The sequence below is a fragment of the Vigna unguiculata genome, chromosome 5 (genome assembly GCF_004118075.2).
Source record: "Vigna unguiculata cultivar IT97K-499-35 chromosome 5, ASM411807v1, whole genome shotgun sequence".
Taxonomy (NCBI): domain Eukaryota; kingdom Viridiplantae; phylum Streptophyta; class Magnoliopsida; order Fabales; family Fabaceae; genus Vigna; species Vigna unguiculata.
The window spans coordinates 46725690-46832279 of record NC_040283.1 but is presented as its reverse complement, the minus strand read 5'-3'; the positions used below and the strand labels follow the sequence as shown (position 1 = coordinate 46832279).

Genomic DNA, 106590 nt, shown 5'->3' with positions numbered 1-106590 from the left:
ATATAAATATACAAAATACTTATCAGATGAAAAAAATATTAACTATTAAATTAATATTTTATTATTAAGAGATAAGAAAAAAATATCTTTTCATCTTAAAAAAAAATAAAGGAAAACACATAAATAATGAGAGCAGAAAGAATAAATTTATATCTAACTTTTTCTTAAAAAAAAAACATACAAAAATAAAGATGACAATAACATGTGAGAAACTTAATTTACGATGAGAAAAAAGACAAAAAATATCTCAATAAATTTTTATCTTCTTTATTATATTAATTTTAAGCTTTATTATTTATTAACATTAAATATTATATTTTATAAAATAATAAAAGCATATCTAATTTAATTTTCATATCAATATAATATATAATATATATTTTATATTTTATATTTTAAAATAATATATTTAAAAAAATTTAAAAAATTTGGAATGTACTCTTAAAAAAATTTAAAAATTTTGGGGCCATGGCCCTAAACATATAATAAAATCTGTCACCAGTGTAGTTTGGTCACCCTTTCAATAATAAAATAAAAACAACAAAACTAAATAGCAATTGTATATCTTTCTAAAAATTATAAAAAAAGGATTGATAGCTTCTTTGTAAACGTCACCAACTCTCCGCCTAGTTTGCATTGAATTATATTGTTTAAATGCTAAAGTACGTCAAATATCAAACAAAAAAGTGAGTATGTATAATTTGATCACAGATTCATTTTAAGAAGATATTTTTTTTATTATAATTAATTATTATGCTTCAATAGCAAAGAAAATCCTAAAATTAGATCTTTAATCTATACAAGGGTGGCAGCCAAAGCAAAATACAGGGTGACATGACATTTAACTTCAAATTTATTAATTTAAATAAAAGTTTATATAAATGAGTGAACCATATATTTAATTACGATTACCGAGAAAAGAATGGTACTTCTGCATACAATTTTACCCTTTTTTTTAATTATTTTTTATGAAGTCTTAAAGTTGTACAATCAATGTGGTAACTTAATGTGGCACGAGAATTTATATATAATTAGTGAAGCTGTGTTTATAATTACAACATTAATGGTGTTTGCCAGCTGAACCTGCCCTAGGTTTGCACCCTCTTAGATCTCTCGTGCGTGGTAACGTAGTGGTTTTTTCGTGCACCATAAGGTTAAGTCCATGCATGTTTATCTTTATGGTTAACTTTTATTTATTAATGAAGATTTTCTCCATATTTATCTTCTATCTTCCCTTTTAAAAATTGTTTATTGATTATTGTGTAATAACTTTTATTTCTGGGTTATCGTGTAATATATATTGAGTATTGTTTTATTATGAAATAATCTTTATAGATTTATATAATATAAATACAACAACTTCTGATTTATTTAGCTTATATTCATAATTTGTCTTTTTATTTGCTGCTTTTGCTAACAATGAAACATCTTAAACCAACCATGTCGTTATGTTGTGTTTGGATAAAAAACTGTCAAGATAAATCATTGCTATATAATAAATTAATATAGATAATAATTAAGAATGTCTATATAAAAAATCAGAAACCATTGATGAGAAGCACAGCGTGTAATTAATTGTGAACATATGTATGAAAAGCAATAACTCTAATTCATCAAATTTGAACAGTTCGTTGTGCGTCCACTTCAAGACATGGTCTTACGTTTCCATGAGTGAGACCGCATGAAAGAAAAAAACAGTTTAAATTAATTATATTTTTAATAAAAACATATAACCGAGAAGGAAAAAAATCAGCAAAAGATAAAGTAAATAAAATAATTTTAATTATATATAACACATATATAAATTTATAATATACCAAAAAAAAATTTATATTCCCTTTCTTATAATATTATACAAGATGATAAAGCATGTCAACCTGTCTCCTTTTGATATAAAAATAAAGTTTAATTATTAATATGCTTTTTATAATCGTTTAAATTATTCAATTACGTCCAAAATTTTATTCATTTAAATTTAATATTTAATCTTCATCCAAAATTATTAAAAGTTATTACACGTAAAGAAAGGATATAACGCAGCTGAAAGCATATGATAGTCCCATTAATTGACACGAGTGGTGGAAATGTGCAACCATAATTTGACGGAGTCAACAGGTCATCTGGGTTTGTTGTTTTCAGTTTGTCCTGCAGAATCTTTCTTTCTGACCTAGTCATTAACCACATTAACAAAATATTCCTTTCAAAAATAGAAATTTTACCCTTTAATTTGTTTTCTAATTCGCAATGACTTCAAAAATTTAGTTTAAAATTCCTCTTTCAGTAAAATTGAAGCTCAACTATCTGACTTTGAATATGCTAAAGCCAAAAATAGCCATGCTCCATACACGAACCAACATCATCTTTTACAAACAAGTAATATATTATAACCTCCTTCTCAATTTTCTCATTTGAGTTCCAGTATCTTTTTTTTTTTTCCAATAATAATTATAAGTTGTAAGATGTAGTTGTGGAGGTTGGAAAAGAAAGAAAGGTTAGTTTTTGTTGTGTTTTAAGTGAGGTTTTAAGTCAAGTCATCGTTATGATTTCTACCAGTACAAACATATGGAGTCTTCTAAGTAGAGGACAAACTCTTGTAACGTTAAATACTCTTCATGATAAGCATATTAAACCACCTTCTTCAGACTAATTGTGAAAACAAATAGTACTTCCCTTCCTTCGTGTTTTCTCCATTCCAAACACGCGCTAAGAATATTATATAAGAACCAGAATTTGAATTCCGCGCAATGGAAAAGGACTCAGTGGTTATCGTGCATCATAAGGTTAGGTCATGGAACCCAATCTAACGTTAAACGCAACCACGGAGTCAAAAGTCATCGTCGTTTTCTGTTGTGTTTTAAGTGACAAACTGTTACACTATTATTATGCTAAATATATAGCTTAGTTTTGATGGATGGTAAGTAAGTGCAGTATCCTTAGAACACCAGAAATTCAGATCACATCACTGTACTGCATAGGTATTATCATATTTCCTCTTTCTCTCTTCCTTCTTCTTCATTTCCTCTTTGTTGTTGGCCAAATCTTCACCTCTACATTTTTTTTTCATGCTCTAGTCATAATCCCCCACTCTTTAACTGTAAAATAAAAAACATATGTATATAAAGCTTTAATTATAGTTCTAGACTTTCCACACTCACATATTTTCTCCAACACTTTCTTGGATATGGCTGATTTACTATTTAAGATAATTCATCTGAGATGGTTTATTAGGATTATGCATATTTGGTTTAGATGATATGAGATTATCTGTCAAGAAAGTTGAAAATAAAAAATTGAGTGTGAAGAACTCGGGGGTTCTTAAGAATGTTGTCAGTTCCATATCCACTCTCATTAGTACATAATAATAAAAAAAATATTCTAAAAATAAATCAAATAACAAAAGAAAAATTAAGTGGTATTTCTTTAATGACTATGAACTGTGAGAGTACCACTGTTATCATTAAAATTATAATTAATATGATTTTAAAAACATTAAAACATAATAAAATTGAATCATAAAAGTTTACTTTTAGTTTTGTTTGTTATTTTATTTTTGCTTTTTATAATTTCTATTTAATGTTATTTTCTATTATACTTTAATATATAAAAAACGAATGTAACCAAAAGAAGAAAAAGATTAATAAATTATTAACATTTAATGCAAGTGATTTGACTCAAATGTGCTAAATAATTACTTATGAAAAATGTGTTTCTCAAGATTAATTAGGTAACATTAAATTTTAGGTGTTATTTATATAATGACAAAACAACAAAATTAAAATTTAAAGTTTTTTTTTTAAAGCTATGAATAATTATGTATATATATGGCATCTTAATTAAACTCAAATATATCATTTATCACCATATAAAAAATATCATTGAGAAAGAAAAACAAAACAAAAATATGAGATCAAACGCCTACACATAAAAATACACAGCAAACTTTCTTAATTCTATCTATTATGAAAAAAATATCAAAAATAATTTTAAATAGTATAATATCATATTATTTATAATGAATTTTATTTTTGAATATAAAAAATTGAACTTATGAGAACACTTAGATACAAAAATTATACATGTTCCTCGAAGTGTTTCGGGATTTGATCTGCAGTTCTTGGTCTGCATATACCAGAATATCTATGCTTAATCATTGAAGTTTTTGTGCTAATATTCAGCCTTTTTATGCTGTTTTCTTTAAGTTAATTAAATAAAAATATATTTAATCTGTTTTATGTGAATTTACCTTTTGCTTGATCGAAGAATCCACATTTCATGACGCATATTGCAGATTTAAACACGGAGAGAGAAATTAAAGCTAAAAAGTTTTTACAATTACCTTCACGTTGAGTCGTTGACTACGTGATCTAAGTCAACCTATAGAATGTGGATGAGTTTCTACGTTGCTGTTTTAGCTGTTCTACTTATTCAAGCTCATGCTCAACCAGGTTCGTTAAAGCATTTGTTTTGTCAAACAACTTCATTATATCTCTATTTACTTCAAAGTCTTATGCTGTGGTAAAATAATAGAAAATAAGAGATATAAAAGAGAAAAAAAAATGATACATCATAACCATATTGGAAGTCATGTTTTTTTTTTTTCTCTCTTTTCTATCAATTCAATAAACCAATTTTTGTTTCGTTTTCATCTTTTTTTATTTCATCTCATGCTTTCTTTAAGTTGAAACTAAAGTCTAAACAATTATTAAATGGAACAGATCGGTCCTGTGGATATTGGTTATGATTATCTTCTACATGATACATAATTGCTAGACTTTAGAAAGATAAATGGGTGATTGATGTGAATAAATTAACTTAAGAGTAAAATAGAAAACTAATTAGTTGGTCTTTTAATTGGTGAGAAGTTTCTAGTTTAATTCTTAAAAAGCTGATTTAGTTTCTAAATATATAAAAAGACTCCTATATAAAACAAATTAGCATTAAAATACAATTTTAAAGACTAATTTGATACTAATTGAAAAACTATTTTACCATCAAACTGGGATATTTAAAAACTAAATTGTATATTTTTTTCTCATAAGTCTGAATAAATTGTTTTAAAGACAAAATTTTAATATCTGACATATTCTTGCTAAAGCTTCTCATTTACCACAAGATTATAGATAAGGATAGGATAGAGTCCATTCAGCAATATGACATGGAGAAACAGAGCACAATTACATCGAACTCTCAAAAAAGTGTAATGGTAGTAATTTGTATCTTTATTAATATTTAATTGTCTAGAACTTTGTAGGAACTTTAACAGTAATAAACGCAATTTCATGTTTTAGGATTCATCAGCATAGATTGCGGAGCTGAAGCAGGTGTGAACTATACCCAGCCATATCTAGGCATAGATTACGTTTCCGATGCAGATTTCATAAATACCGGTGTGAGTGAGACAATAGCAACTGAAGAGAGCAACAGATACAGCTATCAACAACAACTGTGGAAGCTTAGAAGCTTCCCGGAAGGAAAAAGGAACTGCTACAAAATAAGCGTCACAAGAGGCACTACGTATCTCATCCGCACTACTTTTCTGTACGGAAATTATGATGGGCTGAATAAGACACCACAGTTTGATCTTTTTCTGGGACCTAACCACTGGGTTAAAGTCAATATACAAAATGCATCCAGGGACCAATTCAATGAGATCATACATGTACCTTCCCGGGATTATGTGCAAATCTGTCTGATTAACACAGACCACGGCACACCATTTATAACAGCCATAGAATTCAGGACTTTGAAAAATGATACATACGTCACTCAATTCGGATCATTGGAACTTTACAATTTCCTGCGCTGCGATTTGGGTTCAAACACATCGTACAGGTGAAATTATAGTTTAGGATTAAATCTCTTGCCTTGATTCATCATTGCATTTATTCTGATTTTCTCACAGGTACCCGGTTGATGTTTATGATCGTGTCTGGAATGATCGTTCCTGGTATGCCTGTAATTTCGGCCAAAATTGGAAACCACTAAATGCCTTCATTCCTGAACCACTAAATCAGACGGATTACAAGCCGGGAGCTACTATCATGAGCACCGCAGTTGAACCAGAAAATGATAGTGCTCCGTTGGTAATAAGCTGGCAGCCAAAAGATGAAACTGAGCTATTCTATGTGTACATGCACTTCACGGAACTGTTCACCACGAATCAGACAAGACAATTCAACGTCATCAGCAACGGTGAATTAAGTATTCCAAATTTTTCTCCGCAGTACCATAATGTCAGTACCATATCTTCGACGTCAGCCATCAGCGGGAAAGTAATTAATTTTTCACTGGAGAGGACAAAAAATTCTACCCTGCCTCCCATCATCAGTGCCATTGAAATTTACAGAGTAATAGACTTACAGAAACCAGAGACATTCCAAGGAGATGGTATTTTTCATATTTTAAATCCATTTCTTTTGTATACGTTGTTGTAAATTATCTTAACCACCTTTTACAATTTTTATTGTTATCATTTCAAAAATAGTTGATGCAATTACAAGCATTAAGTCAGCCTACGGAGTGAAAAGGGATTGGGAAGGTGATCCATGCGCCCCTGCAGCCTACTTGTGGGATGGTCTCAACTGCAACGATTTTCTAAGAATCACGACTCTGTAAGTAATGCTTGCCAAATTATCATTATAGCTCTATAAAACTCACATGATTTCGTATATAACTATTGGTTGAGCAAAACAGGAATTTATCTTCAAGTGGATTGTCAGGAAAGATACACCCTTCTATCTCAAACCTCACCATGTTGGAAAAGCTGTGAGTTTTTTCTTCTTCATTTCACCCGACACAAAAATCTCGTTTTAAATCTTTCTATTGTTTCCGTATGTACTTATTATTTGTGAAGAATTGACACATCTTTTGCCACAAAAATGAATCAAGATTTAGACATACTTTAAAAGGCTAAATTATTTTTGTTTTCCAGGGATTTATCTAACAATAACTTAAATGGTGAAGTTCCTGATTTTCTGTCTCAACTACAACACTTGAAGATCTTGTAAGTTACTTCATTTACTCAACCAATATATATGTGATCCTCTGTATGTATCAGATAATGGAAAACCATATTTTTTTTTAGAAACTTGGAGAAGAATAACCTCTTCGGTTCGATTCCCTCTGCACTTGTTCAAAAATCACACCAAGGTTTTCTCTCACTAAGGTATGAATCTAATTAAAAAGTTTCATTCATAATATGGTTATTTATGCTGATGATTATTAATTACTTATATTCAAGAAGTTGAAAAATGTATTTAAATTATCGATATGGATTACTTGTAAGGTTTACTGAGACTTGAAACATAATTTTTCTGTGATTTCCATGCTAGTGCGGGTCAAAATCCATATCTATGTGAATCTGGTCAATGCAAGGAGAAGGAAAAAAATAACACTGTTACACCCATAGTAGCATCAATTAGTGGGGTTTTAATTCTTCTAATAGCCGTTGCAATATTGTGGATCCTTAAAAGGAAAAAATCAAAAGGTAATGCTGAAATAATTACGAAAAGTTTTAATTTTCTATAAACAATTTGCCAAAAAGTCACCTTTTTAACCTATTATCGTTCAAAATGAAGTTGAAAAATTTACAGATTCGGTGGCATCAAATCATCGGAGTTTAATTTCACAGCAATCCACTGGAAAGGATAATTCGTTCCAGCAACTCAAAAGTCAAATGTATTCATACTATGATGTCCTTCACATCACTAACAATTTCAGTACAATTATTGGTAAAGGAGGATTTGGAACAGTTTACCTGGGCTTTATCGATGACACTCCAGTTGCAGTGAAAATGCTTTCCCCATCAGCAGTTCATGGTTATCAACAATTTCAAGCAGAGGTAAGTTACTCATCAATTTACTCTAGGTTTCTGAGTTTGGTACCGAACCTATAGGGTTTAACATGGTTGTGACTTTTATTTCCAGGTAAAACTTCTAATCAGGGTTCATCACAAAAACTTGACATCCCTCATTGGTTACTGTAACGAAGGAACCAATAAAGGTCTCATATATGAGTACATGGCTAAAGGGAACTTACGAGAACATCTCTCAGGTTGGTTCCAAATAAAATTATTTTGTTCTTAGAAGTTTGTGAAATTAATTTCCAAACTAGATTTGATTTCTTAAACTCTAGATATGGAATTTTTAATATTGGAGAACTGTATGAGTCGTATGAATAACTTCTACCGAACAAAAACAAACATGTACAGAATAGAAAGTTACAGAAGTTGTTCTTGTAGGTAAATACAACGAATCACCATTCTTGAGCTGGAAGGACAGACTTCGTGTAGCAGTGGATGCAGCCTTAGGTTAGAAAGTAAAATTGACATTGTGAATTTCTGTCAACTCCCTTTCACCTTCTTAACAATTTTTGTTGCCGCAATTATAAATGTAATATCAGGATTGGAATATCTGCAAAATGGTTGCAAGCCTCCTATAATCCACAGAGATATAAAATCTACAAACATCTTGTTGGATGAACACTTCCAAGCAAAGTTATCTGATTTCGGTCTTTCCAAAGCTGTCCCAGATGATGGGAGATCTCATATGTCAACTATTGTTGCTGGTACTGTTGGTTATCTGGACCCTCAGTAAGTACTTTAGTTACTGCCCTTTCCATCATTTTCTAGGAAATATAGTGAGATTTTCTACCTGAATATTTGAGTTGATGACAAAATCCGCAAAGAGTAAATAATTTGGGTTGCATGACTTCTCTTGCAGCTACCACTCTTCCAATAGATTAACACAGAAAAGTGATGTTTATAGCTTTGGAGTTGTTCTTTTGGAAATAATCACAAATCAAGCAGTAATGGCAGGGAATGAAGAAAGTGGTCACATAAGTGAACGAGTTAGGTCCATGATATCAAAAGGGGATATCAGGGCCGTAGTTGACTCAAGCTTAGAAGGAGATTTTGACATAAACTCAGCATGGAAAGCCGTAGAAATAGCAATGGCTTGTGTTTCTCCAAATCCCAACGAAAGGCCAATGATGAGTGTGGTAGTGATTGAACTACAGGAGACTTTAGCGGCCGAATTAGCTAGAACAAACCATTACAGTGGTGCTGATCTCAGGTATTCTGTTGCACCGGTCAGCATGGCTTTAAACACCGAATATATGCCCTTAGCTAGGTAAATGCTTATTCAACGTAAGAATAACAGAACAACTTTGTAACAAGGGAAAGTGATGTTGTACAAGAACTTGTTCATTGGGTGATTTCAGAATCTGTGTTGTTTGGGAGTGGTGATATAGTAGTAATGCATATTACTACACAAATAAACACTGAGAATTGAATAATGGAATTGAAAAGCAGTGTTATTAGTAATTTTTCTTTGATTAAATTTTGAAAGCTATCTATCTTTATTTTGCCCTCTACTATGCAAAGTGAACCACAATAACGAATAAATAAAACCAAATAATGTAAAATGAAGAAGAACCAGTCTAATGACCACAAAAATAAATAGGTCAGTTTGTCAGATTTCAAGGGAACTTTCTAAAAACATAAATTCTAGCCTTGTTAATTAAAAATGTTATTTAAAATGTTCATGTACGCAAGTAAAATGTTTTTCACCATTAGAAAAACATTCTTCTTCACTCTGTCCTAGTAAGCTTTTGGTTTCAAATATATATTTGAAATCATGTTTTCTATGATGTAACTATCTTAAGAACACCCTAATATTCTTTTCCCCTTACAAGGTGTTTTTGATGAAAATGTTATTGATGCATAAATAAAACATAATAATATTTTTGAGGATTCTTTCCATTTATGCTATCCACCACAAATAGATTTATAACAGAAATTGACTCAAACAAAAACCTTTTAATGATGATATTTTTATAAAATATTTGATCTTTGAAGCACATGATAATATATAGTAAGAAAATCCCGATAATCGTTAAGAACTAAAATAATAAATTACAATTGTGAAGATGACGAAACCAACAACTTAGGTATAAAAATGTTCCCCAATAAAGTTCAACAGTAGTTTAAATGGTAAACTGCAAGGAAATAAAACATGAATCATAAATAAGAAGTTTAATTTGTTGTTACGGGCATCGAAAATCGAGACCTCAAAGTAGAGTATCGAAATAAAAATACATGGAAGGAAATGATATAATGTAAGAAAAAATTGAATCAGTGAACAAAGACTAATCGAGAGTTTGAACACTGCATCAAAGAATATACAACATCAAGAAAATATTGCTGAAGAGAGTTGAGAAAAGAAACATGTTGGATAAAAAAGGAAGTAAGCCTATGATAACTGAGGCAAAATATAGGATAATATGGCACAATTGATGCATTGTGGGCGATTTTTGAAGCACTCATTACAATTTATGTAATTTTTTATTTATTTTATTTTGGTCTAACAGTATGAAATGTAAAATAAGGATGGAAGATTGTGATTACAATTTAAACACTCTAAGAATGTCGTGAATAAAAAAATAATAAATTATGATGAAAGTTGTAATTTTGATCACTACTTTCGTAAATTTTCTAATTAGTTTTTATTTTGTCTTTTTGGTAATTTATTTTTCTATAGTTTGAGTCGCAACTTTCATAGATTTTTAGTAATTTATTTTTCAACAATTCACATTCTTACAATTTACATTTTCAATTATCACTTCGATTCATCTTCATCTACATTTTCTTCATATTCCTACTTTTGGTTTTCCACATATTATTCCCTCTTTTATATATATATATATAATTATTCTTTTAAAAGAAATCTAAGTTTTTAAATGAAATTTATATCAAGAGAGAATATAACAAATTGAATATAAGATGGTTCATAATATAACTAGTTTGCATATTAATTTCGTTAATTGTGAAATCTTAAAACCAACATATAATCCGAATTAGATTGAAAAATAAAAGTTTGTTTGTTTATTTGACAAATAATCTATGTCGAATTCATTTAGTATTATTTGTAAGAAAAAAAGAGTGGAATAATTTTTGAAAAAAAAGTCAAATTAGTTTATATTCAAATTAAAAATAGAATTTTTAGAAGCGAGATAATGTTTTTAACAAATTTGTTTATGAATTAAATAAGTTTTAATTTAATAATAAAATGATTTTACTTTATCCTTTACTATATTTATGAAAAATCTTGTATGAATGACTATTGACATTACTTGTAAGATGGGTATAACATTTTCCAAACGGTTCTGCTTCCGCTGACCGGCACATACCTGGATGGAATCACCGTGTTAAAAGGTTTACGTCCATTATAAGATTAAGTTAAAGAGGTCATGATTAACGATTTTGTATCAATATAATATTTTTAAATTAAACTTAATTTGAATATTTAGTTATCATATCAAGTTATTAAAATTTATTTACTTATACATAAATAAAAAAATATTACTTTTTTATTAACAACTAAATAACACTAACATTTATTTCCATCAAGAAAAAAAAAATTAAAAACTGTAAATTCGGCGACAGAATTAGTAACGGAGAGTATCCCGTCCAGTTTAAAATCTATGCCAGAATGCATGGTCCCATTAATTAACGTGAGTGGCGGAACCGAAGTTATAACGTGCGATCCCAACCATAGCGTCAACAACCATCGTCGTTTTGTGTTGCTTTTTGTTTTGTCCATAATAGTCGTGCTCTGCTTCTTACTATAAGGGACAAACTGTTACACTGTATTATTGGAACACCAGAAATTCAGATCACATCACTGCACTGCATAGGTACCACATTTGCTGTTTCTTCCTCCTTCTTCTTCATAAATGCAGGTTTGTTGTTGGTGAAATCTTTATGTCTATCATATTACTAGTTCGTCTAAGTCGCAGGCACAACATGGCGCTGACACTCATATGTCGATCATCTTGTACAATGTGGATGAGTTTCTACATTGCTTTTTTAACTCTTCTACTTATCCAAGCTCATGCTCAACCAGGTTTGTTGAGGCAAAATATTCTTTATGTTATTGGTCATCTATGCAATCACACAGTAGATCACAATATCATATAATATTCACACAGTATACAACAATATATATATATATATATATATATATATATATATATATATATTGTACAGGCACATACATATGATGCATCTTATCATCATCACCATCACTCGCGTATATGTGTCTGTATTCTAGACTAATGTTAATGTTAAAATGAACTTTTATTGAAATGTCAAGAATCCAATTATCAACTTCCAAGTGCCTGCTTAAGTATATGTTCTATTTGTAGAACAGATGAATTCAACTTAAATTCCAAAAAGGAATATAAGGAGAATAATTTATGAAGATATAAAATTCTTATAAAATAAAAAGTAATTCGTTGTCATCTATTAAGTCTTACAAGTTTTACTTCTATTATTACAATTATTAATTTATTATTTATTATTTTATTATTAATAAGAATGAAATTACTTTATTAATCATACGAAAAACATATTCAATCACAAACAACAACAAAAACATTCAAGAAAGCCATTTTTGTTGGGTTCATGTATATATATATATATATATATATATATATATATATATATTTTCATATAGGGTCATGGTGATTGAGAGATTGTGATTATTTATATATATATATATAACATTTGATTTTACACATATAAGACATTTGACATCATTTTTACACAAAAACTTTAAGACAATGATGTTATAGGTTTTTATTCTTATATAGTGTTTAACTTTGCCTATTATTCAATGTGGAACTTTTTGACTCACACTTGAACTATTACCAACAATTTTTTCATCCAAATATTATACATGAAACTAAAAATTACCTGAATAACATAATATTAAATATTTATATAGATAGGACAATTGTTTTGGGTTAATTAAAATTTGGTTTTCGGATAATGAAATTTTAATTTGTCATTAAGAGAAAATTAGTTAAATAACAAATCGAAAAACCCTTCACATTTACAAAAAGGTTATAGATAAGGGTAGGATAGAGTGCAGGCAGCAATGACATGGAGAAAGAATGCAGAATTATATTGATTTCTCAAACAAGTGCAATGGCAGTGGCCTTGTTATAGGAATCATCCAATCCATCAATATTTTTTTTAATAATGTCTTGAGCTTTCTAAGAACTTAGATTTTCGAGAATCATATCCTGATAGGAATATTTAATTTTCTAGAAATGTGTAGCAACTTTATGAGTAATGGATGCAATTTTATGTTTTAGGATTCATCAGCATAGATTGCGGAGCTGAAGCAGGTGTGAAATATACCGAGCAAAATCTAGCCATAGATTACGTTTCGGATGCAGATTTCATAAATACTGGTGTGATTGGGATAATAGCATCTGAAGAGCTCAACAGATACGATCAACGACAACTGTGGAGGCTTAGAAGCTTCCCGGAAGGAAAAAGGAACTGCTACAAAATAAGCGTCACAAGAGGCTCTAAGTATCTCATCCGCACGATTTTTGTGTATGGAAATTATGATGGCCGAAATATGGCACCGAAGTTTGATCTTCTTCTGGGACCTAACCACTGGGATACAATCACTACACTCAATGCATCCAATCTCGTGTTCATGGAGATCATTCACGTACCTTCACTGGACTATGTACAAATCTGTCTGGTTAACACAGACAATGGCACACCATTTATAACAGCTATAGAATTGAGGACTTTGAAAAATAATACATACGTCACTCAATTTGGATCACTGAAAAGTTACCGGCGGTGCGATTTGGGTTCAAACAGAGGCTACAGGTGAAATCATACTGGATTAAATATGTTACAATATAAGAATGATTGATTATTGAATTTATTCTGATTTTACACAGGTACTGGGCTGATGTTCATGATCGTTACTGGTACCCCTGTAACTTTGGTGAAAATAAGAAACAACTAAATGGTTGGACTCGATATGATTCTTTGAATGGGAGCGATCTTTACCAACCGGGAGCTTTAATCATGGACACGGCACTTGAATCAGAAAATGATAATGCTCCATTGGTAATAAGGTGGGAGCCAAAAGATGAAACTGACCGATTCTACGTGTACATGCACTTTAAGGAGATCCAACTGTTAACAAGAAATCAAACAAGACAATTCAACATCACGGTGAACGGTGAATTAAGAGTTCAAAATTTTTCTCCTCAGTACCAAAGTGTGGATACTATATATACGACGTCAGCGATAAGCGGGAAAGAAATTAAATATACCCTAGAGAGGACCGAAAATTCAACCCTGCCTCCCATCATCAATGCTATTGAAATTTACGAAGTAATAGACTTACAGAAACCACAAACATTTCAAGGAGATGGTATTTTTTATTTTTTAAATCCATTTATTTGGTTTACACTATGCTACATCAACATAACTACCTTCTACTCCTCTTTCTGCATTGAAAAAAAGTTGATGCAATTACAAGCATTAAGTCAGTTTATGGAGTGAAAAGGGATTGGGAAGGTGATCCATGCGCCCCTGCAGCATACTTGTGGGATGGTCTCAACTGTACTCATCTCGGCAACGAGATCCCAAGAATCACGACTCTGTAAGTAATGCTTGCCAAATTATGATTATAGCTCTATAAAACTCACATGATTTCGTATATAACTATTGATTGAGCAAAACAGGAATTTATCTTCAAGTGGATTGTCAGGAAAGATAGACCCTTCTATCTCAAACCTCACCATGTTGGAGAACCTGTGAGTTTTTTTTTTTTCTCTTCTTTATTTCACCCGACACAAAAATCTCTTGTTTTAAATCTTTTTATTGTATCTGTTATGTGCTTATTAATTGTGAAGAATCGACATATCTTTTTCTACATGAGTGGAGATGTAAACATATTTAAAAAGGCTAAATTATTTGTTTTCCAGGGATTTATCTAAGAATAACTTAAATGGTGAAGTTCCTGATTTTCTGTCTGAATTACAAAACTTGAAGATCTTGTAAGTTACTTCATTTACTCAACCAATATATATGTGATCCTCTGTATGTATCAGATAATGGAAAACCATATTTTTTTTAGAAACTTGGAGAAGAATAACCTCTTCGGTTCGATTCCCTCTGCACTTGTTCAAAAATCACACCAAGGTTTTCTCTCACTAAGGTATGAATCTAATTAAAAAGTCTCAAATTCATAATATGGTTATTTATGCTGATGATTATTAATTACTCATATTCAAGACAGTGTTTGAGATTCATATATATATACACGATTTACCCAATTTCAAGCACAACCAAAATAAGTTGAAGTATGTATTAATTATGGATTACTTGTGAGGTTTATGAGACTCTAAACAATTTTTTTCTGCGATTTCCATGCTAGAGTGGGTCAAAATCCATATCTATGTGAATCTGGACAATGCAATGAGAAGGAAAAGAAAATCACTGTTACACCCATAGTAGCATCAGTTAGTGGGGTTTTAGTTCTTCTAATAGCCGTTGCTATGTTGTGGATCTTTAAAAGGAAAAAATCAAAAGGTAATGCTGAAATAGTTACGAAAAGTTCTTGTTTTTTATTAAAAATTTTCCAAAAATCTACCTTTTTTAACCTATTATCGTTCAAAATGAAGTTGAGAAATTTACAGATTCGGAGGCGGTAAATCATCCGAATGAGATTTCACAGCAATCCACAGAAAAGGATGAATTGTTCCTGCAACGCAAAAGTCAAATGTATTCATACTATGATGTCCTTCAAATCACTAACAATTTCAATAAAATTATTGGTAAAGGAGGATTTGGAACAGTTTACCTGGGCTTTATCGCTGACACTCCAGTTGCAGTGAAAATGCTTTCCCCATCGGCAGCTCATGGTTATCAACAATTTCAAACAGAGGTAATTGTTATTGATCAATTTAATCTAGGTTTCGGAGTTTGGTACCGAACCTATGCGGTTTAACATGGTTGTGACTTTTATTTCCAGGTTAAACTTCTAATCAGAGTCCATCACAAAAATTTGACATCCCTTGTTGGTTACTGTAACGAAGGAACCAATAAGTGCCTTATATATGAATACATGGCTAAAGGGAACTTACGAGAACATCTCTCAGGTTGGTTTTAAATAAAATTATTTTCTTGTTTAAAAATTGTGAAATCAATTTCCATGTTGCATAACTTTTCTTGTAGGTAAACACAACGAATCACCATTCTTGAGCTGGAAGGACAGACTTCGTGTAGCAGTGGATGCAGCCTTAGGTTAGAAAGTAAAATTGAAATTGTGAATTTCTGTCAACTCCCTTTCACCTTCTTAACAATTTTTGCCGCAATTATAAATGAATATCAGGATTGGAATATCTGCAAAATGGTTGCAAGCCTCCTATAATCCACAGAGATGTAAAATCTACAAACATCTTGTTGGATGAACACTTCCAAGCAAAGTTATCTGATTTCGGTCTATCCAAAGTTGTCCCAGATGATGGGAGGTCTCATGTGTCAACTGTTGTTGCCGGTACTTTTGGTTATCTGGACCCTCAGTAAGTACTTAATTATTGGCCTTTCGATCATTTTCTAGGAAAATATGGTGAGATTTTCTACCTGAATATATGAGCTATCATCATAAAATCCGCCGAGAGTAAACAATTTGGGTTTCATGACTTCTCTTGCAGCTATCACTCTTCCAATAGATTAACACAGAAAAGCGATGTTTATAGCTTTGGGGTTGTTCTTTTGGAAATAATCACAAATCAAGCAGTAATGGCAGAGAATGAAGAACCGGGTCACATAAGTGAACGAGTTAACTCCATGATATCAAAAGGGGATATCAGGGCCATAGTTGACTCAAGCTTAGAAGGAAATTTTGACATAAACTCAGCGTGGAAAGCTGTAGAAATAGCAATGGCTTGTGTTTCTCCAAATCCATACGAAAGGCCAATGATAAGTGTGGTAGTGATTGAACTACAGGAGGCTTTAGCGACGGAATTAGCAAGAACAAAGCATGATAGTGGTGCTGATCTCAGGTATTCAGTTGCACCGGTCAGCGTGAATGTAGACACCGAATTCATGCCCTCGGCTAGGTAAACACTTACTCAACATAAGAATAATAAAATAACGTTGTAACAAGGGAAATTGATGTTGTACAAGAAGTTGGTTATTAGGTGCTTTACTTTGATCACTTTTCTTAATCTGTGTTGTTTCGGAATGTAGAATGCATATCAGTATACAAATAAAAATTGAGAATTGAAAAGCAGTGTTATTATCAATTTTTGTTGGATTAAATTTATTGAACAATCTATCTTTGTTTTACCCTCTTATATGCAAAGTGAACTACAAGAACGAAGAAATGTAAATGAAGAAATGATCACAAAAATAATTGGTTAGTTTGTCAGATGTCAAGGGAACTTTCTAAAAACATTAATTCTAGCCTTTTTAATTAAAAATGTTTTTTTTTTAAAAGTCTTATTAACTTATAAGTTTGATTCATGTTTCAAAAATAGTTTACGACTTCAAAAGCTACATTATCCTTATAACGCCAAATATATATATATATATATATATATATATATATAATATTCATCGAGAAATTTTGTCATTATTTTTATATCCACGTATGTCAATAAGTATAGTTGATGTTTTACATGTTATTTCAAATTAAAAATAGAAAAATTATTTCGTAGGCTTTGAATAAATAAAAGTTAAAAGGCTTAAATAGTCATTTGGTCCTAGTTTTGGTCGACTTTTTTCACTTTGGTCCTACTTTTGAAATTGTTTTCAATTTGGTCCTACTTTTTGTTATATTTTTTCAATCAACTCCTTTCTGTTAACTCCGTCTAAATCGTTAACGGATGTGAACAGTAACTGCCACGTGTCATTTTGTGATTTTTTTGATTTTTTTTTGATTTTTTTTTGATTTTTTTTGATTTTTTTTAATTTTTTTAGTTTTTTTAATTTTTTTTAAGATGTACACGTGTCAAGCTCATATTATGCCACGTGTCATTATTGATTTTTTATTTTGATTTTTTTATTTTTTTTAATTTAATTTTTTTAATTAAAAAAAATCCACATGTCAAGCTAATATCATGCCACGTATCAGAATCATAATTTTATATTCAATTTGGTCCTAATATTCGTTATTTGTTTTCAATTTGGTCCTAGTTTTTTTTTAGTTTAGTATTTTTTTTCCTCTCCAAAAACAAAATATAATTTGTATATAAATGTGGCTTAATTGCAATTATATGAATATTCTTATTAAACTACATATTTTTATTAAATATTTTTAATTTAAAATTAGAGTTGGTTTAAAATTAAATATTTTTAACCTCTTAAAATTTTAAATTAATGGTGTTATTGCTTTTTTTCGTTTTAATTTTAAACTAACGCTAATTCTAAATTAAAAATATTTAACAAAAATATGCATTTTAATATATACAAATTAAATTTTATCTCAATTTGGAGAGGAACAAAAATGTTAAATTTAAAAAAAATTAGGACCAAATTGAAAACAATTAACGAATATTGAGACCAAATTGAATATAAAAAACTTACTCTGACACGTGGCATGATATTAGCTTGACACGTGGATTTTTTTAAAATTAAAAAAATTAAATTAAAAAAAAATTAAAAAAATAAAAAAAATTTAAAAAAAATAAAAAATCACAAAAATGACACGTGGCATGATATGGGCTTGACACGTGTACATTTTTTTTTTAAATTTAAAAAAAAATTAAAAATTTTAAAAAAAATTTTAAAAAAAATTTTAAAAAAATTAAAAATTATTAAAAAAATATTAAAAAAATCACAAAATCACAAAATGACACGTGGCGATTACTGTTCACATCCGTTAACTATTTTAACAGTGTTAGCAAAAAGGACTTGATTGAAAAAATATAACAAAAAGTAGGACCAAACTGAAAACAATTTCAAAAGTAGAACCAAAGTGAAAAAAGTCGACCAAAACTAGGACCAAATGGCTATTTAAGCCAAGTTAAAAATATTATTATGAATTTGTAAACTAAAGTGTCGTAAAACATAATCACTCTAGCCATTTGTATTATTTTATTGCTTTGATAAATTTTCTAATGAAGTTTATCTTTAGAAATTTTGACTAACAAATAGGTTTTGTTTAACTTCAAGAAAAGAAATTTTCTATAAAAGGTTAGTAATTTGGTTTTGATAATTTTCCAAACAAAGTCAACCTTAACTACTAATTTCCAAACTATTTTACAATATCTAACAGCTTGGATGGTGGAAAAGGATGAAAGTGAGTTCTCTCAGCAGTACACAGAACAAGATAATTCATTACAGCAGTTTAAAAAACAAATATATTCATATTCTGACGTCAGTAAAATTACCAACAATTTCGGTACAATTGTTGGTAAAGGAGGTTTTGAGATATCACCACATACACTGGCAGAAAATAAATTGGGTTAATGCCATGATTTGTCTTGAATTGCAGTTATTACACATCCAATAGATTAACAGAGAAAAGTGATGTTTATAGCTTTGGAGTGGTTCTTTTGGAAATAATCACAGGTCAGAAAGTAATAGCAAGGAATGAAGAAAGGGGTCACATAAAGGAGTGGGTTAGATCCCTGGTTGCATTAGGGGATATCATGGCCATTGTTGACTCAAGGTTTGAAGGAGATTTTGACATTAACTCAGCCTGGAAAGCCGTGGAAATAGCAATGGCTTGTGTTTCTCTAAGTCCCAAAGAAAGGCCAATTATGAGTGTGATAGTGTTTGAACTTAAGGAGATTTTAGCAACCGAATTAGCTCGAATAAAACATAACAGTTGTGCAAAGCTTCAACCTCAAGAGAAGAGAAAAGCTTTCAGAAGTTTCAACCAGTATGGAATGAACTTGGAGCAGTGACCTTCAGAGAGGGAAAGAAGGGACCACCACTACAGAGAACACGATCAAATGAAAGAGATGGAAACTATGGGGACCACTGGAGACAGCACAGTAAGAAACAGAGAGAAGAAAAAGAGAACGGAAGCAGAGAAGAAGAAAAGAATGAAAACAAAAGAAAATAACGAAACAGAAATATTGGGGGTGTAGCACTGCACTATAAAAGCAAACCAGCCGCAGTAAATCTTGTTTTAATTCTTCAACCACCGAGGCAGGTAAAATATTTATTAGGGTCAAAACGGTAATTTTCTTTTGGGATACAGAAGAATGTTTGAGGGTGCAGGGAGAAACTTGCAATGTGCTGATAAGCTAAGCTGACTTTTTTCTTCTTGCAGCCCATTATTATTAAAAACAACCATGGTCTATACACGAACCAATATCATCTCCTACAAACAAGTAATATATTAGAACCTTCATCAGTTTTTCTCAGTTGTGAGTTACAGAATCTTTTTTTCCCAATAATAATAATTATAAGTGGTAATTAAGATGTGGTTGTGGAAGGTAGAGGAAGGAAATAAGGAAAGAAAGAAAGGTTAGTTTTTTGTTTTTTGTTTATAAGTGAGGTAGTAAGTCAATAGTCATCGTTCGTTTCTGTATGTCTTCCACCACTGCAAAATATTCCACCTTATAAGTGGAATATTCATCATTTGTTTCTTTATGACTTCTGCCACTGCAGCGTATTCCACCTTATCTTCTACTGTAAAGGACAAACTCTTATCGTTAAATACTTTTCATCTCTCCATCTCCCTTCATCCACCTCAAATACCTACCTCGGAGGGATATCATAGTAGCTGCAGATAAACACCATTTCCCAGCAACTACACGGTGTGTTTACTATAATATTATAGCCTCATTTTGATTCACAACTCTACATATATGTTTCTGCACTGCTACCTAGGATATTCGTTTCTTTTCCTCTTTCCTTTAATATCTGCATGCATGCATGTTAGTCTCCTCTCTTTTTATGTTTATTTTCTAATATCTTTTATTTGTTCTAGTCATAATCTTCATTTTTTATCATAGGTATATACAAAGAGTTTAAATAGATTGAAAATAATCATATTTGAGTTGGGCTAGATTTATTAAATTTATATTCGTGGTTGACTGTAAATATTTGTAGCATTTCATACCTTTTTCCTGCACTTTATATTATGAAAGATTCCAAATTATTCATAGTTTAAAAAGATGACATATTCTGGATTATACGGATCAAAATTAAAAAATATATTATAAATTATATAATCTAAAAATATATTTTAAATAAATAATTTAATATATATTTCTAGATCCAAAATCATATAATTTAAAAATATATTTTAAAGTATATAATTATTACACAATTCACAAAAACAATTGAATTATAAGAATATAATTATATATATTTTTAGTCTTTTGAACATTTATATATATCTATATATATATATATATATATATATATATATATATATATATTTATATTTAAAGACAAAAGCTTTCATTTACAATTTTTTTATTTAGCATTTCATTTTTTTATAATAAATAATAAAAATAAAAAACTGTAAATAAATTAGAAATTTAGAAAATATGAGTTTTTTAAACAGAACAAAAATCAATTCACAGCCAAACTTGAAGAACAAGTTTTCTTTGTTTTGTTATCGGTTTTGAATAAAAAGTAATTTATGAGTTTATCAATATTTAGGACAATTTCATAAATTCGATGTAGTTATTTTTTATTTATTTTAAAAAAAATTTGGATACATAAAATTGGAATTTGTCTCTATTCTAAATTTTGATACTGTTTGGTTATTAAATTCTAAAAATAAATACACATAGTATTCCTAACATAATAATGTTAATTTTTTTGTACAAATGGTGTTTTAAGTTGGTGTTTGAACTGATTATACTTTTTGACACGTTTCGATTCAAATATAAACTTAGAACACAAAAATTAATATTGTTAGATTAAGATGACTATATTGATTTAATTTTTAAATTTGAGGATTAAAATGTTTTAAAGGATATGATATAAATGAATTCCAATTTCTAATTCAAGGTTACACATCGCAAACATATTTAACCTTGTATTTTAAGGTATGTAATCTAAAAGTTTAGAATATATTTCTTATCTAAAAATTTATTTTAAATTTTATAATTTAAAATATAATTATCTAAACATATAAGTTCAAATATATTTTAAAAAATATAATTTAGATTGTATAATTTGAAATAGTTTTAAATTTCACATTAAAAAAAGAAATGTGGATATTTCATTATTTTAGTGAGTTAAGTTTTTTTTTTTTAACCATTCATGTACAAAAGCCAATTAATTAATTCCATGAACTAAAAGAATCATAGACAGAAATAAATGCATTAGGACTTCTACTATAGAAGTTACTCAATTAACGAATTTAGCAAATAACCTTAACACAGGAAATTTTAGTCACTTTCTGAAAATTTAGGAGTGAAATTAAAAAAAAAAATGAAAACTTTATGCATTATATATGTAAATTATATAAATGATACTTTTTTGTTTGGGTTCTTAATCCTTGTTTGGTATTTTTTATTCAAAAAATTCAACGGTTTTGGGATTTAATATGTCATTGTTTATATTTTGCTTGAACTAAGAACAGATTTCTCTTAAACATTAACTTCTGAAAAAAAAAAACACCTTCTCTGCGAGCTAACCACGATTCTTTCTCAGGTAAAAGTTTCAAAATATGGAGCTCGTGTATCTGTCACCCTACAGAATGTTGACTTTCTTCATTTGTTTTCTGGGTGGTTTACTTATTGAAGCTCAGCACCAAGCAGGTCTGATAAAGAAAACATGAACTTCATTATATCATTTTTCTTTTGTCTAATATTAAGAACTTCTTCATATCATAATCTAGCAAAATTTTAGCCGAAGTCTCAAAAACCATTGTTCATAAGCATATTTTTTTATGTTGTAGAATTCATCAGCATAGATTGCGGAGCTCCTGCAGATGTGAGATATACTGAAAGGCGCACAGGCATAGATTACACTTCAGATGCAAATTTGATAAATACTGGTGTGAGTAAGTCAGTAGCATCTGAGTTCAAAGAAAAGCATCAACAACAGATGTGGACTGTGAGAAGCTTCCCGGAAGGAAAAAGGAACTGCTACAAAATAAACATCACAAGAGACTCTAAGTATCTTATCCGGACTAGTTATTTGTACGGAAATTATGATGGGCTGAATAAGACACCACAGTTTGATACTCATCTCGGGGCTAACTGGTGGCATACTGTGACTCTGTCCAATGCATCCACTCCTCAAGGCAATTCGTTGATACATGTGCCTTCACGAGATTATCTACATATCTGTCTGGTTAACACAGGCCATGGAACACCATTTATATCTGCCATAGGATTGAGAACTATGCCAAATGATATTTATGTCACTCAATATGAATCACTGCAAACTTACCACCGGTGGGATTTAGGTTCAAACAAAGACTACAGGTGAGCTCACACATTGAATTAAATCTGTTGCATTAAATGGTTTATTGAATATTAACTGCACCTACTTTTTCTTAATTTTTCACAGGTACCCAGATGATGTTTTTGATCGTTTCTGGAAAGGCACCCTTGGTGACAGCAAAGATTGGTCACAATTAAGTGTTTCTGTTCCTGCCGAGTCATTAACGCAGAATAATTACAAACCGCCTGCAATTGTGATGAGCACCGCAGTTACACCAGCAAATGCTAGTGCTCCACTGCTAATAAGCTGGGAACCAGAACATGAAACTGACCAATTCTATGTCTACATGCACTTCATGGAGATTCAAGAGTTAACCACTAACCAGACAAGACAATTCAACATCATGATGAACGGTCAACCATTGCTTTCAAATTGTTCTCCACAGTACCATATTGCGAATACTGTACATTCGAGGTCATCGTTCAGTGGAAAAGTAATAAAATATTCACTGGAGAGGACCGAAAGTTCTACCCTGCCTCCCATCATCAGTGCCATTGAAATTTACAGAGTACAGGAATTCCCCCAATCTGATACATTCCAAGGAGATGGTAAGTCACGAAACTATCGTATTTTGAATCCATTTCTTTTGTATACGTTGTTGTACATGATCTTAACCACCTTTTACAATTTTTTGTTATCATTTCAAACATAGTTGATGCCATTACAAGCATTAAGTCAGTTTATGGAGTGAAAAGAGATTGGCAAGGTGATCCATGCGCCCCTGTAGACTACTTGTGGGATGGTCTCAACTGTACTTATCTCGGCAATGAGCCAAGAATCACAGCTTTGTAAGTCGGGCTTGCCAAATTATTGTTACAGCTTTATAAAACTGAGATGATATCGTATATAACTATTCATTGAGCAACACAGGAATTTATCTTCAAGTGGATTATCTGGAAAGATTGACCCTTCAATCTCAAAACTCACCATGTTGGAGAAGCTGTAAGTTTTTTCTTCTTCTTTCATTTCAGCCGATCCAGAAATAGAAGAGGCCTGCAAAATCTCTTGTTTTAAATCTTTTTATAGTTTCCGCTATGTACTTACTATCTGTGAAGAATCAACACATATTCTGCCGCAATAGATGAGACAAGATTTAAACATACTTAAAAAAGGCTAAATTATTTGTTTTGTAGGGACTTATCGAATAATAGCTTAAACGACGAGGTTCCTGATTTTTTGTCCCAGTTACAACACTTGAAGATCTTGTAAGTTTTACTTGGTCAATTAATTGAAATAACTGTACATCAGAAAAGAGAAAATGATTATTTATTCATATTTTCCTGTTTTGGCAGAAACTTGGAGAAGAATAACCTCTCCGGTTCAATTCCCTCAGCACTGGTTGAAAAATCTAAGGAAGGTTCTCTCACCCTAAGGTATATGAATCTTACTAAAAATACTCAAATTCATAATGTGGTTGCTTACAGTAATGACGAATATTAATTGATTATATTTTAGGCAGCATTACGGACATGTTTGAAAGAGAGTCTATTCCCAGTTATTAAATTTGTATTTAACTTATCTTACAAGTTTTTGTTTAAGTATTTATGAGAACAAACGAAAAAAAATAAAATAATAGGAACTTAATTAAAAAATATAAAAATTGAGACAATTTCAATAGGAACTCAGATAAAAATACCTAAAAAATTTAGGAAATTTAAAACTTAATTAAGTTTAATTATATTACATAATTTAAGAAAATTGAACTACTAAGATAAATAATAAAATAATCAGTTGTAAGTCTTAAATAAAATAATTTTTTAAACTCGCTCACTGATGAAACCAAACTTCTATAGAGATCAAATCCGACTTTAAAAAACACCTCGTCAAGTAATAGGTTATAATTAGACATTATGTTTTTAAGGGGGATCAAACCCAGATTTATCAGAGCCATACTTGACATGACTATTTTTTACTCTACTTGCAAGGTTGCTTAAACTCTTTTGAACATAATCTTTTGTGACTTCCATGCAGTTTGGGTCAAAATCCATATGTCTGTGAACATGGTCAGTGCATGGAGAACAGAAATAACATTGTTATGCCCTTGGTAGCATCGATATGCGGGGTTTTGATCCTTCTAATGGCCGTGGGAGCTGTATTGTGGATCCTTAAGAGGAGAAAATCAAAAGGTGATGCAACAATGATAAAAGATTGTTAATTTTTTTTTTTTGATAATTTGCCAAACATGTTTTTAACTTTAACTGCGAGTTTCCAAACTATTGTACAATATCTAACAGCTTGGATGGTAGAGAAGGATCAAAGTGAGTACACAGAACAAGATGACTCATTACAGCAGTTTAAAAAACGAATATATTCATATTCTGATATCATTAAAATCACCAACAATTTCACTACAATTGTTGGTAAAGGAGGATTTGGAACAGTTTATCTGGGCTATATTTATGACACTCCAGTTGCTGTCAAAATGCTTTCCCCTTCATCATGTCGTGGCTATGAACAATTTCAAGCAGAGGTAAGTTACTAATCGCTTTGCACTTGGTTTTTTAGCTGAGTAGTTAGTATATCTTGCACTTGGTTTTTGATTTTCAGGTTAAAATTCTAATGAGAGTTCATCACAAAAATCTGACTTCCCTTGTTGGTTATTGTAATCAAGGAACCAATAAGAGTCTCATATATGAGTACATGGCTAATGGAAACTTGCTGGAACATCTCTCTGGTTAGTTCCCAAATAAAGTGAAGTTCTTGTTAAAAGTCTGTGCAAATCAATTTCCTAGTTAGTTTTGTATTCCAAAATTCTTTCATATTACCCAAACGAGTCCTGTATGACTGACTTCTAGTAAAAAAAAAAAAAAAGCAGCACGTATAGAAAGTTACTGACCTTGTTCTTGCAGGTAAGCACAGTAAATCAAAATTCTTGAGCTGGGTAGACAGACTTCGTATAGCAGTGGACACAGCCTTGGGTAAGAAAGCAAACTTCAAATTATGCGCTTTGACAGTTTTGTTAACTTTTGCTTTTCCAAATAAGTTCGCTCTCATCAAGATTTTATTAAAAGAAAAGTAAAAAATAGAAAAGAGTACTCTTGTAAATTGTTTTCCATAAATCTGATATAGGATTGGAGTATCTTCAAAGCGGTTGCAAGCCATCAATAATACACAGGGACGTAAAATCTTCAAACATCTTGTTGAATGAACACTTCCAAGCGAAATTATCTGATTTTGGTCTATCCAAAATTATCCCATCTGATGGGGGATCACATGTGTCAACTGTTGTGGCTGGTACTCCTGGTTATCTGGACCCTGAGTAAGTACTTCAATTACTGTCATCCATTAATTTCTCGGAAAAAAATGAGATTTTGAGATATCATACACTGACAGAAAATGAATTGGGTTTCGTGATTTGTCTTGAATTGCAGCTATTACACATCCAATAGATTAACAGAGAAAAGTGATGTTTATAGCTTTGGAGTGGTTCTTTTGGAAATAATCACAGGCCAGCAAGTAATAGCAAGGAATGAAGAAAGAAGTCACATAATTGAATGGGTTAGTTCCCTGGTTGCATTAGGGGATATCATGGCCATTGTTGACTCAAGGTTTGAAGGAGATTTTGACATTAACTCAGCCTGGAAAGCCGTGGAAATAGCAATAGCTTGTGTTTCTCTAAGTCCCAACGAAAGGCCAATTATGAGTGTGATAGTGTCTGAACTAAAGGAGACTTTAGCAACCGAATTAGCTCGAACAAAATATAACAGTGATGCAAATTCATTTGAACCGGTCAATGTGAATCTGAGCACCCAACTCATTCCTCATGCTAGGTAAATTCAACTTGTTAAGGTGTGTTCGATGATGGAAAATTATATGAATAAGCCAACGCACACAATAACTTTTGCTCTCTTCCTCCATTCTCGCAGAGATATTTGTATAAATGCTTCATTCGCTCACTTGTTGATTACCAAATAATGCATTTGAAAAAACCAGAGTTATTACTAGTTTCCTTTTTTCTTATATAGTTTGATAAAATAAGTGGTCTTTCATGCTTCAAAAACTGCTGTATTTTTTGTTTTTGTTAAATTAGATTTTGATCTTTGTACAAAGTATAAATTTCAAATTTCCCAACATACCTCGTTACTGCTTTGGTAAGATAGTGCTGTGTAAAGTATTCGGACAACTCTAAACAAGGATGTCTAAACCTAATTAACCCGTCGTAGTTTGGTCACCCTCTCAATAATTCAACATGAAGATGTTTTGAGCACAAAAAACAAAAATAAATAGCAATTGTATGTCTTTCTCAAAATTACAAAAAAGGATTGATAGCTTCTTTGTAAATATTACAGTTACATTTACTGTTTTCTGTTATACTCGTTTGTTATTCCGTTAAGCATACTTTTTTTGTCTTATAAAATACTCTTCTCTGTACTTTCACGTTGAGTTGATCAATAATATCAGAGTTATGCAAGCTTGTCTTAGTCAATACCATAAACACTAATATGGTATCTGATATCTACAAGGTCTAAAAAGCCACCTGCATATCTTGCTGACTACCATTGTCCGACTATAGCTTTATCTAATACTACTCATACAACCCCTTACCCTTTGATTTCATATATGTCATATGCCAACTGCTCTAACCCTCATACTGCTTTTTCTTTGTCTATATCTGGTACAATTGATCCCACATCTTTTAAGGAAGCCAATCAACTTGAATGTTGGCAAAAAGCTATGCTTGCTGAGTTAGAAGCTCTTGACAAAAACAAGACTTGGTCGCTTGTACCTCTTCCACCAGACAAGAAAGCAGTGGGTTGTAGATGGGTCTACAGAACCAAATTCAATGCAGATGGTACCATTCAACGACACAAGGCACGTCTTGTAGCCAAAGGTTTTACCCAAACAGAGGGCGTTGACTTCTTTGAAACCTTTTCACCAGTGGTCAAGCTTACTACAATTCGGTTTATTTTATCTCTTGCTGTCTCGTCTGGATGGTTTCTATATCAGCTAGACGTTGATAACGCCTTCCTACATGGTGAGCTTAATGAAGAAGTTTTTATGAAGCCTCCTCCTGGTATGCGCCTTCCTTCTCCCAAACTGGTCTGCAAACTTCATAAATCCCTCTACGGGTTGCGCCAGTCTAGCCGTCAATGGAATGCCAAGCTCACTGCTGCCTTAATCAACTACGGCTTTACTCAAAGCATGGCTGATTATTCTCTATTTGTGCAAAAGACCGACGATTCGTTTACCGTTCTCCTGGTCTATGTAGACGACGTTGTTCTCACTGGTAATAATCTAACCACCATCAATCACATAAAGGCATATCTTCATTCTCAGTTTCATATTAAAGACTTAGGCGACCTGAAATATTTTTTGGGGTTTGAGGTTGCCCGTTCACGTCGCGGATTGGTTCTGCATCAGCGTAAATATTGTCTTGACATCCTCTCTGAGTTTGGCTTAACAGGATGCAAACCAGCTCCCACTCCAACTAATTCTTCTGGAAAAATTAATGAAACCGAAGGAAACCTTCTACCTGATCCCACTCATTACAGACGTTTGGTTGGCAAGCTGTTATACCTTACTCATACCCGTCCTGATATAAGCTTTGCTGTACAACAAATTAGTCAGTTTATGGCATCTCCTCGCGTCTCCCATTTACATGTTGCATTCCGCATTCTACGCTATCTGAAAAATGCACCTGGTACTGGCCTTTTTTACCCAGTTCACAATCGCAATCGTCTACAAGCCTTTTCTGATTCTGATTGGGCAACTTGCAACACTACCCGTCGTTCTATCACTGGTTACTACATTTTCTATGGTGATTGTTTAATCTCATGGAAGTCCAAAAAGCAAAATACTGTCTCCCGAAGTTCTACCGAAGCTGAGTACAGGGCTCTAGCCACGGTTGCATGTGAACTCCAATGGCTGAAATACATAGTTGATGATCTCTCCCTCAGCCTTCCTTTGCCCATTTCTACCTTCTGTGATAATCAGTCCACCATCCAGCTAGCAAAGAATCCCTCATTCCATGAACGAACTAAACACATTGAGGTGGATTGTCATTTCATTCGTTCAAAAATCACTGATGACCTTATAATCCTTTCCCACATTCCTTCCAGACATCAGCTAGCAGATGCCTTCACTAAATCCCTCTATCCAACACCTTTTAATGAGAACATTTCCAAGTTGGGCTTACTCAACATATATCACCCAACTTGAGGGGGGTATTACAGTTACATTTACTGTTTTCTGTTATACTCGTTTGTTATTTTGTTAAGCATACTTTTTTTGTCTTATAAAAGACTCTTCTCTATACTTTCACGTTGAGTTGATCAATAATATCAGAGTTATACAAACTTGTCTTAGTCAATACCATAAACACTAATAGTAAACGTCACCAACTCTCCGCCTAGTGTGCATTGTATCATATTGTTTAATGCTAAAGTATGTCAAATATCAAACAAAAAAGTGAGCATGTATAATTTGATCACAGATTCATTTTAAGAAGATAATTTTTATTTATTATAATTAATTATTATGCTATCAATAGCAAAGAAAATCCTAAAATTAGATCTTTAATCTGTACAAGGGTGGCAGCCAAAGCAAAATACAGGGTGACATGACATTTAACTTCAAATTTATTAATTTAAATAAAAGTTTATATAAATGAGTGAACCATATATTTAATTACGATTACCAAGAAAAGAATGGTGCTTCTACATATAATTTTATCCCCTTTTTATTATCTTTTGATGAACTTTTGCAGTTATATAGCCAACATAATGTGGCACGATAATTTATATATAATTAGTGAAGTTGTGTTTATAATTACAACATTAATGGTGCTTCCCAGCTGAACCTGCCCTAGGTTTGCACCCTCTTAGATCTCGTGCGTGGGAACGTAGTGGTTTTTCGTGCACCAAAAGGTTGGGTCAATGCATGCTACCATGAACTTGCGTGAGCGGTGGAACCGAAGCTGACGTGCGACACAGCCACGGGTTCAACGGTCATGGTGGTGGTGGTGATGGGTTTATATTTTTCATATGATTATGAAATATTGCATTCTATATATATATAACATTAGTTTAACGTACAAAAGGTATTTGACATTATTCTTAACTTAAAATTTTAAGATTATAAATTTATGGGTCTTTTATCTTATATATAATTTTATTTTATTTTTTATATCTAAGATTTTGACTCAGATTTGAATTATTTCTAACAATCTTTTCTTAAGGTTGAGTTCTTTTTTTTTGTTCATATGATATATTTCTCATCAAGTATATAGTGACATTTTCTTTGCTGTGGTTATGGTATTAGTCACCTCGAACCATCTACTTATATGAGAAAACTTGTTGTTGTATTTTATTGATATATAAAGTAAAATATAACAAAATATCAAATGTAAAATATTTACAATATCTCAATCTTATTTTAAAATAATAACTAATTTTTAAAATTGAAATATATTTCTAAAACCGAAATATTTTGTAAAAACTAATTTAAATAAAAAAGATATTAAAGTAATATTGTCAACATTTCTTCTTGCTTAATATCTTTTTTTTTGAATGTATCTTCAAAATTGATTCTCCATCTTTTGGTGCTTAGTGCTTGATTTTCTCCTCATATTATGTTTGTAATTTTTGTTTTTCTCTTTCTTCCATGAGATCATATATTTCAATTTGATATTTCTTTTTGTATTTCTTCTATCAATTTGTATTTCTTTTGTCAATTATGAATTTCATGGTAGTAATATTGAATCTTTAATGAATGTTAGAATGAGAACCTTTGATGAATGTTTAACCATGTTTGATATATAGTATACTTTTTTTAGTGGTGTTTTTAGATACTATTTATCCATTTACATAATTTTTTAAAGAATTATTCATATTCATAAATTTGAAGGTTAAAGGGTACTATTTTGTGTTGCACATAAAGGGTAGGAGGTTTATATTTGAGACATGCTCACAATAATTCTATTACTTAATTACTGTGGTATAAGTTTATTCATGGTACTTTCACATGTTTAAGAAGAAAGGGTAACATTTTGTTAGGGTGAAAGTATCTACTGAATTCTTGTAACCATACAAATAATGAATTTATTAAGATTTGAAACATATGGTAGGGTGTTTAAAATGAAACTAAGTTGAAAATTAATTAAAAAAAACTGGTAAAACAATTTAAAACCAATGAAAATCAAATTTTATAGAAAGATTTCTAATATGCTGTTTTTAAAACCAAATAGCTTAACTCAAAATTAAACCATAGTTCTTTATTTAAGTACAATATTATGTATTTAGAATTAATCAACAATTAACCAACATTTGCATATATATGTAGCATGTTGGTTGTGTTATGAGTGTATTTTAAATGATAGAAGAATTCCTCAACCTTTAATCCACACAACTTTGCCCTTTAGATTTTTTTTAGGGTAGTAAAATGGGTTAATTTATCTTGTTTTGTTGTGTTGCTTATCAAAGATAGAATAGAATGGGTTAATTTTTCGTTTTGAATCGAGAATATTCCAATCAAAGTTTAGACTAACAAACTGGTGTATCACTCGCTTAATTTTTTAAAGTTTTTATTTATTTATATATATTTTTTAAATATATTTAATAATTTTATTATGATCTTAATATTTTGAATTAAAATAATTATCACTCTTATATATTTTATATAATTTTAAGATAATTAATAATTATAATTTAATTGGTAAATCTTAATAATTTAAATTATAATACTATTATTTTTAAATAATAATAAAAAGATTAAAATTTTAAAATAATTTTTATTTAAGTTTTAATTTAAATAATTTTTTTTGAAAAAGTTAGAATAACTTTTTATCTTTTTATAAAAATTAAAAAAGTAAAATAATAAAATTTTAGAATTTTTTTACTAAAACTTTTTTTTTTTGTCAAAGTTTTCTAATTATCGTTTCCCTAATTTAAATAAGCGAGTTGACAGCTGAACTGAACCTGCTCTCCCGCGTCCTTGACATCTAACATTCCTCGTCCCTCCCTCGTGGTCCCTTCATATTGTTTCCATTTCAAACACGAGGTAAGAATAATATATAAGAACCACAATTTGAATTCCGCGCAGTGGAAAAGGACGTAGTGGTAGGTCATGAAATGGCGTGAGGCGTGGAACCCAAGCTAAGGTGCAACCACAACGATGGAGTCAACAGTCATCGTCGTTTTCTGTTTGATTTTTGTTTGCCAATTTCGAAATGTTTCTGACCTAGTCACTCCATAATATTCAACCTCTGCTTCTTTGTATAAGGGACAGACTGTAACACTATAAATATATAGCTTTGATGGATGGTAAGGTGACTGTAGTACCTTGGAAATCATATCACTGCACTGCGTAGCAGGTATCATATTTACTTATTCTATCTTCCTTCTATTTATAACTTATCACTACAACAATCGATTTTAGTCGCAAAAACTTGTTATTTATATTAATTTACAAAATTAAAAAATTATTATTTATTAAAATGATTATCATTATAAATAAAAAATTAAAATTAATAATTAAATTAGTCACCAATTAAGTGAAAAATAATTTAAAAACAAATTTTTCTAATAATCAAATTTTAAAAATTAATTTAAAAACTAATTATAATTTTTTATTCATAATAATATTTATTTTAATAATTAATAATTTTTTATTTTATAAATTGTTACCTAAATTTATTATTATAGTAGCTATCATGCATTAGTTATTATTAAATTTGATTATTAATATATTTTCTTACGGTGTATACGTGCAGATTTGTTGGTCATTTGTTGGTCAAATCTTTATCTCTACATATTTTTTTTCATGCTCTAATCATTGTCCTCGCTCTTTAACTGCAAAAGAAAAACATATAAAGCTTTAATAGTTCTATACCACTCACATATTTTCTCAAACACTTTTTTGGATACGGGTGATTTAATATTTAAGATACTTCATCTACGATTATTTATGATGATTATGTATATTTGATTTAGATGATATGAGATTATTTGCGAAGAAAGTTTGAAAAGAAAAAAAAAATTTGAGTGTGAAGAAAGTAGATTCTTGAGAATGTGTTACATATCTACTCTCATTAATACATAATAAAAATAACTCTAATTAATACATAATAAAAATAACATTCTAAAATTAAATCACAAAACAAAAATATTGCGTTGTGATTTCCTTACATTAATTGTTTACAAAAAAATTATTTGGTGTGACCTCGTTTTCAGGATTGTCAACATGAAGTATAGAGGGGAACCTATATCCTAATTCTTTTCCTATATAAAAAAGTCAACAGAAAATTTCGCACACGTTAACATAATCATTTAATGAGAAATATAGTATATATTAAATATAGTTTCCATTAAAAAGTCATCAGAAAATTTCGCACACATTAGCATAATTATTTAAGCAGAAAAAAGTCAAAGTGTTCATTATTTGTATCTGTTGTATATATTCCTTGAAGTGATTCGGAATGGAACTTGATTCTGTTGATGCTGCAATTCTTGGTCTGCAGATATAGGAGACTATGTATGTTCAATCATTGCACTTTTTGTGCTAACCTTACGCTGTTTTTTTTTTTTTTTAAATAAATTACAGTGGTACTATTTTTATGATGCAGATTGCAGATTTAAACACGGAATAAGAGAAATTAAAGCTAAATAGTGTTTGAAATTTCCTCCACGTTGACTAGGTCGTCTAAGTCAACATATACAATGTGGACGAGATTCTCCGTTGCAGTTTTAGTAGCTGTTCTACTTATTCAAGCTCATGCTCAACCAGGTTCATTAAAGAAAGTCATTTGTTTCGTCGAACAACTTCATCATAACATTATTTACTTCAAATTTAACTGAAGTATTATTCTGTACTAAAATAATAGAAAAGCAGAGATATAAAAGAGGAATACAATAAAAGTTTTTTAATTAAAAAGAAATAAAAAATGTGAAGTATTATTCTTTAATAATATTTATTTTTCTAGAAATGTGTAGCAACTTTAACAGTAATATATTCAATTTGATGTTTTAGGATTCATCAGCATAGATTGCGGAGCTGAAGCAGGTGTGAACTATAATGATTCAATATTTGGCATAAATTACGTTTCGGATGCAGAGTTCATAAATACGGGTGTGAGTGGGACAATAGCATCCGAAGAGATCAACAGATTCAATCAAAAACAACTGCAGAAGCTTAGAAGTTTCCCGGAAGGAAAAAGGAACTGCTACAAAATAAGCGTCACAGGAGGCTCTAAGTACCTCATACGCACGGTTTTTGTGTACGGAAATTATGATGGCCGAAATATGCCACCACAGTTTGATCTTCTGCTCGGACCTAGCCACTGGGATACAGTGACTATAAGCAACGCATCTATTAGCCAATTCAATGAAATCATACATGTACCTTCACTGGATTATGTGCAAATCTGTCTGATTAACACAGGCCATGGTACACCATTTATAACAAACATAGAATTCAGGACTTTGAAAAATGATACATACGTCACTCAATTCGGATCATTGGAACTTTACAATTACTTGCGCTGCGATTTGGGTTCAAACACATCGTACAGGTGAAATTATAGTTTAGGATTAAATCTCTTGCCTTGATTCATCATTGCATTTATTCTGATTTTCTCACAGGTACCCGGTTGATGTTTATGATCGTATCTGGAATGATCGTTCCTGGTATGCCTGTAACTTCGGCCAAAATTGGAAACCACTAAATGCCTCCATTCCTGATGATTCTTTAAATCAGACGGATTACAAGCCGGGAGCTACTATCATGAGCACCGCAGTTGAACCAGAAAATGATAGTGCTCCGTTGGTAATAAGCTGGCAGCCACAATCTGAAAGCGACCAATTCTATGTCTACATGCACTTCACGGAAACTCAAGTGTTAAACACGAATCAGACAAGACAATTCAACGTCATCAGCAACGGTGAATTAAGTATTCCAAATTTTTCTCCGCAGTACCATAATGTCAGTACCATTACCATATTTTCGACGTCAGCCATCAGCGGGAATGTAATTAATTTTTCACTGGAGAGGACAAAAAATTCTACCCTGCCTCCCATCATCAGTGCCATTGAAATTTACAGAGTAATAGACTTACAGGAACCAGAGACATTCCAAGGAGATGGTATTTTTCATATTATAAATCCATTTCTTTTGTATACGTTGTTGTAAATTATCTTAACCACCTTTTACAATTTTTTTGTTATCATTTCAAACGTAGTTGATGCGATTACAAGTATTAAGTCATTTTATGGAGTGAAAAGGGATTGGGAAGGTGATCCATGCGTCCCTGTAGCCTACTGGTGGGATGGTCTCAGCTGTAGTTATGACGGCAACGAGCAGTTCCCAAGAATCACGACTCTGTAAGTAATGCTTACCAAATTATCATTATAGCTCTATAAAACTCACATGATTTCGTATATAACTTTTCATTGAGCAAAACAGGAATTTATCTTCAAGTGGATTGTCAGGAAAGATACACCCTTCTATCTCAAACCTCACCATGTTGGAGAACCTGTGAGTTTTTTTTTTCTTCTTTATTTCACCCGACACAAAAATCTCTTGTTTTAAATCTTTTTATTGTTTCTGCTATGTGCTTATAGTGAAGAATCGACATATCTTTTGCTACATGAGTGGAGATGTAAACATATTTAAAAAGGCTAAATTATTTTTGTTTTGTAGGGATTTATCTAACAATAACTTAAATGGTGAAGTTCCTGATTTTCTGTCTGAGTTACAATACTTGAAGATCTTGTAAGTTACTTATTTAAGCACGAAATTCTTAATAATTTAAAATGAGTTGGAATTCTTAAAAATAGAAGTAAATAAAATAAATAATATATAAATATAAATATAAAGACTCACAAATTTATGATACACTAATATTTAATATAGATTGATGTTAAATTTCTTCCATGTAATCCTCAAAGAACCTAAACAAAAACTACTAGTCATCAAGTGTGTTGGGAAAAAGAAAAGGATTATTTATTTATTTTCCCGTGATTTGGCAGAAACTTGGAGAAGAATAACCTCTTTGGTTCAATTCCATTGGCACTTGTTGAAAAATCTAAGGAAGGTTCTCTCACCCTAATGTACATGAATCTTACTAAAAATACTCAAATTCATAATGTGGTTGCTTATATAGTAATGACGATTATTAATTGATTATATTTTAGGCAGCATTAAATGACGTTTTTGAAAGAGTGTGACTATGCCGAGTTATTTGTATTTAACTTATCTAATACAAGTCTTTGTTTAATTAGTTAAGAGAACATATAGAAAAAATATATTCTATAAATTGTTTTTAACTTATTTTTAAGAATATATAGATGATAACTTACTGAAATATTCCACAGCTTGTTTAAAATGTGCTTAACGGTCATTCTTCTATCATAGAAAAACTTTATGTTTTTATTTAAATTTGACATTAGAAACTTAATTAATTCTAATTATATTACATTCATCGGCGAATCTTAATGAAAATTGAGAAATGCCTTGATATATATAATTTATTTGAGACTTCTAATTATATAATTGATCTATTTTTAAATTTTAGTACATTTTATATATTTGGCAAAAAAACAAAATTTGTATCAATGCAAAAATTGAGACTTCCAAAATATTTGTGCAAAATCCTTCATTGATTACATAATTTAAGAAAATTGGACTACTAAAGATAAATAATACAATGAACTCAATAATCTGTTGAAAGTCTTAAATAAGATAAACTTTTTAAACTCGCTCATTGATGAAACCAAAAACTTATATATGGATCAAATCCAACCTTTTGAAAAACACCTGTGATTAAACAACCTTTTATCAGAGGCAGACTTGACATGAGTAATTTTCACTCAACTTGCAAGGTTGCTTAAACTTTGAACATAAATCTTCTGTGATTTCCATGCAGTTTGGGTCAAAATCCATATGTCTGTGAACATGGTCAATGCATCGAGAACAGAAAGAACATTGTTATGCCTTTAGTAGCATCAATATGCGGGGTTTTGATCCTTCTGGTGGCCGTGGCAGCTATATTGTGGATCCTTGCGAAGAGAAAATCGAAAGGTGGGCTTCAATGATAAAAGTTTGGTATTTTTTTTTTTGTTTTTGATAATTTGCCAAACAAATTGAATCTTAAATGCTAGTTTCCAAACTATTTTACAATAATATCTAACAGCTTGGATGGTAGAAAAGGATCAAAATGAGATCTCTCAGCTGTACACAGAACAAGATGATTCTTTACAGCAGTTTAAAAAACAAAAATTTTCATACTCTGATGTCAGTAAATTTACCAACAATTTCGGAACAATTGTTGGTAAAGGAGGCTTTGGAACAGTTTTTCTGGGCTATATTTATGACACTCCAATTGCTGTCAAAATGCTTTCCCCTTCATCATGTCGTGGTTATGAACAATTTCAAGCAGAGGTATGTTATTAATCGCTTTGTACTTTGCACTTGGTTTTTTAGCTAAGTAGTAAGTATATGGCTAAACAGGGTTGTGGTTTTGACTTTCAGGTTAAACTTCTAATGAGAGTTCATCATAAAAATCTGACTTCCCTTATTGGTTATTGTAATCAAGGAATCAATAAGAGTCTCATATATGAGTACATGGCTAATGGGAACTTAGAGGAACATCTCTCTGGTTAGTTCCCAAATAAAACGAAGTTGTTGTTACATACTTTTGCAAATCTATTTCCTAGTTAGTTTTGTATTACAAAATTCTGGATATGGATATTTTCATATTGCCCAAACGAGTCGTGTATGACTGACTTCTAGTAAACAAAAAAATTAGCACGTATAGAAAGTTACTGAACTAGTTATTGCAGGTAAGCACAGTAAATCAAAATTCTTGAGCTGGGAAGAAAGACTTCGTATAGCAGTGGACGCAGCCTTGGGTGAGCAAGTAAACTTCAAATTATGCGTTTTGACAGTTTTATTAACTTCCCTTTTACTCTCGTAAAACTTGTTTTCCATAAATCTGATAAAGGATTGGAGTATCTGCAAAATGGTTGCAAGCCACCTATAATTCACAGGGACGTAAAATCTTCAAACATCTTGTTGAATGAACATTTCCAAGCGAAATTATCTGATTTTGGTCTATCCAAAATTATCCCAGCTGATGGGAGATCACATGTGTCAACTGTTATCGCTGGTACACCTGGTTATCTGGACCCTGAGTAAGTACTCGAGTTACTGTGTCCATCCATTAATTTCTAGGAAAATATGAGATTTTGAGATATCCCCACATGCACCGGCAGAAAATAAATTGGGTTAATTTCATGATTTGTGTTGCATTGCAGCTATTGCACATCCAATAGATTAACAGAGAAAAGTGATGTTTATAGCTTTGGAGTGGTTCTTTTGGAAATAATCACAGGTCAGAAAGTAATAGCAAGGAATGAAGAAAGGAGTCACATTATTGAATGGGTTAGGTCCCTGGTTGCATTAAGGGATATCATGGCCATTGTGGACTCAAGATTTGAAGGAGATTTTGACATTAACTCAGCCTGGAAAGCCGTGGAAATAGCAATGGCTTGTGTTTCTCTAAGTCCCAAAGAAAGGCCAATAATCAGTGTGATAGTGTTTGAACTTAAGGAGATTTTAGCAACCGAATTAGCTCGAATAAAACATAACAGTTGTGCAAATTCCATGTGAATCTGAACACCAACTCATTCCTCATGCCAGGTAAAATACCTTGTTGAGGTGTGTTCGATGATCGAAAAGAGTTAGTGATATGAATGAGCCAACGCTCACAAGAACTTTTACTCTCTTCCTACCTTGTCGCAGAGATATTTGTATAAATGCTTCTTCATTCACTCAATTGTTTTGAATCTATGTTTTTTAGTACCTAATAGTAATAATGGATTTGAAAAAAACCAGTGTCATTATTATTTTCCTTTTTCTTAGATAGTTTGATAAAATAAGTTATCTTTCGTACTTCAAAAACTGCTGTATTTGTTTATTTTTTTTCACATTAGATTTTGATTTTTTACCAAGCAAAAATTTCAAATTTACAAACCTACCTCGTGACTGCTTTGGTAAGATAATGCTGTGTAAAGAATTCAGACAACTCTAAACAAGAATATCTCAGCCTAATTATGAAGTCGAACTCGTGGTAGTTTTGTCACGATGATACTATGACTCTCATTATTTATTTTCTAACGTGATTTAATGTAGACCATTAATTCTTTTAAGAAAAAAAGTAATGATATATTAATCAATAATTCATATTAATCCACATTAAAAAGTAAAAGATGAAAGTTAAAAGAGAAGAGTCGTAATATTATTCTTTTTTGTCATCCTTTCACAAATTCAACATGCCATAAAAAGGGATTGGTAACTTCTTTGTAAATGTAGTCACTACAACTCTCCACTTAGTTTGCATTGAATCATGCTGTTTAAATGAAAAAGTATGTCATAATTTAATATCAAACACAAAAGTGAGTATGTATAATTTGCTCACAGATTCATTTTAAGAAGATAATATTTTATTTATTATAATTAATTATTAAACTATCAATAGCAAAGCAAATCCTAAAATTAGATCTTTAATTTATATAAGGGTGGCAGTCAAAGCATAATTTAACTTCAAATTTATTAATTTAAATAAAAATTTATATAAATGAGTGAGCAATATATTTAATATCGATCACAGATAATAGAATAGTGCTTCTACATACAATTTTACCCTTTTTTTTTATCTTTTGATGAAGTCTTGCAGTTGTATAACCAACGTAACGTGGCACGAGAAATTATATATAAAATGATTAGTGAAGTTCTGTTTATAATTACGATTTAGTAAATTCATAACTTTACTTGATAACAAAAGAAATTAAATTAAGTCGTAACTACTTCTTCATCAAAATTAAAAAAATAAAATAAAATCATGATTGATATTATGAATTTTTGAAGCAGTGTTTTTAAATATGACTTATTTCATTTACGTAATTTAAAAAAAATTAAAGTTTTAAAATAATTTTCATTGTAAATTTTAATTTAAATAAACGAGTTGACAATTGATCCATTGGTTTCTACTAGGTCTCCGCGTTCTGGACATCTATCACTCTCTCCCACCGAAGAAAAAATCATGGGAAAGTGTGAAAACAAATATGCTGTTGTTTCAAATCTAGTACTTCCCTTTCTTTCGTATTTCAAACACGCGCTAAGAATAATATATAAGAACCAGAATTTGAATTCGCGCAATGGAAAAGGACGCAGTGGTTTACATGAACCGGCGTGAACCGTGGAACCCAAACTATAACATGTAACCGCAACCACAACCATGGAGTCAATAGTCATCGTCGTTTTCTGTTGTTTCAATGTTTCTGACCTTGTCACTTCATAATAGTCAACCCTGTGTTACACTGTATTATGCTAAATATATAGCTTTAATGGATTCTAAGTGTAGTAGCCTTGGAACACAAGAAATTCAAATCACATCACTGCACTGCATAGGTACCGTATTTCCTCTTTCTCTCTTCCTTTTTCTTCATACATGCAAGTTTAATGTTGGCCAAATCTTCATCTCTACATTTTTTGTTTCATGCTATAGTAGTAATCCCTCACTTTTTAACTGTAAAATAAAAAACATATATATAAAACTTTAATAATAGTTCTAGACTTTCCACTCACATTTGAGATACGGGTGATTTACTATTTAAGATAACTCATTTGAGATTATTTATGAGAATTATGCATATTTGATTTAGATGATATGAGATTATTTAGCAAGTAGGGCATTCTTAAGAATGTGGTGAATTACATCTACTCTCATTAATACATAATAAAAATAAGATTATAAAATTAAATCAAATACAAGAAAAAAACAAAATTAAGTGGTGATTTATTTATAATGACTACGAACTGTACGAGTATAATCTCCACGGTTTACAATTAAAAATATAATAATACGATTTAAAAAATAATAATATGAATATTTAGATGTTTATATAAATAATATATATATTTTAAACATTAAAATATAATGAAATTTCAGGATTAAAAATTTTACTTTTAGTTTTATTTGTTATTTTGTTTTTTATTTTTATAACTTTATTATATTTTAATATATAAAAAATATAACCAAAAGAAGAAAAAAAGGTAATAGATTATTAATGTAAGTACGTAATTTGATTCAAATGTGTTAAAAAATGACTTATGAAGATGTGTTTTTAAAGATTAATTAGGATAATATTAAATTTTTAGATGTTTATTTAAATAATAATAAAATTTAAGACAAATTATATCAAAATTAAAATTTAGAGTGTTTATTGTTGGTACCTTTTGTATATATATATATATTCCTCTAAGTGTTTCGAGATTTAGTGCTGCTATTATTTGCCTGCATATATATCAGACTATATATGCTCAATGATTGCGCAGTTTTTATGTTAATATTGAGCTATATATGCTACATGTTTTATGTATTCGGATTTAATGTGACAAGTTTAGTATGATCTTGAATTTAATATTTTAATACAAAAATTATTTAACTATTTAATTTATTGGATTAATTGTTTTTTAATTGTTTAAATTGCGATTAATTCGGTAATATTTTTTGACTTTAAATTAATATTATATTAATTACATTTAATAAAAAAATGATTTTTTTGTTTTAATAAATTAATAAATATAGTTAATCTTTAACTAACTAAAAGAATAATCAGTATAATTCTAATAATCATTATTGTGATGAACTATGATTTTGTATAACTTACTATTAAGTTTTAACAAAATAATATCATATTAAAAATAAAATTTAAAATATATTTCTAAATTTATAAATATTAATATATAAATTTGAGTTGAATAATATATTTATATAATTTTAACCCGTGCTATTCAGTATGAATACATTTAATTATCTATTTTACTTAATTTTATTTATTTTTTTTATGATGCAGTTTCCGGACTTTAATCACGGAAGAGAAATTAAAGCTACAAGTATTTGCAATGACCTCAACGTTGACTACACCGTCTAAGTCAATATATAGAATGTGGATGAGTTTCTACGTTGCTTTCTTAGCTTTTCAAACAACTTCATTATATCATTATTTATTTCAAATTTAACCAAGTCTTATGCTGTGCTAAAATAATAGAAAAGAAGAGAGATAAAAGTGAAGGAATAAAACAAAATTCAAAAGAAATAATAAAGTGAAGTAAAAATAAAAGAGTAATCAATTTTGTAAAGCTTCATATTTTCTAGTTGCAGCAGTCGAAAATATATTTCCGAGCACTTTTTAATTAGTTTCTCCACTGGCACCTACATCATTTCTTACAACCATACCAATTTAAGAATACAACTGCAATAGTTATTAACAACATAAAACATCACTAGACATTTTTAAATATTCCTACGAATTACTCTTAAATAATTATTCAAGATTATAAATTTCCTAGAAATGTGTAGCAACTTTATGAGTAATATATGCAATTTGATGTTTTAGGATTCATCAGCTTAGATTGCGGAGCTGAAGCAGGTGTGAACTATACTGAGCCATCACTAGGCATAACTTATGTTTCGGATGCAAATTTCATAAACACTGGTGTGAGTGGGAAAATAGCATCTAATGCGACCAGCACATACATTGAACGACCACTGCTGAGGCTGAGAAGCTTTCCGGAAGGGAAAAGGAACTGCTACAAAATAAAAGTCACAGGAGGCAACAAGTATCTCATACGCACAGTTTTTCTGTATGGAAATTATGATGGCCTAAATATCTCACCACAGTTTGATCTTCTTCTGGGTCCTAACCACTTGGATACAGTCATTATAGACAATGCATCCAGTAACAAAATCAAGGAGATCATACATATACCTTCACTGGATTTTGTACAAATCTGTCTGGTTAACACAGGCCATGGCACACCATTTATAACAACTATAGAATTCAGGACTTTGAAAAATGATACATACGTGACTACATCGGGATCACTGGAAACTTACTTGCGCTGCGATTTGGGTTCAGACATAATGTACAGGTGAAATCATAGTTATGGATTAAATGTGTTGCCTTATAAGATTGATTGATCGATCGATTATTGGATTTATTCTGGTTTTCTCACAGGTACCCGGTTGATGCTTATGATCGCTACTGGTTCACCTGTATGGGCGAGAATTGGAAACAACTAAATGCTTCGATTCCTGATGATTCTTTCAATAAGAGCGATCTTTACCAACCGGGATCTATTATCATGAGCACCGCAGTTGCGTCAGGAGATGATAGTACTCCATTGCTAATAAGCTGGTATTCAGAACATGAAACTGACCAATTCTATGTGTACATGCACTTTACGGAAATTCAAGTGTTACCCACCAATCAGACAAGACAATTCAACATCACTAGGAACGGTGAATTAAGGGTTCCGAATTTTTCTCCGCGGTACCTTGCCGTCGACACTTTATATACCTCGTCAGCCATCAGTGGGAAACAGATTAAATATTCCCTGGAGAGGACTGAAAATTCAACCCTGCCTCCCATCGTCAGTGCCATTGAACTTTACAGAGTAATAGATTTACAGAAACCACAAACATTCCAAGGAGATGGTATTTTTCATTTTCTAAATCCGTTTACTTGGCTTACACTATTCTACATGAACTTAACTACCTTCTACCCCTCTTTTTGCATTGAAAATAAGTTGAAGCTATTGCAAGCATCAAGTCAGTTTATGGAGTGAAAAGGGATTGGGAAGGTGATCCATGCGCCCCAGTAGACTACTTGTGGGATGGTCTCATCTGTACTTATGACAACGACTTCCCGAGAATCACAGCTTTGTAAGTCTTGCCAAATTATTATTATAGCTTTATAAAACTAATTAAGATTATTTCGTATATAACTGTTCATTGAGCAAAACAGGAATCTATCTTCGAGTGGATTGTCAGGAAAGATACACCCTTCAATCTCAAACCTCACCATGTTGGAGAAGTTGTAAGTGTTTTTTTTTTCTTTTATTTTACAAGACAGAAAAATCTCTTGTTATCTTTTTGTTGATTCCGTTTTAAACATAGTCAAAAAAGGCTAAAGTACTTGTTTTCCAGGGATTTATCTAACAATTGCTTAAATGGTGAAGTTCCTGATTTCCTGTCTCAGTTACAACACTTGAAGATCTTGTAAGTTACTTCATTTACTCAAACACTGTATATGTGATGTGATCCTCTGTATCAGATAATAGAAAACCATATTTTTGTAGAAACTTAGAGAAGAATAACCTCTCCAGTTCAATTCCATCTGCACTTCTTCAAAAATCACGCGAAGGTTCTCTCTCACTGAGGTATGAATCTGATTGAAAAGTCTCAAATTCCTAAGATGCTTATTTATGCTGATGATTATTGATTACTTATATTTAAGGCAGTGTTTGAGATTCATATATAAAGGATCCACCCAATTTCACATCCAAAATAAATTTATGTATTTGAATTATAGATTACTGGTATGGTTTACTGATACTTGAATCATAACTTTTCTTGTTTTCCTTGCTAGTGTGGGTCAAAATCCATATCCATGTGAATCTGGCCAATTCAACGAGAAGAAAAAGAAAAACACTCTTATACCCATAGTAGCCTCGACTAGTGGGGCTTTAATCATTCTAATAGCAGTTGGAATATTGTGGATCCTTAAAAGGAAAAAATCAAAAGGTAATGCCGAGATGACTAAAAGTTAATATTTGCTATCAACAATTTGCCAAAAAATTACTTTTCTAACCTATTATTTTTCAAAATGTAGTTGAAAAATTTACAGATGCGGTGGCAGTAAATCATCAGAGTGAGAATTCACAGCAATCCACAGAAATGGATGGTTTGTTCCTGCAACGAAAAAGTCAAATGTATTCATACTATGATGTCCTTCAAATCACTAACAATTTCAATAGAATTATTGGTAAAGGAGGATTTGGAACAGTTTACCTTGGCTTTATCGATGACACTCCAGTTGCGGTGAAAATGCTTTCCCCATCAGCAGTTCTTGGTTATCAACAATTTCAAACAGAGGTATGTTAATGTTACTAATCAATTCACTCTAGGTTTCTTAACTTGCTACCAAACCTATACGGTTTAACATGGTTGTGATTTTGATTTCCAGGTTAAACTTCTAATCAGAGTTCATCACAAAAATTTGACATCCCTAATTGGTTACTGTAACGAAGGAACCAATAAGGGCCTCATATATGAGTACATGGCTAAAGGGAACTTACGAGAACATCTCTCAGGTTGGTTCCAAATAAAATTATTTTGTTCTTAAACGTTTGTGAAATCAATTTCCAAGTTAGATTTGATTTCTGAAACTCTGGATATGAAATTTTTAATATTGGAGAGCTGTACGAGTCGTATGAATAACTTCTACCGAACAAAATACAAACATGTACAGAATAGAAAGTTACAGAAGTTGTTCTTGTAGGTAAACACAACGAATCACCATTATTGAGGTGGAAGGACAGACTTCGTGTAGCAGTGGATGCAGCCTTAGGTTAGAAAGTAAAATTCAGATTGTGATTTTTTGTTAATTCCCTCTTACCTTCTTAACACGTTTGCCGCCGAAATTATAAATGTAATATCAGGATTGGAATATCTGCAAAATGGTTGCAAGCCTCCTATAATCCACAGAGATGTAAAATCTACGAATATCTTGTTGGATGAACATTTCCAAGCAAAGTTATCTGATTTCGGTCTATCCAAAGTTGTCCCGGATGATGGGAGATCTCATGTGTCAACTGTTATTGCTGGTACTCTTGGTTATCTGGACCCTCAGTAAGTACTTAATTATTGCCCTTTCCATCATTTTCTAGGAAAATATAGTGAAATTGTGTACCTGAATATTTGAGTTATCATCACAAAATCCGCAGAGTAAATAATTTGTGTTTCATGACTTGTCTTGCAGCTACCACTCTTCCAATAGATTAACGCAGAAAAGTGATGTTTATAGCTTTGGAGTTGTTCTTTTGGAAATAATCACGAATCAAGCAGTAATGGCAGGGAATGAAGAAACGGGTCACATAAGTGAACGAGTTAACTCCATGATATCAAGAGGGGATATCAGGGCCATAGTTGATCCAAGCTTAGAAGGAAATTTTGACATAAACTCAGCATGGAAAGCCGTAGAAATAGCAATGGCTTGTGTTTCTCCAAATCCTAATGAAAGGCCAACGATGAGTGTGGTAGTGATTGAACTACAGGAGGCTTTAGCGACGGAATTAGGTAGAACAAACCATGATAGTGGTGCTGATTCCATGTATTCAGTTGCATCGCTCAGTGTGGAGGTAGACACAGAATTCATGCCCTTGGCCAGGTGAAAGTTTACTAAAATAACAATAGAAAACGTTGTAAGAAGGGAAAGTGATGTTGTACAAGAAGTTGGTTATTTATGTGCTTTACTTTGATCACTTTTCTCAATCTGTGTTGTTTCGGAATGGTGATATTAGTAATGCAGAATGCGTCAGTATACAAATAAAAAATGAGAATTAAAAAGCATTGTTATTACCAATTTTTGTTGGATTAAATTTATTGAACAATCTATCTTTGTTTTACCCTCTTATATGCAAAGTAAACCCACAAGAACGAAGAAATGAACCCAATGTAAATGAAGAAATGATCACAAAAATAAATTGGTCAGTTTGTCAGATGTTAAGGGAACTTTGAGAAAACATCAATTCTAGCCTTTTTATTATTTTATTGCTTTGATAAATTTTATATTGAAGTTTATCTTTAAAAAAGAAAAATAGTTTTTGTTTGTTTAAATTCATGAAAAGTAATGAGAAAATATTAAGACACAGAGTTATATAGCTTTTGATATCTGCGGAAATATGTTGTGTAAGATAGTAATAACAAATTAAAATTAAGTAGTTATTATAATTTACATTAAATCTTATTATTTTTTATTTATTTTTCTCATTGATTAGATTGCTGATTTGGAATTTCTTATTAATGTAATTTTACTTAGAGATAACGGATGATTGAATGTGTATCCTCTTCATTCGATGTTTAATATTTTATTTGCTAGAGACATGTATAAAAAATAATAAAATTAATTATTATTTTTAATAACGTAGTTTCAGGTATCCATTATAGATTACACATAATTTACCTTAATATTAGTACTGACTGTCACTAAAATATACTTTGATTCACATATTTATTACCAAATAAGATAGAGATAAAGATGCAATTCTTTACCTTGTATTTATGATATTTTTAAATGTATAATTTCTTTGAAATTATTATAAATCTACAAAATCATTTCGAATCTTATAATTTCATATTTTATTAATATTTTAAAATCCACTTCACAAAATCTTAATCATAAAAATGTTTAAATTTCGTTTTTATCTGGAATATACTAATTCAATATGTATGTTTGACCGTGTAATGCAACTTGAGGTTCTTTCACGATTAGAGAACCATTCTTCTTCACTCTGTTCTAAGGTTTTTGTTCGTCTCTTTTGACTTTCAAAAAAATATCTCTGAAATTCTATTTTTTATTTTTCTTTGGGATGTAACTATCTTACGAACATCCTAATATTTTTTTTCTCTCTTTCCTTGCAAAATATGTTTTTGATGATGAAAATATTATAGATGCATGATAATTATAATAATAAAAAAAAGGTTACAATACTCCGATGGTCCTCATTTTGGTTCAAAAATCTCAAATTGGTCCTCGAATTTTAATTGATCTTAATTTCGTCCTCATTTTTGTAAATGTGTTTTAAATCAACCCAGTCGTTAACGGTGTCAAAATTATTAACGTTGACTTCATTTTAATTATCTGACGTGGCTTTATTCATTATATTGAGGACTGAAAAATTGGTACGTGGACCCTGATAATTAAAATAAGCACCGTCCTTGAAATCCTAAATTACTGAATTAGGGATTGAAATCGGGTGCTGAAGGATCGCGACTGCGAGGGCGACTCCCACTGTGTCAATGTCGTGAACGTCGACAAAAGTGAGATTCAGCGTCGTCGAAGGTGAGGTTGAACATTTCAGAGGTCGATTTTCGAGCTTTAGTGTCGTTGATCGTAGTCGTTCTTGAGTGTCACACCGTGAAGGTGAGTATGACTTCATCCTTTTCACCGCAATAGCAAACAGGTGTTAAATCGAACCTCCTCATCGCACCTCCATGAGAAGAAACACTGGAATTTTTCATCTCCCAACCATTGCAAGTGCAGGACGAGCAAGAATGAGAGGGAGACATTACCAATTTTATCAAATCAGAATGCACGAGACAACTTCACCTCACCCTTTTCAAACCCTAAGCTTCAAATGTTATGAACATAAACTCTTTTTAAAAGAGAAACCAAGAACACATGTGCCAAAACAACTGAATGACACGTCAGAATACACAAAACAACCACATCATCAGGAATAAACGCCGGTTGTCAACTGATAACGGAGATAGTTGATTTAAAACACATTTACAAAAATGAGGACGAAATTGAGATCAATTAAAATTCGATGACCAATTTGAGATTTTTGAATCAAAATGAAGACCATCGAAGTATTTTAACCTAAAAAAAATAATAACAATTTTGAGGATTCTTTCTATTTAGAATATCACTAAATATGAATTTTAACTTAAATATACTAAATTAATTTTAAATATCAAAGACAAATACATTTATGACACAAACCGACTCAAACAACAACATTTTAAAGATGATATTTATATATAATATTTGATTTTTTGAAGCACATGAAAACATATACGGTAGGTATTATAGTAAGAAAATCCCAACAATCATTAAGAAGAACCAAAATAATAAATTACAAACATGAAGATGGCGAAACCAACAATTAAAATTTAAAATGTTCTCCAATAAAGTTCAATAGTACTTTAAATTGTAAACTGTAAAATTGGAAATTAAAACGTGAATCATAAATAAGAAGCTTAATTTATAAAATATTAAACAAACCGAGAATGGTCCTATAATACATTGTTACACATCTCCTTCGTCAATATTTAGTTTTCCTTAGGTACCTTATAGCATTAACTTCTGCCATTAATTTCTGCTTCACATAGCAACTGTTAGAGATTATTGACGGAGTCGCCATAATAAATGAGGAAAAGATAAGGTCCCTGAGTGGTTGTGGATCACAAACATTAAACACCATATCTTTCTTTTTCAGGTTCATATGGAGAAAGAACCATAACATCAGCATCTGGAGTTGGGAAAGAAGCCACCAAGAAGAAGCTGAACCCGAATCCATCATGCTTCTCGACACAAGGAGGACCACACATCGGTAACTTAATTTTATACCTGTTATTGCTTAACTTTGTTCATTATATTTCTTAATTTAACTTTAATCCTATACTGCTGATGATGTTAAGATTTTAACTAATGTTTTTAGAATTATATGTTAAATAAAGTTGAATTATTTCAGTTCGTTAAAGATAAACATTTTTCCTATATTTATGTTCAAATTTGCCTTCTGGAACATTTGAAGTATTTATTTATTTATTCCGTAACTTAATTTTTTGTGTTAATTTGGTCTTTTATGTATTTTTACTACAAAATTTGGTCTCTTTCTCACTTCTTAAGCCCCTATAAGATAATAAATTGATGACTACAGGAAAATATATGTTTGATATTGACTTAAAGTCGACATTAACAAAAGTAAAAACCAGTACTAGTTACCTAAATAATGTCAGTTTAGGTCGGAAATGTGTATTACTATAAATAGAAAAAAAAAATTGCGGCATATGAAGTGGATGGGTGTGGTCGGAGAAGATGATGAAAATAGTGTCGAAGAAAGAGATCTCTATGAGAAGATTTAAGAGTATGAATAAGAGAAATATTTTGAGAAGATTTATACAGAAAATGTAAGAAAAATTGTGAATAAGAATATTTCTCATCTTCAATTTTGCATAAATAAATTAAAAAAAATTTAATTTCTCTTTATTTTACTAAAATGCTTAGATTCATAATATATAAAGTAAGTTGATTTATTTAATATTAATTTAAATAAATATAAATACTAAAATTAAATAACATTAATATCAATTTGACCGATATTAACCTTATTTATTTTAATTAGTATTGGAATAACATAAATACTTTTATATTTTAAAAATAGTTAGCATTGGCTAAACAATGTTAATTCAACATTAATACAAATATTAATTTATTAAAAAAATTTATATATTTTAATTATTTTTAAATTAATTTTTTTGTTGCTTTAGAGTCTGATTATGCAAATTGTCTTCACGTCAAACGTTATTGACTCTATTAGGTTAAAATTAAACGGATTATAATGTTAAGATGACTCTGTCAGCTACGACTTAATTAATCGTATATTAATACCAATATTTATTTATTATAAAAAGTAAAAAATAATCTTATGTATTTTTTTAAATTTTAAAAAAAAAGTCTTTTACATCACGATGAGGTTTAAGTTGTCTCACAATAATATTTAGAAGCTAATTTGATATTTTATTGTATTCTTATTTTATCAACTTTGTATCAACACGACAGAGATGGTATATTAGTCAAAAGGAAAATTGAAATCTTTTAGTACTAAAAAACGAAACAGAGGATCACTTTGGTGTCATAGAGATACCACAAAATAGTGAAGCTTTTAAAAGTCAAGAAACAAAACTGAAGTAAAAAGAAATTAATTGACAATAACATTATATTTTAGGCATGAAATTACTTTAATTGGTATGAATTTAGTAATATTTGTATTATGCAGGTGCATGCATCAGTAATGTCAGTTGAGGAGCATTGACAAGAATTTCTAACTTCTAAGTAAGCAAATGGATGTGCTGGCAATTCTGCAAGGAAGAATGAACTCTAACACGATATTATACATTAAGCATATAGAATGAGATCAAAAGCATTAAGGAGCTAAACAGTGTTTGCAATTACCTACGTTGCCAAAGCACATTTCATTTTCTAGTCAAAGTGGCAACATGGCATTCAAACATTTGGCACCCTACGCAATGTCGATGAGTTTCTTCGTTATTTTTCTAGGTTGTCTACTTGTTCAAGCCCAGGATCAATCAGGTTTGATGAAGCAAAAACATGATCTGCATCAGTTAAATCATTTTTTGAGGTCTATGATCTTCATTACATAGTTAATTATCTGATTTTGCATGCATGTTTTTTTCATGTTTTAGGATTTATCAGCATAGATTGCGGAGCTCCAGCAGACACGGACTACACTGAGCCAAAAACAGGCATCAATTACACATCAGATGCCAATTTCATAGACACGGGTGAAAGTGGGACAATAATACCTGAAACCATCAACACTGTCTATCAACGACAGATGATGAATGTGAGAAGCTTCCCCAAAGGAAAAAGGAACTGCTACAAAATAAGCATCACAAGAGGTTCCACTTATCTCATCCGCACCAATTTTTTGTATGGAAATTACGATAAGCTGAATAAGGCACCAAAGTTTGATATTCATCTCGGGGTTAACCGCTGGTATACAGTGACTATAGACAATGCATCCACTCCTCAAGTCAATGAGATCATACATGTACCTTCACTGGATTATCTGCATATCTGTCTCGTTAACACAGGCCATGGCACACCCTTTATATCAGCTATAGAATTAAGGACTTTGAAAAATGCAACTTACGCCCCTGAATTTGGATCATTGGAATATTACAACCGGTGGGATTTAGGTTCAAAGGACAGCTACAGGTAAAGCCATACTTTTTTTGGATAAAATCTATAAAACACTGAGTGATTCTATTGGATTTATTTGATTTCCTCGCAGGTACAATGTTGATGTTTACGACCGTTTCTGGTATAGCTATGGCGACAACAAGGATTGGAAACAAATAAATGCTTCTATTGCTGCTGATTCTTTTGATCAGAATGATTACAGACCGCCAGGAATTGTCATGAGTACCGCAGTTACACCAGTAAATGCGAGTGCCCCTTTGGTAATAAGCTGGGAGCCACAAAATCCAACTGAACAATACTATGTTTACATGCACTTCTTCGAGATCGAAGTGCTAGGGAAGAATCAGACAAGAGAATTCAACATCACCCAGAATGGAAGGCCATGGTATCAAAATTTGTCTCCGTTGCCCCAGAGTATCAACACTATATATAGCAGAGCAGGCATCAGTGGGGAAAAAATTGAATATTCACTTGAGAAAGCCAAGAGTTCAAGCCTTCCTCCCATCTTAAATGCCATTGAAATTTACAGAGTGATAAACTTCCAGCAGACAGATACACACCAAGGAGATGGTATGCTAAGAAAAAAATTTGATTTTTATATGACATCCATTTAGTAATCTAAACTATTTCTTACAATTTTTCAATTTGCATCTGAAAATCAAAAAAGTTGATGCGATTGCAAGCATCAAGTCAGTTTATGGAGTGAAAAGAGATTGGCAAGGTGATCCATGCGCCCCTGTAGCCTACTTGTGGGATGGTCTCAATTGTAGTTATCTAGGCAATAAGAACCCAAGAATCACAACTTTGTAAGTGGTGCTTCTCATATCAATATTACAGCTTCGTATATATAGATAACTCTTAAAATAACGTGTGGCTCTATTGGTTTTAAAAAACAGGAATTTATCTTCAAGTGAATTGTCCGGAACAATAGATCCTACGATTTCAAATCTCATCATGTTGGAGCAGTTGTGAGTTTCTCCATTTTACAGAGTTCAATAGATCTTGGTTCTTTCTGTTATGTTGCATGTTATGTTATGTTTTCTGATTTAACCATACTTAAGTAACAGATGATTATTTGTTTTCCAGGGATTTATCCAACAATAACTTATACGGCCAAGTTCCTGATTTTCTATCTAGATTACAACACTTGAAGATGATGTAAGTTACTTCTTTCTTTATTTACTAGAACAAGAGTGTGATCACCTGATCGGAGAAAAAGAAAAGGATGATATAGCTCTCCTATTTTGGCAGAAACTTTGAGAACAACAACCTCACTGGTTCAATTCCCGAGGCACTAGTTAAAAAATCTAAGGAAGGTTTCCTGTCACTAAGGTGTGGATAAATTCTCATATTCAGAATCTGGTTATCAATCACTTTTATTCTTGTCCAATATACTTGTTATTTTGTTTTTACACCATTGGTTCAAGGGTCACAACGATTTTTGCCCCTCCCTACTCCTCTGTGTAGACCTTAATAACGACCATGACCAGTAACAAGAATTGAATTGGAGTTCTTCAAGTTAATTATTTCACTTGTTTAGTATTGGTGTTGTTCATGCTATTTCCTAGACAGTGGATGTACTCATCGAATAACAAACAAACTGAATTGAAGTATCACTAAAAGTATTGATGGTTTGCAAGATTTAGTGAGAATTAAAACATAAACCTTTCATGACTGAACATCCATTTTAGGGTGGGCCAAAATCCATATCTATGTGAATCCGGTCAATGCAACAAGAAGAGGAAGGAAAAGAAGAATATTGTTATTCCCTTATTATCAACCGTTTGTGGGGTTTTGATCCTTCTGATGACTGTGGCAGCTGTATTGTGGACTCTTGAAAGGAGAAAACCCAGAGGTGAGACTACTATAATTACACTCAAATTTTTAATTGAAAAATTGCCAAAGATATTCAATCTTGACCTATTAAAGTTTTCAAAAACTGTTGAACAGCTTCGACCGTAGATCAACGTGAGATCACAGAACAAGATGATTCGTTACATCAACTCAAAAAACAGATATATTCATACTCTGATGTAGTTAGAATCACCAACGAATTCAGTACAATTGTTGGTAAAGGTGGGTTTGGAACAGTTTATCTGGGTTATATTGGTGACACTCCCGTGGCAGTGAAAATGCTGTCTCCATCTTCAGTTCATGGTTATCGACAGTTTCAAGCAGAAGTAAGTTATTTATAATTTTTCAACAGGTTTATGAGGTGAAGAATAACAATATACGCTTAAATTTGTCTGTGGCTTTGATTTCCAGGTTAAAATTCTAATGAGGGTTCATCATACAAATCTCACCTCCCTTGTTGGATATTGTAATGACGGAGATTATAAGGGTCTCATATATGAGTACATGGCTAACGGAGACTTAAAACAACATCTTTCTGGTTATTTCCCCAATTAAACTAATTTCTTGTTAAAATTGTGCGCAGATCAATTTACAAAGTAGTTTTGGGTTCTGAAACGCTGGATATGAAAATTAGTCAATTAAAATGAACAAGTGTAGAAAGTTACAGAACTTGTTTTCTCCAGGTAAACACGGCAAATCAAAATTCTTGAGCTGGGAAGACAGGCTTCGTATAGCAGTGGATGCAGCTCTAGGTGAGGAAGTAAACTTGAAATCATGTGTTTTGTCAAATTGTGAACTCCCTTTTTCCCCTCTCAAAATGTTTACAATGAATCTAATATCAGGATTGGAGTATCTTCAAACTGGTTGCAAGCCTCCTATAATCCACAGAGACATAAAATCTACAAACATCTTGTTGGATGAAAAGTTCCAAGCAAAATTATCAGATTTTGGTCTATCCAAAATTATCCCAATTGATGGGGGAACTCATGTGTCAACTGTTGTTGCTGGTACTCCCGGTTATCTAGACCCAGAGTAAGTACTTCAATTATAGTGATTGTTTATATTTGAACCATGACCACAAACTCTGGCAGTGGCAGAAAATGAATTGGGTTACATGATTTGTGTTGCAGGTACTACATATCCAATAGATTAACACAGAAAAGTGATGTTTATAGCTTTGGAGTTGTTCTTTTGGAAATCATCACTTATCAGCCAGTAATAGCAATGAATGAAGAAAGGAGTCACATCACTGAACGGGTGAGATCACTGATCGAAAAAGGGGATATCAAGGCGATTGTTGACTCAAGGTTAGAAGGAGATTTTGACATTAATTCAGCTTGGAAAGTCGTAGAAATAGCAATGGCATGTGTTTCTTTTAATCCTAGTGAAAGGCCAATGGTGAGGATGATAGTGAGTGAACTAAGGGAGACTTTAGCAACAGAATTAGCTCGAACACAACTCATTGATGCCCATCTTACAACAGATTCTATTGAACCGATGGCCATGAATCTGGACACTGAATTCACTCCTCTGGCGAGGTAAAATATGAAGGAAATCAAATAATGTAATACGAGGAAGTGGTCTTACTTAAGAACGTGGTCAAGAGGGTCTTTCATTTGCTCATCTATAACTGCTTCACCTGTTTCCATTTCCATGGATGATGGTTTCTGTTTCTACCTTATAATGTAATTGCATCATTTTTCTTATTCTTCAATGTCTATTTGTTGGGAATAATAAGTGTCAGTCAAAAGTCTCACATTGGATAAAATAGACAAAGTTAAACATTATATAAGAATAAATGCTTTAATATTTTGAGAGTAAAAGTGGTATCAAATGTCTTATGTATAAGACCAATGTTAATGTAAAATTTATTTTCTTTCTTTTATATTTCTGAAATTGTAAAGTACTCTCATTGCTTACAATTTCTAAAACTGAATCACATTTTTTAACAATATTTTATTCTTTTTTTACAGCAAAAATCGCTGATATAGTTTGTAAGCAGCTATATATTCTGAATTTGATGTATAGCTCTAGTTCAATTATTATATATTTCTTACTTGAACAAAGAATATGATCTTAATGTTGTTTTTTTCTTTCATATCCATGACAACGTATATTCATATTAAATTGTTATGAAATCAGAAAATTGTAATGAGTTGTTAAACCAGAAAAATAATAACAAGAGCAAACACTACTGCATTTACTAGCTATGGTAACATGGGCTTGTTACATTTACTAAAAGTGTTACTATATATATACTATGGTAACATTTTCTCAAAAATGTTACTGCAAATAATATTAAAGTAATATTGTAACATTTTTAAAAATGTTACCGTATGTCATTATATATATATATTTTTTACTTTCAATAACATTTTTTTATTATAATTATTAATTTCAATAACATTTTTTTATTATAATTATTAAAAGCGTAACCACAAAACAATGATTTTAATAAAAATAAAATAAAATTTTTAATTTCTCCTTTTTACTTTACTCTCAGCGTAAACCTAACCTAATTTTCTAAGTCTATCATCCCATTCCCCTTCCAACCCCATTTGAACCATGGTGCATCACACAAGCGTTCCAACCCTCAAGCCTCCATTCGAAATCACCTCTATGTCCATTAAGACGTCTCCGAATAATCCATCCCTCTTCACTTTCCTTAAAAGTATCACACTCAACCCTCCCAATGCTAAACACAAAACCATTGTTACCATTGTCGCGTAACTTCACTGTCCTTAAAAAAACCTGCAACCAAATACAATATGCCTTGCATCTTCGCTATCGATTTCGAGGACTGAACATAACACGCAGGAACTGCAAAACCCTAATTGTTTCAATCTTTGACTTTGTAGATCCGTTTTGCAAAATAAAAACCATCGAATCAAAGCATTGTTGCTGAGCATTGAAGATTCGCCTTTGGATTTTCTCTAAATTTGCATTGTTAGTGAAGGCATCGCAAACTAGGAGGGCGTTCTCTGCGTTCGTGGAGATAGTGTGAAGGTGAGTTATTAATTCTCTGTTTTCCTGAAGATAAACAGAGCGGTGTAAAGTGCGACCTTCTTTCTGTTTCTATTGTAGAGTTGTTTGTTTGTGATGATGTTTCCTTTTGGTTGAAAATTATCATATTATTTACACCTAAAAATAACCTCTCTATTTCAGAATTGAGAGAATTGAGGTACTTTCAATATATTGTTGCAAGCCATGTGTTCTCACACAACACTAGTGTCGCACTAATTATATTAAACACAACACGCACGAATTCTGGAGAATTATTCAAATTTTGTGTGCCTACGTACAAAATCCAATTTATTCAGCAAATCTCACAGGTTTCAAGATTTTCCCTTATTTGTTTTTTATTTTTTTGTTTCTTCTTTGCTAGTTTCTTTCACTCTTTCCCATTAACATTCTTTCCCACTATTATTATTCAAGATACTTTTTTACTCAATGATTACCCTTGAATATTGCTTTTTAGATGATAATTCCCTTGTATCCTCTTGTTTAAGAAGTTTACTATTAGTGTGTACTCTACTGTTCTTCTCTTTACATTTGTTTTTTCTGCCTCAGTCATATTCAAGCACTAGGTTTATAAGGAGAAGAAGAATTTCCTGAAGAAGACAACAAACCATTTATAGATTTTTTGATTAGGTAATGGCAGGCCCTAGTCAAGATTTTCTGATAAGGTAGTTCTTATAACGTGTCTATAATACTCAATATGTCTTTCATGTAGTACTCAGTTCTTCAACCTCTGTAATAATGGTAAACTTTTAATCTCATCTTTTGAAATAGGCTTGGTTGCTGTCAATAATCCTAACCCAAACTGACCTTTTGTTCTATGATTTTTCGACAGGAGGATAAAACAACTCTCATTTCCCACATGAGTACTATGGCTAGTGTTGTTCTTCCTCTGCCAACTCATATAATGGATTGGTTGAATATGTGCAATAATGAAATTATAGTTTTGGGAATTACGTGTACAATTTTTATCTTCATAATAGGTGGTAGGTTATTTCTACATTCTGCATATTTAGCACATTCGTGTAAAAGACATAACTTTCCTGCATATTACTCTGCCTAATATATTCAATTTACATCACTTGTATGTTCAGGCTCAAATCCATGAGTGTAAAGAACCAACTCAGTTTTTCTTAATACTTCACAGACTAGTCATATTCAAGGTATGTGCTCCAAATTGAATTTTCAAGTTTTGCTTAGTATTAAAGAAGCACATTCTCCAAATTCTTCACTTTTGGGTTATTTACTTAAGTAGACTATTCTTTCTAATAACTTGGTGAATTGTTTGCTATTTATCAATGGTTGAAACTTTGTGCAGGTTATCCCTCCTGAATGTTCAACAATTGTTTGTTCATTGGAGTTTATGCCTGAGTGGATAATTAATCGTTTATTGTTGTTTTGCCCAATAGGATTATTGTTGCAACCAGTGAAGTTGAAAGATAAAGAAGACGTGGTTGATTCTTTAATATTGGATCAAGTAGTTGCAAAAGCTTTCTCCCATAATGCTTACAAAAAAAGTGTATACATATGTTTAAGTATTGTTGTATCGTATTATGATGTTTGAATGATTAACGGTTTGTTATTATTTTCATATGGGACTTGATCATAAATTTCATATCGGTCACATTGCTAATATTGTTACATAAAAAAATACTTATATGCACTTTTTAAACAGTTTTCAATTTTAATTCACAATTAAATTGTTGCTTTTATAATATTATCCTTGTAAAAAATAAATAAGAATGCACTTTTTTTCTTATGTTTTTAGTTTAGATAATGATATAGATTAATATCGACACAATTTCAGTCTATTAAAAAAAGTTATTTGTGCAATTTATTAAAAAAAGTCATATCATTTTGTTTTAAAATAAAAGAAATAATAACATTTGTTCAATGTTATAAGGTATTTAGATTAGTAATATGTTGTATCTATTTAAAAATGTTACCACAAATGTTTAGTAACTTTTTTAAAACGTTACCAACTATTAGAAAAAACGTTACAAAAGCTCTTCAATAACACTGGTTCTTTACTAAAAAAACATTACAAAAAATGTTTACTAACACTTTTAAAATGTTGCCTTTCAATTAAAGAAATATCACTAAAAGCTTTTGGTAACATTCTTGCAAATGTTACTGTTAACATGTAAAAATGTTGCTAAATATTATTAGTAACATGGGTTATAGGTAACATGTGATAAAATGTTACTAATTCCTTCTAGTAACATTTTTCATGTTTTAGTAACATTTTTTTTAATGTTACAAAATGTGATATATGGAGTAGTGAAATTTTAGAAGAAAAAAAAAAGAAATAAACTTCAATTTTTTAAGTGTATAGTTGATTGTGGTACAAAATGATTCTCTGGGATTAATATACAAAAGAGTAAATGTAAATCTACATCAAATAAATATTATCATTCATTTTCCCTTATTGAGTAATTCTAAAACCAATTTTCCCGAAAAATAAGGCTTATTTTAAATCCAATCTAACTAGAGAGGACAAACATAAAATAAGATTTTAAAGTATCTAAAAAACGTCTTAAATTTTTGACAAAATAAAAGCTAATTATTATAATCCCATGACCTTTTCCACTGCACCGTAATCTTAAGACTAGGAAATTAATTTTTTTCCACTTGTTAATTTTGTGTATTTATAGACATCATCCATTATTATTATATGAGATTGCTTCCAACCAAGATTACCTTGATACAATATCAAGTTTATCAGTCAGAGCTTTCAAAATCCGATATCTAGATTTTCGGATTTCTTAGATAATTCCCTTGTACACATCACAGATATTAATTAGTATTATGAGCTTGTTAATTATATAGTTCTTTAACCTATCCGTAAAGCTGATGAAAAACCGTACGTACTTTAACAAGTCAACTATGTTACTGACATATACACTAATATTATTCCATTACAATATCAGTGAACTCTAGTTAATAATTGTTTTCATTAAATATTGAACTCTAAGAATGATTCAACTATTCACAGTTAGCACTTTTGTATATATGCACCATATCTACTTCAAACCCAGAAAGCATAAGGTACTGAAAAATGGGAATGTCATCGAGTATCCTAGTTACTTTTGTAGGACTTCTCATTCTCATTCCAGCTAAGGGCCAACCAGGTTTGTTAACAAATTAAAACATTTTCATCATCATCATTATTATTTTATAAAAGTTTTGCTGAAGTCTCAAGTGCCATGCATAACTATTGCATGTTTATGTTTTAGGATTCATCAGCATAGATTGTGGAGCTCAAGCAGGTGTGAACTATACTGAGCCATCATTAGCCATAAATTACGTTTCGGATGCAGATTTCATAAATACCGGTGTGAGTGGAACAATAACATCTGAAGAGATCAGCAGACACAGTCAACGACAACTGTGGAGGCTACGAAGTTTCCCAGAAGGAAAAAGGAACTGCTACAAAATAAGCGTCACAAGAGGCTCCAAGTATCTCATACGCACTGTTTTTCTGTATGGAAATTATGATGGCAAAAATTTGTTACCACTGTTCGATCTTCTTCTGGGACCTAACCACTGGGATACAGTCACTGTATACAATGCATCCATTGACCAATCCAAGGAGATCATTTATGTACCTTCACTGGATTTCGTACAAATCTGTTTGGTTAACACAGGCAATGGTACACCATTTATAACAACCATAGAATTGAGGACCTTGAAAAATGATACATACGTCACTCAATTCGGATCACTGCAACGTTACTCGCGGTGCGATTTGGGTTCAGACAGAGGCTACAGGTGAAATCACACTTACAGATTAAATCTTTTTCAACATTAAAAGATTGATTTGTTGGGTTATGTTTCATCATATGGGTTATGGATATGGAGAGATTTATAACATTAGTCTTACACACATCTGACATCACTTTTAACCCAAAACCTTCAAACAATGGTGTTGTGGGTCTTTATTCTTATATAGTGTTTAACTTTGCCTATTCTTCCAATATAGGACTTTGACTCACACTCAGACTATTCCTAACATGATTGATTGTATTGTACTTTTCTGATTCTCTCACAGGTACTGGTCTGATGCTTATGATCGTTTCTGGTTTACCTGTAACTTCAACGAAGATTGGACACGGATAAATGCTTCGATTCCTGGTGATTCTTTTAGTGGGAGAGATGTTTACGAACCGGGAGCTACTATCATGAGCACCGCTGTTGCACCGGCAAATGATAGTGCTCCGTTGGTAATAAGCTGGCAGCCAAAAGATGAAACTGAGCTATTCTATGTGTACATGCACTTCACGGAAATTCAAGTGCTAACCACCAATCAGACAAGACAATTCAACATCAGGAGGAACGGTGATTACTATTTTTCTCCACGGTACCATGTTGTCGATACCATATATACGACGTCAGCCATCAGCGGAAAAGTAATTAAGTATTCACTGGAGAGAACCGAAAATTCAACCCTGCCTCCCATCATTAGTGCCATTGAAATTTACAGAGTAATCGACTTACAGAAACCACAAACATTACAAGCAGATGGTAAGCCACCGAAAATATGATATTTTAAATCCATTTCTTTTGTTTACGTTATTGTGCATGATCTTAACTACCTTTTACAACTTTTCACAATTTTTTTTGTTATCATTTCAAACATAGTTGATGCGATTACTACCATCAAGTCAGTTTATGCACTGACAAGAGATTGGCAAGGTGATCCATGCGCCCCTTTAGCCTTTTTGTGGGATGCTCTCAATTGTTCTTATCACGAAAACGATTCTCCAAGAATCACAACTTTGTAAGTCTTGATTATCAAATGTCATATAGTTATTATCTTTATTCATGGCAAAAATAATAAGACAAAGTGATGGAATGCTACTGTTCATAACTCTTGCTTACGCAAAACAGGAATTTATCTTCAAGTGGATTGTATGGAAAGATTGATCCTTCAATTTCAAATCTCACCATGCTGGAGAAATTGTGAGTTTATCTGTTTCACCTGGTCAAATGAATGATGAGACCAGAAAATGAAAATCATATTTTATATCCTTTTATTCTTTCATACGTGCACTTATATACTAAGAAATCTTACACTACATACTTAAAAGAGGAAGTTATTTGGTTTCCAGGGATTTATCAAACAATAGCTTAAACGGTGAAATTCCTGATTTTCTGTCACAACTACGACACTTGAAGATCTTGTAAGTTCCTTCATCGGCTGTTCCTGTGGTCCTCTGTATCAAAATATAGAAATTTTACTGTATTTCCATTTTTTTTGGCAGAAACTTAGAGAAGAATAACCTCTCCGGAATAATTCCCTCGGCACTTCTTAGAGGTTCCCTCTCACTAAGGTATTCATCTTATTGGGAATTCCTAAGTTTGAAATATGTCTTTTAAATAAATCATCTTTACCCCAGCATTTGTAGTCATTCATCACAACACAACTGCTATTTATTTCATCGGATCATGGATTACACCAAATTACACGAATTGAAGTGTCTAAAGAAAATTCTAATGACTTGTACGACTTACTTGGAGTTGAAAATAAACCTACTGTGAATTTATCGCAGTGTGGACCAAAATCCATATCTATGTGAACCTGATCAATGCAACAAGAAGAAAAACAAGAAAAACAATAGCATTGTTACACCCTTGGTAGCATCTGTTGGCGGGGTTTTCGTTCTTCTGGTAGTAGTGGCAGCTATATTGTGGACCGCTAAAAGAAGAAAAGCGAAAGGTGATTCTACAATCGTTAATATTCGTTATTTTTATCGATACTTTTCCAGACAAATTCAACCGTGCCCTGTTAGTTTTTTAAAAAACTGGTGTATGACATTCAACAGCTTTGACGGTAGAAAAGGATCAGAGTGAGAAATCACTGCAATACACTGAACAAAATGATTCATCACTGCAATTCCAGAAACAAATATATTCGTACTCCGATATCATTAAAATCACCAACAATTTCACTACAATAGTTGGTAAAGGAGGATTTGGAACAGTTTATCTTGGCTATATCGAAGACACTCCAGTTGCAGTGAAAATGCTTTCCCCATCCTCTGTTCGTGGTTATCAACAATTTCAAGCAGAGGTAAAGCTTTGTAATCACATTACACTAAGTTCCTGAGCGCAGCAATTAGTATACCAAGTTAAAACATTGCTGAAATTTTGATTTGCAGGTTAAACTTCTTATGAGAGTTCATCACAAATATTTGACCTCCCTTGTTGGTTACTGTAACGAAGGAACCAATAAGGGTCTCGTATACGAGTACATGGCTAATGGAAATTTACAAGAACATCTCTCTGGTTTGCTCCTTAAAAAAGCTTATTTTATTGTCTAAAGTCTGTGCAATAAATTTCCAAACTTTTTTGGTTTTCTGAAACCGTGGATATGGATATTTCCTTATTGGACAATTGTACTAGTCATATCACTAACCTTAGTGAACCAAAAATATGTAGAGAAAGTTATAGAACTTGATTATGCAGGTAAACGAAGCAAAAGAAATTTCTTCAGCTGGGAAAAGAGACTTCGTATAGCAGTGGATGCAGCTTCAGGTAAGAAAGAAGAATAATATTCTTTTCTTAATTCTTTATTCCTCTCTAAATATATACTTTTGGCCTCAGGATTGGAGTATCTGCAAAATGGTTGTAAACCACCAATATTCCACAGAGACGTAAAATCTACAAACATATTGTTGAATGAACAGCTCCAAGCAAAATTATCTGATTTTGGTTTATCCAAAATTATCCTAACAGATGGGGGAACTCATGTATCAACTGTTATTGCTGGTACTCCTGGTTACCTAGATCCTGAGTGAGTCCTGTTCCTGTCCATTATTTTCCTGAAAAATATAGTAATTCTATCTGAATGTTTATGTTCAAAAACTTCTGACGGAAAATAACGAGAGTTACATTCTGTCTTACAGATACTACCTAACCAATAGATTAACAGAAAAGAGCGACGTTTATAGCTTTGGTGTTGTGCTTTTAGAGATAATCACAAGTCAACCAGCGATAATGAAAGAAAAAATCCACATAAGTGAATGGGTTAGGTCCTTGATTGAAAAAGGTGATATCAATGCCATTGTCGACTCAGGGTTGGAAGGAGACTTTGACAGTAACTCAGTTTGGAGAGCGGTGGAAATAGCAACGGCATGTTTATCTCCAAACCCCAACAGAAGGCCAATCATAAGTGTGGTAGTGAATGAACTGAAGGAGTCTTTAGCAATGGAATTTGCTCGAACTGATAATAAAAAAAGTACTCATACAAGTGATTCAGTTGAACTTGTCACCATGAATCTGAATACAGAATCTCTTCCCCAGGCCAGGTAATCGGTTGCTCAAAGTAAGATGACTATAGTCATCAAAAATTAGGAATGAATTCGATGTATACCTATTTGACAGACACTGGTGTTTTTTTTTTCTTGTCTTCTAATTCCCATTAATGTAATTTTAGAAGTTAGTTTTTTCAAGATTAAACATAGCCTTCAATCAAATAATCTTATGTTACCATCAAAGTAATGTATTGAAAAATCATGTAAAGGTACAAGAAGCTGAGTATACATTTTTTTTATAATTGAATCAGACGATCAATGAAGGATAGTCATTATAAAATAAGCAAGAGTTCATAGAACTACTCAAACATCTTTCTTTCATGGTATAAACAAAAGTTTCATCACAAATTAAAATCAACTTTGAACTAAATTGCAGAATCTCTAAGAAGGACTCGTCCAAAAATAGGCGTATGCCACTTAACGAGACAAACACACGGTATTCTTTAGTAAAAGGCGAAAGAATAGTTCGCTATGTGTTTAACTCATGGCTCCGTGAGATTACATTGAGGAGCATTTCAATATTATATTATGATCCTAGATCTGTTCATGCATTAATACAGTCGATGTGGACCTCAGTCACACAAGTTAACTTGGTCATGATATAACTTAATTTTATTTGATTTTTTATTGTGTTTTAATCTGCATTTAATATAAAATTGTAATTAGATCTCTACTTTGAGTTTGGATTTATATTTTTCTATTTCTATTATTTTAAAATAATTAAAAATCCTTTTAAAAGAGTTATAAAACATATTCTATAAAAATACTATTGAATATTTTATAAAGAAAATTTTATCAAACAGAGAAACATGTTATAATTTTATTTTATTTTATTTTTTGCATAATTTTGATATTTAGAAATTTTAAATTTTCTCATAAATAATTATTATATGTTTTTCGGTTTCTATTGTGATAAAATAATTAAATACCATTTTGAATTATATAGAAAATTTATCTTAACTATTATATATCTTCAATTTCTATTGTTATAAAATTAGACATCCTTTTATGTGAAAACTACTTCATTCACATTTAACTCTATATTAAAGTGCACACAATTAAGAATGGTATACAGAAAACTGAATTGATAACTTTGACCATTATCTTGACATATCTTAAATTATTATAAATTACAAACGTATAAAACATCAAACTAAAAATTATAGGACTTTACCCCTAAGGGAGCCCTTCCAGAAATTCTCGAAGGCCCAGGGTAAACCCAGGCCCAAGAGGGGTTTGGAAATAGTTTTCAACCAGCAATAGACGCGCCTCGGTTAGAACCTCACTAGCTGCGTCATTGCCCCAAGCGCAAAGATACTTTACACTGCTGTCTGACAAGTTATTTATTAGCATTTGTCAGAATCAACAAATGTTTATTTCCCATGTGGGACTTAGCAAATCAGCCAGTGGGTTGCAAGACCATTTTCAACTGAAATGACAAAGTATATCCTCTTACCATTACTTGTCATAATAGGATTTGAAGTTGATAATACAAAGTTATAGAAAAACATGAACTTCAAATGAATTAGTCTATTCATGTTACAATTAAATAACAGAAATTTGATACCCTGAGTCACTAAAGTAAAATTCAAACATAAAACTCTCACAAAGTGATCTTAGTTTTGAAATGCAGGTTACTTCTTTTGTACAAATTCCAGTTTTGTTATAATACTTTTACTGTTGCACTCTGCTGCTATATTGGAAGGTTCCTTTCAGTTTTTGGATTTCCAACCTAAACATGTTTCTGCATTACAAATTTTGAAAACATGTTCCGAAATAATGCAGAATAAAATGAACCATAATGGGAAGAAAGATCATTTAAAAAAGCTATAGAGACACAGATTAATAATTATTATGGAAATAAAGGAAGCAAAAGCCTTGGAGTTAACAGATATTCAGGTTTGAAGAGTGTTTGCCGAAGGAGATGAGTAGGGAAGGAACACTTCCTCTTGCAATGTAAGAATGAGATCAAGCAACATAAAGTGATTAAACACATTATTATAAATTTAAATGAGTTTATAATTTTGTATTTAATAGAAATGAGAATAGTGAACTTTTAAGATTTTAAATCATTAGTAATATTAGGTTTTTTGCATCAACAATTCATTTGAATTCTCTTGTTATTTTTAGGAAATCATAAATTTCAACAAGTATACTGACAACAATTTGAATCCTCTGTTATTTTACAACGAATAAACTTTTAAATTGGTCATTCCAAATCATGTCATAACCTTAGTTTTCCAAATTTGTGCCTACTGATATTGTTCCACAGATAACTAAAGATCATTAATCGTTTTCTTCAAATATATAAAGTAAATCCATGATTATCTTTAATTATACAGGAGCTATAATATGACATAAAACACGTAAAATATTGTTACGATAGTTGAGTATTACTTTGATAATGATTTAATTTTTTTAAAGGCTTAATTTGTTGACTAAAATCTTAAAAGATTAATATGATGAGGCATATAATTTTAGAGAGCAGGGTTTACTTTTCTTGTTCTTGACATATTTTTAAAACTAACATCCTTAAGACTGGGTAAGAACGAGGAAGACAAGTATATATAATTGGATTTTTTTTCCTTTATATGTGACAATTTATTCATATTAAAGGAAGATAGTTGTCTTATTCCCAAGACTTTTTCTGCACTGTGTCGTACGAACAAGGAAATTCTATAGAAGTGTCTGTTTCAGTGAGCCATGTATAAATTGCATCAGATCCTGGCATTATTCAAAGTAGTGTTCTCTCAGCAAATAGGATTATTATAACTCAAACAAAAACCAAGTTTCAAAAGCCTTCCATCATTCTGATACAGACATAGACATCTTGTAGTTAATTTAATACTGGTTAAGATCCATCGATTGGTCATAAGTTTTTAACTAGTTTATTTCCATTGACTAAATATATTGATTAATTGAACCGTGAATATCGTACAATTTCATTGATGCACACGCAAGTGTATGAGAGACAAGTGATGTGAACATGACAGGAATTTCAAAGTAATCGAGGGGATGATCCTACTGCACTAGCTGCAAGTACAGATGGAAAGGGACAAAATTTTTAAGAAATTCAAAACCTTCGTGTTGACATTGACCACGTCGCCAAAACACAAATCTTTATGTCGTATAAGTCGGAAAAGGGTGATCACTATTCTACTTCAGAGACAGAGGGTGATAAGAAATGGGAACGTTGAGGTGTTTCCTTGTTGGTTTTGTTGGAGGTCTACTTCTTGCTGTTCTGATTCAAGCTCAGGATCAATCAGGTTTGATAAAAAAAATTAAAACTTTGAACATTTTTCAGTGCACCATTATTTGATAGAAAGAAAATTAGCTTATAAGACTAAATGTCCTCGCATTCAGGATTCATCAGCATAGATTGTGGAGCTCCTGAAGATGTGAGCTATACTGAGTCCAAAACTGGCATAAACTATACTTCAGACGCAAATTTGATCAATACTGGTGTGAGTAAGTCAATAGAATCTGATCTCAGAGGAAAGTATCAACGACAGATGTGGACTGTGAGAAGCTTCCCCGAAGGAAAAAGGAACTGCTACAAAATAAATATCACAAGAGGCTCTAAGTATCTGATCAGGGTTAGTTTTTTGTACGGAAATTATGATGATTTAAATAAGACTCCAGAGTTTGATATTCATCTGGGGGCTAACCGGTGGGGTACAGTGAACATAAACAATGGATCAAATGAAGTGGACATGGAGATCATACATATACCTTCACAAGATTATGTACAAATCTGTCTGGTTGACACAGGCCATGGAACACCATTTATATCAGCCATAGAATTCAGAACTTTGCCTAATAATATTTACGTCACTGAATCCGGATCATTGGAAACTTACATCCGGTGGGATATAGGTTCAAACATCGGCTACAGGTGAACTTACTTTTTGGATTAAACTTTTTCATTACAAGACTCACTGATTTTACTGGACTAGTTTCGATTTTCTCTCAGGTACAAGTACGATGTTTATGATCGTTACTGGAGATACGGCAACATAAATAATTGGACGCAATTAAATGTTTCGATTTCTGCTGATGCTTTAGACCAGAACGTGTACAAACCGCCAGCTATTGTTATGAGCACTGCAGTTACACCTGCAAATGTTAGTGCTCCATTGGTGATAAGCTGGAGGCCAGCTGATCCAACTGAACAGTTCTATGTTTACTTGTACTTCATGGAGATTCAAGAGTTGGCGACGAATCAGACAAGAGAATTCAACATCGTGGAAAATGGTAAACAGAGGTTTTCAAAGTTTTCACCAAGGAATCTTCTTGTCACCACTTTATATAGCTCCTCAGCCTCCAGTGGCAAAGAAATTATATATTCTCTTCAAAAAACCCAAAACTCAACCCTGCCTCCCATCATCAATGCCCTTGAAATTTACAGAGTAATAGATTTCCCGCAATCAGATACGTTCGAAGGAGACGGTATGACCAAAAAATATTATCTTCATATTGTTCTTAACTACCCTTTACCATTTATTTGGATTACCCTGCTCTGTGCATGATCTTAATCACCCTTTACTCTTTTATGCATTAATAAAAAACAAAGATGATGCTATTACAACCATCAAATCAGTTTATGGGGTGACAAGAAATTGGCAAGGTGATCCATGTGCCCCTGTAGATTACTTGTGGGATGGTTTGAATTGTAGTTATAGCAAAAAAGAGTCTCCAAGAATCACTACTTTGTAAGTTATGCTTCTCAAATTAATATTATATATAGTAGTTTTATGGATCTGAGATGGTAGCGTTAATAACCGTTGGATCTGCAAAGCAGGAATTTATCTTCAAGTGGGTTGTCAGGAAAGATAGATCCTTCAATCTCAAACTTCACCATGTTGGAAAAGTTGTGAGTCTTTTTTCTCCCTCCTGATTCAATAAATGATGAGACTAGAAAAAACCTCTGTATTTTACGAGTAAATACTATATACATGATCAGAGTAAAAATTGTTTAAACCAAGAAAATCATAAACAGTGAGTTAAGTTAACTTGATTAATTTTTTCAGTAACTATTTTAAAAGCTATATCTCAGTATTGATTTTTGACTGGTTTATAGTATGATTTATTTTAACATATATAAATTAAACTCTTTAAATCTTTTCATTATTTCTGCTGTGTACGTACATGTCCAGATGTCTTCTTACGTGTGTCAAATTTTAGACTTTTTAAAAGAAGGCATGTTTTTGTTTTCAGGGATCTATCAAACAATAGCTTAAACGGTGAAATTCCTGATTTTCTGTCTAACTTACAACACTTAAAGATATTGTAAGTTGCTTCATCACTTACTGGAACAACTTTTGATTACTCTATATTAGAAAATAGAAAAGGATATTATAGTTTCCCTGTTTTGGCAGAAACTTGAAGAAGAATAACCTCTCTGGTTTAATTCCCTCAGCACTTGTTGAGAAATCTAAGGGAGGTTCTTTGTCACTAAGGTAAGGATGTTATTTGAAAATTCTCAAATTCATAATATCATTGTTTATGGTGATGATTATCAATTGGTTTCATTATTTGAAAATTCTCAAATTCATAATATCATTCTTTACCCATGTCCAATATTTTATTTTTATCTTTTAGTCAAACTTATTATAACTTGAAAATCAAGTATGAGTTCTATTTTAAAAGTAAAAGTAAGAAAGTGGAACAATATATAAGTAAGAAGACTCAAACTCATTACAGGTTTTGGGTTGCAGGTGATGTGAATCCTTAATTTGGTTGACGTTCTCATTGTCCATAGAGCCAATGATTACTCTTGAGACGGAGATTGTTAGGAATCTAAGCCCTAGTCTAAGTTAACATTTCATTGTCACTATGTATATCTCATTTTTCCTTCATCAGATCATATATTTCTCCAAATTATACCCCATTATGACCTATCAAAACAAGAAGAATTGAATCCGAATCAGTTTTAAGTTAGTTCTTACCTCTCATGTTGACGGTATCACCTGTGCTTTTCCTTAGTTTTACTGAGAGTTAAAACATAAACCTTCTGTGTTTTCCATGCTAGTGTGGATCAAAATCTCTGTGAATCTGGTCAATGCAACGAGCAGGACAAAGAGAGTGGAAAGAAAAAGAACATTGTTGCACCCTTAGTAGCATCAGTTAGTGGGGTTGTGCTCCTTCTCTTTGTCGTGGCAGCTATATTATGGACTCTTAAAAGGAGAAAAATGAAAGGTGATGCTACAAAGATATTTTTATTGATAATTTGTCAAACAGATTCAGTCGTAACCTGTTAGTTTACGAAACTGTTGCATGATATTTAACAGCGTTGATAGTAGAAAAGGATCAAAGTCAGATCTCACCACAAAACACAGAACAAGATGATTTATTAATACCATTCAAAAAACAAATTTATTCGTTCTCCGACATCGTTAAAATAACCAACAATTTCAATACAACTCTCGGTAGAGGAGGATTTGGAACTGTTTATCATGGTCATATCGAAGACACTCCAGTTGCAGTGAAAATGCTTTCCTCATCATCTGTCCAGGGTTTTCAACAATTTCAGGCAGAGGCAAGTTTCTCTATCACTTTGCACTTGTATTTTTCTCTCAAAAGTAAAAATATATGGTTAAACATGGTTGAGATTTTGATGTACAGGTTAAACTTCTAATGAGAGTTCATCACAAAAATTTAACCTCCCTTGTTGGTTATTGTAATGAAGAAACCAATAAGGGTCTCATATATGAGTACATGGCTAATGGAAACTTACAAGAACATCTCTCTGGTTAGTTCCTACACAAAATTGTGCAAATAAATTTATAACCTAGTTTTGTATTCTGAAACCATGAATATGAATATTTCCTTAAGAGACAAGTGTATCGAGTCAACAGAAAACAACCCAGAGAAAAAGGTATTTAACTTGTTTTTGCAGGTAACCACAGCAAAGCAAAATTCTTCACCTGGGAAGAAAGACTCCGTGTAGCAGTTGATGCAGCCTTAGGTCAGAAAGTAAATTTCAATCTGTTTTGTAAACTGCCCCTTTTCCCCTCACAATCTGTTTGCCTTAAATCTAATCTCAGGTTTGGAGTATCTGCACAATGGTTGCAGGCCGTCCATAATCCACAGAGACATAAAATCTACAAACATATTGTTGAATGAACACTTCCAAGCAAAGTTAGCTGATTTTGGTCTGTCCAAAATTATTCCAACTGAAGGGGGAACTCACGTGTCAACTGTTGTTGCTGGTACTCCTGGTTATCTGGACCCTGAGTGAGTTCTTCAATTACATTTTCCTCTTCCTCTTCATCATTTTCTGGGAAAAAAATATTACTCATGTGGATGTTTGTGTCAAGAAAATCTGACAGAAAATAAATTGAGTTGCATTTTATTCTTGTCATGCAGGTACTTCATAACAAACAGATTGACAGAAAAGAGTGATGTTTATAGTTTTGGTGTTGTTCTTTTGGAGATAATCACAAATCAAGCAGTGATAATGAGGGGTGAAGACAGTATTCACATAAGTGACTGGGTGAGATCGTTGGTCGTGAAAGGTGATATGAAGGCCATTGTTGACTCAAGGCTAGAAGGAGATTATGATACCAATTCAGTTTGGAAAGCAGTAGAAATAGCAACAGCATGTGTGTCTTCAAATATGAACAGAAGGCCCGTCACAAGCGAGATAGTGATTGAACTGAAGGAGTCTTTATCAATGGAAGTAGCTAGAACAAAATATAGAGGTAACCATTCAACAGATTTAGGGGTGACCTTGAATATGAATACAGAATTTATTCCTCAAGCTAGGTAAACGCTTCACCAGAATAAGATGTCTACAATCATATAGACAGGTCTATATGACTAAGGTAAGTGGTTTTCCTCTTTCAATGTCGAACCCACAATTGAGATTCACCTCACAGAAGTTCTCAAAATGTGTTTTGAATTTAATGTATAATCTATAAATTATCGCAAATTCAAAGTAATGTTGCACAATTTCTGAATACTCCTCTAATTTGAGTGATGTACTTGTTTAAATGTATTAATTGTCTTCCTTGTGACTGTATTTGGGATTGGTGACTGATATATTGATTGTGCAAATAGAACAAAATAAATAATAAGGAACTTATATAAGGTGATATGTCTACTGTATGTAAGTAAAAATTAAAATAAGATTTGAATTCATTTATATATTATAAATTTATTTATTTTTAGTCCTAAATTATAAATATTTCATTTACCTTAGTAATCATTTTCCATATAACCATATTCATTTTAACCCGATTTGAAGTGGAAATAATGCAAGTCATCCTAGTCAGTCTGAAAATTTATAAAATATGTTGAATAAAAAAATTATCTAAGTTGTTCAATCCACACTTAAATTGCTCTAAACTATAGATTTCTGAATCATCTTATGTTTACAAGTCCTTAATTAAGTTTTAAGCATTTAATTGTATTTTCTACTCGATCTTTCAAGTACTGTCATTTTATTTCATTCTAAATACTATTGCGGTTGTTTCTTTTTTTTGTCTTCAACTACTTGATTAATTCGGTCTTTCAGTTCCCATAAACGAGTTAATCAATAAATCAGAAGAAAGAAATAAGTGAGTTGACCAACAAGTTAAAAATAGAAATAAATAGCATATCAACTCCTTTACACCATCCAATTAAAGAAAAATCAATCAAACGGTAAAAAAACACAATACATAAAATATTTAATATAATTTTAATTAAAAATACTTAAAGTTATCATTATTTACAATATCTAAATTTATCAAGTACTTAAACTTTAATTAATTATAAAATGAAAATTATTAAAACATATATATTTTAATTTATATGTAATTTTATTTTAAAATATTATATATTTTTTTTAAAAGTTCATGTCAATCTATCTGGCAGGAGATCTAAATATCATGACTCATTTTATAAAGAGTTCAAATTTTGTATTGGTCTTTTTAATATAGTTTGAAATGTTAAGATTAGTGGTAATTAATGTATTAAAAAAAACATACTGGAAAAAATAACTAAAAGAACGAATTGAGAATTCAAATTCTTTTACTGTAAGACGGTGTTGGTGAGGACCTAAATTTTTTAAGTTGTGGAAACTACTTGGCAAAGCTAATTAAATAGCTAAACTTTTCGAAGTGATCCTTCTGGTCAAGCTCAACAACTTTGCCACGTCTACCAGTCAACATCAAAACCCATTTTTCAATTTTTTTTTTTTAAAATACTATACCATGATTCAACTGAGAAATCACTAGTAAAACCTTTTCATCGTAAAGATGCCTGCAATAAAAGATGGTAAAGACAAGTGCCTATTCCCATTCTTGGTGTAACAATCAAAATTTGTCTGCAAAAAATATCAATTCAAGTTCTTTCTTTCATTACAATAATAATTAAGCAAAGAAATTCGTACATACTACTTGGAGTATTCAACTCGGTGGCTTCTAATATTAAATCAGCAGATAGACTTGACTTCAACATAACTCTTAGAGACATTCAAATGAAATCCTCACTGAATGATCAAGCTTAATCACTGTTAATGACTTCTTATCACAACATTACTCAATCTCGTGTAGGCGCTTTCTGTTTACTTTACACAGTGTACTGTCCGGGTCGTCAGGAACCCGATCTGACAGTCGAAAATAGATAGAACATTCAAACATCGATCTAATTGTTAGGTCTATAGTGAGGGTTTCATAGAGGAGATACAACACTAATTAAGGCAATGGGACCACGAGTACTGGACACGCTTACGGTTTTAACCATCGGTTCTGATACCACTTATCTTGATAGGTGTACAGAGGGGGTTTCATTTGGGAGAATAAACACTAATAAAACCTGAGCCCAACCACATAAAGCATTGACAACACTCTTAATCCAAAATCTTAAGACAATGAGTTTATGGATCTTTATCCTTATATAGTGCTTTACTTTCTTATTTCTAACCAATGTAGAACTTAGACTCACACTTGAATTCCTCACACTAATCTTAGTTTTGATTTCATTAACAAATATTATGGTATAGAAGACCGAATATTTAGTTATTATCTTTATAATATTAGTGTTTGTTGTTCTTTATAACAAATATTGTTAATTATTCGATAGGTGGTTATCTTTGTTTTCTCCGGGATGAGACTAGACTCGTAATTGAATTATTTCCGACACTTAACATCCTTAAGAGTTAGTAAGCACCGGCCTTAGTAAGCACCGGGCAGACAAGTAGATATAATTGGATTTTATTTTACCTTACAAGTGACAATTTATTTCATATTAAAGAAAGATAGTTGTCACATTCCCACAACTTTTTCTGCACTGTTTCGTTGTACTTAATGGTCAAATGTAAATCTTAGCAAAGTGAGACATGTATAAATTGCATCAGATCCTGGCATTATTCGGAGTAGTGTTCTCTCAGCAAATAGGATTATTATAACTCAAACACAAACCAGGATTCAAAAGCCTTCCATCATTTTAATAAATGTAAGTTTTTATACCACAAACATAGACATCTTCTAGATAATTTGATACTGGTTGAGATCCATGGATTGGTTATAAGTTTTTAATTAGTGTATTTCCACTGACTAAATATATTGACTGATACTGATTGAACCGTGAATATAGTACAATTTCATTGATGCAAACGCAAGTGCATGAGAGACAAGTGATGATGAACATGACAGGAATTTCAAAGTAATCAAGGGGATCATGCTACTGCACTAGATGCAATTACTAGGAAAGGGACAAAAGTTTTAAGAAATTGAAAACCGGAAGACTACTTTCATGTTGACATTGACCACGTCGCCAAAACACACATATTTTTGTGGTATAAGTTGGGAAAGGACGATCGCTATTCTACTTCACATGCTGAGGGTGATAAGAGATGGGAACGTTGAGGTGTTTGCTTGTTGGAGGTCTAGTTCTTGCCATTCTGATTCAAGCTCAGGACCAATCAGGTTTGATAACAAACTAAAACTTCAACTTTCAGTGCACCTTTATTTGATAAAAAAAAAAATAGCTTAACCCTAAATGTCCCACGCAGGATTCATCAGCATAGATTGTGGAGCTCCTGAAGATGTGACCTATACTGAGTCGACTACTGGCATAAATTATACTTCAGATGCAAATTTGATCAATACTGGTGTGCGTAAGTCAATAGCATCTGAGTTCAAAGAAAAGTATCAACGACAGATGTGGACTGTGAGAAGCTTCCCAGAAGGAAAAAGGAACTGCTACAAAATAAACATCATGAGAAACTCTAAGTATCTTATCCGGACTTGTTATTTGTACGGAAATTATGATGGGCTGAATAAGACACCACAGTTTGATACTCATCTCGGGGCTAACTGGTGGCATACTGTGACTCTATCTAATGCATCCACTTCTCAAACTAATGAGATCATACATGTACCTTCACAAGATTATGTACAAATCTGTCTGGTTGACACAGGCCATGGAACACCATTTATATCAGCCCTAGAATTCAGAACTTTGCCAAATAATACTTACGTCACCGAATCTGGATCATTGGAAAATTACGAACGGTGGGATTTAGGTTCAAACGAAGGCTACAGGTAAACTCTACTTTTTGGATTAAACTTTTTCATTGATTATATTGGACTAATTTCGTTTTCACGCAGGTACAAGAACGATGTGTATGATCGTTTCTGGGATTATGGCGACACCAATAATTGGACACAATTTAGTGTTTCGATTTCTGCTGATGCTTTAGTCCAGAACGTATACAAACCGCCAGCTATTGTGATGAGCACTGCTGTTACACCACCAAATGTTAGTGCTCCATTGGTAATAAGGTGGGAGCCAGAACATGAAACTGACCAATTCCATGTCTACATGCACTTCACTGAATTGTTCGCGAATCAGACGAGACAATTCAACATCATGAGAAACGGTGAATTAAGGATTCCAAATTTTTCTCCGCGGTACCTGACCGTCGACACTTTATCTACCAAGTTAGCCATCAGTGGGAAAGAAATTAATTATTCCCTCGAGAGGACCCAGAATTCAACCCTGCCTCCCATCATCAACGCCATTGAAATTTACAAAGTAATGGAATTGAAACCAGAAACGTTCCTAGGAGATGGTAAGTCACGAAACTATCGTATTTTTAATCCATTTATTTTGCATGTGTTGTACATGATTTTAACCACCTTTCATAATTTTTTTATTGGTATCATTTCAATCATAGTTGATGCGATTACTACCATCAAGTCAGTTTATGGAGTGAATAGAGATTGGCAAGGTGATCCATGCGTCCCTTTAGCCTATTTGTGGGATGCTCTCAATTGTTCTTATCACGAAAATGATTCTCCAAGAATCACAACTTTGTAAGTCCTGATTATCAAATGATATATAGTTATTATTTAATACATCAAATGGATAATATAATAGGAATTATTTGACCATTCTATTATTATGGTAAATATGAAATAAATAATTATAACAATATAAAATGATAATCAAACAATTTGATGGATAAATATTTTATAGAATTAATTAAGTTTTAGATATCTTGTAAATTTGGATTTTTTTAATTAAATCTCTAATGATAATTTTCTGTTTTATTGAATGCTCAATTTCTTTTAATATTTTCTATTTACTGTGCATTTCTATTTATACCAACCAATAAAATTGTATAATTGTTACTTCTATCTTCTTAACTAGAACTCATTCAATTAGTATATTTCTTGTCTTATCTCTTCAAACTTATCGGTCAATTCATTTTTATAGAGAATTTACATGAGTTGAAAAAAAAGTAAAAAAAAAAAAAAAATCTGAGTTGATTGCATCAAATGATTTTAGTAAAATCTAACCTTTGTGTCTCAAAACAAAAAACATAATAATAATAATAATAATAATAATAATAATAATAATAATAATAAGAGATTGTGTCAAGTATATGTAAAAATAATAATAATAAAAGATAAAAAATCTGAGTTGATTACGTCAAATGATTTTAGTAAAATCTAATTTTTGTGTCTAAAAAAATATAATAATAATAAGATATAGAGTCAAGTATATGTAAAAAATAAAATAAAAAGAGTTGATTGCGTTAAATAATTTTAGCAAAATCTAATTTTTTTTTTCTAAAGAAAAAATATATAATAATAATAATAATAATAATAATAAGAGATAGTGTCAAGTATATGTAAATAGATTTTAGTGTCAAAATACCATTGTTTTAAGACAAAACTAAATGTTAACTTATCTTATTAATGGAAAGAAAAGAATAAAAAGACCCAGTAATTAGACTTAATTTAAAAAAGTATTTTACGAATTCAATAAAACAAAATAAAAATGTATGATAAACTTATACATTATTTCAAACTTGATTGATGAAATGCTACTGTTCTTATGCAAAACAGGAATTTATCTTCAAGTGGATTGTATGGGAAGATTGACCCTTCAATTTCAAATCTCACCATGCTGGAGAAATTGTGAGTTTATCTGTTTCACCTGGTCAAATGAATCATGAGACCAGAAAATGAAAACCATTTTTTATATCCTTTTATTCTTTCATACGTGCACTTATATGCTAAGAAATCTTACACAGTACATGTCTCAAGACATACTTAAAAGAGGAAGTTATTTGGTTTACAGGGATTTATCAAACAATAGCTTAAACGGTGAAATTCCTGATTTTCTGTCACAACTACAACACTTGAAGATCTTGTAAGTTCCTTCATCGGCTGTTCCTGTGGTCCTCTGTATCAAAATATAGAAATTTTACTGTATTTCCATTTTTTTGGCAGAAACTTAGAGAAGAATAACCTCTCCGGTATAGTTCCCTCGGCTCTTCGTAGAGGTTCCCTCTCACTAAGGTATGTGATCTAAGTTTCGAATCGAATACAAATGGCAAAGCTATACACAGTATAAGATAAAGACTCATGTAATTATCTTAATTTATATATATATATATATATATATATATATATATATATATATATATATATATATATATATATATATATATATAACCTCTTCTTAACAAACCCTCTCAGAAATAAACCCATCAGAGACTTTCACACCTATGACATAGAATTGAATCTTGAACCCTTTTTAGTTACATGTTAAATTAGGGTGTTTTACCACATATGACTTTAGATAGCCAGTTGTTGATTCCACTGAATATCTCGGCACAAGTTACAATCTATAGAAAATTCTTCTGACTTGTACGACTTACTGGGAGTTACAATATAAACTTACTGTGAATTTATCGCAGTGTGGACCAAAACCCATATCTATGTGAACCTGATCAATGCAACAAGAAAAACAGTAGCATTGTTACACCCTTGGTAGCATCTATTGGCGGGGTTTTCATTCTTCTGGTAGTAGTGGTAGCTATATTGTGGACCGTTAAAAGGAGAAAAGCAAAAGGTGATTCTACAATCGTTAATATTCGTTATTTTTATCCATAATTTTCCAGACAAATTCAACCATGTCCTGTTAGTTTTTTTAAAAAACTGGTGTATGACATTCAACAGCTTTGATGGTAGAAAAGGATCAGACTGAGGAACCACTGCAATACACTGAACAAAATGATTCATCTCTACAATCCCAAAACAAATATATTCGTACTCCGATATCATTAAAATCACCAACAATTTCACTACAATAGTTGGTAAAGGAGGATTTGGAACCGTTTATCTTGGCTATATCGAAGACACTCCAGTTGCAGTGAAAATGCTTTCCTCATCTTCCGTTCGTGGTTATCAACAATTTCAAACAGAGGTAACGCTTTTTAATCACATTCCACTAAGCCCCTCAGTGCAGCAATAAATATACAAAGTTAAAACATAGTTGACATTTTGATTTACAGGTTAAACTTCTTATGAGAGTTCATCACAAAAATTTGACCTCCCTTGTTGGTTATTGTAACGAAGGAACCAATAAGGGTCTCGTATACGAGTACATGGCCAATGGAAATTTACAAGAACATCTTTCTGGTTTGCCCCTTAAAAAAGCTTAATTTCTTGTCTAAAGTCTGTGCAATAAATTTCCAAACTTTTTTGGTTTTCTGAAAGATATGGATATTTCCTTATTGGAAAATTGTACTAGTCATATCACTAACCTTAGTGAACAAAAAATATGTAGAGAAAGTTATAGAACTTGATTATGCAGGTAAACGAAGCAAAAGAAATTTCTTCAGCTGGGAAAAGAGACTTCGTATAGCAGTGGATGCAGCTTCAGGTAAAAAAGCAGAATAATATTCTTTTCTTAATTCTTTATTCCTCTCTAAATATATACTTTTGGCCTCAGGATTGGAGTATCTGCAAAATGGTTGTAAACCACCAATATTCCACAGAGACGTAAAATCTACAAACATATTGTTGAATGAACAGCTCCAAGCAAAATTATCTGATTTTGGTCTATCCAAAATTATCCTAGCAGATGGGGGAACTCATGTATCAACTGTTATTGCTGGTACTCCTGGTTACCTAGATCCTGAGTGAGTCCATCAATTATACTGTCCTGTTCCTGTCCATTATTTTCCTGAAAAATATAGTAATTCTATCTGAATGTTTATGTTCAAAAACTTGTGACAGAAAATAACGAGTTACATTCTGTCTTACAGATACTACCTAACCAATAGATTAACAGAAAAGAGCGTCGTTTATAGCTTTGGTGTTGTGCTTTTAGAGATAATCACAAGTCAACCAGCGATAATGAAGGAAAAAATCCACATAAGTGAATGGGTTAGGTCCTTGATTGAAAAAGGTGATATCAATGCCATTGTCGACTCAGGGTTGGAAGGAGACTTTGACAGTAACTCAGTTTGGAAAGCGGTGGAAATAGCAACGGCATGTTTATCTCCCAATCCCAACAGAAGGCCAATCATAAGTGTGGTAGTGAATGAACTGAAGGAGTCTTTAGCAATGGAATTGGATCGAACTGATAATAAAAGTACTCATACAAGTGATTCAGTTGAACATGTCACCATGAATCTGAATACAGAATCTCTTCCCCAGGCCAGGTAAACGGTTCCCCAAAGTAAGATGACTATAGTCATAGTGTACCGTACCACTTGAAATTGTTTCAAGACGAACATCGCTAGGGTTGCTTGGTGAGTGAAATGGAGTTGCAAATAGAAGAAAAAAATAAAATAATCAGCAATGCCTTTCAATGTATACCTATTTCATCATTGGTGTTATATTTGCTTGTGTTTTGATTCAGATGAATTTAGCTTCTTATGTTTCTGTTTTTAAGTATGATGTACCAATATTTCAATTTGGATCATGTATTTGTGTGATATGTATGTGTATTTTATCAATATCTATCAATGAAGTATCTAATTTATGGAATTGTAATAGATTACAAGAATATCTTTGAATAATCATCAATTTTTAGTGGCAAAAAAAAATAATTTATCATTGTAGTGACCAAAATAGTTCAAAAAAATTATAATTGGTTTCTAAGTTATAATAACTAAAATATTTTCTATTATAAATTGGTTTTTAAATTGACCACTAACTTTAACTACCAATTAATTACCAAAGTTTTAATTTGGATTCACATAATAACAATCATATATTTATAATGTCTTTAAAAATTGTTATATACTTTTCAATATTCATGTATCACTTACCAACAATCATATACTTATTATGTTTTTAACAATTGTTGCACACTCTTCAATATTCATATATCACGTACCGTATCATAACCCATTGGCCTATATCACGTACCAACAATCATATACTTATTATATTTCTAAAAATTGTTGTACACTCTTCAATATTCATATATCACGTACCGTATTATAACTCATTGGCCTAACACATCGATACATGTCATTAAACACCCATTTGGATATTCAACCAAAACATGTTTCGGCCTTACATGACATTTCTGTATAATTCCCTTTATCAATAAATTTTTACATCCTTTCATCCATATTTCTGTTTTGAAAAAAATTTGTCAAAATCGTGTGCTTTCCTTTATCGTCGATATTCATATTTTATAAATAACACACTGTCAATGAGGGTTTTGAGATCCACGTCATTAAACTGGTAAATCACAAGAAAAATACGGTCATCATAAAAGGACGTGAGTGAAAATAAATAAATAAATAAACACCAGATAAATCATTATTGCTATGAGAAAGTCCTCGAAAAAACTAAGAAAATTTATCCAAATTAGTTTAGAAGCAAACTACCTATAAGGAAGTAGAATGTAGTTAATAATTAATATTATTCTCCACTATGTGGTTATGATATTTAATTATACATGGGCTAAAATATGACATAAAAGAAACAAATGTACTTACGATTTTTGAGTAATACTTTGGTTTTTAAAGGTTTAATTTGTTGATAAACTCTCAATGAACCAATGTAGTGAAAGTGATGAATTAGATTTTCAATAAATTAATTTATTGACTATAAAATCTTGAAGTGATGAATTAGATTTTCAATAAATTAATTTGTTGACTAAAATCTTGAAAGATTAATATGATGAAAAATATGATTTTTTATAGCAGGGTTTACTTTTCTTATTTTTTACATTATCAATAGGATTAGCATCCATAAGACTCGGTAAACACGAGGAAGACTCGTATATATTCCTCATTTGTATTGAATGTGAATGTGATTGGCTGATTAGCTAAGATGTGTGAAAATTTATTAATAATACCGATGAAAACACATAAAAATATGAGTAATTATGATAAAAAAAATTATTATTATTATTACTATTTTTAGTCAATCCGTTGACATATTATTATTAGATTATATAGGGGAAAAAAATGTTGATCGACATTTTTTAAAGCGATTTCCAGTTTATTACAATGTCATTTAAGATATTGTCACATTTTGAAAAGCAGGTATTCCTCCTGTCTATATTTGAGATGATCATTCTTATGAATAAGAACCTAATTTGGCCTATTTAATAATTTTAATTTGAAATACTAAACTTTTAAAGTATAATATTGATAACTGTCTCAGTGACTTGTTTTAATTGAATTTTTTTAATTTGTGTTTATATTACGAAGGTTGTTCATTTGATGTTGGAATTTTGAAAAAAAAATCTAGAAATCCTATTTTACAATTTTGTGATTAAAGAGATCTGAAATACAAAAAAATCGCATAGATGCAAATCGTTTGAGGAATTATAAGTTTCCAATCTTATCACTTCAACGATTCGGTTCAGTTGCGAATGAATTAACAGTCATAAAAGTAAATAATGACTTGGTCTCACCCTAAGAGAATAGTGACTTGCCCTAAAAAATAAATCAATATTGACTTGGTATATGTCTTCATTTTTTAAATCAAAGATACCTTCCAATTGACACTTAAAATTTCATTAGCATTTTTTTATCAGTTCATTCAGCATTATGGAAGGAAGTGTCCATGCTTAGAAATGTCAGTTACGAAATATCTCAGCATGAGGATCATAAAACACTGTATTGGCATTATTGTAAGCATTGTTCTCTCAGCATATAGGATTTTTATAAGGCAATTGGCTGAAAGCAATATTAATTGGGTTTCAAAAGCCTTCCAACATTCTAACAAATGTAAATCTTTATACCACAAACATAGACATTTTCTTCTTAATTCAACACTCGTTGAGATCCATCAATTGCTATGTTTTTAATTAGTTTACTTCCATTTATATATACATTGATTCATTTTCCAGTGAATGTAATACGATTTTATTTATGCACACCAAGTGCATGACAAATGATGAATATGACAGGAATGTCAAATTAATCAAGTGGGTGATCCTACAGCACTGGATGCAAGTAAGAATGGAAAGGGACAAAAGTTTAAAGAAATTCAAAACTGTTAAGATTACCTTCAAGTTGACATTGACCACCTCGCCAAAACATGGTATAAGTCGGAAAAGGATGATCACTATTCTACTTCAGAGACAGAGGGTGATAAGAAATGGGAACGTTGAGGTGTTTCCTTGTTGGTTTTGTTGGAGTTCTACTTCTTGCCGTTCTAATTCAAGCTCAGGACCAATCAGGTTTGATAGCAAATTAAAACGTGAACTTCATTGCACCATTATTTGACAAAAAAGAAAATCTGAAGCTTCATTGCACCATTTTTATGTTTCAGGATTCATCAGCATAGACTGTGGAGCTCCTGCATATGAGAACTATATTGAGTCTCAAACGGGCATAAATTATACTTCAGATGCAAGTTTAATAAACACTGGTGTGAGTATGTCAGTAGAATCTGATCTCCAAGGAGAGTATCAAAAACAGATGCTGACTCTCAGAAGCTTCCCTGAAGGAAAAAGGAACTGCTACAAAATAGACATCACAAGAGGCTCTAAGTATCTGATCAAGGCTGGTTTTTTGTACGGGAATTATGATGGGCTGAATAAGATACCAAAGTTTGATATTCATCTCGGGGCTAACCGATGGGGTACAGTCAACATAAACAATGGATCATATGAAGTGGACATGGAGATCATACATATACCTTCACAAGATTATGTACAAATCTGTCTGGTTGACACGGGCCATGGAACACCATTTATATCAACCCTAGAATTCAGAACTTTGACAAATGATATTTATGTCACTAAATCTGGATCATTGGAAACTTACATCCGCTGGGATTTAGGTTCAAACCAAGGCTACAGGTAAACTATACTTTTTGGATTAAACTTTTTCATTGATTATCTTGGACTAATTTCGTTTTCACGCAGGTACAAGGACGATGTTTACGATCGTTACTGGGGATATGGCAACATCAATAATTGGACACAATTAAGTGTTTCGGTTTCTGCGGATGCTTTAGTCCAGAGCGTATACAGACCGCCAGCTATTGTGATGAGCACTGCAGTTACACCACCAAACGTTAGTGCTCCATTGTTATTACAATGGGAGCCCGATGATCCAACTGACCAATTCTATGTTTACTTGTACTTCATGGAGATTCAAGAGTTAGCGACAAATCAGACAAGAGAATTCAACATCGTGGCAAATGGTAAACTGTGGTATTCAAACTGTTCACCAAAGAATCTTCTTGTCACCACTTTACTGTCCAAGTCAGCCTCCAGTGGGAAAGAAATTATATTTTCTCTGGAAAAAACCAATGACTCAACCCTGCCTCCCATCATCAATGCCCTTGAAATTTACAAAGTAATAGATTTCCCGCAATCAGATACGTTCAAAGGAGACGGTATGCCACGAAAATATAATCTTCATATTATTCTTAACTACTCTGTGCATGATCTTAACTACCCTTTACTTCTTTATGCGTTAAAAAAACAAAGATGATGCCATTACAACCATCAAATCAATTTATGGGGTGAAAAGAGATTGGCAAGGTGATCCATGTGCCCCAGTAGATTACTTGTGGGATGGTTTGAATTGTAGTTATAGCAAAAACGAGTCTCCAAGAATCACAACTTTGTAAGTTATGCTGCTCAAATTAATACTGTGGATAGTAGTTTTATGGATCTGAGATGATATCGTATATAACTGATGGATCTGTAAAACAGGAATTTATCTTCAAGTGGGTTGTCAGGAAAGATAGACCCTTCAATCTCAAACCTCACCATGTTGGAGACTTTGTGAGTGTTTTTGTTTTTGTTCACCTGATCCAATAAATCATGACACTAGAAAAAACCTCTGTATTTAATGAGTAAATATTATATACATGATCAGAGTTAAAAAAATCATAAATAGTGAGTAAATTAAATTTATAAGTATTTTAAACGCTATATCGCAGTATTCATATTTGACTGGTTTATAGTATAATTTATTTTAACAGATATAAATTAAACTCTCTAGATCTTTTCATTATTTCTGCTGTGTACGTACATGTCAAGATGTCTTTGGTTACGTTTGTCAAAATTTTGACTTTCTAAAAGGAGGGATGTTTTTTGTTTTCAGGGATTTATCAAACAATAACTTAAACGGTGAAATTCCTGATTTTCTGTCTCAATTACAACATTTAAAGATATTGTAAGTTGCTTCGTCAGTTTACAGGAACAACTTTTGGTTCCTCTATTCCAGAAAATAGAAAAGGATATTATAGTTTCCCTGTTTTGGCAGAAACCTGGAGAAGAATAACCTCTCTGGTTCAATTCCCTCAGCACTTGTTGACAAATCTAAGGGAGGTTCTTTGTCACTAAGGTAAGGATGTTAGTGAAAATTCTCAAACTCATAATATCATCTATCACAACGAGAAGAATTGAATCCGAATCAGTTTTAAGTTAGTTCTTACCTCTCATGTTAACGAAAGGTGTCACCTTTACTTTTCCTTAGTTTTACTGAGAGTTAAAACATAAACCTTCTGTGTTTTCCATGCTAGTGTGGATCCAAATCTCTGTGAATCTGGTCAATGCAACGAGCAGGACAAAGAGAGTGGAAAGAAAAAGAACATTGTTACACCCTTGGTAGCATCTGTTAGTGGGGTTGTGCTCCTTCTCGTTGTCGTGGCAGCTATATTATGGACTCTTAAAAGAAGAAAATTGAAAGGTGATGCCTACAAAGATATTTTTATTGATGATTTATCAAAGCGATTTAATCGTAACCTGTTAGTTTTCGAAACTGTTGCATCATGATATTTAACAGCTTTGATAGTAGACAAGGATCAAAGTCAGATCGCACCACAACACACAGAACAAGATGATTTATTACTACCATTCAGGAAACAAATTTATTCGTACTCCGACATCCTTAAAATCACCAACAATTTCAATACAACTCTCGGTAGAGGAGGATTTGGAACTGTTTATCTTGGCCATATTGATGACACTCCTGTTGCAGTGAAAATGCTTTCCTCATCGTCTGTCAAGGGCTTTCAACAATTTCAGGCAGAGGCAAGTTTCTCTATCACTTTACACCTGGACTTTTATCACAGAAATAAAAATATATGGTTAAACATGGTTTAGATTTTGATATACAGGTTAAACTTCTAATGAGAGTTCATCACAAAAATTTAACCTCCCTTGTTGGTTATTGTAATGAAGAAACCAATAAGGGTCTCATATACGAGTACATGGCCAATGGAAACTTACAAGAACATCTCTCTGGTTAGTTCCCATATGAATCTCTAAACTAGTTTTGTATTCTGAAACCATGAATATGAGTATTTCCTCAGGAGACAAGTGTATTGATCGAGTCATAAGTTAACAGAAAGCAACAACTTGTTTTTGCAGGTAACCGCAGCAAAGCAAAATTCTTCACCTGGGAAGAAAGACTTCGTATAGCAGTGGATGCAGCCTTAGGTCAGAAATTAAACTTCAATTTATGTGTTTTGATAGTTTTGTTATAACTTTCCTTTTCCCCTCGCAATATTATGCCTTAAATTTAATCTCAGGTTTGGAGTATCTGCACAATGGTTGCAAGCCATCCATAATCCACAGAGACATAAAATCTACAAACATATTGCTGAATGAACACTTCCAAGCAAAGTTAGCAGATTTTGGTCTGTCCAAAATTATTCCAACTGAAGGGGGAACTCACGTGTCAACTGTTGTTGCCGGTACTCCTGGTTATCTGGACCCTGAGTGAGTTCTTCAATTACATTGTCCTGTTCCTCTTTATCATTTTCTGGGAAAAAATATTACTCATGTGGATGTTTGTGTCGAGAAAATCTGTCAGAAAATAAATTGAGTTGCATTTTATTCTTGTCATGCAGGTACTTCACAACAAACAGATTGACAGAAAAGAGTGATGTTTATAGTTTTGGTGTTGTTCTTTTGGAGATAATCACAAATCAAGCAGTGATAACGAGGGGTGAAAAAAGTATTCACATAAGTGACTGGGTGAGATCGTTGGTGGTGAAAGGGGATATGAAGGCCATTGTTGACTCAAGGCTAGAAGGAGATTATGACACCAATTCAGTTTGGAAAGCAGTAGAAATAGCAACAGCATGTGTGTCTTCAAATATGAACAGAAGGCCCGTCACAAGCGAGATAGTGATTGAACTGAAGGAGTCTTTATCAATGGAAGTAGCTAGAACAAAATATAGAGGTAACCATTCATCAGATTCAGGGGTGACCTTGAATCTGAACACAGAATTTATTCCTCAAGCCAGGTAAAACGCTTCACCAGAATAAGATGGCTACAATCTTGTAGCAAGGTCTATATGACTATGCTAAGTGGTTTTTCTCTTTCAATTCCAAACCCACTATTGAAACCTCACGTCGCACAAGTTCTGAATATTTGCTTTGATTTTAAATGTATAATAATGTACAAAATATCGCAAACTTATTGTTGCACAATTTCTGAATACTCCTTTAATTTGAGTGATGTACTTCTTGTCTTCCTTTGTAAATGTATTTAGTATTGGTGATTGATATTGATTGTGCAAATAGAACAAGATAAATAATAAAGAACACATGCTTCTTTATCCATAATATTTGGTATAATTTCTTTTTATCAATAATTAGTGGAAACGCCCGTGCGCAATGTGTGTTCTTTGATTAATCAGTTATTTGAATTCACTTTATGTACTATAAAATCATTTTATTTTTAGTCCTAAACTATAAATATTTCTTTTACCTTAGTATAATCCTTTTCCATATAACCATATTCATTTTCAACGATTTTGAACTAGAAATGCAAGTTAGTCAGTTCGAAAATTTATAAAATATGTTAAATAAAAAAGTTATCTAACTTGTTCAATCCACATTTAAATGAAATTAAATTGGTCTAATCTATAGATTTGTAAATCATCTTACTTATAAGTCCTTAATTAAGTTTTAAGCATTTCACTGTATTTTCTATTCAATCTTTCGAGTACTCTGTCATTTGATTTCATTCTCAATACTGTTGTGGTTTTTACTCTTTTTTTTTTTTTTTGTCTTCAACTACTTGATTCATTCGTCTTTTATTTTCCAAAAACGAGTTAATCAATAAACCAGAAAAAAAAATCAAAGAAGAAATAAATTAGTTGACCACGAGTTAAAAATACGTAGAAGTAACAAGAATGTCAACTCCTTTACGTCATCCAATTAAAGAAAAATCAACCAAACGGTAAGATTTAAAAAAAAATAACACTCAATAGATAAAATATTTAATATAAATTAAATTAAAAATACCTTAAGTTATCATTATTTAAAATATCTAAATTTGTCAAGTACTTAAAATTTAATTAATTAGAAAATGAAAATATTTAATTAAAATTCATATTTTAAAAATTTATATTTAATTTCTTTTTTTTAAAACAATTCAGGTCAATGGATATACCAGGGAGATCTAAAAAGCATGACTCATTTATAACGGGAGTTGAGTTAGGACACGTATATATATATATATATATATATATATATATATATATATATATATATATATATATATATATATATATATATATATTAAGTTGTGGAAACTACTTGGCAAAGCTAAATAGCTAAACTTTTTTAGGTGATTCGTCTGGTCAAGCTTGACAACTTTGCCACATCTATCAATCAACATAAAAAACCCATTTTTCCATTTTTTTTTTTTCAAATACATGTTCGACATGATTCAACTGGGAAACCACAACAAAACATGTTCATCGTAAGGATACCTAGAATAACAGATGCTAAAGTCAAACGCCTATCCTTAAAAAATATCAATTCAAGTTCCTTTCCTCCATTATAATAATAATTAAGCACAGAAATTTGTACATGCTACGTGAACTATTCAACTCGGTGGCTTCTAATATTCAACCGGCAGGGAAACTTGACTTCAACACAACCCTTGCACACATTCAAATGAAAATCATCATCGAATGATCAAGCTTCATCACTGTTCACGACTTCTTCTCACAACATTCTTCAATCTCGTGAAGGTGTTTTCAGCTTTAAACAGTTTAGAAATGAAACGGTACTTTCTACTTCTGATTTTTCAACTCTCTTTAATTCTTCCTATCATTGTTCGTGCTCAGAGTCAATCAGGTTCGATAGTTTCATCTCATTATCCTGAATCCTACAACTACTCAATGTTCTTGGAACTTAAAAACTTCCACCTTTCACAGGATTCATCAGCATTGACTGCGGACTTGTGGATGAACCAAGCTACACAGATGAAACTACAGAAATCTATTACTCTTCTGATATCAACTTCACAGACGGTGGTGTAAGCCACAGCATATCATCTACATATAAGGCTTCCCTTGAAAAACAGTTCTGGAATGTTAGAAGCTTCCCCGTTGGAACCAGGCACTGCTATACCCTGGTTTCTCAAGGAAGTGGCAAGAAATATTTAGTGAGGGCAAGGTTTGCATATGGAAGTTACGATGGAAAAGACTCTCTTCCCGAATTTGACATCTATCTGGGAGACAATTGGTGGGGATCAGTGGTGTTTGAGGATGCATCCAGTGTAGTCACCAAGGAAATCATTTATGCTGCTTCCTCAGATTATGTTCATGTCTGTTTATTCAACACTGGAAAGGGTACACCTTTTATTTCAGTTTTAGAGGTTAGAATTCTTAACAGTGATGCCTACCTAGTCAACTATGTGGAGCTCTTGGCAAGGTTTGATGTAGGCTTACAAGATGGTGAAATAGTCAGGTGAGCAATGTGGGAACATGACATGATTTTCGTTTTTATTTTCTTTTAATGTTGTAATGTTCTGATGTTTTGTCCCTCTTTTTCTGTTTCCAAAGATTTCCGGATGATGTCTATGATAGAATATGGACACCTTATAACTCAAATGACTGGAAACAGATACATACCCTCCTTACCCTAGACCATGGTGCTACTTCATATAACTTTTTACCATTGCCACCCTCCATTGTCATGGGAACTGCAGCAATTCCAGCAAATGACACGGACAATATAGAGTTCCACTTCCTTCCCAAGCATAATTCTTCCACACTTTATGCGTACATGTTTTTTGCAGAAATCCAGAAGCTTGAGGCAAACCAAATAAGAGAGTTCAACATTTTTGTAAATGGGAGCATTTTAAATATTGATCCAATCAATCCTGTGTACCTGCAGAGTGGGTATAATATAGCTATAAGTGAAAATTCGTTGGAACTTTCGATTAATAAAACTAGTAGATCAACTCTTCCACCTCTTCTCAACGCCATTGAGATATATATGGCAAGAAACTTCTCACAATCAGAAACAAATCAGAAAGATGGTATGTTCTTAGACACGTTGATTTTGTTTTCTGATATCACCTTATTGTATTCATATGAACTACTCTTATTATTACTCATTACTATATTTTCTACCTGACCTACTTATATTCATGATAATAGTTGATGGTATCATAAATGTCAAGTCAATGTATAGAATCAAGAGAAACTGGCAAGGAGATCCTTGTACGCCTCTGGCTTACTTGTGGGAAGGTCTTAACTGCAGCTATGCTGAATCTGGTTCGGCAAAGATTGTATCCTTGTAAGCTTGGCGTGAAGAAGTATACATTGACTGATGCAGTACTTTTAGCTTCAAATTCACGCTTATATCTTCAATTATATTAACAAAATCTTACAACATGATTTTAGGAACTTATCTTCCAGTGGTTTAATTGGTAATATAGCTTTTGGCATATCCAATCTGCAGTACATAGAGTATTTGTGAGTCACTGAATCTACCTCATACAAATAGCAAGTTATGTAGTTGATGACAGCTTTGAGTGTAAGAATTTTTTTTCTATTTTAGGGATTTGTCAAACAACAACTTGACCGGGGCCGTGCCTGAATTCCTTCATCAACTACGCTTCTTAAGAGTTCTGTAAGTTAACTATATTGATCAAGCTTTCCTTGCTGAATTTGATTTTTTAATTAAATTTGTTGCTATAACTGTTCAGAAACCTAGAAAACAATCAGCTATCAGGAACAATTCCAACGCAACTCATTGCACTTTCCCAGAACGGTTCACTTGAATCCTAGTATGTTCTGTTTCAGAAATCAGTTTTGGATAATGCTCTGCCTCTCTGTTTTCACTTCGTTCGCCATGAGTTACTCATTATTAATCTCAATTTTTTTTACAACAGTATGTGGAATTTCTTATTACGTTGGTTTACCATTGGTGAGACAATTCCCCTAACATGTTCATTTTTTAAATTGTAAGTGCAGTTTTGGTGGAAATCCAAATCTTTGTACAACAGGCTCATGCAATAAGAATGGGAACAGGGTTGTAGTTCCACTGGTTGCATCGCTGGGAGGAGCTTTTCTGATACTAATAATAGCAGTGATTTCTTTCTGCATACACAAAAAGAGACAACTAGGTACAATGTTGTCTTTATATTCTAATTGGAGTGTTGGTACCAAAGAATCCAATAGTTTGGGTCGTTCTTCAAAATAAAAGTGGGAAGGTTTTTCACATTGTCGTTCTTAAGTTGATTTCTAATTGTTTAATAGTATAAAAAGGACAATGAATGAAAATGAAAGTTGATTCCTACATTGTAAATTTTCGATTGCACTTTTTTATTTTGTAGACTAGTGTACAACAATTAGCAGATATTTGCATGGACTTTGACAGTGTTTCTTTTTTCCCACGGTTTCAGCTCAGCTGAGAAAACAGATGGCCTATTCAAGAATAAAAGAGGAACTAGAGTCTAATAAACAAGAATTCACCTATGCTGAAGTCCTGACAATGACCAAAAATTTTGAAAGAGTTGTAGGGAAAGGAGGATTTGCAACAGTCTACCATGGCCGGATAGATGATACTGAGGTAGCTGTCAAAATGCTCTCTCCTTCATCCCAAGGGTATCTGCAATTTAAGGCAGAGGTAGTATGGCTGACTTCAAATATGATCATAATTATATATATACACACACTCGTTAATGATATTTTGTTTATGGTAATTGAATAGATTATTGCTTTTTGATTTACAGGCCAAATTTGTTGCTGTAGTTCATCATAAATTTTTAACTTCTCTAATAGGATATTGTGATGATAGCGAGCATATGGCTCTCATCTATGAGTATATGGCTAATGGAGACTTGTCAAAACATTTATCAGGTATTTTTTAAGGTCAATTTACTCCATTTAATTTTATATCTCCCTGTATAACAATTTAGGACGGTTGCATAATGTGTTCAAGTTTGCATCCACATTTGCTAGATCAAAAAGGTACTGGTAGAAAGTAAAGGCTTCTGATTCTGTAGGTGTCTTAGTTATCTGCATAAAAACTCTAAACAGTGAATGAATGCTAATAAAATATAACAAACCATTCAAGTCAAATCAGATACATTTAAACGAAGCATAAAAGTGAGTCAAAGATCTGGTGTATGTACTGGAAAATAATTCTTTTATATCATTCTGTGCCAAAACCCGATGCCTTTTCTTTTCTTTTTTTTCCCTGATTTGAAACTCATGCATTCCTTTGTGGATTCAAAAAAATGTAGGCAAAAGCAAAAATATATTGAGTTGGAACCAACGACTTCAAATTGCAGTAGATACTGCAGAAGGTAAGTATGGAAAGAATCCTTTTGCCCCTCCCCTCTTTCTTTAGAGTGAGAGTTTTATGCAACAAAAATGTAAGTTGAAACTTTAACTGTAGGATTGGAGTATTTGCATCATGGCTGCAATGCGCCAATTGTTCACAGAGATGTTAAGACTAAAAACATCTTGCTGAATGAAAAATTGAGGGGTAAACTAGGTGATTTTGGGTTGTCAAAGATCTATCCTGATGAAAGTGACACCCATATGATCACAGGGGTAGCCGGAACCCTTGGATATCTTGATCCAGAGTAAGTTATTGTTTTGACTCAAACCCTTAAAAGTCAAGAGTCTTAAGACAACATTTCATTTAAATTGGGTCGTAAATTTCTATTCATCAGGTACAATAGATCAAACAGGTTGAAGGCAAAAAGTGATGTTTTCAGTTTTGGAGTAGTTCTGCTTGAGATAATTACAGGTCAACCTGCTATAAGCAAATCTGAAGAGAAAATTCACATAATTCAATGGGTTGATTCTGTGCTACTTGAAAAGGAGATCAAAGATATTGTAGATTCAAGATTGCAGGGAGAATTTGACATTGATTCTGTGAAGAAGGTCTTAGACACTGCAATGGCTTGTGTAGCACCCATTTCTATTAATAGGCCAACCATGAGTCATGTAGTTCAGGAACTGAAACAATGTTTGTCAAACAAGATGATTCTTCCCTTTGACTCTGGAAATCTTAAGAGTTCATCCAACAACTCAATCACTGTCTCCTTTGATGGAATTAGTGGTGAGAGCTCTCTAGTGAGATAGTGAATTTGGAAAAGTTTTGGTGTAAATGTACAAGTTTATTATTATCAGTGTGACAAAAATTACACTAAACCAATTAGAAATAATCATTATTATGATTCTTAACTTGATTATTCTAAAAGTAAAAATGTTTAAATGACTGATTTTGAACATCCAACATTATCTCAGACCTAGGTAATCAATATTTGGTACTTGAAATCATTTGTAATTTATTTTTTAAAGTTATCTATGGATAAAAATTTGTCAATGATTGTTATGTCCAACTTTTTAAAGGTTTCTTTTGCATCTTTTTCAAGTACAAATGAACTTAATTAATTAAGGAAAGAGACAAAACAGTAAGGAAATTTTCTTATGGACAACATTTTTTCTACTTAATTTTATCTACAAAATTTTATTTGGATTATTTTACTAGTTATTTTGTCGTAATTCTGTAGCATGCTAAATATGTATTATTTTGCTAATAATTTTCTTACATTGCAGAAATTCTAACTTAAGTAAATTTTTTAACATTTGTATCACGTTATGGAGCAAATAAACCATTTTTCAGAAAGAGGCAAGAACTTAGAAATTTTCTGCTTTACTTAATCTTTAAATATGTTATTTGAAATAATTTATAATTTATCTACTCTTAATTTTGTAACTCGCGTAATCTTTATAGTTATTTTGTTAATAATCTTTTATTTTGAATCACGTTTATGTAATTTTTTAGGTCCCTTTTGTATCATATTCTGCAACTCATAGATTTTGTATTTTCCAATAATTTTTTTACTTCGAACTCCTTTTGAAATTATCTAGCATTATGACCATTATTGAAAGATCCACTCTCTTTTACTTTCTGAATAATTTGTTATCATACTGGTCAGGATGACGTGTTTGTTGGTTAGAGGTATGAATGACAATGGAATGATGTTGGAACGGTTTCTCGCCCCCATCTCAATCGGCTAAACTAGTATTCCCGTGTTCTATCTATCAATTAATTAATTTTTTACAAAATAAAAATAAAAGTTATGATAAAGAAAACATACATTATCAGATATTTAATATAAAAGTAATATATCTTTATTTTTTCATCAAATATTTTAAAAAAATATAATTATATAAATTTTAAAGTAAAGAACCAAATAATAATTAAGAAAAAGTAAAAAATTATATAAAATATTAAACGTTACACATAAATAAAATTTCATGACAACCAAAATATTTATTAACTTTATCAATGAAACAAAATACTTTCAAAATATTATAAGAAAAACAAATATGCAAGTTTAAAAATATTTCAGATGTATTTGTACTTTCTTTTCCAAATTGTAATGAAATTTTTTTTGTATACACTAATAAAAATTATAGTACACCATTTAAACAAAATGGCATAGAAGGAAAAAAATTAAACATATATTATTTTGAATTTAGACATGGATATTTTATTTTTTGAACTTCAATAATAAACAAAATTTATGACAATGACATCAAATAATTATATTATAGAAAAAAGAAAGTTTTTATATAATTATAGTTGGTAAAATTATATTTATGAGAATGAATTAGAAAATAAAATTATATTAAAAAACTTAAAAACATAATTCTATATTATGAAAATGAACAACAAAAAAATAAAAAAGAAGTGAAAATAATCAAATATGTGTTATATAAACTATTTAACACAATATTGAACTAAATTGTACAATGAACAAAATTATATAATTAAGGATGTGATAAATTAGAAAATAATTTAGAGATTTGAGAAAATTCTTTAGATATCAAATTAGTTGAACTATTGACAAATAATGAAAATCATTTTAGTAAAACAAAATTTGTTCAAATGAAATATAAAGCAATGCTCAACTAAGAAATAATTTATATATATATTTATTGAATTGATAAAATAATATGTCTTAAAAAGTTTTGTGTTGCTTAGGATAAACTAGGGAACTTGTTTCTCTTTGAAGAAGAAAGAGATAATGTGACAGCTTTTGGTTAATCAAATTTGAGAGCGGAGGATTATCATGCGTGACAACTCCTGATTGAACAATTTTTTTAGTGTTAGGATGAGTTTGTTCTAGTTGAGATTTATGCACAAATACAGACAATAATTAATATTGATGGAAGGTGTATAAAAATTATACATAGACACTCTCGTCTTTGTGTATCTTTGTTTTTAACTTAGTGTTAGGAGGGTGATTCTTGAGGGTAAAAGAGAATAATATGTTTTATTGATGATGATTTTTCCCGACAATAACTTAACTTAGAATTTGTAGTATTTTATTGATACTTTTTTTCTAATATTTAAAAAAATTAACTAATATTTTATTGATATTTTTCCTACTACTTTAAAAAAAAAATTATTCTACCTTGTTTAGCTTTGCTTTGTATCATATAAGTAAATGAACTAAATAGCGAGAAAAAAAAGCTAGGACTCTCGTGACATCAAGCCATGTTTATATTTTTTTCATGTCGCTATTTTTTTTATGTTTCCAATTTTACATAAACAAGATGAATTCTATAATGTTTCTTATTATATAATGGACTATATAGGTTTGTGTTTCACACCTTGATCTTAAATATAGTTTTTGAAGTTATTAACTTTAGAGTTTCGAGCACTGATCTCTAAAGAAGAGATAGGAGTTTGCTAGAAATATATAACATCTATTTGTGTCTATATATAAAGGTAGAAACATTAGATTTTAGAGAATAGAAAAAATGAATGGAAGTTTTATATGTTAAACTTGAGAGTGAAAGAAGTAGTGGTAGATGATGTAGAGTTTTATACTTGGTGATGATGAATGGTGAACAAAAAGTGGGAATAATTCTAAAGCATGACAGACGAAAGGCCGAAAGGGTTTCATTGCCACATGCAGATACAGTAGCATTGCAAACAGGCATGTGCTTCGCCAAGATATTCGAGCCAAATTAAAATAATCCTTTTTCACAAAACCCACATCATGTTTCGTTGTAGCCGTCGTTATCATATTCATCATCATTAACAATATCATTAGTTACACTAATATTTAAGACCTTCTTCGGAACTTTTGAATAAGACACACGGGTTTCCTTTTATCTGTTGTTCATGACAAACACCCCTGCCAAAAAAGAAGAATATACACGTGCTCACCAATGAGTTTAGAGTGATTTTCAAGAGCACGCTTTGGGTTGAATCAAGGAGACAGGACCACTGACTCACTTCACTACTCTTGAGAGAATGTCTCTAACATTTGTTTATTCATAACCTTGAAGATCTCCAACAAAAGAAAACTACTTTTAAGTACATGGATTGCATTAAACTATTTTAAAACCAATCACTTTCTAGCCCTTCATCTTAATCATGGCTGTTATAATTGCTACACTTTTCTGTAAGCTAAAAGGTTGTGTAATTCGCTTCTTTTACTTTCACTACTTTTACTATAACCATCTTTCCTTCGTAAAAGTAAAATTTAATGCCGTGGAAGCATTCAAAGCATACCTTAATTCACTCACTCTAGCATGCCCATAATTTATACAAATTGCAGTGATTGATGAAGAAAAACCAGGACATGATTGACTACTTATGAACAAAATTGAAGTTTTGGCTATGCTAATCAAAGTCATGAATGAAATACAATTAGAGGTTATATATGGGTTCTCAGACCCCTTTTTTTCTACATATTTTGTCTTCTCTTCCACGATAATAATCATTTCCGATGACCCTTGGAATGTTGGATGTGGGTGTTGGTGCTAGGGTTTTGGACGGGGAAATGTGTTTGTAATGGAAAAGAAGGGTTGAAAGAGAAGGCTATGTTAGGAGGAGAATTCATGGTGTCAAGCTTGTTACCTAAATTTTCTAGTGCTTTGACTTGTGCTCTGAGAAACTTGAGGTAGTTTGCAGCTTCATCAAGCATTGATGCAGTGTCCATCTTGCTTCCACCAGGCACAATCTTCTGCAAAACCCTAATCCTCTCACTTATTCTCTCCCTTCTTTCTCTGGCAGCCACAGTCTGTGGATCAGTTGATATCCTAACATTCTTCCTTTTTGGCTTTTCCACCACTTCCAATCCCAAGTTCACCGGTCGAAAAGCTGCAGCCCTATATATCATCTCCTTCATTTGTGCTATGGCCTCTGGATCAGGTTCTTCAAAGGAAGGTGACACAGATGAATTTGGCTGCTGGAAGTTGATATTTGATGAACCAGGATGATGCCTGTCCCATCTGGGTCTCTTGGACTTTGGTGAAGTCTCTGAGATAAGCCTGAAACCACCTTCGCTGGCAAAAGAACTCTGAGCAACGCTGAAGCATGAATTGCTCCCTTTTCTGCAAATAACTTCAGAATCTATAACTCTTCCTTGACTGATATATTGATCAGAGAAGCTTTGAGACGCTGTTTCATCCAGCTCATTCACCGATGGATACCTCATGTCACTGTTTCTGGCATTGGAAGCATTGCTCTCAGATTCACCAGAGGAGACTGCACTGCCATAACTGAAGTTACACAAGTTTCTGCAGTCAGATAAAATCATCATGGAAATCCCATCGTCTTCGAGAGACGTGTCTGTGTTGCCATTCTTAGTCGCTGAAAGCAAGCAATCAAGTGACTCGAGAGAGCAGGTACCCTTGACGTTTTGCGTGCCGCTGATAAGGTGGTGTTGCTGGTGGGCCATGTTGAAATCTGCTACATAATTGGTAGTTTGGTTCATGGAAAGGGACGGGCATGATTGGGATGTTAAAGCTTCTCCCCAACTGGCTCCAGCTGCTCCTGATTTCACTGCCATGGTTGCTGTTCTTTGTGACAGATTCATATTCGGCAAAATACTCATTATCTCGGAAGTGGATGGGTGAACCATCTCCCTCGCTTTTTCAGAACTGGGATATGGATAACCTGTTTGATTGAGAACACTTGAACAAAGGTGTGGCATGGAATGGTGATACTCTCCTTCAAGATCTTGAGATTGACTGCTCCATAACATCGGTATGTTACCAACAAGTTGTGATGAGGAATCCCAACTTAGACCGTCCATAGATGATTGATTACTTGACAACAATCACTGATGAACTGAATCTAAAAGAGATCCAATTGACAGTTGAAAGACAAAGTGACCCTTCTTAATTACCTATATATCATGTTGAAGACATATATCAGAAATAACATAGGCCCAAATTAACGTATACCATGTCTCAAACAGGACTGTCTACATGTGTGAAAAACTAAAAAATATATGTTAAGGTACAAATGTAATTGTAGTGTTAAAGGGCTTACCAATGCCAGATCTAGCTGTTTCCACAACAAGAAAACGAAAGCAAGAGCCAAAGGGATGAGAAGAATCCTTGCTTGGGTCAGGAACTGAACTGAACAGAAGAGGATGTATCAGTTTGCGTGCAATCTGGTAGTAGTAGCATTAGCTGCCTTGTTCAACTGAGTAGGATGAAGATTGTGATAAAGGGAAAGAAAACAACCAAAGGTTATATGTCAGATGGGGCAACTGAATTTTATGTACTGTTTCATTATGAACAGTAACACAGTGACTTTAAGTTTAGTTCAGTTTTGTGCTTCAAAACATTGACCAGATACGTTTAAAAGAACAAAAAGCGAGAGAATAAACATTGTACCTTCAGATGCCATGGAATACAAGTACTGATGATGCAGTGTGTTTGTTGAATGGAAGCTTATATAGATAGATTGGAAGAACAAAAGGTATAAGCTTTTAGAATAAAAGTGTTGGAACTTGAGCAATTATGTCAGGAAATTCTACAATAAATAGGCATGGATCATGTATTATGAGAAAAAAGGAGAGGGTATATAATATGCTTTGACAGTTTTTGAGCAGTACAATGGTTTTTGGAAAAGATAAGGCTAATGGGTGTGTAAGACTCTATTTTTGCAGAGACGGGAACATGAAAATTTTGAATCTCAGCTGATTGAATATTCTAATATCTTTTTGTATTCTTTTTAAGTGGGGAAAGCTCTGACCTCTTTTTGGTTGCTTATGGATATTCCATGCGCACTGTAAAGTTGCAGTGAAAGTGAGAGCACCTATTCCAGCATCACTCTCTTTTTCCAAAGATTGTTGTTAATCATAGTTTTAATCATAGCCTTGTGATGTTTCTAACTTTCTACTATCGTAATTGTTTAAGTGGGAGTGGTAAATTGTTTGAGGAATCTACTGATTATATCAGAACCACAGTACTGATGTGTAAGATTCAACTTTCTGCAGTTTGAAATGCTCCACCTTGAAAACTTAGTGACCTGTATTAATCAAATGAGTGAGTTTTACTTGCATATTAATATTATATATAAAATGCCTCTCTGCTTTTTATGCATGTTATAGCTGTATTAAGTACAGGGAACTCAGTTTCATCTTCTTTAATCTCTTGACTACATAAACAACAGTTGAAAGTGTAATACAGGAGCAACCCAATTTAAAATACTGTAAATTTTTTTGGTATATAACCGCTTATTAAAAGTGGGGATGAGAAAATGGTTTGGGAATAGTATTATTCTCTTAAGGGAATAGTGGAAGAGGAAAAGTGGTGGCAGAGTAGCAGAGGGTGAAATTAGGAGAAAGAGAAAGTTGGTTGGTATGGCAAAATGTGTGTCTGGTCAGGTTTTGTGGTTATGTCTGAACTTTAAAAGAGTTGAGTTGGTTTGATTTCATTGCATTGCTCCCATGGAGACAACGAAGGAGGGCTCTCACTTCTCATGAGCTCCTCACATGCACCCCATCATTACACCTCATTCAATGGCTTCTCAACTCTCTTCTTTCACCGTCCACTACAGTACAAATACTATGCTCACTCAAATTTCATCCCAAATTAAATTATCATGCAATTTGTTGGTAATCTTAGGTCAACTAAAAATAATAAAATTCACACTATATAAAAGTAAAAAATAAAGAACAATAAATATATGATCTTAAGATTTTAGATTAAAAATAATATCAATCTCTTATAATATCAATCTCTTATATGTAAGTTAGACTTATATTTCATCGATGTTATATTTCTCTAATAAATTTCTCTCTTAAAAAATCCAACATGCATCTCTTGTTAATTTCTAAACTTTAAAATAGTAATATTTTGTCTGGATTATGGTTTCAAGCATCAATATTTTGTGACGAATTGTACTGGGGCTTTAATATGTTACTGAAATTGTACTTCTTTATTATCTTGTTTCCATTCATGAACCTAAAAATGAAAACTTTTTAAAAGAAAATTAAAGTCGGTTACTTAAGAGCAATAAAGGCTTTTTACTTTTACATTAATAAGTCATCAAAATGTGTAAAGAAATAAAAAAAGTTTAAGGGCCAAAGAGGAATTATAGTGTAATATTTTTTCTAAAATTTACGTAAATAAGTTATGTTTGGAACAACATCTTCATAAAAAACGTTATTTTAAAACATGCCTTTTTTTAATGTTAAAATCTTATCTAAGCCGTACTTACCAGTTTAAATGTATTTTATTTAGAAGTCATTGTTTAAAAACCTAACTTCTTCAGATTATTATATTTTAATTTTTGGATGAAGACGAGTTTATAAATAGAACTTTAGTGATTCTTTTTAGTGTATACGGAATCGTGTTTATAAAAATTCAATTTTAAGCTTCTTTTTAGAATTAAGATAAATCCGTATTTGTAAGTATGATTTTAATACAAATTAAAAAATATTAAGTATGACTTCAACATGTTATTCTAAATTGCTTTTGAATGACGTGAAATGATGTGAATTGTTTAAATTATTACTGTTAAATATCTTGTTTATTTATTTATTAATATATTGTTTAATCTCATAACTCAGATTAGTTTCATAAATAGTTTTATTTGAGAATAATTTAGTTTTTAAAATTTAAATTAGCATAAGTTGGTTCAATTTTTTAAATAATTCAATCTTTTATACAATTCAGTATAATTTAGTTTAATTCAAATATATTTAATTAGAAGCAGTGATGTCTTCTTTCAAATGTGACTTACTTACTTTTAAAGCCAATGTGAAATTAAGGTGCTTATATATATTTAAAATTTGTTAAAATTATTGACGATATTGAATAGTAAATTAAATAGGTGTTAAAACTTAACCTTGTAGAGGAATTGTAGGTGGATACGAAGTGTGAAGGTATCTACCATTCATCCCACTTCACTCAAATGTCATTTTCACCTTCTTATCTATTTCATCTACTCTTGTTTTTTCTCTCCCATTTATAATAAAGTTTCACTTCAATATTTTGGCTTTATCTTCCATTTAATACCACCTCTTTTATTTTTATATATAACATTTTTAAACATCAACATCATAATGTACATCTTATTATAAGAAAAAAGAATTACAATTTCACATAAGAGATCCTAAAATTAAGGTCTTGAAAAAAAAAAAAAACAAGATTCCAGGTAAAACACTAGATAATAAGAATAAAAAAAAATTCTGACTTGTTAATGTATATTTTTGCCAACAGTCATATAAAAAAGTAATAAAAGTGTAAGTCTTATAGAATTTTTACTTTTGAAATAAAAATTGTAAAACAAATTCTCAAAAGTAGCGTAGCATAGTTATATCTCTTGTATCTTGACTAAACTTCATACTAGTTGTTATGTTCATAAAACTTATATTAAGATTAGAGTCTTTTTTGCAGAAAAAACAATCTTAATAAAAATAGATCGTGACACCTAATAGCTTGAAACCTATTATATAACACCACTGAAATTTTATTTTATTTTTTTCATTCCATGCTTATACATTGATGGTAATTTCTTCCATAAGTAAAAACGGAAAACAGAGTTTCAACTATGAAGTGTGACTGGAGAAAGGCCCGTTCATTTTCAATTTAGTGGGCCCCACTGTGGGCCTGCACTGAGCATATGCGTGCCCAGCCCAAGAATATAGGATGGTAGCTGTTAGTTTATCGGCTCGGCTCAATAACTAGCTGCTTACCGTCTTCATTTTAGAATTTTATTTTGAAAAATTATATTATGATTTTCAATTTTTTATTTTTTATTTAACGTTATGTAATGTGAATAATTAATATTTAAAAATATATATAATAATAATATATTAATTAATAATTTATATTAAACCACGTTATATAATAAATAATAAAAATTAAAAATTAGAAAAATGATAATCATAATCTAATTCACCAACGATTTTATTAGCATGACCACTTTTCATTGGTTCACAGCTCAGCCACAACAAATCATTAAATATTTTTTTATTACCATTTATTCACGTACTGGCACAATATTTATACATTTAAATTTTATAGTTTGCCAATATATATATATATATATATATATATATATATATATATATATATATATATATATATATATATATATATATATATATATATATATATATATCTATAGAAAGGATAAAGGTCTTATTGTCACTTACAATAATTGGTAGATTAAAAGGATAATTTTGGTATTAGAAGTAGTACCAAAATTTATTAAAGAAACTAAACTTAGCTATATATTTTACAACTCAATTATTATTATTTACATACTTTATTATTTATGTTATTTATTTCTCTTATTTTATAAAAAAAAAATATTTCCATACATCTTTTTCTAAATTACTAATGAGGCAATGACGTTTTAAAGAGGAAAAAAAAATATTATTTTGTTATTGATTTTTAAGAAAACTAATTTTGATCTTATATTTAATATTTTTCATCACACTACGTCATTTTTATCTGACATTTAAAACTTCCATAAGGTATATAAAAATTATAAAGTTGATGATAAAACGTGAGAAAAGTTAAAAAATAAAATTTACAAAAATAAAAGCTACTGATTGATAAAATTTTAATTACATATTCCAATGAAATTAGTCTATTTAGTTCTTTAATCAATATTTTTAAAACATTAATTGTCATTTGTCAAATTATAACATTTTAAAATCACTTAGTAATGTGTAGTGAAACGAAAAAAAAAACAAGAAGGGAGTTGTATCATCATATTATGACATGGGTGGTACCAAGCCATTTGATCCAACGACCATCCATACTTAGCATTATTATCATATTTTATACAATTTTCAATATACATATTTATTCATTTATTTATTTATTTTATTATTATTATTATTATTATTATTATTATTATTATTATTATTATTATTATGTTTTCATCAATAAATGAAAATAGAAGGATTAACCGTGCGCATGAAACACACATTTAAGCTTTTTTAATCTGTGTATTTAATAAATTATAAAATTTAAGTTCTAATTCTACAACAAATGTTTAGTTTTATTTCATCTTTATTATTAGATTATTTTGTTAATTGATGTTTGACGTATTCTTACATTTTTTTATTAATTTCTCAACTTGTTTTTTCATTTTATTATATATCAATACATATTAAAAAAAATAAAGATATATCACTCTTCAATAATTTACATTATATAACAGGCGTTTCAATTTAATAAAAGAACCGGTAAATATTTTATTATATGCCAATACTTACAATACATACAAAAAGAGAATAAAGATATATCATTCTTCAATAATTTAGATTATATAACAGATATTCCATTTAATAAAAAATCAGTAAATAGTAAAATCGAAGAAGATAACATTATAATATTACATATTTAGATCAAAAAACTATTTATTAAACATTAAATTGAAAAAAAAATTAGATCCTCCAAACAAAAATTAATCTTAATAATAAGAAAACTTGAATTTATTTATGTCAATCATTTAGGTAAAGTTTAACCTACTTATTATATATTGACAAGTTATTTGCTCCCTCAAGTTTCAATGAAATTTAGAATTAGTCTCTCTCAAAACTTTTGATCAATTTAGTTCTTTATCTTTAAAAATACGTGAATTTAGTCATTTTAACCAAACTTTGTTAAGTTTATCTGACGTTTTAAACGCATTTCATGATAGTATTTGAATTGTTTACATTGTTTGACACATTTTTGCTTTAATGTTAATTCAAATATTATCATAAAATGCGTTTAAAATATCAAATAAAGTTAACAAAATTTGGTAAGAATGACTAAATCCACGTATTTCTAAAAATGAAAGACTAAATTGGTATAAAATTTCAAAAAAGACTAAAAACATATTTAACCCTTTATTTTATCTTCCATCTCTTTTCCACTTTTTTTTTCTTGTCTTTCTCTTCGTATAAGAAACATTAATTTGTCACTTTCTCTCCTTTCCCATTAGTTTCAAAACAAGTTATTGCATAAGGATGGAAAGTTTAGAGAAAAAGTGAGATAAGCATGGAGCAATGATTTAAAGGAAAGAGTTTTATGTAAAGTGCAGGTTCTATATATGGTTGAGTCAAATTCAAATTAATTAAAGCATTGAATAAAGATGGGATAGATGAATGATACAATACAATGCACTATGCACACTTTTAATATACTATTCCATAATAAACTTTTTCAAACCTTCAGTTCTAGAAAGTACACAAATGATATTATAATTTAAGAGACCTAACCCAGAAGAATGGTCATTTAATATACAAAAGTCTCCTCAATCAGTTTATTTTCTTTTAACAAAATATTAGAATTTTAACACTTGTGTTGTACTTGACACACTTATTATATAAAGAAAATGTCTTTTTTTTATATAACTTCTCTTTTAATACAGAAACTTAAATCTAATTTAATTTATAAAAATAATTTGTAAAATAGAGTTTGTATCTACTTATTTAATATCAATAACTACCATTTTATAATAGTAAAATAATTGTAAACAAAAAATAATTTTTTTATGGAAGTAAAAACTTAGGAAATATTGTAAAGTGACACAACTTCATCTAATAATTAACCTTTGCAAACAAACACGGAAAGAAATAGAAAAAATAAGGGATATATATATATATATATATATATATATATATATATATATATATATATATATATGGAAAAATATATTTCAACAATTAAATTTTAATAATTTTTTCTTACTATTTATATTAATATTTATTAATTAATTTAAAATTTTAAAAATAAAAAAATGAAAAATTACTTAAAAAATATCAATAATTAATAAAAAATAATTGTCAAAATTTAGTGTACATTTTTTGATATATATGAAGACAAACAAGAGACACATGTAGCAGTCTTCACCGAGCTCTGAATAATGTTAACTGAGGTGTCCCATTGCCAGCTCCATCGTACATATATCCTTCCTTCTCTGCAACATCACTCACCATGTGTTCTATAACAACACTTTTTCAGTACTTTTTAACCGCCATTTGTTTCTATATGTATTTATCACCGATTCATTTTTACGTAACTCCTATATTTCATCATGTTAAAGTTAATAAAAGAAAACATCATAATATTACAATCTCTAGTATACTTATGCTAGATTTACCCAGAAGATTCAACATTAATTATAGTAGACCTAAAGACATTATCTTGAATCCAGAATTTGAAGAGAACGAGTGTAGAATTATTTGTATATATATTGATAAGGTAGAGAAATGAAAGAAAGATGTCGGCGAAAGATGAGATGGGAAAAGGGAAAGGATTAAGATCAATGGTGAGTTGTCGTGGTCGTAAAAAAGCTTCTCAACCTCTCTTTTATGGCAGCGAGTGAGTGTTTTTTAATCCATGCATGCACATAGAAGGGGTTTGTCACATTCAATGGCTTTAGCTCAACAACCAAATAAAATGAAAGACCCTACAATGAGGAAGATGATGATGTTGACCCCCACGTGCACACCACACCAGGCCCCACACAATCATCCCTGTCCTTTTCCCTTCTTCCTTCTTTAACTTCAAATGTTACCATCCTTCTTCTAACTTTTACTGCACCTATTTTTATCTCCACCTTCATAAATGTTACTTCAACTCTATTTTTTTTTTTTTTTTACATTGTTTCCATTTTTTCTTCTTCTTAAAAATAAAAGAATGGTAGAATCATTTTAAGAAACTCGATTTGAAAATTGAAGTTCGTCCAAATTTATAGTACCATAGAATAGAAAGTATGCTTGATTGGAGGAAATGATTACATTGCTTCAACTTCTGTGTATCTCGCTGTCGTCTACAAGAGTAGACGTAAGAAACTCTTAGTTTCAACAAATTTGAACTTCAATATTAACATTAATTACAATCTAAAACTGCAAAAGTGAATCAAAATTCAAATAATACGAGGGAAAATTTTCTTAATTATATTAGAAAGATTAATTAATCCAGTTAGACAAACTCCTGTAATATTCCATCCACCCAAAAATATTCTATCCACGGTTTTAGTAACATTTTTTCTTTTCATTCCATGGACCTGTTACTCCCACGTATCATTATCCAATAAAAAACCCGATCCCTGTTAATTAACAATTACAACTCTTATTTATTTGTTGAAGTACATCTCCACTATTTTATTTAATTTTATAATAAAGACAATTTTACAGCAGCTTTAGAGGAGTCAAACAACACTTAGAATACAATCAAACCACACATATTAGAATCCCCCTTGTCTCATCGCTCATCATTTATTTGCAAAGTATTCGGACCCATTCTAACTGATCCAACACAATTTGAATATAATATTTTTAAATTCATATCTGACTATTTACACTTTTGAA

The 106590-nt window shown here is 31.4% G+C and overlaps 11 protein-coding genes, 2 non-coding genes and 1 pseudogene across 16 annotated transcripts; 11 read left to right on the top strand and 3 right to left on the bottom strand.

The window, feature by feature from the left end:
* Nucleotides 1–2641: 2641 nt before the first annotated feature.
* LOC114185306 (LRR receptor-like serine/threonine-protein kinase IOS1) lies at nucleotides 2642–9338 on the top strand. Of its 2 annotated transcripts, none has more exons than XM_028072964.1 (14): nucleotides 2642–2780; nucleotides 4289–4445; nucleotides 5289–5832; nucleotides 5903–6387; nucleotides 6485–6611; nucleotides 6694–6765; nucleotides 6932–7003; nucleotides 7085–7165; nucleotides 7332–7486; nucleotides 7578–7840; nucleotides 7926–8052; nucleotides 8240–8308; nucleotides 8401–8590; nucleotides 8721–9338. In XM_028072964.1, the coding sequence occupies exons 2-14, from the start codon at nucleotides 4382–4384 to the stop codon at nucleotides 9130–9132; spliced, it is 2661 nt and encodes an 886-aa protein (XP_027928765.1). In that variant the 5' UTR covers nucleotides 2642–2780; nucleotides 4289–4381; the 3' UTR covers nucleotides 9133–9338. The 2 variants fall into 2 exon arrangements, with proteins under 2 accessions (XP_027928765.1, XP_027928764.1); XM_028072963.1 differs by having other exon boundaries at nucleotides 2648–2975.
* A 2465-nt stretch (nucleotides 9339–11803) lies between these two features.
* Nucleotides 11804–17080, top strand: LOC114184791 (putative leucine-rich repeat receptor-like protein kinase At2g19210). The gene is made up of 13 exons (XM_028072099.1): nucleotides 11804–11903; nucleotides 13159–13693; nucleotides 13768–14249; nucleotides 14342–14480; nucleotides 14563–14634; nucleotides 14806–14877; nucleotides 14958–15038; nucleotides 15258–15412; nucleotides 15505–15767; nucleotides 15855–15981; nucleotides 16058–16126; nucleotides 16215–16404; nucleotides 16537–17080. The coding sequence occupies exons 1-13, from the start codon at nucleotides 11804–11806 to the stop codon at nucleotides 16946–16948; spliced, it is 2697 nt and encodes an 898-aa protein (XP_027927900.1). The 3' UTR covers nucleotides 16949–17080.
* A 3390-nt stretch (nucleotides 17081–20470) lies between these two features.
* LOC114185308 (LRR receptor-like serine/threonine-protein kinase IOS1) lies at nucleotides 20471–27081 on the top strand. The gene is made up of 14 exons (XM_028072965.1): nucleotides 20471–20598; nucleotides 22454–22560; nucleotides 22701–23232; nucleotides 23318–23799; nucleotides 23904–24039; nucleotides 24122–24193; nucleotides 24385–24456; nucleotides 24544–24624; nucleotides 25223–25377; nucleotides 25486–25721; nucleotides 25799–25925; nucleotides 26101–26169; nucleotides 26321–26510; nucleotides 26623–27081. Exons 2-14 carry the CDS (start codon nucleotides 22470–22472, stop codon nucleotides 27023–27025), a joined length of 2646 nt encoding a protein of 881 aa, XP_027928766.1. The 5' UTR covers nucleotides 20471–20598; nucleotides 22454–22469; the 3' UTR covers nucleotides 27026–27081.
* A 6812-nt stretch (nucleotides 27082–33893) lies between these two features.
* Nucleotides 33894–39010, top strand: LOC114185310 (probable LRR receptor-like serine/threonine-protein kinase At1g05700). The gene is made up of 13 exons (XM_028072968.1): nucleotides 33894–33973; nucleotides 34217–34757; nucleotides 34828–35327; nucleotides 35424–35565; nucleotides 35648–35719; nucleotides 35885–35956; nucleotides 36214–36294; nucleotides 37110–37264; nucleotides 37389–37624; nucleotides 37715–37841; nucleotides 38026–38094; nucleotides 38187–38376; nucleotides 38500–39010. The coding sequence occupies exons 1-13, from the start codon at nucleotides 33907–33909 to the stop codon at nucleotides 38852–38854; spliced, it is 2607 nt and encodes an 868-aa protein (XP_027928769.1). The 5' UTR covers nucleotides 33894–33906; the 3' UTR covers nucleotides 38855–39010.
* Nucleotides 39011–42541: 3531 nt separating this feature from the next.
* On the top strand, nucleotides 42542–46551 carry LOC114186342 (LRR receptor-like serine/threonine-protein kinase IOS1). The gene is made up of 12 exons (XM_028074410.1): nucleotides 42542–43180; nucleotides 43267–43745; nucleotides 43838–43973; nucleotides 44056–44127; nucleotides 44238–44309; nucleotides 44390–44470; nucleotides 44680–44834; nucleotides 44923–45185; nucleotides 45277–45403; nucleotides 45592–45660; nucleotides 45752–45941; nucleotides 46072–46551. Exons 1-12 carry the CDS (start codon nucleotides 42627–42629, stop codon nucleotides 46481–46483), a joined length of 2610 nt encoding a protein of 869 aa, XP_027930211.1. The 5' UTR covers nucleotides 42542–42626; the 3' UTR covers nucleotides 46484–46551.
* Nucleotides 46552–49241: 2690 nt separating this feature from the next.
* On the top strand, nucleotides 49242–55485 carry LOC114185770 (putative leucine-rich repeat receptor-like protein kinase At2g19210). Of its 2 annotated transcripts, XM_028073676.1 has the most exons (14): nucleotides 49245–49426; nucleotides 50876–51189; nucleotides 51303–51837; nucleotides 51914–52392; nucleotides 52490–52628; nucleotides 52719–52790; nucleotides 52909–52980; nucleotides 53074–53154; nucleotides 53514–53677; nucleotides 53773–54002; nucleotides 54088–54214; nucleotides 54360–54428; nucleotides 54519–54708; nucleotides 54807–55485. In XM_028073676.1, the coding sequence occupies exons 2-14, from the start codon at nucleotides 51096–51098 to the stop codon at nucleotides 55216–55218; spliced, it is 2664 nt and encodes an 887-aa protein (XP_027929477.1). In that variant the 5' UTR covers nucleotides 49245–49426; nucleotides 50876–51095; the 3' UTR covers nucleotides 55219–55485. The 2 variants fall into 2 exon arrangements, with proteins under 2 accessions (XP_027929476.1, XP_027929477.1); XM_028073675.1 differs by having other exon boundaries at nucleotides 49242–49426; nucleotides 54360–54708.
* A 4267-nt stretch (nucleotides 55486–59752) lies between these two features.
* LOC114184790 (LRR receptor-like serine/threonine-protein kinase IOS1) lies at nucleotides 59753–64008 on the top strand. The gene is made up of 13 exons (XM_028072098.1): nucleotides 59753–59825; nucleotides 59931–60465; nucleotides 60746–61218; nucleotides 61336–61474; nucleotides 61585–61656; nucleotides 61806–61877; nucleotides 61959–62027; nucleotides 62247–62413; nucleotides 62520–62767; nucleotides 62856–62982; nucleotides 63163–63231; nucleotides 63301–63490; nucleotides 63603–64008. Exons 1-13 carry the CDS (start codon nucleotides 59753–59755, stop codon nucleotides 64006–64008), a joined length of 2640 nt encoding a protein of 879 aa, XP_027927899.1.
* Nucleotides 64009–64384: 376 nt separating this feature from the next.
* Nucleotides 64385–64500, bottom strand: LOC114186412. The gene has a single exon (XR_003605069.1). It is a non-coding gene; the product is annotated as a U5 spliceosomal RNA (small nuclear RNA).
* A 676-nt stretch (nucleotides 64501–65176) lies between these two features.
* LOC114186402 lies at nucleotides 65177–65326 on the bottom strand. The gene has a single exon (XR_003605061.1). It is a non-coding gene; the product is annotated as a U4 spliceosomal RNA (small nuclear RNA).
* Nucleotides 65327–67143: 1817 nt separating this feature from the next.
* LOC114185771 (LRR receptor-like serine/threonine-protein kinase IOS1) lies at nucleotides 67144–71781 on the top strand. Its single transcript, XM_028073677.1, has 13 exons — nucleotides 67144–67276; nucleotides 67374–67905; nucleotides 67984–68459; nucleotides 68584–68722; nucleotides 68812–68883; nucleotides 69228–69299; nucleotides 69389–69469; nucleotides 70042–70208; nucleotides 70301–70548; nucleotides 70635–70761; nucleotides 70909–70977; nucleotides 71057–71246; nucleotides 71379–71781. Exons 1-13 carry the CDS (start codon nucleotides 67195–67197, stop codon nucleotides 71779–71781), a joined length of 2658 nt encoding a protein of 885 aa, XP_027929478.1. The 5' UTR covers nucleotides 67144–67194.
* Nucleotides 71782–74692: 2911 nt separating this feature from the next.
* On the top strand, nucleotides 74693–80177 carry LOC114184789 (annotated as a pseudogene).
* Nucleotides 80178–82792: 2615 nt separating this feature from the next.
* Nucleotides 82793–87308, top strand: LOC114183623 (LRR receptor-like serine/threonine-protein kinase IOS1). The gene is made up of 13 exons (XM_028070706.1): nucleotides 82793–82952; nucleotides 83045–83576; nucleotides 83643–84118; nucleotides 84213–84351; nucleotides 84441–84512; nucleotides 84835–84906; nucleotides 84997–85077; nucleotides 85256–85422; nucleotides 85519–85766; nucleotides 85853–85979; nucleotides 86106–86174; nucleotides 86267–86456; nucleotides 86588–87308. The coding sequence occupies exons 1-13, from the start codon at nucleotides 82871–82873 to the stop codon at nucleotides 86988–86990; spliced, it is 2658 nt and encodes an 885-aa protein (XP_027926507.1). The 5' UTR covers nucleotides 82793–82870; the 3' UTR covers nucleotides 86991–87308.
* A 1282-nt stretch (nucleotides 87309–88590) lies between these two features.
* Nucleotides 88591–93154, top strand: LOC114183820 (probable LRR receptor-like serine/threonine-protein kinase At1g05700). Of its 2 annotated transcripts, XM_028070971.1 has the most exons (13): nucleotides 88591–88832; nucleotides 88913–89447; nucleotides 89543–90021; nucleotides 90143–90281; nucleotides 90389–90460; nucleotides 90546–90617; nucleotides 90694–90774; nucleotides 90962–91113; nucleotides 91393–91616; nucleotides 91723–91849; nucleotides 92236–92298; nucleotides 92391–92580; nucleotides 92671–93154. In XM_028070971.1, the coding sequence occupies exons 1-13, from the start codon at nucleotides 88667–88669 to the stop codon at nucleotides 93083–93085; spliced, it is 2715 nt and encodes a 904-aa protein (XP_027926772.1). In that variant the 5' UTR covers nucleotides 88591–88666; the 3' UTR covers nucleotides 93086–93154. The 2 variants fall into 2 exon arrangements, with proteins under 2 accessions (XP_027926772.1, XP_027926773.1); XM_028070972.1 differs by lacking the exon at nucleotides 90694–90774.
* A 3202-nt stretch (nucleotides 93155–96356) lies between these two features.
* LOC114184698 (transcription factor bHLH87) lies at nucleotides 96357–98968 on the bottom strand. Its single transcript, XM_028072011.1, has 3 exons — nucleotides 98657–98968; nucleotides 98307–98462; nucleotides 96357–98160 (listed from the first exon to the last, which is right to left on the bottom strand). Exon 3 carries the CDS (start codon nucleotides 98065–98067, stop codon nucleotides 96748–96750), a length of 1320 nt encoding a protein of 439 aa, XP_027927812.1. The 5' UTR covers nucleotides 98068–98160; nucleotides 98307–98462; nucleotides 98657–98968; the 3' UTR covers nucleotides 96357–96747.
* Nucleotides 98969–106590: the final 7622 nt, after the last annotated feature.

Excerpts from the sequence above, each read along its gene's own strand:
- LOC114185306 (XM_028072964.1), top strand. The coding sequence starts at position 4,382 with ATGTGGATGAGTTTCTACGTTGCTGTTTTAGCTGTTCTACTTATTCAA. Across the intron at positions 7,166-7,331 it reads CAAGGTTTTCTCTCACTAAG|TGCGGGTCAAAATCCATATC; the intron begins GTATGAATCTAA and ends TTTCCATGCTAG. Across the intron at positions 8,053-8,239 it reads CTTACGAGAACATCTCTCAG|GTAAATACAACGAATCACCA; the intron begins GTTGGTTCCAAA and ends TTGTTCTTGTAG.
- LOC114184791 (XM_028072099.1), top strand. The coding sequence starts at position 11,804 with ATGGCGCTGACACTCATATGTCGATCATCTTGTACAATGTGGATGAGT. Across the intron at positions 14,878-14,957 it reads TTACAAAACTTGAAGATCTT|AAACTTGGAGAAGAATAACC; the intron begins GTAAGTTACTTC and ends TATTTTTTTTAG. Across the intron at positions 16,405-16,536 it reads TTTGGTTATCTGGACCCTCA|CTATCACTCTTCCAATAGAT; the intron begins GTAAGTACTTAA and ends CTTCTCTTGCAG.
- LOC114185308 (XM_028072965.1), top strand. The coding sequence starts at position 22,470 with ATGGAGCTCGTGTATCTGTCACCCTACAGAATGTTGACTTTCTTCATT. Across the intron at positions 23,800-23,903 it reads TGATACATTCCAAGGAGATG|TTGATGCCATTACAAGCATT; the intron begins GTAAGTCACGAA and ends TTTCAAACATAG. Across the intron at positions 26,511-26,622 it reads CCTGGTTATCTGGACCCTGA|CTATTACACATCCAATAGAT; the intron begins GTAAGTACTTCA and ends CTTGAATTGCAG.
- LOC114185310 (XM_028072968.1), top strand. The coding sequence starts at position 33,907 with ATGTGGACGAGATTCTCCGTTGCAGTTTTAGTAGCTGTTCTACTTATT. Across the intron at positions 35,328-35,423 it reads AGAGACATTCCAAGGAGATG|TTGATGCGATTACAAGTATT; the intron begins GTATTTTTCATA and ends TTTCAAACGTAG. Across the intron at positions 35,957-36,213 it reads TTACAATACTTGAAGATCTT|AAACTTGGAGAAGAATAACC; the intron begins GTAAGTTACTTA and ends GTGATTTGGCAG.
- LOC114186342 (XM_028074410.1), top strand. The coding sequence starts at position 42,627 with ATGCAATTTGATGTTTTAGGATTCATCAGCTTAGATTGCGGAGCTGAA. Across the intron at positions 43,974-44,055 it reads TTCCCGAGAATCACAGCTTT|GAATCTATCTTCGAGTGGAT; the intron begins GTAAGTCTTGCC and ends TGAGCAAAACAG. Across the intron at positions 44,128-44,237 it reads CTCACCATGTTGGAGAAGTT|GGATTTATCTAACAATTGCT; the intron begins GTAAGTGTTTTT and ends CTTGTTTTCCAG.
- LOC114185770 (XM_028073675.1), top strand. The coding sequence starts at position 51,096 with ATGGCATTCAAACATTTGGCACCCTACGCAATGTCGATGAGTTTCTTC. Across the intron at positions 53,155-53,513 it reads GAAGGTTTCCTGTCACTAAG|GGTGGGCCAAAATCCATATC; the intron begins GTGTGGATAAAT and ends CATCCATTTTAG. Across the intron at positions 54,215-54,359 it reads CTTAAAACAACATCTTTCTG|GTAAACACGGCAAATCAAAA; the intron begins GTTATTTCCCCA and ends TGTTTTCTCCAG.
- LOC114184790 (XM_028072098.1), top strand. The coding sequence starts at position 59,753 with ATGGGAATGTCATCGAGTATCCTAGTTACTTTTGTAGGACTTCTCATT. Across the intron at positions 61,219-61,335 it reads ACAAACATTACAAGCAGATG|TTGATGCGATTACTACCATC; the intron begins GTAAGCCACCGA and ends TTTCAAACATAG. Across the intron at positions 62,983-63,162 it reads TTTACAAGAACATCTCTCTG|GTAAACGAAGCAAAAGAAAT; the intron begins GTTTGCTCCTTA and ends TTGATTATGCAG.
- LOC114185771 (XM_028073677.1), top strand. The coding sequence starts at position 67,195 with ATGGGAACGTTGAGGTGTTTCCTTGTTGGTTTTGTTGGAGGTCTACTT. Across the intron at positions 68,460-68,583 it reads AGATACGTTCGAAGGAGACG|ATGATGCTATTACAACCATC; the intron begins GTATGACCAAAA and ends TAAAAAACAAAG. Across the intron at positions 71,247-71,378 it reads CCTGGTTATCTGGACCCTGA|GTACTTCATAACAAACAGAT; the intron begins GTGAGTTCTTCA and ends CTTGTCATGCAG.
- LOC114183623 (XM_028070706.1), top strand. The coding sequence starts at position 82,871 with ATGGGAACGTTGAGGTGTTTCCTTGTTGGTTTTGTTGGAGTTCTACTT. Across the intron at positions 84,907-84,996 it reads TTACAACATTTAAAGATATT|AAACCTGGAGAAGAATAACC; the intron begins GTAAGTTGCTTC and ends CTGTTTTGGCAG. Across the intron at positions 86,175-86,266 it reads AGCAGTGGATGCAGCCTTAG|GTTTGGAGTATCTGCACAAT; the intron begins GTCAGAAATTAA and ends ATTTAATCTCAG.
- LOC114183820 (XM_028070971.1), top strand. The coding sequence starts at position 88,667 with ATGATCAAGCTTCATCACTGTTCACGACTTCTTCTCACAACATTCTTC. Across the intron at positions 90,282-90,388 it reads TCGGCAAAGATTGTATCCTT|GAACTTATCTTCCAGTGGTT; the intron begins GTAAGCTTGGCG and ends ACATGATTTTAG. Across the intron at positions 90,775-90,961 it reads AACGGTTCACTTGAATCCTA|TTTTGGTGGAAATCCAAATC; the intron begins GTATGTTCTGTT and ends TTGTAAGTGCAG.
- LOC114184698 (XM_028072011.1), bottom strand. The coding sequence starts at position 98,067 with ATGGACGGTCTAAGTTGGGATTCCTCATCACAACTTGTTGGTAACATA.